The sequence below is a fragment of the Papaver somniferum genome, unplaced genomic scaffold (genome assembly GCF_003573695.1).
Source record: "Papaver somniferum cultivar HN1 unplaced genomic scaffold, ASM357369v1 unplaced-scaffold_19, whole genome shotgun sequence".
NCBI lineage: Eukaryota > Viridiplantae > Streptophyta > Magnoliopsida > Ranunculales > Papaveraceae > Papaver > Papaver somniferum.
The window spans coordinates 6,083,406-6,214,669 of NW_020628818.1; the positions used below are offsets into that span (position 1 = coordinate 6,083,406).

Genomic DNA, 131,264 nt, shown 5'->3' on the forward strand with positions numbered 1-131,264 from the left:
CTCTACCCCCAAATTTAGGGTAATCACTATTCTCCGTAAGACCTTTAACTACGGCTTGAATTTCCGGATCCGGAGAGTATTTAAAATACTCTAGAGCTTCTTCTAGTTCACTACCCCCAAACTTAGAGTTTTGGGTGTCTCTAGATAAACTAGTCACAATATTCCTAATTTCTAGACCATCCGGTTCCTGAAAAAGGTCAATTGCTTTCTCTGAGTTATAATCAGGTGGTTCATCCTCTAAATTCTTTTGAGGTATACTAGCTGTAGGACTTATATGTTTCATATCCTCTATGGTCATCCCTAGAGTTTCCTTATTGTGTTGAAGCACGGTTACTGGCCTAATCTCATGGTCACTATCCAAATCGGAAGTTATAGGAAAAATCTCAGATGGGCCTACAAATGCATAATTGGGGTCCAACTTAGGAGGATCTTTAGGCTCTTCCAAAGTCATATACCAATAGCCGAAAAAGTTGTGGGTCCATAATACCAAATAGAGCTAACACCAATATGAGACAACTGCACTGGTTCAGAAAAATGAACAGAAGGAGCACATCCTCATCTAAGGTTTCTTGCAAGACAACCGGATCTATCCAGAGCCTCCAGTTGGTCTTCATAAGAGTGTCTTGAAAAATAGATTCATCCGAAAAATGGGTTTCTAATATATGGATTTCCTCCTGAACAGTATCAGGCGGATCAGGTTGTGGAGTCTGAATAGACTCAAGCGATACCTCAGATGCACTAGGCTTGAGTTCCAAGTTAGGGACTTATACTAGGGATAATTGACAATCTCTACCCCCAAATTTAGGGTAATCACTATTCTCCGTAAGACCTTTAACTACGGCTTGAATTTCCGGATCCGGAGAGTATTTAAAATACTCTAGATCTTCTTCTAGTTCACTACCCCCAAACTTAGAGTTTTGGGTGTCTCTAGATAAACTAGTCACAATATTCCTAATTTCTAGACCATCCGGTTCCTGAAAAAGGTCAATTGCTTTCTCTGAGTTATAATCAGGTGGTTCATCCTCTAAATTCTTTTGAGGTATACTAGCTATAGGACTTATATGTTTCATATCCTCTATGGTCATCCCTAGAGTTTCCTTATTGTGTTGAAGCACAGTTACTGGCTTAATCTCATGATCACTATCCAAATTGGAAATTATAGGCAAAATCTCAAATGGGCCTACAAATGCATAATTGGGGTCCAACTTAGAAGGATCTTTAGGCTCTTCGAAATAAGGGCTTAAGGTAGATTCGGTAGCTAGTAATGGTTCAAACGTAGATTTCCATCTGTCGGTATCTAACATAGGAATAGAATCCAACAGAGCATTTACTTGTTCAATGTTGCTATCATCGTCAAAATCCATGATAAAACGGGCTAGACAACTCTCTAATGGATCTTCCGATTCGGTGTTTGGTACAGACTTCAGAACTAAGGTTCCTATCATGTTGACCTCTTCAATGCACGTGTCATCTAGATCAGAGGGTAGCTTACTAATATTAAAAATGTTCATCTCAATAGTCATATTACCAAAAGACAAATTCATAATACCATTTCGACAGTTAATGATCGCATTGGATGTAGCAAAAAACGGGCGACCTAAAATCACTGGTATTTGGTTCTCTGGGTCAGGGATAGGTTGGGTATCTAGGATAACAAAATCCACCGGATATATAAACTTGTCGACCTCTATGAGAACATCCTCGATCACACCACGAGGAATTTTAACGGACCTATCAGCTAACTGAAGTGTCATCTGTGTAGGTTTCATCTCACCAAGTCCTAGCTTAAGGTACACATGGTATGGAAGTAAGTTCACACTGGCTCCTAAGTCAAGCAACGCTTTCTAAACACGGTACTTACCTATTGTACAAGCAATGGTAGGGGACCCTGGGTCTTTATACTTAGGAGTAGTGGTATTCTGAATAATAGAACTCACATGACTAGCTATGAAGGCTTTCTTCTGGACACTGAGCTTACGCTTTCGCGGACACAAGTCCTTAAGGAACTTGGCATAAGAGGGAATTTGCCTAATTGCATCTAATAATGGAAGGTTGATATTAACCTACTTAAAAACCTCCAATATATCATTAAAGTTGGACTCCCTCTTAGTTGGAACTAGCAGCCGGGGGAACGGGGCTCTGGGAACAAAGTCGGGCTCATCAGGACCCTCATTGGTCTCTTTGGAGACTCTATCAGTCTCCTCATTTTCTGGCTCAGCATGTTCACTATCAGGCATGGCAACCTTATTGTCAACTTTCTTTCCGCTCCTAAGGGTTGTAATAGAGTTCACATGATTGTACGATTTCTCTGCTTTAGGATTGGGTTGAGTTTGACTAGGAAACTTACCTTTTTCCCTCAAAGACTCATTTATATGACTAACCTGGGTTTTCAACTCGGAAATAGCCTGAGAGTTATCCTGACCTATTCTCTTATTTTCTTCTATACCTTGAGCAACAGATTGCTGAAACTGCATAGTGTTACGAGTTATCAAAGCAAGAGACTCTTCTAAACTCATAATCTTCTTATCCGAAGGGTTCTGAAACTGTGCCGGGGCTGAAGGATTCTTAGGATAGCCAAAACCTGGGGGAGCTTGAGAGTTACTAGACTGACCTTGATTCTGGCCCTTAGACCAAGAAAGGTTGGGATGGTTTATCCAGCCAGGGTTATAGGTTTCTGAATAAGGGTCAAACTTCTGACGGTTATCGAATCTAGTGTTGTTATAAAGAGCATTGGCTTGCTCTTCAACAGTATGGTCTTCCCAAAAAGGCTCTATTCTACCACTAGTACCACTAGAATGACCTAATTCCAACGCTTCTAACCTTTTGGCTATGGCTTCTATTTTAGCATCTGACTCATAAGATCCTTATACCCTATTGACATTTCCTTTACTTAGAAGAATTGTTTTCTGGGGTTCCCTATTATTTTCCCATTTTTGGGTCTTATAGGCGATTTCATTCAAAAATGTCATCGCCTCATCAACAGTTTTATTCTCAAACCCACCTGTGCATAAGGACTCAACCATGGTCGTTGTTGAATAGTCTAAACCCTCGTAGAGGATCTGAACTAACCTAACCTTCTCTAAACCATGATGAGGACATTGAGAAATTAAGTCATTGAACCTTTCTAAATACCTATATAAAGGTTCTCCCTCTTGTTGAGCAAAAGTACAAATTTGTGTCCTAATAGACGATGTTTTGTGCCTTGGGAAAAACTTACTTATAAAGGCAGATGTAAGTTGTTCATAGGTTTCAATTGACTCAGAATCCAAACTATACAACCAAGATTTGTCTTTATCTTTTAAGGAAATGGGGAATAACCTAAGTTTCAGTGCATCATCACTAAGGTTTTTAATTTTTCAGAGTACTACATACTTCCTCAAATTCCCTAACATGAAAATAGGGGTTCTCATTCTCTTTTCCTAAAAAGGTTGGGAGCATCTGTAAAGTCCCAGGTTTGAGTTCATAATTTTCCTCGGTTTCAGCTAACTTGATATAAGACGGACGAGAGGTCCTAGTTGGGTTCAATAAAGCTTTTAAAGTTGCCATTTCTGGCACTACCAAAGGACTACGAGAAATTTCTTCACAAAGACGCAGATTCTCAAAACTGAAGTTTCCAAAAACGGGACTCTCTAAAGAAGAGTCTTCGAGCTCCCCGCCTTCACAAGAAGAACTACTAGGTTTATCACTAATCAGACGACCTAGAGTGTTTCTCTTCCAAGCTCGTTCTACCTCGGGCATACACTAAAAAAACAAAACTAAAAAGAAAAGCCCTAAAAGGGAAGGGAAGTTCTATGCAAACACAAACAAGGATGACTCCACCACAGCAAACCTACTGAATTCTAGCAAACAAAAAGCATGATGGCTCCACTTAGATTGTTTCTAGACCAACTTCTAATCATTAGAAAGGGAATTCGTTACAATTTAAGCAAACCCATCTGGAGTTAATCCGAGTCAAAGTAAGTTGAATTGAGGCGAGGGAAGCTCAGTGGAGCTTTGATACCCAAGGCCTCACCGCTATCACAAGGCGGCACAGTCACGCATTCAACTCACAGAGACCATCATCAACTTCGAAGTATGCTAAAAAAGTAACCAATATTTTTCTAATGACTGTCCTATTAAGCTCGTTACCCTATAGGTCTCGTTCTAGTCAAAATTTTAGGCTTAGGTTCGCGTTAGGTTTCGTTTTCCTAAGGCGGGAAAGAAGGGAACGGTGATGAAATCCGAACCCTTATCTTGTATTGGCCAGGCCTTGCCCTTTACTAGGAATTTAAAAACAGTCCAAATTCGTCCTCAATCAATGAATCACCTTAAGGAATACAGTAACTCGCTTACAAGAGATTCGCGAGTGTTTCGATGGACTTACCTCCCGTACCAGACGGGGGATGAACCGTTGAAGTCGACTCGGGCCACGACTCCTATGTCATGTATGAACCCGAGGGTCCGAGACGATATCGTAATCGTCGTCCTTCCCTGCACACAATTTGTATTTAAGGTACCCTTCCGTAGGGTAAAAATAACTTAAAAATGTCCAACGTCACAGTCCAAGTCCAAGTCCAAAGTAAAGTGCAAAAATATTACAAAAATTTCCTAATACAATTCTAAAAAAAAAATTAAAAATTAAAAAAAAAATAAAACTAAATCCTAAAAAAAAATTATTTGTCTTCTTTTTTTATTTTCTTTTAGCTTTAAGCTTTGTTCCAAGTCCTTAGTATCCAATTTCAAACCTGCAAATCAAAGACACACCCAAAGAAACGTAAAAAGGAACAAATGATTTTTTTCATTTGAACAAATGATAGACACATTTTTGTGTCTAATTTGTCCTCGATGTCCGTATTGTTGGAACTCTATTTTTGTACTAATATTGTGTTTTTATGTATTTTTAGGAAATAAACATTTTTGGAAAATTCGGCTCGAAAAGTTGATTTTGGCACCCAGAGGACAAGTGTTATTCGGACTCTCGCTTTTGGATAAGGGGTAACCTAATTACTAAGGGGCACCCCCATGTCACCCCCAAGGCAGCTGCTATTCGCACCCCTACTCTGGGTAGGGGGCTACCAGTTTCTTCCCCATTTGAAACGATTTTGGCGGGAAATTTCTAAACAGTTCTGGCAGAATTTCGATCGTCAAAATGAAGGGGTTATGGGTCGATTCAATGGCTGAAATTTGGTATAGAGATGTGATATAGGTTAAGGAACATAGTATGGGTGACATGATCGATCAAATTTGGCTGGAATTTTCGGTATGATTCACACACCAAAAACAGAGCACGTGTACTGTAACACGAGCAAAATTGAAGTTCTTGTGTGCATGGGGGAGTTCTGCTGGCGTTGGAAGAGTGTTGAGGCGTGAATAAGACATTTGGGAGCGTGCAGGATCAAAGTTAACGCGTGCATGGGATTAAAAATGGAAATTTTCGTTATTATTGGCAGCCGAGAATATTTGGATTAAATGGAGAATATATGCAATCAATGGTCGGATTTTTGGCTCCAATTCACTATAAATACAAGGCAAAACAGTTTGGGAAAGGCTAGCAAGTTTAGAGAGAATTGGGAGAGGTTTAGAGCACTCCAGAGAAGCAGAAATCAAGAGTTGATGAAACTCTGTTTCTGCTGCAGCTGATGATGAAGAACACCAAGAACACGAAGAACAGACTCGCAAGGACAGTGGTTTATCAACAGTGTCTAAGACGCACAGCCGTGGGTCGCAGTGCAGTCTAAACATCATCAACACTTGTATCTTATCGTTCATTCTGTGACGCTTTTTGTGCATCGCAGACTACAATTTTACACCATTTTCTCTTCTTCTCTTCATTGTAAACACCATTTGAGCAATAAATAAATATTTTGAGCGTGTTTTTATCATGATGAGCTAAAACCAAACACTGGGACGATGGAAGAGGGTGAATTTCATACACGGGTAAATTTATTTTATTCTTTTTTATGACTTTTGCATTAATTTAAAATTGAAATATGATTTGAATTAATTGGTTGTTATTGAATTTGATGATGTATGCTTAGCTTTGGTGTTTTGATACATCATGCTTAGGACTTAGAATCGATGTTTTGAGAATTTATCTTGGCAAAATCAGAGTCCATGTTAATTTTATTGAGTTTTAAATTGTCAAAGAATATATGAATGAACCCTGTGTAGTGAATTCGGCCAAATCCTTAGTCCCAGTACCTCTCGCCCATTATTAATATTTTTGTATATATATTTTTATTAAATCTAAAAATTCCATTTCCTTCGCAAGTCTGAAACGAATCTTATTTACTACAACAACAATCAAAAACATTAATCAACGTGCGATGATCAACGGCCACCCTTCCATCTTAGATGCAAATCTTAGCCGTCCAAGGTCGCCAAACAATGCATGGTAACCTTTGGCCCAAACCCTAGTTTTGGCCACGCCAAACCGCGTCAAGGCATGCCATGCCACATGTGCCAATGACATGCCGACCACCTTGACGCGCCATACCATGCCGACCTTCCCTATGCGGCTACCAAAACGAAGGCGTGCGATGATCAACGACCACCCTTCCATCTTAGATGCAAATCTTAGCCGTCCAAGGTCGCCAAACAATGCATGGTAACCTTTGGACCAACTCCAAAACCCTAGTTTGGACGCGCCTAAACCACGCCAAGGCATGCCGACCATGCCAAATGTGCCAATGGCATGCCGCACCGTCCACCTTGCTGCGCCTAAGCCATGCCATGCCGGCCTTCCCTTCACCGCTGCCAAAACGAAGGCGCGCGACAATCAACGACCACCCTTCCATCTTAGATGCAAATCTCAGCCGTCCAAGGTCACCAACCAACGCATGGTAACCTTTGGCCCAACGCCAAAACCCTAGTTTGGCCGCGCCTAAACCACTCCAAGGCATGCCGACCATGCCACATGTGCCAATGGCATGCCGCCCCATCCACCTTGCCACGCCTAAGCCATGCCATGCCGGCCTTCCCTTCACGGCTGCCAAAACGAAGGCGTGCGACAATCAACGACCACCCTTCCATCTGAGATGCAAATATCATCCTTCCAAGGTCACCAACCAACACATGGTAACCTTTGGCCCAACGCCAAAACCCTAGTTTTGGTCACACCCAAACCGCGCCAAGGCATGCCGGCCATGCCACATGTGCCAATGGCATGCCAGCCACCTTGCCGCGCCATACCGGCCTTCCCTATGCGGTTACCAAAACAAAGGCTGGCGACGATCAACGATCAACGACCATCCTTCCATCTAAGATGCAAATCTTAGCCGTCCAAGGTCGCCAACCAACGCATGGTAACCTTTGGCCAAACACCAAAACCTTTGTTTTGGCTACGCCCAAACCGCGCCAAGGCATGCCAGCCATGCCACATGTGCCAATGGCATGCCAACCACCTTGCCACGCCATACCATGCCGACCTTCCATATACGGTTACCAAAACAAAGGTTTGCGAAGATTAACGACCACTTTTCCATCTAATATGCAGATCTTAGCCGTCCAAGGTTACCAGCTAACTCATGGAAACCTTTGGACCGACGCCAAGCCCTAGTTTGGTCACGCCCAAACAAATCCAAACCCCTAAATTTTGGCCGCGCCTAAACTAGGCCATATTAAAGCCGTACCGTCCATGCTTTCATGCCACTGGCTACCAAACAAAGGGTTGCAATAATCAACGGCTACCCTTCCTCTCAAGATGCAAAATCTCGACTGTCGAAGGTCACCACCGAGCCGGCAAGCCTCCCAAGCTCAACTTGCCGAACAACAACATGCTACATGTTTTCCACGAAAACACTCGAGACAGCAACACATGTCACAAACTGGGGGATGCTCATTGAGTATTGGTTTGGAGGTTTACATCGTGCGGCGTATACTAGGCCCGTTATAAAACAGTGTCATAAGGATGAGGCGGTTAGTAAATACATGGAGTAATGGTGAAACGCTTTCTTTTACGGAACATCAATTCCAGGCATTACCGGTTACCACCTCCTCCCATTTACTCATCCGCTTTCCATTTCTTACGAGACCAGAGTACGTTTCACTTCGACTTGTATAAATAGGTCTTACCTATTTCCACCGAACAACAAGTTCAGGTCAGGAGGATACAACACTCAGAAAATATTAGCTAGATTTCCATCTGTTAGCTTCCTACTTTCTGATACAAGTCGTGAAACAACTACTCTTCCAGAATCAACTATTCTAGTCTAAACACTCTCTTCGCTTCCCTCCCCAAAACCAACCCTTCTCCTTCACTTTGTGACCGAAGCAAGTCTGGAACGGCCATTTCTTGTTTTAGGCCGGATTTGTACAGATTGATCTCTCGAATCTAAAGTACTCCCTTGCAGTACATTGTTTAGGGTTTAAACTCGTTTCTCACCCATACACCCGAAATTACCAAAAACAGCAGAAATCGTTTTCACCCTCAAACAATTGGCGACCACAGTGGGAGATTGATCTTTCGGTTACAATATCAACTTTCAATCCTTGATCTCATATTTCGACCCAGACGTCAGGACGGTAGAATCCAAATGACCCGCTCAGGGATCGACGACTTAGTTACCAGACGGCCCGGTTACCAGTCATGACACAACAAGGGATGACTGGGGACTTTCCACAGTCACGGCGATGCTTCCCACAAAACTCGGTCTTACACCCGGGATATTCCTTTTCATCAGGAGATCCGAAAAACCGAGTAAGTCTTGCTAGACAAAATACATGGTCTACTACTTCAAATCTTCACAGGGGAGATAAAAAACCGATAGCCATATTTTTCCCGTGTTTCATGCTTTCTACTATCGCACAACATTGACAATTCCATGACTTCCCTGGGTTACTCACGCCATTTATATTCATAATCAAAAACATCAATATTCTAAAACATTTCATTCCAAATAATAATCCAAAACCCTCAGGGGTAATACTTGTCTATCAACCCAAAAAATCCAGAAAATCAAAACCATAAACCAAGTGCTTTGTTTGCCTTTCAAAAAAAAAAACAGTCATCTACCTGTACGTGCCTACTTTTCATAATAATGATTACCCGTCACTATTCATGAGGTATCCGACGTTGCTACAGTGATATTCTAAGAGGAATTGTTTATGACAAAGTGTTTCTACAAGTTTATGAAAGGCATACCCACGACTAGGGTTTACACCAGTTCAGAAGAACAATGTTTCTACAGATTTATGGAAGGCATACCTATGTCTAGGGTTTGCACCAATACAAGAAAACAAATTGAAAGAGGAGCGCTGGAGTACATATGAATATGCTTGCCCACTTTGTTTCTACCGCGCTACCGCTAACACCAGGACGTGAGAACAAAGATACGAGATAAAAAGGAGAGCCAACCCCTTTCATACGCATAACAATTTTGGAATATGAATAAGGAAATGATTTCCTATTTGAGCTACGTATGGAAAGAGGCAACTGGGACCGCAAGAACAAGTCCGCGCCACGCCAAGCCAGCACCGTGCCAAACCAACAATCTGCGCCATGCCCAGCCGACAGTCCGCGCCATACCAAATCCAAGCCAGCGTCCATGCCAATCCAGCGCCCATTCCAAGCCGATCTAGCGCTAACAACTTGCATCTTTCCAGCGCCGGCATCTTCCATCCTTCCAGCGCTAACACCTTGCATCTTTACAGCAGCTTGCAGATTTCCAGCGCCAGCAACTTGCAGATTTCCAGCGCCAGCAACTTGCATCCTTTCCAGCACTAACAGCTTGCATCTTTACATCAGCTTGCATCTTCCCTGCGCCAGCAGCTTGCATCCTTCCAGCGTTACTCTTGAACGCCCAGTAGAAGGGAATCAGCGATCTAATTTCATTACACGAAAAGATCAGGAACGACTTCTCCAAAATCGAAGCAAATAAAAATCAGCAACCCCCCTGAGATCACAAAGACTCTTTTCCCTGTCAGGAGATGCATGATTTCTGGGGACTTCGCCTGCAAAATCGTGCAGTCTATGATGAAACATTTATGTGAGATTCTATATTTCCCCAAGGCGCAACGTCAAGGCATATTTGCAGCCCTCAATCGCACTGCATCAGAGAAGCAGCTGTTTCCAACCAGAGAAGCCATTCCCAAACCCCAACCTCTCCTAGAAAGCACGATTGATAGATGGAACTGGGGACTCCTAACCATTGTTCGCTTGAAAGGTGTACAGTTTGAAAACACACTGATTAACGCAGCCGCTCCGCTTCAACATCCTCCGGCAGCGACTCCGCTTCAACGATTACTCCGACAGCCGCTCCGCTTCAACGCTTACTCTAACAGCCGCTCCGTTTCAGCGTTCTCTCCATAAGATTCTCCAGGATCCGAAGAAGAGGCTTCAGCGTTCGGCTTCTTAAGTTTCAACATGTTCTCCAAGAGCCGAAGCTGCTTCAACGACGCTTATTCCTGCAAAGGGTCGTACCACCACGCTCCCCATGTCAAGGATCATGATCACAACAAACCAATATTCGTAGTCATGGACAGTTTGCCCGCTTACGCATCCATCCAATCCTTTTACTTCCACGGATGCCCGTACAACTCCAGCCAATCCTTTTACTTCCACGGATGCCCATACCATTCCAGCCAACCTACTTTGTTACCACGATAATGTAGTCTCTTCTGATTACATCTGCTACCAAGAATTGTTGCCTCTCATTTTTTGATACCAGCCAGAGCTTCACCACAGTAGCAATCACTATAAAGATGGAAACATGTAAACCATACTTGAGGACTGAGGATATACACGGAATCTCTTCACTGTCAAATCTCAGAAGACACAGTCAACCAAAAGGCCATAGCCGCAACAAGGTCATCTACTCTTCAAGGGTGCAGTGCAAGAATATCATCACCTCTCTGTCTAGAAGACGCCTTCAACACTTTACGAGGCCGTGGAGGATCCCAAGCCTTCTCAGACCATCAAAGACTCATGAGATAACTCCAGAGACGCGGCTGAAACATTTTATTGAATAAACAGAGGGAGCCATGATAAACAACATAACTCTCTCATTCCTACATATTCGTTATCCAGAATATTTCGTCCATGCGATATCCTGAGCATCCCAGCGTCACATCCAGAAGAGTACGATAAGCTTGTATCAAATCACGCGGACGTGGATTCAAGGCGATGCAATGAAAATAAGATACACATGGGGACTACCAGCATGAGACGCTTTCACTCCCCTCAACCAGGTTATTTCAAATTTCAACATCATCACTATCGAAGTTTCACGATCCGCAAAATTTCTCAACACGAAGCCATACATGTACACCGAAGACTTCAAGAGCACGCCACAAAGATACATTCACATATTCATCCATGCCATCAGATCAAACCGAAGTATAACCGGGGAGTTCTTACCACATCTCATTCCATACAATAGTCCAAGATTCAGAAGATGGTTCGAAGGATGTCGCTTGGAACAAAGTTGTGGAAGACTTGATAGCAGCACATCGACAATGGAATGTCTCCCTATTTCATCCGGGGGAGCCAGAAGTTTTCGACCATACAAGCATTCACATCACATCATCATCACGATCAGAAGGTCCAGGCACTGAACAACCTAAAACCGAGGATGAACCGACACCGCATCCACAATCTCCAAGATTAACCCTGACATAATCGTTGCCGAGCATATATTCCATCCATCCGTCCCAAGAATGCAATGGAGTTTGGTAAATTTTGGAATCCACTGGAGAGACACTACAGATGAAAGCGCGGATACAAACGAGCAACTGAAAACAGAAGAAGTTCAATACCTCTTTTCATACGGACGGAGTTTCTAGAGATTTGCACAGAATAAAGTTCCCTTCTTTCTCCATGAACGGGAACAGATGACTCGACGCGACTATGCTACCCCGGGCCCGCAACAACCCTCCTGAATTCTTCCTGAGTTTCACTGTCAGTCCGTTTTTACCTCCTAAACGAGCTCAAAACCTAAATATTCCCGCGTAAGGAGATAGGAAATTATTTTACGGTCAGATGGAGGGGCGGACCGTCAAAATTTGAGTTCGTACGAGAATTCTACAACGATTTTAGTAAGGAGCGTTAATTAGGGTTTCGGCATCCCAAACCCTGATTTCGACAAAGTTTCCAGGCGTCATCACTACCATTTGATAACCGAAGTTCCAGCGTCATCACCATCGTTTGGTAGCCGAAGTTCTGAAACCAGTTTACACCATTCTGCGGACTGAAGACAGTTTCCACCATTCCGCTGACCGAAGCCAGTTTCCTCCATTCCAAGCCGACCAACGCCTGCGGCTCCCATTCCAAGCCGACCAACACTTGCGGCTCCCATTCCAAGCCGACAATATACATCTCACCACTTCACGGTCTAGCCAGCAACACCACAAGTAGAATTTATGCAAGGCCGCCAACACGAGAATCACGAACTCTCCTTACCTCTCGAAAAAGGTTAGTCGGGTCTTCTTGACCATCTTTTCACGACTTGTCATTTCAATTTTGTCCTCTCCTATCACCATCTTATGCTTACCTCGTAACAATGCTCATGTTCCGAGCTAAGTAGGGGACTTCATGTTGATGGTGGTTTTTAGCTTAGGATCAAAATCGTAAAACTGTGTATCTGACATGGCGTCACTATGACCATTAGCACATTTATTGAATCAATCAGCATGCCTAAGTAAGAATTACCGGGGTACCCTTTTTTTTACATGGGTCATGTTCCACGGCAGAACCCTTAACACTGACTGACATCATCTATGCAAAACCCTAATTCTCATGCTACCGCACCAAGGCATGCCAACCATGCCAGCCGCACCACTGTGCCAATGGAAGACCATGCCAGCCACGTCACTGCACCAAGGAATTCCAACCATGCCAGCCACACCACTGTGCCAATGGCATACCATGCCAGCCACATCTCCGCGCCAAGGCATGCCAACCATGCCAGCCGCATCTCCGCACCAAGGCATGCCAACCATGCCAGCCGCACCTCCGCGCCAAGGCATGCCAACCATGCCAGCCGCATCACTGCGCCAATGGCATGCCATGCCAGCCGCACCTCCGCGCCAAGTCATGCCAACCATGCCATCCGCACCTCCTCCCCAAGGCATGCCAACCATGCCAGCTGCACCACATGTACCAATGGCATGCCAACCACCTTGCTGCGCCATACAATGCCGACCTTCCATATGCGGCTACCAAAACGAAGGCGTGCGATGATCAACGACCACCCTTTCATCTTAGATACAAATCTTAGCCGTCCAAGGTCGCCAAACAACGCATGGTAACCTTTGTCCCAAACCCTAGTTTTGGCCACGCCAAACCGCGCCAAGGCATGTCATGCCACATGTGCCAATGGCATGCCAACCACCTTGCCGCTCCATACCATGCCGACCTTCCCTATGCGTCTACCAAAACGAAGGCGTGCGATGATCAACGACCACCCTTCCATATTAGATGCAAATCTTAGCCGTCCAAGGTTTCCAAACAACGCATGGTAACCTTTGGACCAACGCCAAAACCCTAGTTTAGCCGCGCCTAAACCACGCCAAGGCATGCCGACCATGCCACATGTGCCAATGGCATGCCGCTCCATAAGCCATGCCATGACGGCCTTCCATCCACGACTGCCAAAACGAAGGCGTGCGACAATCAAAGACCACCCTTCCATCTTAGATGGAAATCTCAGCCGTCCAAGGTCACCAACCAACGCATGGTAACCTTTGTCCCAATACCAAAACCCTAGTTTTACCGCGCCTAAACCACTCCAAGGCATGCCGACCATGCCACATGTGTCAATGGCATGCCGCGCCATCCACCTTGCCGCGCCTAAGCCATGCCATGACGGCCTTACCTTCACGGCTGCCAAAACGAAGGCGTGCGGCAATCAACGGCCACCCTTCCATCTTAGATGCAAATCTCAGCCGTCCAAGGTCACCAACCAACACATGGTAACCTTCGGCCCAACGCCAAAATCCTAGTTTTGGTCACGCCAAAAACGCGCCAAGGCATGCCGACCATGCTACATGTGCCAATGGAATGGAAACCACCTTGTCGCGCCATACCGGCCTTCCCTATGTGGTTACAAAACAAAGGCTGGCGACAATCAACGACCATCCTTCCATCTAAGATGCAAATCTTAGCCGTCCAAGGTTGCCAACCAACGCATGGTAACCTTTGGCCCAACGCCAAAACCTTTGTTTTGGCCACGCCCAAACCGCGCCAAGGCATGTCAACCATGCCACATGTGCCAATGGCATGCCAACCACCTTGCAGCGCCATACCATGCCGACCTTCTATATGCGGCTACCAAAACAAAGGCTTGCGAAGATCAACGACCACTATTCCATCTAAGATGCAGATCTTAGCCGTCCAAGGTTACCAGCTAACGTATGACAACCTTTGGCCCGACGCCAAGCCCTAGTTTGGTTGCGCCCAAACAAAGCCAAAACCCTAACTGTTGGACGCGCCTAAACTAGGCCATATTAAAGCCGTACCGGCCATGCTTTCATGCCACTGTCTACGAAACCAAGGGTTTCAATAATCAACGGCTACCCTTACTCTCAAGATGCAAAATCTCGACCGTCGAAGGTCACCACCGAGACGGAAAGTCTCCCAAGATCAACTTGCCTAACAACAACATGCTACATGTTTTCCACGAAAACACTCGAGACATCAACAGAAGTCACAAACTGGAGGATGCCCATTGGGTATTGATTTGGCAGTTTACAGCGTGCGACGTACACTACGCCCGTTATAAAACAGTGTCATAAGGATGATGCGGTTAGTAAATACAGGGAGTAATGGTGAAATGCTTTCTTTTATGGAACATCAATTCCAGGCGTTACCGGTTACCACCTCCTCCCATTTACTCATCAGTTTTCCATTTCTTACGAGACCAGAGTACATTTCACTTCGACTTGTATAAACAGGTCTTACCTATTTCCACCGAACAACAAGTTCAGGTCAGGAGGATACAACACTCAGAAAATATTTGCTAGCTTTCCATCTGTTAGCTTCCCACTTTCTGATACAAGTCGTGAAACAACTACTCTTCTAGAATCAACTATTCTTGTCTCAACACTCTCTTCGCTTCCCTCCCCAAAACCAACCCTTCTCCTTCACTTTGTGACCGAAGCAAGTTTGGAATGGCAATTTGTTGGTTTAGGCCGGATTTGTACAGATTGATCTCTCGAATCTAAAGTACTCCCTTGCAGTACATTGTTTAGGGTTTAAACTCCTTTCTCACCCACACACCCGAAATCACCAAAATCAGCAGAAATCATTTTCACCCTCAATCACCCACTTATCTAAATTGTTGTATAGTTCTGATTTAAGACATCAAATCTTTTTAGAAGAAAATCGTAGTCTTTCTATGGAGAAACGCTCCTTTCTAAAGAAGGAAGCAATGTTTTCGCGTCAGTACTTAATTCTTCAGAAAATAAATGATAATCAAGAACAAGCTCTTCGCTCACTAGAAGTTCAACACGAAACATCATTTAAGGAATTAAATACCCAGAATGAAAAAATCATCCAAAGTAAAATAAACTTGAATGTGAAGATGAACCAGCTTCAAGAAAAATATAATCAATTGAAGCATTCTCATGATGTCCTTAAGAAAAAGAATAATTCTCTCTCTGCTGATGGAAAGAAGATTCGATCCCATCTCAATGGTTTAGTTGGTGATGATTTTGATAATCTATGGAAAGTATGAAGAATAACACTCTTGCCTTTTCTAGATTCTGCGAAGGTAGTCAGCTAGAGTTGACTGCCTTATTTTACTTGTCTTTTTTATTTATTTCTTTGGACTTTGTTAATGCGAATTTTGTTCCCAGATTATGATTCTGTATTACTCTTTGCAGATTCCGAAAAGTCGAATCAATCCACTATTTCACAATTGAGATCTGACTTAGTAAAGTTCGCAAAGATCGTAGAACCTGGAAATATCCTATACGAATCTTGAGGTTTCTCTTACTGCTTCTCGGGACCGGGCGCGAAAAAGATTCGCATACCTTCAAAATTTCATGGAAATCAATGCCAGAAATATTGAGAAAGAAGTTATTCGCAAGGCTCATGTTAATGCTCAGACTCTAGTTAACCAAATCCTTCTGAGCAACTCTCTTTCTCCAGTAACTGTCCCTCCACTTAATATAAGTGAGGACGAGAAGTATCCTGAGCCAGATAGTGACTATGAATTTGTAAGCGACGATTAAGAAGATCATGAAGATGATATTGATGTTTTTTTTTCCAGAGGATCAACTCGATAAGGACAAATCTGGTAATGTGGACTCTGTTGATAAGGATGATGCTGAAGTTAAGGACCCGAATCCGAGCCACAAGATTGATGCTGAAAAGTCTTTGGTTGAACAAGATGTACCTTCTAACAATGCTTAGTCTTCTTATTTTTTTAACTATCCGAATTCCCCTCTTATATTTTGATACACTTTGAACTTGTTTCTTGACAAGAAAGATAATATCTTTTTATTTTAATTCCCATACTTGCCTCTTATTATATTTCTTGTAAGAAACAAGTGTACGAATTTATTTATCCTGTTATCTTTCTCGGATTCCCTGCAAAACAACACTAGTTTATATATAACTTTTCTCATGAGGTCTTATTTTTCCTTCCTAAGTAAAGGTCTTATTTTGCCTTAATTTATCTTTTATTTCTGTGCGACGAGATCGCAGGCGGTCATTACATCTAAATGTAAAGACCCATTGATCTCGCCTTATCATATTCTTGTATTATTACCTCTGCAGGTTTTTTATGTGCGTAAATATGACAAGCCTTAATACTCCCATGAGTAAAAAGCCTCATGACATTTACGTCTTTTGACACAATTCAGCTCCCTAATGGAGGGTGCCGTCCTTATATTCCCCCTGGTTGCCCCTTCAAGGAAGCTGATAACTGCATATTTCACATATATTTGGTGTCAATTCCATGTTGGTAATTGCTATCTTTTTGGTGAATTATTGTATATTACGCTTGTTTTCTTGTATTCGTCTTTCATTAGGTGAATTATTGAAAATAGCTACAAAAGTGAAGTTCTCAAGTGAAGAAGGGCCAAACACCAATTGGAACTCGTTCGACTCTAAGATTTCTAGTCATCATTCTGTAGAGGATAAGTAGGCGAAGTCAATAGCGAAAGAACGAAGTCATTCTGAGTTCGTATGAAGAAGTTATGAGCAAAACAAGAACTTAGAAGACTAAAAGGGGCAAAATGATCATTATGCAGTACAAGTGCTATTGGCACCCCATTATACGTTTAAGGGGAAGACATTTTGTTAAGGGGGAACTATTTCAAAGGAACTACTAAAGGCAGTTCGGTCTTTTACAAAGGAGGGAGCCTGAATTCAAACACTACTAAAGGCACTTGGCTTATTACTCATGGCACTTCGTCTTCCCTATTCCTAAACAGAACACAGGCGATGGCAGTCGGAACTTGATGATCATGATGATCACGAAGGTGATGGATTTTGGAAAAGTGATATTCGAGATTTGGCGAACATCAGGGGGTTATTGAAGCTGATAGAAATCTTGGGTACTAGCCTGATTTCGATAAATCACTCATACTCGAATTTGGCAGTGGATTATTCGTTTGCTTCCATTGAACTCGACGATGACTGGATTGATCGTGATGATCCTGGTAGAGATGAAGAGCTCGTGGAAGAACAAAGGGTTGTGTTGAGGACAGAGAAGGCTGCTGCTATTATCAGAGGAATGAATGAAATGGAATGAGTATTAAGAGTTGGATTGAGTTGATGCTTCTGTGATGAACTCTTCCGGAGATGGAGAACTCGACAGTGGTTATTGCTCGGGAAAGTTGACGTGATGATGAACTGGATGGTGCTATGACATTGCGATGGAGTTCAGTCGAGTTTTGAAACACATATATGATGATGGTGATTAAGCTGCAGCTATGGATGATAGGGGTATCGGTGATGGAGAAGATTAGTCAGCAGGGAGATGAGTAACGGGATAGAGAAGATTAGTCATGAGTTGCAGTATAACTTTCACGCGTTTTGGAGAAGTGGAAATTTGGTACCAAATGGTGCACCGAAGAAGGATAGATCAATGGTGTAGATGAAGAAATATGAGGTCCATAGATGATCGAACGGGTTATAAATCGTTTTGTGCACTTCTTGTGTGCACTTCGTTACACCAAATCTTCATTCGGATAAACTCAACTGATTTTGCATCTCTATCTCGTACGACAATTATGGATCGGTTAGTGTATGTGGAGGCTATATAGTATATATAGCCTTGTTTAGCCGAACTTTAGAAGACAACTTTTAAGAGAGAAAAAAAATACAGTGAGAGAAGAGAAAGGTTTTTTGTTTCATATATTGGGGTTTATCCTATTAGGGGGAGATCAAGTTATTTCCTTCTTCTTCTATATATATTTTTATGGGTTTTAGTAAATCCATGTATAGCTAATTTTACAGATTAAGAATGATTTCAAAATTCTGAATTCTTTTCACAAGGTTATTTTGAGTTTAATTTTCTTGTCGATTGTCTCCATTGTTTTTAGTGTCTAAGATTACAATTTGATTATTCAATTATCCATTTGAATTAACCTAATATTAATTCTTCTATAGTATTGGGGTTGGTGATACGTGTAATAGTCACTCAATTCCATACACAAGTAGTACATCGCAAAAGCTGACAGAGGGATTTTGTTAAGCAATTGTGTATAGAGATGACACTGGTAAGCAGACCGAGCTTCTACGTCTGATGCTAGGATCAACCTAATTCGCAAAACGCAATGCATTCAATGGGTTACACCTTGAGAGCTTATTCATGGTGGCTCAGATGGATATAATCTGGTAGTCGAGCGCTTCCGTATCTAGTGACAACAGGAATTCCGGGGATAGCAGAACTTATTGCTATTCTACGGTTGGTGATAATAGAAAATTAACAAGGAATAAACGAGTATTTTATGTTCAGTGGTGGCGAATGATTCCTTAATCATCTTTATTTTCTTATTATCTTCTTATTTATCTTAAAACCAATGCCCCATTTATTATTTACTTTATTTTTCTAATCAAATAACCTATCAATTACACAGCTCTCTGTGGGAACGATCCTTACTACCGCCATATTACCAGTTAATTAGTGGGAAATATCTTAATTAATTTGTTGCACTTACGACATGCATCAAATTTTGGCGCCGCTGCCGAGGAGCAGTTGCTAATTGATTTGTTATTTGTTTAGCTTGTCTTTATTTTTTAGATTTTTGTTTTGATTTTCTTTTTCTTGTGAGTCGTCATGTTTCCTTATGGAAATAACATGTATGGAGCACAAGATTACACATACAACAATGGTAATCATTATGGTTTTGAATCTCATTCATATGAAAACTACCAACCATCCAATGGGTATAATCAAAACCAATCTTTTGGCTATGATCAATATCCCACGGAACCTTATGGATATTCTCATACATGTCAACAACCTTATGACGGGAATGTAAGTGAACAATCACGAGGATGGAAGGATAGTTATGCTTCTGATCAATTGTTTTCTAGTAATATACAAATAACATAGAGTTTGGAGCTAAGGAATGATCATACTGAATCAAGACCTACTCATATTCATCGTGTTTTTCCTTCACTCTTTCCAAAAGAGGAGATTGTGCGCAACGGTGGAAAGCGTGTTAATGTCAGAAAACTTTTTAAGCAACACGAGCATCTAGAAAAAGCCGGTGCATCACAAGAGATTCTTGACAAAATTAACAAGGCCATAGACATGGAATTCGAACGTTGTTTGATGTTGATGATTTTGAGGTTGACAGTGATTATGATGCAGATGAATCACCTCTGGAAAGTCTTTGCAACAATGATACGACTATTCCTACTCCGGATCATAATAACGATCACCCGCCTATTCAAAAGGAGGAGAATGGATATGACATAAATGTTGTTATCAATGGTGTAACGTACACAAGTGAAGATTTTAGGATTTTCACCAACAAACTAGACTTTTTGGGAGAGGATTTTGATTCCGATAACGAGGTTATTCAAAAGACTGAGATTGAGAATGAAACAAATTTATTAAAGTCGTGGAAGACCCAATTGAGTTTGTCTTGGAATATAATGATGCTAAAATTTCGGTTGAAGCAGAAATTAATAGTTCGATAGAGGACCACGATATACTTGAGGTAAATAATTCACTATAGACAAAAGATGAGGATCTCGAACAAGGTTTTTCTAATTCTATACATAATTTTGTATATATTGATCATTTCCATCCAATTGAAGTAGTTTCTCAAAGAGTTGTTAACCCAACTTTGAGGAAAATACCTCACTTAGGATTGGAGTTATGTTCTTCTAAATTTTTAACGGATTATTTTGTTTCTAAGTATCCACCACTTGATGTGTTTGATTCTAGAATTGTGCAGGTTCACCAAGCTGAGGAACCTTTTGAAGTTCCCGAATTCTATGTTCTATATCCACTTTCGAGTGTAGAAAGGACTAAGTATGGGGGAAACTTCAATAAAGTGATAGCTTTAATATTTATATCTTGTGCTAATGTTTTCATGAAGCTGTTAATAATATTGCAATTTTTCGTCTGGGAGGACTACCAGTTTTTCAGATTATTGGTGTATGGACGATAACCAGAGGGTCAGGCTTAGAACGTTAAACTAAGCGCTGAATGGGAGGCAACCCATAGGTTTTGTATTTTCTATCCCTTTTTTTTAGATTTTCATATCATATTAGGATTTCCCACCTTGACTTTACTTAGGACGAGTCAGTTACATTGAGGACAATGTAAAGTTTAAGTGTGGGGCAGTGTTTGGATATATTTTGCATATAGAGTTTTTAGCCTTTTTGAGTCGATTTTTCAAAAATTTTGCATAAAAACCTTCAACTTGTAGAGATTTTAGAGTCACTAGCATACTTCTAGGTAAGTTTACATAGAGGATTCTGACCGACATAACTGAACTTGGAAGTATTAGGGAACTACGTTCGGATTTCTTGCTTGTTAGAGTGTTAAATAATGAATTTAATCATGCCGGTGATGCAAATGAGGAGCTAAGAGAAATGCATTATTAGAGTTGTTGATCAATCATTAGTGGAGACTACCTATTTTAAAATCAACAGAGGCACCATAACAAATTTTCTTTGCAGCTGACTAAAAATCTTTCTTTTGAGTATGTGTCACCGTACGTTGATTCCGGGTAGAATGGTGAGCTACCCAACCTCCCACCAATATAAGCATACTCTTTGATCTCTTGAGTGATAATTTTGTCAATCATGAGGGTGACGTCTATAGATGAAAACCGCCTTCTTGTAGTTTGATTTACAGTTAGCACCATTCTCTCTCTCACCAACGACAGGTCCATAGAAACATATCATCATCAACAAGCGGAGCGACATCAAAATCTACAAGGAAAGTTGAAGGCGTTTGAGGTTTACAAGCAACAATAAAATAAAGAGAAGATTTCATATCCAAGTAAAGCAACATACAATGAGCATATTTTTAAATACATGTTGAAGACTTACAATACAAGGAGCGGAATTCTATATCAAAGTTGAAGACTTATTTACAAGAGCGAAGAAAATCAAAAGATGAGAGTTATTGAAGTTTATAATGACATTACAAGTTGTGAAGATCAAAGTGGTAAAGTACTTCTTTCATGGCCATGTTATTTTAATTCCGTTATTATTTTTGTAGTTGCAATCTTTTTGTTTAAAAATATATATATATATATAAATTAGAAAAAAAAGGAGAGAGAGAGAATACAAAAAGATTTTCATTTAGGTTGTTATTTGTTCAATAAGGCCATGGGGAAGAAAAATCTATAAAGAAGTTTCAAGCAACAAGGAAATTGAGGAAAAGAGTTACAAATTGTCGAAGTTTTACGAAATTCAAGAGTATATCATCAACAGTTGAAGACCGAAGACCAAAAAGATGAAGAAGACGAGCCGAAGGAAGGCGTTTATATTGGATGCTGTGAGAGTGGTGCTTTCGTCACTGTCGATCGGATGTGAAGGTGGTAAGTACTCTCATCCTTGCTATAGTGGTTGATTTTCTTTCTTAGAGATCATTAGAAAAAGATTTTTATTTCCCACAATCTTGTGGGGTCTCCAGAAATTTTTTTGGAAGGTTTCCTTCCCACCATTCAACGTGTGTAGGATTTCTCTCTTCATTCCTACCTGCACATATGTGAGACCCATAAAAAAGTCGTCTTATTGAGTGCAATTATCATAAAATCCTTTTAAGTGAGGCAGAAGTCGAGGCGAAATGCTTATTGATTGCTCTCAAACACGCGTCCTCTCATCATGGTGTGGTTATTTGTCACTCAACATTTAAGAATGAGAATATGTTCTTTGGTATTTCTAACTTCTTATTATTAGCATATCATGCAGAAACTCTATGTCCTCATAGATCTTTGGATGCTCGGGAAGCTGGAACGCTTTGAAATTGGAGTAGGTTTTGTGGGTATACCTATCATAAGCCCTCACGAGACTATAACTCGTCCACTAGGGACACCTAGGGGTTTAAAGGCTTGTTGCACATGCTAAGTGCAACTGTGTCCTCGACGAGATGGAGTTGTTGTACTTTAGATAGTTTGATCGAGGACTAACAAAAACCAAGTATGGGGGAATTTGATAAGTGCATATTTAACATATATTTGGTGTAAATTCCATGCTAGTAATTTCTATCTTTTTGGTGAATTATTGTATATTACGCTTGTTTTTTTGTATTCGTCTTTCATTAGGTGAATCATCCAAAAAGAAGTGTAAATAGATACAAAAGTGAAGTTCTTAAGTGAAGAAGGGCCAAAGACCAATTGGAACTCGTTCGACTCTAATATTTCTAGTCATCATTCTGTAAAGGACAAGAAGGCGAAGTCAATGGCGAAAGAACGGAGTCATTCTGAGTCCGTATGAAGAAGTTATGATCAAAACAAGAACTTAGAAGACTAGGGTCTGTTTGGGAGCTTGGAAACGGGATAACATATCCTGGAAAAGTTTATCTTAATTTAATTTATGATAACCTTGTTAATGATTAGTTTTAATGGTGTTTGTCTAAAATTCTATCATATCTTGGGCTAGGTTAACTTGTGTTTGTTTGACTACAGAAATAGGTTAACATAAATAATTATTTCTTAGCCAAATACTTGGGAGCTTTGACTACATAAAGCTTAGCTAGGGAATTTTTTTCTCTAACTTGAGCAGGATTATCTCAAGATGTATTAATAAAGATGATGTTTGTTTTTCCGTTATATCCATCACGGGTTTATCATGTATTATGTTTGTCTCTCCATATTTTAAATATGTATTTTTATAAAATAATTATGTATTATGGATAAAATTGTCGGAGAAAAAAATAAAAACATAACAATAAAGTTAAAAAAAATTGAAAATATTTTGATTAATTAAAATAACTACCTTTATAACCGTCTAACCCAGACAAGGATATTGGCATCCTGGCTATTTTGGAGAATAACATAACCTTGCTTTTTTAGCTTCCTAAAATCAAGGAAGATTTAGTTGTTCATATCCTAGACTAGAATTAGAACAAGACAAACATAATTTAAATGTATTTTCTTCATAACCCAACCTAGGATAGGCATTTCCAAGGAGCCAAACACGACCTAAAGGAAAATAACTGTCTAACCCAGGTGAGGATACATGTATCCCAGGTATTTGGAAGAATACCTTAAACTCACTTTTTTAGCTTCCTAAAATCGAGGAAGGTTTGATAATCCTTATCCAGGATTGGAATTGCAGTGAGACAAACATATTTTAACAGTTTTTTACTGGATAACCAGACCTAGGATGGGATATCCAGAATACCAAACACGACCTGAAAGGGGGGAATATGATCATTATGCAGTACAAGTGCTATTAGCACCCCCATTATACGTTTATGGGGAAGACATTTTTTAAGGGGCGAACTATTTCAAAGGAACTGCTAAAGGCAGTTCGGTCTTTTACAAAGGAGGGAGCCTGAATTCAAACACTACTAAAGGCACGCGGCTTATTACTCATGGCACTTAGTCTTCCATATTCCTAAGCAGAACACAGGCGATGGCAGTCGGAAATTGATGATCATGATGATCACGAAGGTGATGGATTTTGGAAAAGTAACATTCAAGATTTGGACGCATAGAAACGCATTGAAAAAAAATCCAACAGACGGTTAAAGAATCCGCGAAAAAAACCGCCCCCTCGTACAAGGAACCCAAAACCACCCTGCTTGTACGGTTTTTCAACCGTCCGTCTTCATCATGTCCGTTTTCCTTTTACATTTTCCACGCGTAAGCTTTACAAGGACTCCTCTCTCCCATGTTAAAGTATCGAACAAATCTTATTAGTTAATAATGAAGCACACGGATCGCCGGCTATGTACTAACAACCGCTGATCATAATCAAAAGATAACTGACTGAATGCCGAAAGTCATCCACTTCCGGAAAGTTCAGTATAAATAACCAGCGAACCAGGACAGTTTGATTCACAAATTCTCTTCCATCTATAAACAATTCACAGAAATTCTCTCACTTTCAAAACTCTAGTTTCAGAATCATTTTAGGTTACCAATGGAAGGAACTGGCACTGCAACTGCGAATGTTGGCAAGGGAGGAAGAAAGAAAGCCGTAACAAAATCTGCTAAAGCTGGACTACAATTCCCAGTTGGAAGAATCACTCGTTTCTTGAAGATAGGTCGTTACTCTCGACGTCTTGGTTCTGGTGCTCCCGTTTACATGGCTGCTGTTCTTGAATATCTCGCTGCTGAGGTAAAAACCCTTAGTGTTCACTAGTAATCTGGGTGTGTAATGGATTTTGATTCTAATTTGGTGTATTTTAATTTTGAAATGGGTTTTCAGGTATTGGAATTGGCGGGAAATGCTGCAAGAGACAACAAGAAATCGAGAATCATACCAAGACATTTGTGCTTAGCAATAAGGAATGATGAAGAATTAGGGAAATTACTTGCTGGTGTTACAATTGCTGGTGGTGGTGTTCTTCCTAAGATTAACCCTGTTTTGTTACCGAAGAAGAGCGGAAAGGCCGAGGCAGATATTCAAAAATTTCCAGGAAAAACTGTTGCTTCTAAAAATCCAAAGAAGTAAAAATATGATCTAATTAGTTACTTAGTAGTAGTGTTCATAACTTATTTGGGTTTAATGTGTAAGTAATGAAAATGTAGGCTGCAACTTTGGGTTGTAATGAATGCAACATCTCTTCTTATGTTCACTGTTCGTAAAAGTAATCAAATTTGCATTTTTAATTTAATTTTCAGAAGGCAACTTTTAGACACTTATATTAGCCTTTACAGAGTGACCCATTGTGTTTATTGACAATATTTCATAGTGGAAGAGGCCATGGTAAAATGCCTGCTTCATCTCTAATTCTGAGGGAAGACGAGTACCATCCCCTGCGTAAGTACCAGATCCATACGAAGATCCACCTTTCACTTCATTCATTTCATACATACCATCTCCGAAAGTGTACCCTAGTGGCACAAAGCCAATTGTGTTATGGCTGTGAATCTGCAATAAGAACACCATAATGCTTGAGAAAAGTCTCATAGTTCGCACGGGATGCTGAGCCTGAGACAACTTCCCACGCCCAATGGATAATAGATTGCAAGAAGTAAGTCTTATGGAGCAAATGAAACAATGCTAGGGAAAGAGATCTCACGCCCTATTCTCCTGGCCTCCACCGTGAAAACCTGTGCTCCAAAAGATACCAGCAGGTTTTCCAGCGAGTGATTGAGTTTCCCAAAGTTCATAAGTTGAGTCAAAGAAAGCCTTGCATTGGGCTGGCATCATACCGAAACGTGAAGGGAACCAAATAAAAATCCGTCAGCTTCCTTGAGTTGTTCCGGACTAATTACCGGAACGTCGTCCTCTTTAGCAGGTGCTTTCATTTTCTCTAGTATCTTCTCTGGAAGTGTCTCAGGTACCTGTTTATTCCACCCATTTATACCAATTTTCTCTACCAATACAATCAACTGAACTACTCATGATCATGATAAGGAACTCTAGAGATTAGATTGCGCTATAATCTTCCACTAGCATCTCTTCTATAAGAAAAGAATAATTCTCAACTCAACAGTCTAACTAACACTTGTTATAAATTTAGTGGCAAGTTACCTGCCAAAGGCTTGCTTCCACACCTTCAACACTATATATGTATAAGTTCTTATTCCTTGAACCAAAGTATGCGTATTTTATTGATCAGAAAAACCGAAACAAGAGATGTGAGCTCAGTCCGCGAACTGGCGGAGGTTTTCATCCCGAGAATATCTGCTGGAGTTTGTGAACTTCTTCCGGGAACTTAAGTCCGCGAACTTGAGTTGGTTATATCTAAAGACGATTATTTATGAACTTGTTTTATATAACTAAGGAATGCAAATTGCAAACCGTGGCTATAAAGTTCATGAATCGATTCGAGTAAATCAATCTTTTTTTCCTTCAATTGTGTCTTGTGTATTTACATAAGATTTATACAATTGAACAACTCTCTAACTAGTTCATTTGAGTCATTTGAACTAGTTATGGTGAAGAAGAATATGGTTTATATGAGGAAATCAAATAAGGATGGAGATATAAACTCGTCGATATACTTTTAATGATTGAGTCTTGTTGATTCTCTTAAAAGTGTATTCAAGTTTGTTCATACAAATTTCTAAGCGAAATATTGGGTGGCGTTGTTAGACCTCCGCTTTTTCAATTGGTATCAGAGTAGGCAAACACGTCAAGACCTTACAAGTCTGTGTTTGTAGCGATCTGACTCTATGGACAGAGGTGCTATCTCTATTAACGTATCACCAGTCTTCGATGGCTCTAATTACTTATGGTGTAAAATTGCTATGCGAGCTTTTCTTGAAGCACGTGATTTTCAATCATGGGTATATGTTGTAATGGCTATGATGCTCCCGTTGTGGCAGTTGGAGATGTAAACTTTCTCAAACCTATTGGTGAATATATCCCTGCTGAGATACTTGCGTCTAAGAAAAATTCCGACGGTTTGAATGCCATCATACATGCCATTACCTCAAATCTTCAGCACCATGGTGTAATTCCACTAGTTCTAAAGATGCTTGGGATATCTTAGAAACCGTATTTAAAGGAAACTCCAGTGAAAAGGAAGCTAGCTTCAAAACCTTAATTCCGATTGGGAGAACCTTCGTATGGCAGATGAAGATTCATTTGATGAGTTTAATCACAAAGTGTCTGAAATTGTTAATGCATATTTTGCAATGGGTAAGACTATTCCTGAAAAGGACATTGTGATGAAATTCTTAGATCGCTGCCGTCTAGATACGAGTCTAAGAAGCATGCCATCATTGAGGGAATAACCTCGATAATCTTTCCAGAAATACCTTGGTTGGAAAGATAAAGATCTTGATCATGAGCGTACATCCAAAATCGGAAAGGATGTTGCCTTTAAAGCACAGAAGACACCAAATTACTTGATAAAAGTAAGTGTGTTTATGTCTCTGAGGATGATCAGTCTGAGGATGATTTTCGGATGAAGATAAAATCAAGTTTTGATTAGCCTAATCGATTCAACGGTGCTGATTAGTTAGCTTAATCAATTTAATTAACACTAATCAAATTAAGGGTAGATTAGATATTAGAAAGGGAAAATTAGGCTCAGGCCCCACCCATGGGTAACCCATAATATGAGGCCCTTAATTAAAAGAAGTTTAAACCTAGGCCTCGAATTATTAAAAGACCTTGATACCCTTATGAATATTGTCAAGCCCATAATTAAATAAAGTTTAAATCTAGGCCCAAAATTATTAAATCTAGGCCCCGAATTATTAAAGTACAGTGTGAATGTGTAAACATAAGTTACACATGCATATGGCATGTGTATCCAGAAGTTACACATCCTTATGGCATGTGTAATGCAAAGTTACACTTGTATATATATGCAAAAAATAGACATCAAAAAAAGAACATAAAAAAAAATACATGTATTACTTTAATATTCATTTAAAACAATTTTTTAGCATGTGTAACTAGAATTTACACACGCATTTGTCTAGCGTAATCGAGAGTTACATATGCATCTATCTAGTGTAATTGAGAGTTACACATGCATCTATGTAGTGTAATTGAGGGTAATATTAATAATCAACACCTGCAGATTGACACACCAATCCAAACATCAATTGATCTTCATATTCTTCTCTGTCATCTCAAGTCTTACGCAATCATACCTCCTAACTCATCTGCTCAGAGAGGGTAGCCTGTAAAAGATGGAATAAATCAATATTTATGCATGGAAAGACTGATTGGTATTCCAGTATCAGACCAGAACATAAAAAAATATGAATGCATGACATAAGATATACAAATCTTAAGTTTTACACATATAATTACCACATGTAACTAGCAGTTACACATTCAATTGGCATGTGTAACTCGCAGTTACACATCCAATTGGCATGTGTAACTAGCAGTTACACGATTTCAGAATTTTGACATTTTGCAGCCTAGTTAGATCGAACTAGCTAACAAGAGAAATCACAAAACATAAGAATGTTCATAACATGAACCTAACCCTAACTTTATTGAACCTGTGTTTACCATGTCAGTCGCCGTGTCGATGCACAAACATGTATACCCTTCTATATAGTAAAATATTTGACCATAATTGTTATACCAGTGCTCATTCTGTATAGTAAGTAAAATCCAAGCTTTGATTCAACAATCAAAGAATCATGGAACATCATTATATGAAAGAAGGAAAAGCATGAGCAGAAGAAAGATAACTATACAAGTAAAATCCCATATTTTCACCAATCAAAAATTGATTATCTGTATAAAAAAGGTCTGCGATCATGAAATAAACAAGCAGTGAAGAACTAATAAAAAGAATTAAGGTTCAATAACTTAACAGATCAAGTAAGATCCACCACCATCACTATTGTAAGAGGGGAATGAAGTAGCTGAACTAGAAATACAAGCTGAAATAATCATTCAAGAACAAAAAGTAAATTCAGATTTTGGTCAACAAGCAAAAGTTAACAAATTTGAAATCAAGATAACGAAATCAAGATAAAACTCTCTAAAAAACTACATCAAAATCAGTATGTGTAAGTAAAAGTTACACATCTAATTAGCATGTGAACTACAAATTACACATCTGTTTAGCTTGTGTAACTAGAAGTTACACATCTGATTAGCATGTGTAACTAAAAATTACACATCTATTTAACTTGTGTAACTAGAAGTTACACATGTAGAAGTTACACACCGACTCCATGATCACAGACCAACGTATTATGTTGTTTGTGCATTTGTTCCATCAAACTTACCAATCGGTGTCTTCATATCACTTTCTTCTTTATTTCAGACCTCTCTCCTAAATCTTTCAGTGAAACAAAAAGTTCACGCCTAGAATATATGACAGAAAACTTTAACCATTAGTGTTGCACCCCTCACAACGCATCAAATGATGCAAAACTCAAGTACCAACCTATAAGTTAAAAGTTAAATTTTCAGATAATAAACAAGCTTTAGAAAATATAGAACATAGAGTACTGTAAAAATTAAACCACTCCCTTGCGCACCAAGTGGCCATAACACCAGTGTGAATCCTTGGAAGATCCATGAAGATTTGTGCCATTCCGAATCTCCACTTCCATCAGTTACGTAAATCCATCTTAGGTATATTGCGTTACTACTTGAGCCCAATAAATCCAAATTCACAAACCAGGACACAAAATCTACACACTTGAAACGTAAAACAAAAATATACTTAGCAGGTACACATGCAATGGCTTGTGTAAACGGTAGTTACACATCCATATGGCTTGTGTAAACTGTAGTTACACATCCATATGGCTTATGTAATAAGAAGTTACATATCCACTTGGCTAGTGTAATATGCAGTTACACATCCATATACTTAGCAGTACTCAAATTCATGACTTTAGAGATACATAATTATTAACGTTATTGTTTCCTATTGACAGGTAAATTTTGAAAGAATTACCCAAACTACTTGTTAAGGTTGTGTGCAACAACAAGCGCCTTGACTCATCTATATCTCTTGCTGAAGTCAATCCTTGACACGTTATAGAAATGCAACTGGAACTTGTCTTCTGGCAGATTCGCTGCGACCACGCAGTAGGCTACAAAATTCAGAAAACATAAGAAACCAACAAGATTAAAGAGATGTATCAATCAAAAAAGCTTAAGAAGATAATGAATTATATGAGTTCATTAAACTTCAATATCAATTCACATATGTTTTACGAGAGCTTCTGGTTCTATGAGTGAGTTCAGGTTGCAGAGATCTCAGGATTCAGAGTTACACATGCATCCTACGTGTAATTAGGAGTTACACAAGCATATAACATGTGTAAGTAGAAGTTACACATGCATCCTACTTGTGTAATTAGGAGTTACACAAGCATATAACATGTGTAACTTCTAGGTACACATGCATCCTACTTGTGTAATGTGAATAAAGAATTGAAGTTATCTAACTGAATACCAATACCAGTAAAACATTCATCTGGCTCATATCAAGCTAATTATTATATATATATATATATATATAATTATTTATGATAAATGTTTCGGAATTAAATACATAATAAGAATGAATGTCATTAACAGAACTATGAGAAAGTAAGTTCTATATTAAATCAAGTCAGCATCAGATAATTAATATTAGAGAACCTGAACTGATAATACCTTGATTCTATCATATTCTCTGACAACAACCATCTTCCAAGATACTCATGTAGGGTGTCCTGTATTAAAATGCGAAATCAGGAACTAAAAAGAGTTAATATAGATAACAAAATAAAGAAACTAGAGTCTAGAGGGTGGTTAAATGTTCAAGTCCATCAAAAAATTGATAAATTTGCCATAAATAGTCACAATGAAAAGGTTAACAGGTTCTGATTTCAAATTTGAAGGCATGTGCTTACGTTCTTGGAAAACTAGGATGACTTAAAATAAGATGCTACTCATTATACATCCCTTCTTCTCAATTATAGGTACACATTCAGTTCTGAGTAATTGCAAATCAACTAGATAGAACATTCCAAACTTCGTTTCGTTAAAAAATATTGTACCAGATGTTTGTCATTGTGAATTCAATTCTCGATAATACCTGCTTGCTTTCACAACGACTGTTGCAACACATTTCATATTCACCGCTCGTGTTCTCTGACAATTATACATTGCCCCCTCCTTCTCAAATTTCATCAATTTGATGAATGCTAGACCCAATTCACTCATTGTTTCTCCTATATCTTGCTGAGCTTTCACAAGTCCTTCAGCCTGCACCACCAAAGAATGAATTTAAATCGAATAAAATATAAATATCCTGAAAAACAAAATCAACACTTAATACTACCATCAAAGTATTTATTACATGCTTAGATACATTGCTCAGTTGTTGCTCGAAATCACGAAGCATTTCTTTCTTCTCCAGAAACTTCTAATCCTCTTCAACCACATGAGGTTTCGAACCTCCCTAATCATTTGTATCCGACTGCTTCAATTCTTTAAACATTTTAAACAAATCTCTACCTCCTTTTCGCAGGTTGACTAACTTCATTCGGAGTAACAACCGGAGTAGAATCACTAACTCAGTTTCACAATCAAACCGTGAATCACATGATGCAAAATGACATTAAGTAGCATTTTTGTAGTAATTTCAAACATAAATGAAAACCAACATCACTTTGACCTCATACACACAATGATGATATAAGACGTAATATTTTTTGCAGCAGTCAAGTATATTCAATTCAAACAACAAAGAAATCCTATAATAACAAGGTATGTATTGAGTAGTTACCATCCAAGAAGGCGTTTGTGAAGATTGACTATGTATTCTTCAGTTATAACTTCCTCGTTTTTCTCTCACTGTTTTCAACCATCTTCATAATCTCCCCATCCTCATAAACGTATCTCAAAGAGGAATTCTACAAAATTTATAAACTCTGATTTGGTGAAAATCCAAATTATACAAAATATACATCTGATGTGTCTCAAATGAGTAAATCAAATTTTGATTGTAATAAAATCAAACATTCAAGAACAAATACAAGTAGATATTAACTTGAATCGAATCGAAAAATCAAATTAGATGAAATTCATAACAAATAAATGGGTAATAGAGATGTTAGTTCACTGATTTCGAATCTGAAAACTGATTTTTAATCGAGATTTAAGATACAGAGATTCATTGATTTCCAATATAGAAACCTAATTACTATTATTTTGAAATTTCTTATCAAGACTTTTTATTAAAAGCAAGATAGAGATTAGATTTTAACAGATCTGAACTTTGATAACGAGTTCATCGAGAAATTTCATTTAAAATCATAAAAAATTACAAATTAGAGTTGATTACAAACCATAAAAGATTTTCGTAAAAACAAAATCGATAAATAATAGTTCAAATCGAAGAGAATGATAAAAGCATTATAGATTGACGCAACAATTCTGAAATCAGATCAAAAGAAGAAGAAATAACCTATTTCTTTCGATTTGATGGTGAATCTCACTATTTCATCCATGTTATTCTTCTTCTGCGTGCAACCTACAGATCTATTTGTTGATAATGATTATCACTTCTTTTCAATTGATTTTCACTGAATCTCCCTATAACAAGTACTGCTGATGTTGAATTTAGGTTTAGATGATCAAGATCTTTGTTTGTAAACCTTAGATTTAGGTTTTGAAATCGATTTTCATTGCAAAAATCGGTTAGAAAATGTGCATTCTCCGCCCTGTTTCTTTTGCCGAGAGAGAATGAAAAAGCAGATGAGAGAGAGTGAAAATAAAATGAAAATGAAAATAAAATCTATAACTAGTTTTATTAGGTATAAATACTAAAGGTCAGTCTTGGTATTTGTTATTTTCTGATGACGTCAGCTTCCGGTAAAATTTCAAAATCTGGCCCCAAAATTGAAAGTAATGGGCCTAGAAATATCAAAATCTGAAAGAATGGAGTTGATAGTGGAGGATCCATTTTGTGGGGTTTCTATATGTTGAACCCATATAGCATGGGGTTATAGTATTTTTCACTATTAGAAAAAAGGATAGATAAGGGGTCCCATGGGTTGTTATTTCATGACCCCATTAAGCCCCCCAAAACCCATCCCTTTTAAGCTCCAGTAATAGAGTTCTTTCTTTATTATACAGTAAAACCTCTATCAAGTAATAGAGTTGTAGTAATACATATATCAACCTTGATGGTTTCGGTGAAGATGAGAATCCAATCAAGCTGGAAGAATCAATTGACCCATCCTATGGAAACTCTATTTGTAACTTTTCAGGATTCAACTTGTGTTTAGCCGCAGTCGCACCACAGATGCCTGATTACTATCCAAGATTGACGTGCTGGTTTTGTTCTCAAAAGGGTCATGAACTATCAAGATGTTACAAGTACAAACATCAAATGAGGCATGCCAACAAACTTCAACGAATATCAAATCAGTTAGCAAGGAAGCTTAAACTTGCTCAGAAGACCGCTGAGGTATGTAGGATTTTATCTTCGTCTAAGAAGTCGGTTTCCAAGGATAAAATAAGACCATTAGAGAAGAAGGTATGGTCAAGTCGCTTTGATAGACAGAAAACAGAGGATTCCTCTCCCTCTCAAGAGGAAAATGGTGGACAAATTGTTGTTCACCACAACACAAATTGATTGTGTTGATTGGTAAATATTGTCTCATGTGCCTGATCAAAGAGACAAGATTGTGAACGCACAGTCTTTAGGAAAAAGTTTTCTTAGGTTTGTTATTATGTCCATCAAATAAAAGAAAAGGGTTATTATCGATAATTCTACTCTTTATAGGGTTTAGAGTTGGACGTCCACGAACCGTTTAAAGGTTTCTAACCCTACATTCCTTTTTCCTCTTTGATATTCTTTTTCAAGACTGTGTGTTGAGATTGTGAATTCCACTCACAAAAATCAGTTAGTAATTGATATTCTCAAAGCATCATGTCTTTGGATGGAAAGGATGTCAGCATGATTGTTAAGCCATCAATCAAGGAAAAAGAGAAATCTCCAAATTCTTCGTCCTTGAAAAGAAAAAGAAGGAATACAAGAAAACCAAGGGCGGTACCTTCTAACTCTCAGAAGTTTTCCGATGTTCTTGATGAGTTGAAGGAAGTAAAAAGGGAGATTCGTGATATAAAGGCTTGTGTTTTAAGATATTTGGTTAAATATGCTGGAAGAGGAGGCCGTTAATAATCCAGAGCATATCCCTCTACCATACAACTGGCATGATCCTGAAGTTCAAAACCCATACAAAAGGTTACCGATGAGTGACTTTGTTTACGACTTTGGTAATCTTTCATTTGGAGACAATGCACAATGTTATGAGAATGTGAATCCAACATATGATTCTCGTTACACTTCTGATCGCTCTGACCATGGTGTTCAACATATGAACGAAGGATATAATTCTAATATTGATAATAATAATGAAGTAGGTAACAATAATGATGATATTGAAGGAGGTTATGATAACGATAATGATGGTTATTATGATGATGATACTTATGCAAAAAAAGATAGCCAGTACCCCGACAACGATGACTATGATGTGGAAATGAACCGTCGAGAAAATAAAGAATACTTGAAAAAAGGTGGTGCTCGTAGTTGGTTCGCGTAGCTGTTTAAATGATGAATACTAGTTTAACAATCCTAGGTTTTTTAAATTTGAAGTTTTTAATCCTGTAGTTAGTTTCCTTGTATCATTTAAAAAAATTTAATTCGAAATTTTCAGCTTTCAATCCAGAGAAAGAAAAAAATCAAAAGAAATGGTAAGAAAGTTGTTTACACGGTTATAACGTGCGTGATAACGGAAAAACAGTTCTAAAAAACGCACGTTAAAATGTTATTTATAAGAAATAAACATTCAAACTAATTTTAGAAAAACGGTTATAACGTGTATGAAAACAGAAAAACGGTACTATAAAACTGCCGTTTTTTTTCCTATTTATCGGCCTAATATAGGCACGGGGTTCGAGAACCCTCACGGCCGCGGTATATGGATGTGACCGTTTTAACGGACGTTTTTAAAACCTTGCTTTTTTCAAACTTTTTTCTCGTGGGGCATGAAACTGCAACCTCCTACTGTGATGGACGCATAGAAACGCATTGAAAAAAAAATCCAACAGACGGTTAAAGAATCCGCGAAAAAAACCGCCCCCTCGTACAAGGAACCCAAAACCACCCTGCTTGTACGGTTTTTCAACCGTCCGTCTTCATCATGTCCGTTTTCCTTTTACATTTTCCACGCGTAAGCTTTACAAGGACTCCTCTCTCCCATGTTAAAGTATCGAACAAATCTTATTAGTTAATAATGAAGCACACGGATCGCCGGCTATGTACTAACAACCGCTGATCATAATCAAAAGATAACTGACTGAATGCCGAAAGTCATCCACTTCCGGAAAGTTCAGTATAAATAACCAGCGAACCAGGACAGTTTGATTCACAAATTCTCTTCCATCTATAAACAATTCACAGAAATTCTCTCACTTTCAAAACTCTAGTTTCAGAATCATTTTAGGTTACCAATGGAAGGAACTGGCACTGCAACTGCGAATGTTGGCAAGGGAGGAAGAAAGAAAGCCGTAACAAAATCTGCTAAAGCTGGACTACAATTCCCAGTTGGAAGAATCACTCGTTTCTTGAAGATAGGTCGTTACTCTCGACGTCTTGGTTCTGGTGCTCCCGTTTACATGGCTGCTGTTCTTGAATATCTCGCTGCTGAGGTAAAAACCCTTAGTGTTCACTAGTAATCTGGGTGGTAATGGATTTTGATTCTAATTTGGTGTATTTTAATTTTGAAATGGGTTTTCAGGTATTGGAATTGGCGGGAAATGCTGCAAGAGACAACAAGAAATCGAGAATCATACCAAGACATTTGCTTAGCAATAAGGAATGATGAAGAATTAGGGAAATTACTTGCTGGTGTTACAATTGCTGGTGGTGTGTTCTTCCTAAGATTAACCCTGTTTTGTTACCGAAGAAGAGCGGAAAGGCCGAGGCAGATATTCAAAAATTTCCAGGAAAAACTGTTGCTTCTAAAAATCCAAAGAAGTAAAAATATGATCTAATTAGTTACTTAGTAGTAGTGTTCATAACTTATTTGGGTTTAATGTGTAAGTAATGAAAATGTAGGCTGCAACTTTGGGTTGTAATGAATGCAACATCTCTTCTTATGTTCACTGTTCGTAAAAGTAATCAAATTTGCATTTTTAATTTAATTTTCAGAAGGCAACTTTTAGACACTTATATTAGCCTTTACAGAGTGACCCATTGTGTTTATTGACAATATTTCATAGTGGAAGAGGCCATGGTAAAATGCCTGCTTCATCTCTAATTCTGAGGGAAGACGAGTACCATCCCCTGCGTAAGTACCAGATCCATACGAAGATCCACCTTTCACTTCATTCATTTCATACATACCATCTCCGAAAGTGTACCCTAGTGGCACAAAGCCAATTGTGTTATGGCTGTGAATCTGCAATAAGAACACCATAATGCTTGAGAAAAGTCTCATAGTTCGCACGGGATGCTGAGCCTGAGACAACTTCCCACGCCCAATGGATAATAGATTGCAAGAAGTAAGTCTTATGGAGCAAATGAAACAATGCTAGGGAAAGAGATCTCACGCCCTATTCTCCTGGCCTCCACCGTGAAAACCTGTGCTCCAAAAGATACCAGCAGGTTTTCCAGCGAGTGATTGAGTTTCCCAAAGTTCATAAGTTGAGTCAAAGAAAGCCTTGCATTGGGCTGGCATCATACCGAAACGTGAAGGGAATCCAAATAAAAATCCGTCAGCTTCCTTGAGTTGTTCCGGACTAATTACCGGAACGTCGTCCTCTTTAGCAGGTGCTTTCATTTTCTCTAGTATCTTCTCTGGAAGTGTCTCAGGTACCTGTTTTTTCCACCCATTTATACCAATTTTCTCTACCAATACAATCAACTGAACTACTCATGATCATGATAAGGAACTCTAGAGATTAGATTGCGCTATAATCTTCCACTAGCATCTTTCTATAAGAAAAGAATAATTCTCAACTCTAACAGTCTAACTACCACTTGTTATAAATTTAGTGGCAAGTTACCTGCCAAAGGCTTGCTTCCACACCTTCAACACTATATATGTATAAGTTCTTATTCCTTGAACCAAAGTATGCGTATTTTATTGATCAGAAAAACCGAAACAAGAGATGTGAGCTCAGTCCGCGAACTGGCGGAGGTTTTCATCCCGAGAATATCTGCTGGAGTTTGTGAACTTCTTCCGGGAACTTAAGTCCGCGAACTTGAGTTGGTTATATCTAAAGACGATTATTTATGAACTTGTATTTATATAAACTAAGGAATGCAAATTGCAAACCGTGGCTATAAAGTTCATGAATCGATTCGAGTAAATCAAATCTTTTTTTCCTTCAATTGTGTCTTGTGTATTTACATAAGATTTATACAATTGAACAACTCTCTAACTAGTTCATTTGAGTCATTTGAACTAGTTATGGTGAAGAAGAATATGGTTTATATGAGGAAATCAAATAAGGATGGAGATATAAACTCGTCGATATACTTTTAATTGATTGAGTCTTGTTGATTCTCTTAAAAGTGTATTCAAGTTTGTTCATACAAATTTCTAAGCGAAATATTGGGTGGCGTTGTTAGACCTCCGCTTTTTCAATTGGTATCAGAGTAGGCAAACACGTTCAAGACCTTACAAGTCTGTGTTTGTAGCGATCTGACTCTATGGACAGAGGTGCTATCTCTATTAACGTATCACCAGTCTTCGATGGCTCTAATTACTTATGGTGTAAAATTGCTATGCGAGCTTTTCTTGAAGCACGTGATTTTCAATCATGGGTATATGTTGTTAATGGCTATGATGCTCCCGTTGTGGCAGTTGGAGATGTAAACTTTCTCAAACCTATTGGTGAATATATCCCTGCTGAGATACTTGCGTCTAAGAAAAATTCCGACGGTTTGAATGCCATCATACATGCCATTACCTCAAATCTTCAGCACCATGTGTGTAATTCCACTAGTTCTAAAGATGCTTGGGATATCTTAGAAACCGTATTTAAAGGAAACTCCAGTGAAAAGGAAGCTAGGCTTCAAAACCTTAATTCCGATTGGGAGAACCTTCGTATGGCAGATGAAGATTCATTTGATGAGTTTAATCACAAAGTGTCTGAAATTGTTAATGCATATTTTGCAATGGGTAAGACTATTCCTGAAAAGGACATTGTGATGAAAATTCTTAGATCGCTGCCGTCTAGATACGAGTCTAAGAAGCATGCCATCATTGAGGGAAATAACCTCGATAATCTTTCCAGAAATACCTTGGTTGGAAAGATAAAGATCTTTGATCATGAGCGTACATCCAAAATCGGAAAGGATGTTGCCTTTAAAGCACAGAAGAACACCAAATTACTTGATAAAAGTAAGTGTGTTTATGTCTCTGAGGATGATCAGTCTGAGGATGATTTTTCGGATGAAGATAAAATCAAGTTTTGATTAGCCTAATCGATTCAACGGTGCTGATTAGTTAGCTTAATCAATTTAATTAACACTAATCAAATTAAGGGTAGATTAGATATTAGAAAGGGAAAATTAGGCTCAGGCCCACCCATGGGTAACCCATAATATGAGGCCCTTAATTAAAAGAAGTTTAAACCTAGGCCCGAATTATTAAAAGACCTTGATACCCTTATGAATATTGTCAAGCCCATAATTAAATAAAGTTTAAATCTAGGCCCAAAATTATTAAATCTAGGCCCCGAATTATTAAAGTACAGTGTGAATGTGTAAACATAAGTTACACATGCATATGGCATGTGTATCCAGAAGTTACACATCCTTATGGCATGTGTAATGCAAAGTTACACTTGTATATATATGCAAAAAATAGACATCAAAAAAAGAACATAAAAAAAAATACATGTATTACTTTAATATTCATTTAAACAATTTTTTAGCATGTGTAACTAGAATTTACACACGCATTTGTCTAGCGTAATCGAGAGTTACATATGCATCTATCTAGTGTAATTGAGAGTTACACATGCATCTATGTAGTGTAATTGAGGGTAATATTAATAATCAACACCTGCAGATTGACACACCAATCCAAAACATCAATTGATCTTCATATTCTTCTCTGTCATCTCAAGTCTTACGCAATCATACCTCCTAACTCATCTGCTCAGAGAGGGTAGCCTGTAAAAGATGATAAATCAATATTTATGCATGGAAAGACTGATTGGTATTCCAGTATCAGACCAGAACATAAAAAAATATGAATGCATGACATAAGATATACAAATCTTAAGTTTTACACATATAATTACCACATGTAACTAGCAGTTACACATTCAATTGGCATGTGTAACTCGCAGTTACACATCCAATTGGCATGTGTAACTAGCAGTTACACGATTTCAGAATTTTGACATTTTTGCAGCCTAGTTAGATCGAACTAGCTAACAAGAGAAATCACAAAACATAAGAATGTTCATAACATGAACCTAACCCTAACTTTATTGAACCTGTGTTTACCATGTCAGTCGCCGTGTCGATGCACAAACATGTATACCCTTCTATATAGTAAAATATTTGACCATAATTGTTATACCAGTGCTCATTCTGTATAGTAAGTAAAATCCAAGCTTTGATTCAACAATCAAAGAATCATGGCAACATCATTATATGAAAGAAGGAAAAGCATGAGCAGAAGAAAGATAACTATACAAGTAAAATCCCATATTTTCACCAATCAAAAATTGATTATCTGTATAAAAAAGGTCTGCGATCATGAAATATAACAAGCAGTGAAGAACTAATAAAAAGAATTAAGGTTCAATAACTTAACAGATCAAGTAAGATCCACCACCATCACTATTGTAAGAGGGGAATGAAGTAGCTGAACTAGAAATACAAGCTGAAATAATCATTCAAGAACAAAAAGTAAATTCAGATTTTGGTCAACAAGCAAAAGTTAACAAATTTGAAATCAAGATAACGAAATCAAGATAAAACTCTAAAAAACTACATCAAAATCAGTATGTGTAAGTAAAAGTTACACATCTAATTAGCATGTGTAACTACAAATTACACATCTGTTTAGCTTGTGTAACTAGAAGTTACACATCTGATTAGCATGTGTAACTAAAAATTACACATCTATTTAACTTGTGTAACTAGAATTTACACATGTAGAAGTTACATACACGACCCATGATCACAGACCAACGTATTATGTTGTTTGTGCAGTTGTTCCATCAAACTTACCAATCGGTGTCTTCATATCACTTTCTTCTTTATTTCAGACCTCTCTCCTAAATCTTTCAATGAAACAAAAAGTTCACGCCTAGAATATATGACAGAAAACTTTAACCATTAGTGTTGCACCCCTCACAACGCATCAAATGATGCAAAACTCAAGTACCAACCTATAAGTTAAAAGTTAAATTTTCAGATAATAAAAGCTTTAGAAAATATAGAACATAGAGACTGTAAAAATTAAACCACTCCCTTGCGCACCAAGTGGCCATAACACCAGTGTGAATCCTTGGAAGATCCATGAAGATTTGTGCCATTCCGAATCTCCACTTCCATCAGTTATGTAAATCCATCTTAGGTATATTGCGTTACTACTTAAGCCCAATAAATCCAAATTCACAAACCAGGACACAAAATCTACACACTTGAAACGTAAAACAAAAATATACTTAGCAGGTACACATGCAATGGCTTGTGTAAACGGTAGTTACACATCCATATGGCTTGTGTAAACTGTAGTTACACATCCATATGGCTTATGTAATAAGAAGTTACATATCCACTTGGCTAGTGTAATCTGCAGTTACACATCCATATACTTAGCAGTACTCAAATTCATGACTTTAGAGATACATAATTATTAACGTTATTGTTTCCTATTGACAGGTAAATTTTGAAAGAATTACCCAAACTACTTGTTAAGGTTGTGTGCAACCTTGCTCATCTATATCTCTTGCTGAAGTCAATCCTTGACACGTTATAGAAATGCAACTGGAACTTGTCTTCTGGCAGATTCGCTGCGACCACGCAGTAGGCTACAAAATTCAGAAAACATAAGAAACCAACAAGATTAAAGAGATGTATCAATCAAAAAAGCTTAAGAAGATAATGAATTATATGAGTTCATTAAACTTCAATATCAATTCACATGTTTTACGAGAGCTTCTGGTTCTATGAGTGAGTTCAGGTTGCAGAGATCTCAGGATTCAGAGTTACACATGCATCCTACTTGTAATTAGGAGTTACACAAGCATATAACATGTGTAAGTAGAAGTTACACATGCATCCTACTTGTGTAATTAGGAGTTACACAAGCATATAACATGTGTAACTTCTAGGTACACATGCATCCTACTTGTGTAATGTGAATAAAGAATTGAAGTTATCTAACTGAATACCAATACCAGTAAAACATTCATCTGGCTCATATCAAGCATAATTATTATATATATATATATATATATATTATTTATGATAAATGTTTCGGAATTAAAATACATAATAAGAATGAATGTCATTAACAGAACTATGAGAAAGTAAGTTCTATATTAAATCAAGTCAGCATCAGATAATTAATATTAGAGAACCTGAACTGATAATACCTTGATTCTATCATATTCTCTGACAGCAACCATCTTCCAAGATACTCATGTAGGGTGTCCTGTATTAAAATGCGAAATCAGGAACTAAAAAGAGTTATATAGATAACAAAATAAAGAAACTAGAGTCTAGAGGGTGATTAAATGTTCAAGTCCATCAAAAAATTGATAAATTTGCCACAAATAGTCACAATGAAAAGGTTAACAGGTTCTGATTTCAAATTTGAAGGCATGTGCTTACGTTCTTGGAAAACTAGGCTGACTTAAAATAAGATGCTACTCATTATACATCCCTTCTTCTCAATTATAGGTACACATTCAGTTCTGAGTAATTGCAAATCAACTAGATAGAACATTCCAAACTTCGTTTCGTTAAAAAATATTGTACCAGATGTTTGTCATTGTGAATTCAATTCTCGATAATACCTGATTGCTTTCACAGCGGCTGTTGCAACACATTTCATATTCACCGCTCGTGTTCTCTGACAATTATACATTGCCCCCTCCTTCTCAAATTTCATCAATTTGATGAATGCTAGACCCAATTCACTCATTGTTTCTCCTATATCTTGCTGAGCTTTCACAAGTCCTTCAGCCTGCACCACCAAAGAATGAATTTAACTCGAATAAAATATAATATCCTGAAAAACAAAATCAACACTTAATACTACCATCAAGTATTTATTACATGCTTAGATACATTGCTCAGTTGTTGCTCGAAATCACGAAGCATTTCTTTCTTCTCCAGAAACTTCTAATCCTCTTCAACCACATGAGGTTTCGAACCTCCCTAATCATTTGTAACCGACTGCTTCAATTCTTTAAACATTCTAAACAAATCTCTACCTCCTTTTCGCAGGTTGACTAACTTCATTCGGAGTAACAACCGGAGTAGAATCACTAACTCAGTTTCACAATCAAACCGTGAATCACATGATGCAAAATGACATTAAGTAGCATTTTTGTAGTAATTTCAAACATAAATGAAAACCAACATCACTTTGACCTCATACACACAATGATGATATAAGACGTAATATTTTTTGCAGCAGTCAAGTATATTCAATTCAAACAACAAAGAAATCCTATAATAACAAGGTATGTATTGAGTAGTTACCATCCAAGAAGGCGTTTGTGAAGATTGACTATGTATTCTTCAGTTATAACTTCCTCGTTTTTCTCTCACTGTTTTCAACCATCTTCATAATCTCCCCATCCTCATAAACGTATCTCAAAGAGGAATTCTACAAAATTTATAAACTCTGATTTGGTGAAAATCCAAATTATACAAAATATACATCTGATGTGTCTCAAATGAGTAAATCAAATTTTGATTGTAATAAAATCAAACATTCAAGAACAAATACAAGTAGATATTAACTTGAATCGAATCGAAAAATCAAATTAGATGAAATTCATAACAAATAAATGGGTAATAGAGATGCTAATTCACTGATTTCGAATCTGAAAACTGATTTTTAATCGAGATTTAAGATACAGAGATTCATTGATTTCCAATATAGAAACCTAATTACTATTATTTTGAAATTTCTTATCAAGACTTTTATATTAAAAGCAAGATAGAGATTAGATTTTAACAGATCTGAACTTTGATAACGAGTTCATCGAGAAATTTCATTTAAAATCATAAAAAATTACAAATTAGAGTTGATTACAAACCCTAAAAAGATTTTCGTAAAAACAAAATCGATAAATAATAGTTCAAATCGAAGAGAATGATAAAAGCATTATAGATTGACGCAACAATTCTGAAATCAGATCAAAAGAAGAAGAAATACCTATTTCTTTCGATTTGATGGTGAATCTCACTATTTCATCCATGTTATTCTTCTTCTGCGTGCAACCTACAGATCTATTTGTGATTTGATAATGATTATCACTTCTTTTCAATTGATTTTCACTGAATCTCCCTATAACAAGTACTGCTGATGTTGAATTTAGGTTTAGATGATCAAGATCTTTGTTTGTAAACCTTAGATTTAGGTTTTGAAATCGATTTTCATTGCAAAAATCGGTTAGAAAATGTGCATTCTCCGCCCTGTTTCTTTTGCCGAGAGAGAATGAAAAAGCAGATGAGAGAGAGAGTGAAAAATAAAATGAAAATGAAAATAAAATCTATAACTAGTTTTATTAGGTATAAATACTAAAGGTCAGTCTTGGTATTTGTTATTTTCTGATGACGTCAGCTTCCGGTAAAATTTCAAAATCTGGCCCCAAAATTGAAAGTAATGGGCCTAGAAATATCAAAATCTGAAAGAATGGAGTTGATAGTGGAGGATCCATTTTGTGGGGTTTCTATATGTTGAACCCATATAGCATGGGGTTATAGTATTTTTCACTATTAGAAAAAAGGATAGATAAGGGGTCCCATGGGTTGTTATTTCATGACCCCATTAAGCCCCCCAAAACCCATCCCTTTTAAGCTCCAGTAATAGAGTTCTTTCTTTATTATACAGTAAAACCTCTATCAAGTAATAGAGTTGTAGTAATACATATCAACCTTGATGGTTTCGGTGAAGATGAGAATCCAATCAAGCTGGAAGAATCAATTGACCCATCCTATGGAAACTCTATTTGTAACTTTTCAGGATTCAACTTGTGTTTAGCCGCAGTCGCACCACAGATGCCTGATTACTATCCAAGATTGACGTGCTGGTTTTGTTCTCAAAAGGGTCATGAACTATCAAGATGTTACAAGTACAAACATCAAATGAGGCATGCCAACAAACTTCAACGAATATCAAATCAGTTAGCAAGGAAGCTTAAACTTGCTCAGAAGACCGCTGAGGTATGTAGGATTTTATCTTCGTCTAAGAAGTCGGTTTCCAAGGATAAAATAAGACCATTAGAGAAGAAGGTATGGTCAAGTCGCTTTGATAGACAGAAAACAGAGGATTCCTCTCCCTCTCAAGAGGAAAATGGTGGACAAATTGTTGTTCACCACAACACAAATTGATTGTGTTGATTGGTAAATATTGTCTCATGTGCCTGATCAAAGAGACAAGATTGTGAACGCACAGTCTTTAGGAAAAAGTTTTCTTAGGTTTGTTATTATGTCCATCAAATAAAAGAAAAGGGTTATTATCGATAATTCTACTCTTTATAGGGTTTAGAGTTGGACGTCCACGAACCGTTTAAAGGTTTCTAACCCTACATTCCTTTTTCCTCTTTGATATTCTTTTTCAAGACTGTGTGTTGAGATTGTGAATTCCACTCACAAAAATCAGTTAGTATTGATATTCTCAAAGCATCATGTCTTTGGATGGAAAGGATGTCAGCATGATTGTTAAGCCATCAATCAAGGAAAAAGAGAAATCTCCAAATTCTTCGTCCTTGAAAAGAAAAAGAAGGAATACAAGAAAACCAAGGGCGGTACCTTCTAACTCTCAGAAGTTTTCCGATGTTCTTGATGAGTTGAAGGAAGTAAAAAGGGAGATTCGTGATATAAAGGCTTGTGTTTTAAGATATTTGGTTAAATATGCTGGAAGAGGAGGCCGTTAATAATCCAGAGCATATCCCTCTACCATACAACTGGCATGATCCTGAAGTTCAAAACCCATACAAAAGGTTACCGATGAGTGACTTTGTTTACGACTTTGGTAATCTTTCATTTGGAGACAATGCACAATGTTATGAGAATGTGAATCCAACATATGATTCTCGTTACACTTCTGATCGCTCTGACCATGGTGTTCAACATATGAACGAAGGATATAATTCTAATATTGATAATAATATGAAGTAGGTAACAATAATGATGATATTGAAGGAGGTTATGATAACGATAATGATGGTTATTATGATGATGATACTTATGCAAAAAAAGATAGCCAGTACCCCGACAACGATGACTATGATGTGGAAATGAACCGTCGAGAAAATAAAGAATACTTGAAAAAAGGTGGTGCTCGTAGTTGGTTCGCGTAGCTGTTTAAATGATGAATACTAGTTTAACAATCCTAGGTTTTTTAAATTTGAAGTTTTTAATCCTGTAGTTAGTTTCCTTGTATCATTTAAAAAAATTTAATTCGAAATTTTCAGCTTTCAATCCAGAGAAAGAAAAAAATCAAAAGAAATGGTAAGAAAGTTGTTTACACGGTTATAACGTGCGTGATAACGGAAAAACAGTTCTAAAAAACGCACGTTAAAATGTTATTTATAAGAAATAAACATTCAAACTAATTTTAGAAAAACGGTTATAACGTGTATGAAAACAGAAAAACGGTACTATAAAACTGCCGTTTTTTTTCCTATTTATCGGCCTAATATAGGCACGGGGTTCGAGAACCCTCACGGCCGCGGTATATGGATGTGACCGTTTTAACGGACGTTTTTAAAACCTTGCTTTTTTCAAACTTTTTTCTCGTGGGGCATGAAACTGCAACCTCCTACTGTGATGGACGCATAGAAACGCATTGAAAAAAAATCCAACAGACGGTTAAAGAATCCGCGAAAAAAACCGCCCCCTCGTACAAGGAACCCAAACCACCCTGCTGTGTACGGTTTTTCAACCGTCCGTCTTCATCATGTCCGTTTTCCTTTTACATTTTCCACGCGTAAGCTTTACAAGGACTCCTCTCTCCCATGTTAAAGTATCGAACAAATCTTATTAGTTAATAATGAAGCACACGGATCGCCGGCTATGTACTAACAAGCCGCTGATCATAATCAAAATATAACTGACTGAATGCCGAAAGTCATCCACTTCCGGAAAGTTCAGTATAAATAACCAGCGAACCAGGACAGTTTGATTCACAATTCTCTTCCATCTATAAACAATTCACAGAAATTCTCTCACTTTCAAAACTCTAGTTTCAGAATCATTTTAGGTTACCAATGGAAGGACTGGCACTGCAGCGCGAAATGGCAAGGATGAGGAGAAGAAAGAAAGCCGTAACAAAATCTGCTAAAGCTGGACTACAATTCCCAGTTGGAAGAATCACTCGTTTCTTGAAGATAGGTCGTTACTCTCGACGTCTTGGTTCTGGTGCTCCCGTTTACATGGCTGCTGTTCTTGAATATCTCGCTGCTGAGGTAAAAACCCTTAGTGTTCACTAGTAATCTGGGTGTGTAATGGATTTTGATTCTAATTTGGTGTATTTTAATTTTGAAATGGGTTTTCAGGTATTGGAATTGGCGGGAAATGCTGCAAGAGACAAGAAATCGAGAATCATACCAAGACATTTGTGCTTAGCAATAAGGAATGATGAAGAATTAGGGAAATTACTTGCTGGTGTTACAATTGCTGGTGGTGGTGTTCTTCCTAAGATTAACCCTGTTTTGTTACCGAAGAAGAGCGGAAAGGCCGAGGCAGATATTCAAAAATTTCCAGGAAAAACTGTTGCTTCTAAAAATCCAAAGAAGTAAAAATATGATCTAATTAGTTACTTAGTAGTAGTGTTCATAACTTATTTGGGTTTAATGTGTAAGTAATGAAAATGTAGGCTGCAACTTTGGGTTGTAATGAATGCAACATCTCTTCTTATGTTCACTGTTCGTAAAAGTAATCAAATTTGCATTTTTAATTTAATTTTCAGAAGGCAACTTTTAGACACTTATATTAGCCTTTACAGAGTGACCCATTGTGTTTATTGACAATATTTCATAGTGGAAGAGGCCATGGTAAAATGCCTGCTTCATCTCTAATTCTGAGGGAAGACGAGTACCATCCCCTGCGTAAGTACCAGATCCATACGAAGATCCACCTTTCACTTCATTCATTTCATACATACCATCTCCGAAAGTGTACCCTAGTGGCACAAAGCCAATTGTGTTATGGCTGTGAATCTGCAATAAGAACACCATAATGCTTGAGAAAAGTCTCATAGTTCGCACGGGATGCTGAGCCTGAGACAACTTCCCACGCCCAATGGATAATAGATTGCAAGAAGTAAGTCTTATGGAGCAAATGAAACAATGCTAGGGAAAGAGATCTCACGCCCTATTCTCCTGGCCTCCACCGTGAAAACCTGTGCTCCAAAAGATACCAGCAGGTTTTCCAGCGAGTGATTGAGTTTCCCAAAGTTCATAAGTTGAGTCAAAGAAAGCCTTGCATTGGGCTGGCATCATACCGAAACGTGAAGGGAATCCAAATAAAAATCCGTCAGCTTCCTTGAGTTGTTCCGGACTAATTACCGGAACGTCGTCCTCTTTAGCAGGTGCTTTCATTTTCTCTAGTATCTTCTCTGGAAGTGTCTCAGGTACCTGTTTTATTCCACCCATTTATACCAATTTTCTCTACCAATACAATCAACTGAACTACTCATGATCATGATAAGGAACTCTAGAGATTAGATTGCGCTATAATCTTCCACTAGCATCTTTCTATAAGAAAAGAATAATTCTCAACTCTAACAGTCTAACTACACACTTGTTATAAATTTAGTGGCAAGTTACCTGCCAAAGGCTTGCTTCCACACCTTCAACACTATATATGTATAAGTTCTTATTCCTTGAACCAAAGTATGCGTATTTTATTGATCAGAAAAACCGAAACAAGAGATGTGAGCTCAGTCCGCGAACTGGCGGAGGTTTTCATCCCGAGAATATCTGCTGGAGTTTGTGAACTTCTTCCGGGAACTTAAGTCCGCGAACTTGAGTTGGTTATATCTAAAGACGATTATTTATGAACTTGTATTTATATAAACTAAGGAATGCAAATTGCAAACCGTGGCTATAAAGTTCATGAATCGATTCGAGTAAATCAAATCTTTTTTTCCTTCAATTGTGTCTTGTGTATTTACATAAGATTTATACAATTGAACAACTCTCTAACTAGTTCATTTGAGTCATTTGAACTAGTTATGGTGAAGAAGAATATGGTTTATATGAGGAAATCAAATAAGGATGGAGATATAAACTCGTCGATATACTTTTAATTGATTGAGTCTTGTTGATTCTCTTAAAAGTGTATTCAAGTTTGTTCATACAAATTTCTAAGCGAAATATTGGGTGGCGTTGTTAGACCTCCGCTTTTTCAATTGGTATCAGAGTAGGCAAACACGTTCAAGACCTTACAAGTCTGTGTTTGTAGCGATCTGACTCTATGGACAGAGGTGCTATCTCTATTAACGTATCACCAGTCTTCGATGGCTCTAATTACTTATGGTGTAAAATTGCTATGCGAGCTTTTCTTGAAGCACGTGATTTTCAATCATGGGTATATGTTGTTAATGGCTATGATGCTCCCGTTGTGGCAGTTGGAGATGTAAACTTTCTCAAACCTATTGGTGAATATATCCCTGCTGAGATACTTGCGTCTAAGAAAAATTCCGACGGTTTGAATGCCATCATACATGCCATTACCTCAAATCTTCAGCACCATGTGTGTAATTCCACTAGTTCTAAAGATGCTTGGGATATCTTAGAAACCGTATTTAAAGGAAACTCCAGTGAAAAGGAAGCTAGGCTTCAAAACCTTAATTCCGATTGGGAGAACCTTCGTATGGCAGATGAAGATTCATTTGATGAGTTTAATCACAAAGTGTCTGAAATTGTTAATGCATATTTTGCAATGGGTAAGACTATTCCTGAAAAGGACATTGTGATGAAAATTCTTAGATCGCTGCCGTCTAGATACGAGTCTAAGAAGCATGCCATCATTGAGGGAAATAACCTCGATAATCTTTCCAGAAATACCTTGGTTGGAAAGATAAAGATCTTTGATCATGAGCGTACATCCAAAATCGGAAAGGATGTTGCCTTTAAAGCACAGAAGAACACCAAATTACTTGATAAAAGTAAGTGTGTTTATGTCTCTGAGGATGATCAGTCTGAGGATGATTTTTCGGATGAAGATAAAATCAAGTTTTGATTAGCCTAATCGATTCAACGGTGCTGATTAGTTAGCTTAATCAATTTAATTAACACTAATCAAATTAAGGGTAGATTAGATATTAGAAAGGGAAAATTAGGCTCAGGCCCCACCCATGGGTAACCCATAATATGAGGCCCTTAATTAAAAGAAGTTTAAACCTAGGCCTCGAATTATTAAAAGACCTTGATACCCTTATGAATATTGTCAAGCCCATAATTAAATAAAGTTTAAATCTAGGCCCAAAATTATTAAATCTAGGCCCCGAATTATTAAAGTACAGTGTGAATGTGTAAACATAAGTTACACATGCATATGGCATGTGTATCCAGAAGTTACACATCCTTATGGCATGTGTAATGCAAAGTTACACTTGTATATATATGCAAAAAATAGACATCAAAAAAAGAACATAAAAAAAAAACATGTATTACTTTAATATTCATTTAACAATTTTTTAGCATGTGTAACTAGAATTTACACACGCATTTGTCTAGCGTAATCGAGAGTTACATATGCATCTATCTAGTGTAATTGAGAGTTACACATGCATCTATGTAGTGTAATTGAGGGTAATATTAATAATCAACACCTGCAGATTGACACACCAATCCAAAACATCAATTGATCTTCATATTCTTCTCTGTCATCTCAAGTCTTACGCAATCATACCTCCTAACTCATCTGCTCAGAGAGGGTAGCCTGTAAAAGATGGATAAATCAATATTTATGCATGGAAAGACTGATTGGTATTCCAGTATCAGACCAGAACATAAAAAAATATGAATGCATGACATAAGATATACAAATCTTAAGTTTTACACATATAATTACCACATGTAACTAGCAGTTACACATTCAATTGGCATGTGTAACTCGCAGTTACACATCCAATTGGCATGTGTAACTAGCAGTTACACGATTTCAGAATTTTGACATTTTTGCAGCCTAGTTAGATCGAACTAGCTAACAAGAGAAATCACAAAACATAAGAATGTTCATAACATGAACCTAACCCTAACTTTATTGAACCTGTGTTTACCATGTCAGTCGCCGTGTCGATGCACAAACATGTATACCCTTCTATATAGTAAAATATTTGACCATAATTGTTATACCAGTGCTCATTCTGTATAGTAAGTAAAATCCAAGCTTTGATTCAACAATCAAAGAATCATGGCAACATCATTATATGAAAGAAGGAAAAGCATGAGCAGAAGAAAGATAACTATACAAGTAAAATCCCATATTTTCACAATCAAAAAAATTGATTATCTGTATAAAAAAGGTCTGCGATCATGAAATATAACAAGCAGAACTAATAAAAAGAATTAAGGTTCAATAACTTAACAGATCAAGTAAGATCCACCACCATCACTATTGTAAGAGGGGAATGAAGTAGCTGAACTAGAAATACAAGCTGAAATAATCATTCAAGAACAAAAAGTAAATTCAGATTTTGGTCAACAAGCAAAAGTTAACAAATTTGAAATCAAGATAACGAAATCAAGATAAAACTGCTCTAAAAAACTACATCAAAATCAGTATGTGTAAGTAAAAGTTACACATCTAATTAGCATGTGTAACTACAAATTACACATCTGTTTAGCTTGTGTAACTAGAAGTTACACATCTGATTAGCATGTGTAACTAAAAATTACACATCTATTTAACTTGTGTAACTAGAATTACACATGTAGAAGTTACACACCGACTCCATGATCACAGACCAACGTATTATGTTGTTTGTGCATTGTTCCATCAAACTTACCAATCGGTGTCTTCATATCACTTTCTTCTTTATTTCAGACCTCTCTCCTAAATCTTTCAATGAAACAAAAAGTTCACGCCTAGAATATATGACAGAAAACTTTAACCATTAGTGTTGCACCCCTCACAACGCATCAAATGATGCAAAACTCAAGTACCAACCTATAAGTTAAAAGTTAAATTTTCAGATAATAAACAAGCTTTAGAAATATAGAACATAGAGACTGTAAAAATTAAACCACTCCCTTGCGCACCAAGTGGCCATAACACCAGTGTGAATCCTTGGAAGATCCATGAAGATTTGTGCCATTCCGAATCTCCACTTCCATCAGTTATAAATCCATCTTAGGTATATTGCGTTACTACTTGAGCCCAATAAATCCAAATTCACAAACCAGGACACAAAATCTACACACTTGAAACGTAAAACAAAAATATACTTAGCAGGTACACATGCAATGGCTTGTGTAAACGGTAGTTACACATCCATATGGCTTGTGTAAACTGTAGTTACACATCCATATGGCTTATGTAATAAGAAGTTACATATCCACTTGGCTAGTGTAATCTGCAGTTACACATCCATATACTTAGCAGTACTCAAATTCATGACTTTAGAGATACATAATTATTAACGTTATTGTTTCCTATTGACAGGTAAATTTTGAAAGAATTACCCAAACTACTTGTTAAGGTTGTGTGCAACCTTGACTCATCTATATCTCTTGCTGAAGTCAATCCTTGACACGTTATAGAAATGCAACTGGAACTTGTCTTCTGGCAGATTCGCTGCGACCACGCAGTAGGCTACAAAATTCAGAAAACATAAGAAACCAACAAGATTAAAGAGATGTATCAATCAAAAAAGCTTAAGAAGATAATGAATTATATGAGTTCATTAAACTTCAATATCAATTCACATATGTTTTACGAGAGCTTCTGGTTCTATGAGTGAGTTCAGGTTGCAGAGATCTCAGGATTCAGAGTTACACATGCATCCTACTTGTGTAATTAGGAGTTACACAAGCATATAACATGTGTAAGTAGAAGTTACACATGCATCCTACTTGTGTAATTAGGAGTTACACAAGCATATAACATGTGTAACTTCTAGGTACACATGCATCCTACTTGTGTAATGTGAATAAAGAATTGAAGTTATCTAACTGAATACCAATACCAGTAAAACATTCATCTGGCTCATATCAAGCATAATTATTATATATATATATATATATATTATTTATGATAAATGTTTCGGAATTAAAATACATAATAAGAATGAATGTCATTAACAGAACTATGAGAAAGTAAGTTCTATATTAAATCAAGTCAGCATCAGATAATTAATATTAGAGAACCTGAACTGATAATACCTTGATTCTATCATATTCTCTGACAACAACCATCTTCCAAGATACTCATGTAGGGTGTCCTGTATTAAAATGCGAAATCAGGAACTAAAAAGAGTTAATATAGATAACAAAATAAAGAAACTAGAGTCTAGAGGGTGGTTAAATGTTCAAGTCCATCAAAAAATTGATAAATTTGCCAAATAGTCACAATGAAAAGGTTAACAGGTTCTGATTTCAAATTTGAAGGCATGTGCTTACGTTCTTGGAAAACTAGGATGACTTAAAATAAGATGCTACTCATTATACATCCCTTCTTCTCAATTATAGGTACACATTCAGTTCTGAGTAATTGCAAATCAACTAGATAGAACATTCCAAACTTCGTTTCGTTAAAAAATATTGTACCAGATGTTTGTCATTGTGAATTCAATTCTCGATAATACCTGCTTGCTTTCACAACGACTGTTGCAACACATTTCATATTCACCGCTCGTGTTCTCTGACAATTATACATTGCCCCCTCCTTCTCAAATTTCATCAATTTGATGAATGCTAGACCCAATTCACTCATTGTTTCTCCTATATCTTGCTGAGCTTTCACAAGTCCTTCAGCCTGCACCACCAAAGAATGAATTTAATCGAATAAAATATAAAATATCCTGAAAAACAAAATCAACACTTAATACTACCATCAAGTATTTATTACATGCTTAGATACATTGCTCAGTTGTTGCTCGAAATCACGAAGCATTTCTTTCTTCTCCAGAAACTTCTAATCCTCTTCAACCACATGAGGTTTCGAACCTCCCTAATCATTTGTATCCGACTGCTTCAATTCTTTAAACATTTAAACAAATCTCTACCTCCTTTTCGCAGGTTGACTAACTTCATTCGGAGTAACAACCGGAGTAGAATCACTAACTCAGTTTCACAATCAAACCGTGAATCACATGATGCAAAATGACATTAAGTAGCATTTTTGTAGTAATTTCAAACATAAATGAAAACCAACATCACTTTGACCTCATACACACAATGATGATATAAGACGTAATATTTTTTGCAGCAGTCAAGTATATTCAATTCAAACAACAAAGAAATCCTATAATAACAAGGTATGTATTGAGTAGTTACCATCCAAGAAGGCGTTTGTGAAGATTGACTATGTATTCTTCAGTTATAACTTCCTCGTTTTTCTCTCACTGTTTTCAACCATCTTCATAATCTCCCCATCCTCATAAACGTATCTCAAAGAGGAATTCTACAAAATTTAAAACTCTGATTTGGTGAAAATCCAAATTATACAAAATATACATCTGATGTGTCTCAAATGAGTAAATCAAATTTTGATTGTAATAAAATCAAACATTCAAGAACAAATACAAGTAGATATACTTGAATCGAATCGAAAAATCAAATTAGATGAAATTCATAACAAATAAATGGGTAATAGAGATGTTAGTTCACTGATTTCGAATCTGAAAACTGATTTTTAATCGAGATTTAAGATACAGAGATTCATTGATTTCCAATATAGAAACCTAATTACTATTATTTTGAAATTTCTTATCAAGACTTTTATATTAAAAGCAAGATAGAGATTAGATTTTAACAGATCTGAACTTTGATAACGAGTTCATCGAGAAATTTCATTTAAAATCATAAAAAATTACAAATTAGAGTTGATTACAAACCATAAAAAGATTTTCGTAAAAACAAAATCGATAAATAATAGTTCAAATCGAAGAGAATGATAAAAGCATTATAGATTGACGCAACAATTCTGAAATCAGATCAAAAGAAGAAGAAATAACCTATTTCTTTCGATTTGATGGTGAATCTCACTATTTCATCCATGTTATTTCTTCTGCGTGCAACCTACAGATCTATTTGTTGATAATGATTATCACTTCTTTTCAATTGATTTTCACTGAATCTCCCTATAACAAGTACTGCTGATGTTGAATTTAGGTTTAGATGATCAAGATCTTGTTTGTAAACCTTAGATTTAGGTTTTGAAATCGATTTTCATTGCAAAAATCGGTTAGAAATGTGCATTCTCCGCCCTGTTTCTTTGCCGAGAGAGAATGAAAAAGCAGATGAGAGAGAGAGTGAAAATAAAATGAAAATGAAAATAAAATCTATAACTAGTTTTATTAGGTATAAATACTAAAGGTCAGTCTTGGTATTTGTTATTTTCTGATGACGTCAGCTTCCGGTAAAATTTCAAAATCTGGCCCCAAAATTGAAAGTAATGGGCCTAGAAATATCAAAATCTGAAAGAATGGAGTTGATAGTGGAGGATCCATTTTGTGGGGTTTCTATATGTTGAACCCATATAGCATGGGGTTATAGTATTTTTCACTATTAGAAAAAAGGATAGATAAGGGGTCCCATGGGTTGTTATTTCATGACCCCATTAAGCCCCCCAAAACCCATCCCTTTTAAGCTCCAGTAATAGAGTTCTTTCTTTATTATACAGTAAAACCTCTATCAAGTAATAGAGTTGTAGTAATACATATATCAACCTTGATGGTTTCGGTGAAGATGAGAATCCAATCAAGCTGGAAGAATCAATTGACCCATCCTATGGAAACTCTATTTGTAACTTTTCAGGATTCAACTTGTGTTTAGCCGCAGTCGCACCACAGATGCCTGATTACTATCCAAGATTGACGTGCTGGTTTTGTTCTCAAAAGGGTCATGAACTATCAAGATGTTACAAGTACAAACATCAAATGAGGCATGCCAACAAACTTCAACGAATATCAAATCAGTTAGCAAGGAAGCTTAAACTTGCTCAGAAGACCGCTGAGGTATGTAGGATTTTATCTTCGTCTAAGAAGTCGGTTTCCAAGGATAAAATAAGACCATTAGAGAAGAAGGTATGGTCAAGTCGCTTTGATAGACAGAAAACAGAGGATTCCTCTCCCTCTCAAGAGGAAAATGGTGGACAAATTGTTGTTCACCACAACACAAATTGATTGTGTTGATTGGTAAATATTGTCTCATGTGCCTGATCAAAGAGACAAGATTGTGAACGCACAGTCTTTAGGAAAAAGTTTTCTTAGGTTTGTTATTATGTCCATCAAATAAAAGAAAAGGGTTATTATCGATAATTCTACTCTTTATAGGGTTTAGAGTTGGACGTCCACGAACCGTTTAAAGGTTTCTAACCCTACATTCCTTTTTCCTCTTTGATATTCTTTTCAAGACTGTGTGTTGAGATTGTGAATTCCACTCACAAAAAGTTAGTAATTGATATCTCAAAGCATCATGTCTTTGGATGGAAAGGATGTCAGCATGATTGTTAAGCCATCAATCAAGGAAAAAGAGAAATCTCCAAATTCTTCGTCCTTGAAAAGAAAAAGAAGGAATACAAGAAAACCAAGGGCGGTACCTTCTAACTCTCAGAAGTTTTCCGATGTTCTTGATGAGTTGAAGGAAGTAAAAAGGGAGATTCGTGATATAAAGGCTTGTGTTTTAAGATATTTGGTTAAATATGCTGGAAGAGGAGGCCGTTAATAATCCAGAGCATATCCCTCTACCATACAACTGGCATGATCCTGAAGTTCAAAACCCATACAAAAGGTTACCGATGAGTGACTTTGTTTACGACTTTGGTAATCTTTCATTTGGAGACAATGCACAATGTTATGAGAATGTGAATCCAACATATGATTCTCGTTACACTTCTGATCGCTCTGACCATGGTGTTCAACATATGAACGAAGGATATAATTCTAATATTGATAATAATAATGAAGTAGGTAACAATAATGATGATATTGAAGGAGGTTATGATAACGATAATGATGGTTATTATGATGATGATACTTATGCAAAAAAAGATAGCCAGTACCCCGACAACGATGACTATGATGTGGAAATGAACCGTCGAGAAAATAAAGAATACTTGAAAAAAGGTGGTGCTCGTAGTTGGTTCGCGTAGCTGTTTAAATGATGAATACTAGTTTAACAATCCTAGGTTTTTTAAATTTGAAGTTTTTAATCCTGTAGTTAGTTTCCTTGTATCATTTAAAAAAATTTAATTCGAAATTTTCAGCTTTCAATCCAGAGAAAGAAAAAAGAAATGGTAAGAAAGTTGTTTACACGGTTATAACGTGCGTGATAACGGAAAAACAGTTCTAAAAAACGCACGTTAAAATGTTATTTATAAGAAATAAACATTCAAACTAATTTTAGAAAAACGGTTATAACGTGTATGAAAACAGAAAAACGGTACTATAAAACTGCCGTTTTTTTTCCTATTTATCGGCCTAATATAGGCACGGGGTTCGAGAACCCTCACGGCCGCGGTATATGGATGTGACCGTTTTAACGGACGTTTTTAAAACCTTGCTTTTTTCAAACTTTTTTCTCGTGGGGCATGAAACTGCAACCTCCTACTGTGATGGACGCATAGAAACGCATTGAAAAAAAATCCAACAGACGGTTAAAGAATCCGCGAAAAAAAACCGCCCCCTCGTACAAGGAACCCAAAACCACCCTGCTTGTACGGTTTTTCAACCGTCCGTCTTCATCATGTCCGTTTTCCTTTACATTTTCCACGCGTAAGCTTTACAAGGACTCCTCTCTCCCATGTTAAAGTATCGAACAAATCTTATTAGTTAATAATGAAGCACACGGATCGCCGGCTATGTACTAACAACCGCTGATCATAATCAAAAGATAACTGACTGAATGCCGAAAGTCATCCACTTCCGGAAAGTTCAGTATAAATAACCAGCGAACCAGGACAGTTTGATTCACAAATTCTCTTCCATCTATAAACAATTCACAGAAATTCTCTCACTTTCAAAACTCTAGTTTCAGAATCATTTTAGGTTACCAATGGAAGGAACTGGCACTGCAACTGCGAATGTTGGCAAGGGAGGAAGAAAGAAAGCCGTAACAAAATCTGCTAAAGCTGGACTACAATTCCCAGTTGGAAGAATCACTCGTTTCTTGAAGATAGGTCGTTACTCTCGACGTCTTGGTTCTGGTGCTCCCGTTTACATGGCTGCTGTTCTTGAATATCTCGCTGCTGAGGTAAAAACCCTTAGTGTTCACTAGTAATCTGGGTGTTAATGGATTTTGATTCTAATTTGGTGTATTTTAATTTTGAAATGGGTTTTCAGGTATTGGAATTGGCGGGAAATGCTGCAAGAGACAACAAGAAATCGAGAATCATACCAAGACATTTGTGCTTAGCAATAAGGAATGATGAAGAATTAGGGAAATTACTTGCTGGTGTTACAATTGCTGGTGGTGGTGTTCTTCCTAAGATTAACCCTGTTTTGTTACCGAAGAAGAGCGGAAAGGCCGAGGCAGATATTCAAAAATTTCCAGGAAAAACTGTTGCTTCTAAAAATCCAAAGAAGTAAAAATATGATCTAATTAGTTACTTAGTAGTAGTGTTCATAACTTATTTGGGTTTAATGTGTAAGTAATGAAAATGTAGGCTGCAACTTTGGGTTGTAATGAATGCAACATCTCTTCTTATGTTCACTGTTCGTAAAAGTAATCAAATTTGCATTTTTAATTTAATTTTCAGAAGGCAACTTTTAGACACTTATATTAGCCTTTACAGAGTGACCCATTGTGTTTATTGACAATATTTCATAGTGGAAGAGGCCATGGTAAAATGCCTGCTTCATCTCTAATTCTGAGGGAAGACGAGTACCATCCCCTGCGTAAGTACCAGATCCATACGAAGATCCACCTTTCACTTCATTCATTTCATACATACCATCTCCGAAAGTGTACCCTAGTGGCACAAAGCCAATTGTGTTATGGCTGTGAATCTGCAATAAGAACACCATAATGCTTGAGAAAAGTCTCATAGTTCGCACGGGATGCTGAGCCTGAGACAACTTCCCACGCCCAATGGATAATAGATTGCAAGAAGTAAGTCTTATGGAGCAAATGAAACAATGCTAGGGAAAGAGATCTCACGCCCTATTCTCCTGGCCTCCACCGTGAAAACCTGTGCTCCAAAAGATACCAGCAGGTTTTCCAGCGAGTGATTGAGTTTCCCAAAGTTCATAAGTTGAGTCAAAGAAAGCCTTGCATTGGGCTGGCATCATACCGAAACGTGAAGGGAATCCAAATAAAAATCCGTCAGCTTCCTTGAGTTGTTCCGGACTAATTACCGGAACGTCGTCCTCTTTAGCAGGTGCTTTCATTTTCTCTAGTATCTTCTCTGGAAGTGTCTCAGGTACCTGTTTTATTCCACCCATTTATACCAATTTTCTCTACCAATACAATCAACTGAACTACTCATGATCATGATAAGGAACTCTAGAGATTAGATTGCGCTATAATCTTCCACTAGCATCTTTCTATAAGAAAAGAATAATTCTCAACTCTAACAGTCTAACTACACACTTGTTATAAATTTAGTGGCAAGTTACCTGCCAAAGGCTTGCTTCCACACCTTCAACACTATATATGTATAAGTTCTTATTCCTTGAACCAAAGTATGCGTATTTTATTGATCAGAAAAACCGAAACAAGAGATGTGAGCTCAGTCCGCGAACTGGCGGAGGTTTTCATCCCGAGAATATCTGCTGGAGTTTGTGAACTTCTTCCGGGAACTTAAGTCCGCGAACTTGAGTTGGTTATATCTAAAGACGATTATTTATGAACTTGTATTTATATAAACTAAGGAATGCAAATTGCAAACCGTGGCTATAAAGTTCATGAATCGATTCGAGTAAATCAAATCTTTTTTTCCTTCAATTGTGTCTTGTGTATTTACATAAGATTTATACAATTGAACAACTCTCTAACTAGTTCATTTGAGTCATTTGAACTAGTTATGGTGAAGAAGAATATGGTTTATATGAGGAAATCAAATAAGGATGGAGATATAAACTCGTCGATATACTTTTAATTGATTGAGTCTTGTTGATTCTCTTAAAAGTGTATTCAAGTTTGTTCATACAAATTTCTAAGCGAAATATTGGGTGGCGTTGTTAGACCTCCGCTTTTTCAATTGGTATCAGAGTAGGCAAACACGTTCAAGACCTACAAGTCTGTGTTGTAGCGACTGACTCTATGGACAGAGGTGCTATCTATTAACGTATCACCAGTCTTCGATGGCTCTAAGTACTTAGGGGTAAAATTGCGATGCGAGCTGTTTCGAAGCACGTGATTTTCAATCATGGGTATATGTTGTTAATGGCTATGATGCTCCCGTTGTGGCAGTTGGAGATGTAAACTTTCTCAAACCTATTGGTGAATATATCCCTGCTGAGATACTTGCGTCTAAGAAAAATTCCGACGGTTTGAATGCCATCATACATGCCATTACCTCAAATCTTCAGCACCATGTGTAATTCCACTAGTTCTAAAGATGCTTGGGATATCTTAGAAACCGTATTTAAAGGAAACTCCAGTGAAAAGGAAGCTAGGCTTCAAAACCTTAATTCCGATTGGGAGAACCTTCGTATGGCAGATGAAGATTCATTTGATGAGTTTAATCACAAAGTGTCTGAAATTGTTAATGCATATTTTGCAATGGGTAAGACTATTCCTGAAAAGGACATTGTGAAAAATTCTTAGATCGCTGCCGTCTAGATACGAGTCTAAGAAGCATGCCATCATTGAGGGAAATAACCTCGATAATCTTTCCAGAAATACCTTGGTTGGAAAGAAAGATCTTGATCATGAGCGTACATCCAAAATCGGAAAGGATGTTGCCTTTAAAGCACAGAAGAACACCAAATTACTTGATAAAAGTAAGTGTGTTTATGTCTCTAGGATGATCAGTCTGAGGATGATTTTTCGGATGAAGATAAAATCAAGTTTTGATTAGCCTAATCGATTCAACGGTGCTGATTAGTTAGCTTAATCAATTTAATTAACACTAATCAAATTAAGGGTAGATTAGATATTAGAAAGGGAAAATTAGGCTCAGGCCCCACCCATGGGTAACCCATAATATGAGGCCCTTAATTAAAAGAAGTTTAAACCTAGGCCCGAATTATTAAAAGACCTTGATACCCTTATGAATATTGTCAAGCCCATAATTAAATAAAGTTTAAATCTAGGCCCAAAATTATTAAATCTAGGCCCCGAATTATTAAAGTACAGTGTGAATGTGTAAACATAAGTTACACATGCATATGGCATGTGTATCCAGAAGTTACACATCCTTATGGCATGTGTAATGCAAAGTTACACTTGTATATATATGCAAAAAATAGACATCAAAAAAAGAACATAAAAAAAAACATGTATTACTTTAATATTCATTTACAACAATTTTTTAGCATGTGTAACTAGAATTTACACACGCATTTGTCTAGCGTAATCGAGAGTTACATATGCATCTATCTAGTGTAATTGAGAGTTACACATGCATCTATGTAGTGTATTGAGGGTAATATTAATAATCAACACCTGCAGATTGACACACCAATCCAAAACATCAATTGATCTTCATATTCTTCTCTGTCATCTCAAGTCTTACGCAATCATACCTCCTAACTCATCTGCTCAGAGAGGGTAGCCTGTAAAAGATGATAAATCAATATTTATGCATGGAAAGACTGATTGGTATTCCAGTATCAGACCAGAACATAAAAAAATATGAATGCATGACATAAGATATACAAATCTTAAGTTTTACACATATAATTACCACATGTAACTAGCAGTTACACATTCAATTGGCATGTGTAACTCGCAGTTACACATCCAATTGGCATGTGTAACTAGCAGTTACACGATTTCAGAATTTTGACATTTTTGCAGCCTAGTTAGATCGAACTAGCTAACAAGAGAAATCACAAAACATAAGAATGTTCATAACATGAACCTAACCCTAACTTTATTGAACCTGTGTTTACCATGTCAGTCGCCGTGTCGATGCACAAACATGTATACCCTTCTATATAGTAAAATATTTGACCATAATTGTTATACCAGTGCTCATTCTGTATAGTAAGTAAAATCCAAGCTTTGATTCAACAATCAAAGAATCATGGCAACATCATTATATGAAAGAAGGAAAAGCATGAGCAGAAGAAAGATAACTATACAAGTAAAATCCCATATTTTCACCAATCAAAAATTGATTATCTGTATAAAAAAGGTCTGCGATCATGAAATATAACAAGCAGTGAAGAACTAATAAAAAGAATTAAGGTTCAATAACTTAACAGATCAAGTAAGATCCACCACCATCACTATTGTAAGAGGGGAATGAAGTAGCTGAACTAGAAATACAAGCTGAAATAATCATTCAAGAACAAAAAGTAAATTCAGATTTTGGTCAACAAGCAAAAGTTAACAAATTTGAAATCAAGATAACGAAATCAAGATAAAACTGCTCTAAAAAACTACATCAAAATCAGTATGTGTAAGTAAAAGTTACACATCTAATTAGCATGTGTAACTACAAATTACACATCTGTTTAGCTTGTGTAACTAGAAGTTACACATCTGATTAGCATGTGTAACTAAAAATTACACATCTATTTAACTTGTGTAACTAGAATTACACATGTAGAAGTTACACACCGACCCATGATCACAGACCAACGTATTATGTTGTTTGTGCAGTTGTTCCATCAAACTTACCAATCGGTGTCTTCATTCACTTTCTTCTTTTATCAGACCTCTCTCCTAAATCTTTCAATGAAACAAAAAGTTCACGCCTAGAATATATGACAGAAAACTTTAACCATTAGTGTTGCACCCCTCACAACGCATCAAATGATGCAAAACTCAAGTACCAACCTATAAGTTAAAAGTTAAATTTTCAGATAATACAAAGCTTTAGAAAATATAGAACATAGAGACTGTAAAAATTAAACCACTCCCTTGCGCACCAAGTGGCCATAACACCAGTGTGAATCCTTGGAAGATCCATGAAGATTTGTGCCATTCCGAATCTCCACTTCCATCAGTTATGTAAATCCATCTTAGGTATATTGCGTTACTACTTAAGCCCAATAAATCCAAATTCACAAACCAGGACACAAAATCTACACACTTGAAACGTAAAACAAAAATATACTTAGCAGGTACACATGCAATGGCTTGTGTAAACGGTAGTTACACATCCATATGGCTTGTGTAAACTGTAGTTACACATCCATATGGCTTATGTAATAAGAAGTTACATATCCACTTGGCTAGTGTAATTGCAGTTACACATCCATACTTAGCAGTACTCAAATTCATGACTTTAGAGATACATAATTATTAACGTTATTGTTTCCTATTGACAGGTAAATTTTGAAAGAATTACCCAAACTACTTGTTAAGGTTGTGTGCAACCTTGACTCATCTATATCTCTTGCTGAAGTCAATCCTTGACACGTTATAGAAATGCAACTGGAACTTGTCTTCTGGCAGATTCGCTGCGACCACGCAGTAGGCTACAAAATTCAGAAAACATAAGAAACCAACAAGATTAAAGAGATGTATCAATCAAAAAAGCTTAAGAAGATAATGAATTATATGAGTTCATTAAACTTCAATATCAATTCACATATGTTTTACGAGAGCTTCTGGTTCTATGAGTGAGTTCAGGTTGCAGAGATCTCAGGATTCAGAGTTACACATGCATCCTACTTGTGTAATTAGGAGTTACACAAGCATATAACATGTGTAAGTAGAAGTTACACATGCATCCTACTTGTGTAATTAGGAGTTACACAAGCATATAACATGTGTAACTTCTAGGTACACATGCATCCTACTTGTGTAATGTGAATAAAGAATTGAAGTTATCTAACTGAATACCAATACCAGTAAAACATTCATCTGGCTCATATCAAGCATAATTATATATATATATATATATATAATTATTTATGATAAATGTTTCGGAATTAAAATACATAATAAGAATGAATGTCATTAACAGAACTATGAGAAAGTAAGTTCTATATTAAATCAAGTCAGCATCAGATAATTAATATTAGAGAACCTGAACTGATAATACCTTGATTCTATCATATTCTCTGAACAACCATCTTCCAAGATACTCATGTAGGGTGTCCTGTATTAAAATGCGAAATCAGGAACTAAAAAGAGTTAATATAGATAACAAAATAAAGAAACTAGAGTCTAGAGGGTGTGTTAAATGTTCAAGTCCATCAAAAAATTGATAAATTTGCCATAAATAGTCACAATGAAAAGGTTAACAGGTTCTGATTTCAAATTTGAAGGCATGTGCTTACGTTCTTGGAAAACTAGGATGACTTAAAATAAGATGCTACTCATTATACATCCCTTCTTCTCAATTATAGGTACACATTCAGTTCTGAGTAATTGCAAATCAACTAGATAGAACATTCCAAACTTCGTTTCGTTAAAAAATATTGTACCAGATGTTTGTCATTGTGAATTCAATTCTCGATAATACCTGCTTGCTTTCACAACGACTGTTGCAACACATTTCATATTCACCGCTCGTGTTCTCTGACAATTATACATTGCCCCCTCCTTCTCAAATTTCATCAATTTGATGAATGCTAGACCCAATTCACTCATTGTTTCTCCTATATCTTGCTGAGCTTTCACAAGTCCTTCAGCCTGCACCACCAAAGAATGAATTTAATCGAATAAAATATAAAATATCCTGAAAAACAAAATCAACACTTAATACTACCATCAAAGTATTTATTACATGCTTAGATACATTGCTCAGTTGTTGCTCGAAATCACGAAGCATTTCTTTCTTCTCCAGAAACTTCTAATCCTCTTCAACCACATGAGGTTTCGAACCTCCCTAATCATTTGTATCCGACTGCTTCAATTCTTTAAACATTTAAACAAATCTCTACCTCCTTTTCGCAGGTTGACTAACTTCATTCGGAGTAACAACCGGAGTAGAATCACTAACTCAGTTTCACAATCAAACCGTGAATCACATGATGCAAAATGACATTAAGTAGCATTTTTGTAGTAATTTCAAACATAAATGAAAACCAACATCACTTTGACCTCATACACACAATGATGATATAAGACGTAATATTTTTTGCAGCAGTCAAGTATATTCAATTCAAACAACAAAGAAATCCTATAATAACAAGGTATGTATTGAGTAGTTACCATCCAAGAAGGTGTTTGTGAAGATTGACTATGTATTCTTCAGTTATAACTTCCTCGTTTTTCTCTCACTGTTTTCAACCATCTTCATAATCTCCCCATCCTCATAAACGTATCTCAAAGAGGAATTCTACAAAATTTATAAACTCTGATTTGGTGAAAATCCAAATTATACAAAATATACATCTGATGTGTCTCAAATGAGTAAATCAAATTTTGATTGTAATAAAATCAAACATTCAAGAACAAATACAAGTAGATATTAACTTGAATCGAATCGAAAAATCAAATTAGATGAAATTCATAACAAATAAATGGGTAATAGAGATGTTAGTTCACTGATTTCGAATCTGAAAACTGATTTTTAATCGAGATTTAAGATACAGAGATTCATTGATTTCCAATATAGAAACCTAATTACTATTATTTTGAAATTTCTTATCAAGACTTTTATATTAAAAGCAAGATAGAGATTAGATTTTAACAGATCTGAACTTTGATAACGAGTTCATCGAGAAATTTCATTTAAAATCATAAAAAATTACAAATTAGAGTTGATTACAAACCATAAAAAGATTTTCGTAAAAACAAAATCGATAAATAATAGTTCAAATCGAAGAGAATGATAAAAGCATTATAGATTGACGCAACAATTCTGAAATCAGATCAAAAGAAGAAGAAATAACCTATTTCTTTCGATTTGATGGTGAATCTCACTATTTCATCCATGTTATTCTTCTTCTGCGTGCAACCTACAGATCTATTTGTTGATAATGATTATCACTTCTTTTCAATTGATTTTCACTGAATCTCCCTATAACAAGTACTGCTGATGTTGAATTTAGGTTTAGATGATCAAGATCTTTGTTTGTAAACCTTAGATTTAGGTTTTGAAATCGATTTTCATTGCAAAAATCGGTTAGAAAATGTGCATTCTCCGCCCTGTTTCTTTTGCCGAGAGAGAATGAAAAAGCAGATGAGAGAGAGAGTGAAAAATAAAATGAAAATGAAAATAAAATCTATAACTAGTTTTATTAGGTATAAATACTAAAGGTCAGTCTTGGTATTTGTTATTTTCTGATGACGTCAGCTTCCGGTAAAATTTCAAAATCTGGCCCCAAAATTGAAAGTAATGGGCCTAGAAATATCAAAATCTGAAAGAATGGAGTTGATAGTGGAGGATCCATTTTGTGGGGTTTCTATATGTTGAACCCATATAGCATGGGGTTATAGTATTTTTCACTATTAGAAAAAAGGATAGATAAGGGGTCCCATGGGTTGTTATTTCATGACCCCATTAAGCCCCCCAAAACCCATCCCTTTTAAGCTCCAGTAATAGAGTTCTTTCTTTATTATACAGTAAAACCTCTATCAAGTAATAGAGTTGTAGTAATACATATATCAACCTTGATGGTTTCGGTGAAGATGAGAATCCAATCAAGCTGGAAGAATCAATTGACCCATCCTATGGAAACTCTATTTGTAACTTTTCAGGATTCAACTTGTGTTTAGCCGCAGTCGCACCACAGATGCCTGATTACTATCCAAGATTGACGTGCTGGTTTTGTTCTCAAAAGGGTCATGAACTATCAAGATGTTACAAGTACAAACATCAAATGAGGCATGCCAACAAACTTCAACGAATATCAAATCAGTTAGCAAGGAAGCTTAAACTTGCTCAGAAGACCGCTGAGGTATGTAGGATTTTATCTTCGTCTAAGAAGTCGGTTTCCAAGGATAAAATAAGACCATTAGAGAAGAAGGTATGGTCAAGTCGCTTTGATAGACAGAAAACAGAGGATTCCTCTCCCTCTCAAGAGGAAAATGGTGGACAAATTGTTGTTCACCACAACACAAATTGATTGTGTTGATTGGTAAATATTGTCTCATGTGCCTGATCAAAGAGACAAGATTGTGAACGCACAGTCTTTAGGAAAAAGTTTTCTTAGGTTTGTTATTATGTCCATCAAATAAAAGAAAAGGGTTATTATCGATAATTCTACTCTTTATAGGGTTTAGAGTTGGACGTCCACGAACCGTTTAAAGGTTTCTAACCCTACATTCCTTTTTCCTCTTTGATATTCTTTTTCAAGACTGTGTGTTGAGATTGTGAATTCCACTCACAAAAATCAGTTAGTAATTGATATTCTCAAAGCATCATGTCTTTGGATGGAAAGGATGTCAGCATGATTGTTAAGCCATCAATCAAGGAAAAAGAGAAATCTCCAAATTCTTCGTCCTTGAAAAGAAAAGAAGGAATACAAGAAAACCAAGGGCGGTACCTTCTAACTCTCAGAAGTTTTCCGATGTTCTTGATGAGTTGAAGGAAGTAAAAAGGGAGATTCGTGATATAAAGGCTTGTGTTTTAAGATATTTGGTTAAATATGCTGGAAGAGGAGGCCGTTAATAATCCAGAGCATATCCCTCTACCATACAACTGGCATGATCCTGAAGTTCAAAACCCATACAAAAGGTTACCGATGAGTGACTTTGTTTACGACTTTGGTAATCTTTCATTTGGAGACAATGCACAATGTTATGAGAATGTGAATCCAACATATGATTCTCGTTACACTTCTGATCGCTCTGACCATGGTGTTCAACATATGAACGAAGGATATAATTCTAATATTGATAATAATAATGAAGTAGGTAACAATAATGATGATATTGAAGGAGGTTATGATAACGATAATGATGGTTATTATGATGATGATACTTATGCAAAAAAAGATAGCCAGTACCCCGACAACGATGACTATGATGTGGAAATGAACCGTCGAGAAAATAAAGAATACTTGAAAAAAGGTGGTGCTCGTAGTTGGTTCGCGTAGCTGTTTAAATGATGAATACTAGTTTAACAATCCTAGGTTTTTTAAATTTGAAGTTTTTAATCCTGTAGTTAGTTTCCTTGTATCATTTAAAAAAATTTAATTCGAAATTTTCAGCTTTCAATCCAGAGAAAGAAAAAAATCAAAAGAAATGGTAAGAAAGTTGTTTACACGGTTATAACGTGCGTGATAACGGAAAAACAGTTCTAAAAAACGCACGTTAAAATGTTATTTATAAGAAATAAACATTCAAACTAATTTTAGAAAAACGGTTATAACGTGTATGAAAACAGAAAAACGGTACTATAAAACTGCCGTTTTTTTTCCTATTTATCGGCCTAATATAGGCACGGGGTTCGAGAACCCTCACGGCCGCGGTATATGGATGTGACCGTTTTAACGGACGTTTTTAAAACCTTGCTTTTTTCAAACTTTTTTCTCGTGGGGCATGAAACTGCAACCTCCTACTGTGATGGACGCATAGAAACGCATTGAAAAAAAAATCCAACAGACGGTTAAAGAATCCGCGAAAAAAACCGCCCCCTCGTACAAGGAACCCAAAACCACCCTGCTTGTACGGTTTTTCAACCGTCCGTCTTCATCATGTCCGTTTTCCTTTTACATTTTCCACGCGTAAGCTTTACAAGGACTCCTCTCTCCCATGTTAAAGTATCGAACAAATCTTATTAGTTAATAATGAAGCACACGGATCGCCGGCTATGTACTAACAACCGCTGATCATAATCAAAAGATAACTGACTGAATGCCGAAAGTCATCCACTTCCGGAAAGTTCAGTATAAATAACCAGCGAACCAGGACAGTTTGATTCACAAATTCTCTTCCATCTATAAACAATTCACAGAAATTCTCTCACTTTCAAAACTCTAGTTTCAGAATCATTTTAGGTTACCAATGGAAGGAACTGGCACTGCAACTGCGAATGTTGGCAAGGGAGGAAGAAAGAAAGCCGTAACAAAATCTGCTAAAGCTGGACTACAATTCCCAGTTGGAAGAATCACTCGTTTCTTGAAGATAGGTCGTTACTCTCGACGTCTTGGTTCTGGTGCTCCCGTTTACATGGCTGCTGTTCTTGAATATCTCGCTGCTGAGGTAAAAACCCTTAGTGTTCACTAGTAATCTGGGTGTGTAATGGATTTTGATTCTAATTTGGTGTATTTTAATTTTGAAATGGGTTTTCAGGTATTGGAATTGGCGGGAAATGCTGCAAGAGACAACAAGAAATCGAGAATCATACCAAGACATTTGTGCTTAGCAATAAGGAATGATGAAGAATTAGGGAAATTACTTGCTGGTGTTACAATTGCTGGTGGTGGTGTTCTTCCTAAGATTAACCCTGTTTTGTTACCGAAGAAGAGCGGAAAGGCCGAGGCAGATATTCAAAAATTTCCAGGAAAAACTGTTGCTTCTAAAAATCCAAAGAAGTAAAAATATGATCTAATTAGTTACTTAGTAGTAGTGTTCATAACTTATTTGGGTTTAATGTGTAAGTAATGAAAATGTAGGCTGCAACTTTGGGTTGTAATGAATGCAACATCTCTTCTTATGTTCACTGTTCGTAAAAGTAATCAAATTTGCATTTTTAATTTAATTTTCAGAAGGCAACTTTTAGACACTTATATTAGCCTTTACAGAGTGACCCATTGTGTTTATTGACAATATTTCATAGTGGAAGAGGCCATGGTAAAATGCCTGCTTCATCTCTAATTCTGAGGGAAGACGAGTACCATCCCCTGCGTAAGTACCAGATCCATACGAAGATCCACCTTTCACTTCATTCATTTCATACATACCATCCTGAAATGAATGAAGTAAGTGTGATGAAAATTCTTAGATTGTGATGAAAATTCTTAGATCGCTGCCGTCTAGATACGAGTCTAAGAAGCATGCCATCATTGAGGGAAATAACCTCGATAATCTTTCCAGAAATACCTTGGTTGGAAAGATAAAGATCTTTGATCATGAGCGTACATCCAAAATCGGAAAGGATGTTGCCTTTAAAGCACAGAAGAACACCAAATTACTTGATAAAAGTAAGTGTGTTTATGTCTCTGAGGATGATCAGTCTGAGGATGATTTTTCGGATGAAGATAAAATCAAGTTTTGATTAGTCTAATCGATTCAACGGTGCTGATTAGTTAGCTTAATCAATTTAATTAACACTAATCAAATTAAGGGTAGATTAGATATTAGAAAAAAGGATAGATAAGGGGTCCCATGGGTTGTTATTTCATGACCCCATAAAGCCCCCCAAAACCCATCCCTTTTAAGCTCCAGTAATAGAGTTCTTTCTTTATTATACAGTAAAACCTCTATCAAGTAATAGAGTTGTAGTAATACATATATCAACCTTGATGGTTTCGGTGAACATGAGAATCCAATCAAGCTGGAAGAATCAATTGACCCATCCTATGGAAACTCTATTTGTAACTTTTCAGGATTCAACTTGTGTTTAGCCGCAGTCGCACCACAGATGCGTGATTACTATCCAAGATTGACGTGCTGGTTTTGTTCTCAAAAGGGTCATGAACTATCAAGATGTTACAAGTACAAACATCAAATGAGGCATGCCAACAAACTTCAACGAATATCAAATCAGTTAGCAAGGAAGCTTAAACTTGCTCAGAACACCGCTGAGGTATGTAGGATTTTATTTACGGTGCACTTCCCGCGCCATTGTTACAACGTGCCCATACAAGGAGTAGTAGCTAAACACAAAGTCAGGATGAAAATTGCTGAACTTAATTCAAGAAAGGAAAAAGATCACAAAAAACTTTTACTTGCAGAAGAGTTACTTACACCTTGTAAATTTTGGTGCTGGACATAATAAATACAGTCTGGATATAAATACAGGAAGGTGAACAATTGTAAGCAAACAAAATTCAAATTAACATGGAATGAAACCAAATCAACACTGCACCTTGAATCAATTTACAATAACTTGGATAGAAAATAGTTTCAGAAGATGAATTAAGATAAGAAATAATCTCAATCAGTGTAAGCAATTAATTATACTAACTACTTGCACTTTTTATTTCAGTGGTACAGATTAGATGAGAAAAAAAATGGTTTAGACGGCTATGAAGAGGAAGGCAGAGAAAAGTGAGAGAGTTTTAGGTGTTTACGCTTTCTAATTTGTTGAGGACTAGTACAACAGTGGTTGATAAACATACAACTTAATGCAATCTCTTTACCAACCGGATCATACCAGATGAAGACAAGTGGCTATGGATTGAGTGACGCATCTTATAAGCTTTACCCTATTCTACAAAATTACAACTTTTTTTTTTTTTTTTGATAAACAAGGAACCTTTTCATTAATGGGATTTCAAGGTTACAATGAGTTTAAAATCGAAATAAGAGAATACAAAGTAACAAGAACATACTGTAAGAGTACAATACCGAGAAATCCGACAAGAGAAAGAGAAGGATTACCGGAGTAAGACAAATACAAGTATGAATAAGATCCGATTAAATCCGAAGAGGATGGTTTTTATCGGAATTCAATTCCAACCATTTAATTTGTTTTTCATCTATAGAAAGAAATGCTCCAAAAGTAGGAGTGATTTGATCAAATCTCTTGTAACTAGTGATGAAGCTTCCGTCGCCGGATAAGTTGATGATGAAGATTCCGATGAGGATTCCGTCGTCGGAAACAACCAAGATAAAAATTTCGTTGTTTGGAGAGCATTGAGAGCATCACTATTGATCTTAAAACTCAACCCAATAACCAAGAATCTCCATTAAAGCGAAGATAAACCTCAAAAGAGTAGATAAAGCCACCAAATCGGTGTAGATAAGTAAAAAGCATAACAAAAACTAAACTAAACTACTAACCAACCTAGAAAGCAAGAAATAATGAAGAAATCTGACCAAATCTAGTCCAAAAATGGACTAAACCTGAGTAGAGAGGAATTGTTTTTGATGGTTTTGTTGGAGAAGAAGAAGGGATGAAAGAAAGAGAGGAGAGAGAATGTTTTAGGTTTCCAAAATTACAAAACCTTCAATTAGTTGAACGAATGCAAACAAAAAAGAGAGAATAAATAAATAGACAAGCTATGCTGTGCACCAGCAACAGCTTAGCAAAATGGAACTAAAGGCTTGGGCCTGTCTGGCCCTAGACAACTATACACATTGAGCAAGCTGAGTAGGCGAGTACCTAACCAAAACCAATGTTAGAAAACAACTTCCTGTCGGACTTCTTTTTGTTCGGTTCATCAAAATTAATACTCACCCCGTTCCTAAGAAAAAATAAAGTTACTATAATTTTTTTTTCAATTTAACCTATTTTTTAATTTACCTCTTCACGGTAATTTACCCATTCGGATGACGAAGTCAAAAAAGTACCAATAGCGAAATCATTGTTCTGAATCCAAACAACAGGCAACAACGTATCTTGCTTTATTCATCCTTCTCGTGGAGATGGATAAGAAGCATATTGATGGCAAACAATTAGGTTGCTTGTAGTTAATGATAAAATGGAAACGTGTTATCACAGAGAACTCTGCCTACTTGACTCTATTTTCTTGTGAAATTTATCGATGAATGAAGACAAAATGTTATGTCACAGGAGTTGTTGTAGTATCAAAACATGAGACAAAAATATATAAAACTATAAATTTGGATTCGAAACATAAAAGCAAGATGAAGATAAATTCTCTCGACAATTTTGCCTGCATATATGCACCTGTTCGACTCCCTAATGTAGATATCACATTCGCCGATTCAAATAAGATCAAGTTACTCACAAAATGCACAAGAAACTAAGCAATATAGCTTAACCCAAAACAAACAGCACTCCCATAAAGTTAGATCAAATGATATAAGGACAGACTAACAATTATATAAAACTCATCAAGATAATGCCAGTAGCAATAGGTTCAAAGAAAGGTCCTTTATAAGTTGTTATCCATTTCAAGATCAAATTCACATTAATATAAGAAACTCAACGGGAATTACCAGTCGTCAAGTATTATGCAGGCATCTCATCTTCCTTCAGCTGCTTCAAAGGCTTATCATGGCGTTATGTCTCCTCAATTGCAACTGACTCCATTATTTTTGTGTCTTTTTTCCCTAATTCTTTCAACGAAACTAAGATGTTCATGTGAGGGAATACTTGAATTATTCGCTCCCCAAAATCCACAAGCCTTTCTGAGGTTGCAACTTTTGGGTCGTAAATGTTGAGATAGTGACCAATGTAAGTTAAACGCCATCGCTCTTTGTAACGGCTAATAATTTGCTCGCGTCAACCCTGAACTCTCGATTCCAAACCAATGACTGATGGTCCTCTTGCTCTTTGATGTCATGATCACCGTTCTTCTTTTTTAATAGCCATATGTCCCAGCATTCAGTTTCTTCGACAACTAGATTAATACCAAAAAACAAAAACCCATCTAAAACCCTTAAGCCATATTTAGGCCAAAAACCCTCTGGTGGCAAAAGGAGGAGGTGAAAGATGTTCACGAAACTTTTCTTCAGCCAAATCCAAGGTCACGATCATTTCCAATTCATTGCTCATCCAGTGAAGAGCTCCATTAACAAAGACACATATTTCATCATTATCGGGATATAAGCTGCATTGAGAATTGAATTTTCCAAGGTTTCTCCATCCACTGCCACTGCCTAAAATGTATATGTATACTTCTATAAACTCAGCCTTCAACCTTTAAATTGCTACAACTTTGTACTCTTTGGTTGAAGAAACATAACCAAATCCAAACGATACTAATCAATACCACAATCTGTCTTGATTGCTGGAAGCAAAACATATTCTCTGGTGACCGGGTTGCAAATAAAAACAGTTCGTAATTTGGAAAATGGGAATGGAGCACAACAGATCAAACCGTTAAACGAACCAACAAAGGTAATAAATGGAATGGTTAAATCAATCCTTCTAATTATTTCAATGGGTGTTGTCGAATCGTGATTCTCATTATTTCAATGGGTGTTGTCGACTCGTGATTCTCATTATACTCAAAATAGCGAAGTTCTCTATCATCCCAAATACCACTGAATGTAATAAAACTCAACTTACCAGAATGGGCAGTAGAAGGATGATTAAGACGGTGAAAGTGCATTTGAGAGAATAATGAATGACAAAGAAGACTTCTCCAACTTTTGCATATTGATGTACATTCAAGAACTGCTTCGGTTGGGAGTCGGCTTAATATGTCTAATATCATCTCCACATTGAGAATATTGAAATAATCCATGAAACTCCTTGTTTTCGGAGAAATAAGGAGGATTGTTTAAAGATACTACAAAAACTAGGTTTATCGAAACCATGGAAGGATTTTGCCTCTGGGGAGTTTGGAGGAAAGAGTTACGGTTAAATAAAGTAAAATCGCTCCTGATTTGTGAGGATGTGCATTGCCTTGTAACATGCACCGACTAGTGTATGAGCCAGGCTCGAAGGTGTATGAGCCAGGATGACACATTGCCAAAAATATATATATATATATATAAATAAAAGAAAGAAAGAAAGAAAAGATGAATTTTACATGATTTGAATGATGTAAGCAAATACTCACATTTTAAGGAATTTAATACAACTTTCTACCAAAAATTAAGATTTTTAATCTTCTCTACCTAAACCATTTGAATCTTCTCCAAAAACCAAGTCTTGGTAATCTCTTAAATGACTTTTTTCTTGTCAATCGTCTATTCTCATTTCCTCTTCTTTTTCTCCAGTTGAACAGACCATATGATTCATTACCATCTATGCAGCTGCCCTCAGAAGCTAATCCACTTAAATCACTATTTAACTTCTTTGATGGTGGTGGATTAATGGATTTCCATGAATGAGAACTATGAAATACATCATTTTCTTCATATTCTTTATCACTTCCCCATAAATATATTGGTTTGATTAGTGGTGAACCACTATAATCTTTGAAATGATTTAACAAACTAATATGTTCCATATCAAATAGCCTTCTCAAGGAAGTATTTCCAACTTTCATCAAGTCTAATAAACTTCTACTGGAAGAAGAAGAAAATGAAGATGATGGAGTAGAGTTTCTATGAGACAAGGAAGATGCAGAAGATAATAAAGATTTTTGGTACTCAATGATATGCATGATTCCTTGTTTGTGTACCTCTCTATCCATGAGTTCATGAGTATTCTCATTTTCTTCCTCTTCTTGGGTTATCTCCAAATTTTCATTACTTGCATTCTTCATAATCAAAACTCAGTAATACTCAATTCAGAATCAGAGTGATACATTAATGAAGCAAGAATGGTATGACAGACAAAATTCAATATAGTATGACAGGCAGAATTCAAATGGCCGGCACCCGCAGCATAGAATATTTTTCACATTTGGTTTTGTTTTCTAATGAAATCTATTCTGTCTCATTGTCCAGAAGAGACAAATTCAGAAATTAAATATTTCTCCAAAAATAAGAACTGTGAATTAAGGCTTTTGATTTGCAACAAAAGATCAAACCTGAAGACTGAAAAATATCTTCAAAGAGAATAAAAAAATAATCTAAAAAGTTTCTCTCATAAGTAAATTCTGAAAATCATAAAAATCGCTATCTATCATTGAATGGCAAATAACAAGTATGGAATCTGGAAAGACTTTTCCTGCCTCCCGTGGCGGCTACGGATCTCAATGTGGACTTCGAGATGGGTTTTTTCATCTAGATATCTTTTGGCAAAAGTAGACCGAATCATGTTATCCTTGCCATTCTATCGTTTGGGATAAAAAGTAAGTCTCTAAAATTATCCTACTTGTACACTTCTTACATGGTTGTTCCTTTATGCATTTCCCCGTCATAAAAGAGCCGAAGTACCAGAAACAGAGTTGTACAAAGTATAAACTGCCAAAACTTCATATTATGTACTGCCCCTCCCCTCCTATCTAAAAGCAACTTAAGTAAACTAATAACCCAAAATGATGGAAATAGCACTTACTAAAATGTGATTGTAAGTTTAGTTTGCAAGAAAGAGGAGAATATTACTCAACAAATGCAGACTCCGCAAGATCAATTGCACGTGAAGTACCAGCAGCTTTGTTCTCACACTCTCTCTGCTCATCATCTGGATCACTGTCTGCTACAATCCCGGCCCCTGCTTGGAGATGGGCTATCCATTCTTGCCGCTTTTGTGCTTCTTTGTAAGAGTACATTGTATCATAACGAGATGCAGTTGGGAAAACAATTGTTCTTAAAGCTAAGGCAATGTCCATATCCCCCGTAAATGAGATATATCCAAAACCCCCACTATAAGGTCCTCGTCTTGTTACTTCAAATCTATCTATTAGTTCCATCGCTTTCACCTGGTTTACATGAGACAGATAAGTAACAGAAAACATTGAATCCTGTCGAGTTGATCCTTTCAAAATGATAAACAAAACTTCAAAACTTCAATGTAACATATAGATAGATCATCCCAATAGGAACGTTTATGCTCATAGTGATATGTCGAGTTGGACTCTGGAAATGATGTGATTGGTATCCTTGGATAGTGCCACATCTATGGCACATGCTTAAATTAGCCACCTTCCACCATTCAAATTTACTAACCGGAGTTTGATTATCAGAAGTTGGGAGGACAGTGCACTTGTTGATGATCAATTTGAAAGCTTCTAATTGTTTGTTTAAAAAGATAAATAATATGAGGTACCAATAGAAGATCAACAAATAAGACAAGTAAAATATGAACCTTTGGCGCTCCGCTCACAGTTCCAACAGGCAATGCATTTCGTAACACATCCCAGCAACTGAGATTATCAAGTAGCTCCCCTGTAACCTGCAACATTTGTTACAATTATTATAATGCGGAGACTAATAGCATGCATCGTAGTTTTTATATGTAATTCATTACTTGAAACATACTGTTAAGATTCTTATCCTCTGAAAAAATCAGCTTCAATCCAGATTGCATGCAGAAGTCTTACCTCGGAGCTGATGTGCATTACATGAGAATACCGCTCCACGGACATAAGCTTATCCACCTTTACTGATCCAGGCTTTGAGACCTGCAGCAATAGTCCACGTTAAATATGGGAGTGCAAAAATCTATTGCTAAGCTAGATACATCCCCGTTATGAGAAACTAAAATACAAATACAATCATTATCATGACAATGACACTATGGAATCGTTTACACCATATGTTGGTTGGAAGGTCAATATAATTACTTGGAGTAAAACAAAGTCAGCCATGTGCATGTACACTGAGTCAGTGACATGGTGTATACCCTTCTTATGAGTTCCTCTAGGCTTTTGAAAACAAACATTTCTTTTCATTAAAAACTATCTTAACCAGCTGAACAAGCTTGTACCAGAATAGACAGCAAGGATTGCTGAGTTTGAACATTAACAATTCCTAAGGATTAGGAAACAACTAACTAACTGAGAACAAATTCAAACTTATAAAGAAATGATCTTCTAATATCCTGAATTCACAACTGCAAAAAGACATCTCTAATTTTGCCTTAGCTTCATATAAGAGAGGCATACAACCTATATCTCAATTTAAAATACATCAATAAAATGAACGCCTCCAGCATTAAAACACACTGATAGATATCAAACAGGACAGTTCACACAAAGTATTTTGTATTAGATATGTGAACTAGTTATTGCACTAGACACAAAAGAAAAACCCATTTGCAGGTATGTGGTTTAGAAACCTAAATCAGTTGTCCTCTTATAGGACTGTCTTATGATAAGAGAATCAAAGGAAATTAAATTACTGAGTAGTTTGATTCTGTCTCAGGATTACGAATATTCACGATGGCGGCATGCCCTTTTATTTGAAAATAGAAAGACATACACAGAATTATAATGTCAGAAGTTACCATAGTAAATTGTAATTGAGCTACCAATAGGATGAACGGGAAGAAAGAGTGAGAATGAAACCTTTCCAACATCGTTACGCCCCAAATCCACGAGCATAACATGCTCGGCGCATTGTTTTTCGTCGCCCAACAACAGCTTTTCCAAAATTTCATCTTCTTTCTCGGTCTCTCCTCTTCTGATCGTCCCAGCAAGGGGTCGATTTACAATCTTCCCCTGTCAAAGAAACAGAAGTGCCCGGGTCAAGCGGTCAACTACTGAACTATGGTAATTCTAGAAACTATAGTGATTTAACTACAGTAATTCTAGAAACTACACTGAATAAAAAGATGCGAAGAAGCGCTTGCAGATTCATAGTGTAACTTCCTTTTTCTGTTAAAAAAAGTGTCTAGCTTCAAAGAACATTGTTATGTGTCAGCTTTAATTTGAGTATGACTGCTAAAATTCCTCACACTGAACTCCACAAAAACTAGGCCATCAAAATGCCAGCTGACAAACAAATTGATTAGAATTTCATACCTGGAGCTAACTAAGAAGAAGTAACTTACCTTCTTCAAACGAGTAAGAATTTCCGGGCTTGAAGCTACCAGAATACTTCCTCTAGCCTGATTAAGAGTCAGATTATCTAATTAAGCACTTGCTATGAAACTGAAGTACTCCCACAAAAGATGAAGATACATTATGGATAAAATACAGAGATGGGCAAACTCACTTGTAAGTAAGTCATATACTGACTAGGGTTGACAACTCTCAATGCTCGATATACTTCAAATGGGTCTGCAAATGTTCGGCGTTCAAAACGTTGACTTAATACGATCTGGAAAATGTCGCCTGCCAAGATATGTTCTTTCGCCTGAAGTACAGCCTTCTTATAAGCTTCACTTGTCATGCTTGACATCTTCAATGAAGAACCAAAACGACGTGTCTGTAAGTTCACAGAGCCTGGAGCTAGCTTTGGCCTACCAATTGAAAATTGCATCAAATATAGCTAGCTGGGCCTGAATGTATAATAATATATGTTTGAAACTTGAATAAATCCACTCACGGGTCAGTTGTTTGTATTGCAGATAGTAGACGTTCTAATCGTTTGATCCCGTCATTGTACGCATCCTCAACTGAAGAGTACCGATCCATACGGACCCAATGAATGACATATGCTTTCTAGTCAATCAAAGCAGACAACAAGACTGAATCAGATCAATTGAGAACCATCCTTTATTTTCACAATAAAATCTGTAGGTATTAAAATTTGAAGAGAAAAACATATGAAAAGGTTTGATGTGGCATGAAGTATAAAATCTTCATAAATTGTCTGCTAGATATTTGAAGGAACAATACTGCTAAAATTGGTGTAGAAGCATATCCAGAAAAACAGGTTGACACAATAATATCCAGTGTCATATTAGTATTGGTGAAGCTGATATTTCTTATTTGCCTAAGGGAACAAGTACAGTATTCATCCTTTCAATGAAAACTCCAGATTAGTTTATGAGTCAAATCAGTTTACCTTCTCCACGTGATCAAAAACTATAACATCGTCATAAAGGCCAAGATGGATGTCTGGGAGGTTTCTATCATCCACGGGAGCACTTGAAAATGGCACTTTTTTATGCTCTACGTAACGCATGGTATCGTAGGAGAAATATCCCACCCATCCACCTGTTTCATCACAGCACTAGGATCACCAGCTATAATTTATCTCAGAACGCCAGGTGGCCTTGAATTTCTAACAAGATTGTTGAATATTTTAGAGTAATGGTTCATTCACAGACTTTATGGATTCAAAAGCATCAACTTTTCTTTCAGCGGGTAAGGTAAGCTACTAAGATCATATATGGGTTAGTACCAGTGCAGATTTCTGTATATAATAAGAGAACCCCAGAATGTCACGTGTCGTCAGTAGTCACCACATTCATTCTGATTTGTGGTGAAGCCACATCATCACATATTTGAATGGCATTGCCGATTCCTCAACAGCCACCTCATCGCAACATCAGAGACAACTGCTATGAAAAACTTTGGTGTACATGTAAAGATGCGATGAGTTGGTTTCACCACAAATCAGAATGATTGTCGTGACGACATGTGGTGTTATGTTGGACTCTTATTATATAGAGATATCGGTTATACTTATTAACATCCTTTCATTGATTTGGATTACAAGGGACTGAAATACAACAGGCGCTCTCATTAACTGCAAGTCATGGAACATCCTTTCTGGATATTCAGTAAGGAACATAACCATGAAGGTTAATACACATATGTGCAGTCCGTATGTATTCAGATCATGGTGTACAGAAAGGAAAATGAAAAGAAAAGAAGAAAATAACATAATTATTCACAAAACTGGTGCTTAATCTTTCAGCACCTAAACTAGTCGACACAACAAATATTTGAACATAGATTCCTTTACGTCTTGAGAACAAGAAAACAACATATTGTGAATAGTTATGTAAAACATGATTAGTGGTAATCCAAATTTAAGTGCGATTGGAGTTTTTAATCATGTTCCTTAAGCTTATATTTTGATAATGCCGTTAGCAATTCGGCTCCTTATAATATAACTTAGAATAAACTTAATCATGATTGTGACTTAGTTTATACCAGATTGAAGTTAACACCTTGAGCTAACATATTTTACAACTTTGATTAAACTAAGCAGTATATTCTATAACAGATAATATACTTAGATAGAGAATTGTGTGGTAAAATAGAAATATTATTACTACTAGGATTAGACTTCAACTTCTACTTCAACCTCCTCATGAGTAGTTGATTGGAGAAACTACCTTTTATACAAAAGGCTAGAAGAGAGTCCATGTCATGCTTGACAAGGGCTCGCTTCTAGCCCCCTGCATATAAATAATCCCTTCCATCAACTAAGCATGTGTAGATAGAAGTAAAACTCGAGGTCTTAAGCCTAGTAGTTAGAAAGAAAAGAAAAAAAAATTCTATCCTTTCTACCTAACTATCAAACTATAGTTAGGAGCTGTGTATTAATAATCTTAATTGTGGTACACATGGTTTAAAAAGGTGTTTGTGGGGCACGCTTTTGGGCACTTTTTTACGCTTCAGGTCCCAGGCGCTTCTAGAGCGCCGCTTTACGAATTGGCTCATATTACAAAATAAAAAGCTGGCCTTTGAAGCCCAGCAAGGCATGTTCCATGTTTTCTAACTAAATACCAATAAACTGATGACAATGACTGCACACATGATAATATGAATGATGCAGACATTCGTGGCTAGTATATTTAAATAGATCTCAGGTAGAATAGACAGTATCAGTATGCAATATGCTTAGTTAGTCTAATTGTTCCTTTTATTATGTCTGAACTTCTTAGTTTTCTTTTATTAGGTTGACAACTTCTTATTTATATATATTATTACATATTTTTAAAAGCTCGCTTTCGCTTTACTCTTTCACAGCGCTTTACGCTTTGGTATGAGAGCGCTTCGCCCCACGCTTTCGCTTTTTAAAACCTTGGTGGTACATGTTAATCCCAATTCCTAGGTATTAGATATTTCAGCAAAGTGAAATAGTAATCATGATAAGAAGCTGAATTGCTAACAGTTATAGTTCAATTCAAACGCACCTAACCAGGTCGAGCCCCTGAAATATCAGAACTTATAATTGGGTCTTAAAATCCTTAACTTGGCCGTGAAATGAAACATGCATTAACAGCCATAGTTTTGCACTACATTGATAATAGCAATAATCTAGCGTGAAGTGAGTGATCAATTACCACAAAATGCATCAGGAAGTTCATTGATAAGCAGTGGTTTCCATCCTTCCATAATTCGCCTTGGAACATCCATAGGATCAGCAACAGATTCTTCTGTCTTACTCCTTTCCTCGTGATCCATAATAGTAACTAAATTCTCCTTTGCAACAATTTCCATTGTAGGCTGAGCTCCAATAACACTATATCGCCCCTGACAACAACATTAACTGAGAACCTTTCAAAACAACACAAAAATGATAAATTAATGAAAAGAAAAATCAGAGAAAATTAGGCTTACAACGTTAGCACTTCCGAAACCTTGCTCAACCGATTCAAACAGAAAACTCGGTGCATCTCTATCATCTTCTTTAACTAAACATCTGTAAGCTAAAACTGGTGTTAACTGATCTGAAAATATACACCGATATAACGGTACTAAATTGTTTCCATTCTTTGTAGCTTCGTCGAATTTCACTCTTTCTTTCTCATTCACTACACAAATTGAAAATCAGAAATGTGAGTTCTTCAAATTAGAAAGTTCAAATAGAGATAAAATGAGATGGAGACAAACCTAATGAGCATTTCAGTGAAGGAATGCATGAACGTGAAGTGGTAAAGAAACGGTGAGAGCTTGAATTTCTGGCTTTGATCGGAAATGATGAGGATAAACGGAGATTTGACGGGGAAAAACATGATGAAACTGCTAGAGATTCCATCTCCAGGCAGAGGAAGATAAATTAGGGTTTGATTTCTGTTGCCGTGGTATTCTTTCTGTAATAAAGAAAAAGAAACTCAAAGGGATTACGGTTTTCGGAGGAGTGATTTTGTTTGCATCTTCTTCTGGTTTCGGACCGATGAGATTGAGGGAAGGAGAGAGCGCCCAGGGGTTAAGGGTTTTGGTCAATTTTTTACTCCAGTAGTCCAGTTGTTTATTACATTCGGACGTGGTGGGGGGCCACTGCCACAAAAACAAAAAAGCACAAGGAAAATGTAATTTATATCCCCGGACCCCAAAGGATAGGTTTTTGGGGAAAAACGGTTTGGTCCATCTCAAAATGTATATATTAGTCCAGTCCTAGTTGATTAGATATAAATTAGTCCAAAATTTGTATAAAGACGTTATTATCTTTCGCACGCGTTTCATAAAGCACACGTACGGCGAATGAAAACGCGTTTCATAAAGCACACGTACGGCGAATGAAAACAGTTTGCAACTGACACATTAAGGGTCCGTTTGGCACGTCATGATTTGCAATGCAAGACATTGCCAACTACATGCAGTTGGAATGTCGTGCATTAGAACTACATGTAGTTCAATTTTAGATGTTTGGCATGTTTATAAAAAGGATGTAATACAAAGGTGAGTTTCAATATTAGGTGTTTGGCATGCAATGCAGTGGGGATGCAACTACTTCAGAAATAGAAAAAAAAACAAGAAAAAAGATAAGAAAAAAAAACCAGATGACTTTGTTTTTTAATAATCCAAATATATTACTTAAAGATCAAATAGATACATAAAAGTGTGTGACTTCCAACTCCTTGTACAAAAGTGTAGGGGAAAAAGTAATACTTCCATGTTCAAAGTATTCACCTTCATGCACCATCAAGTTAATCCACCCACATGACAACAGTTCCAAAATATAGAAAAATACCTAGCATTTACAACTACCAAGCAAAAAATTAATGACCACGAGACGCGTTTGTTGATGCTCCAGAACCATCTTGTATCCCCTGGTCTCCACAACTTCCTACCATCAGAATTTATGTAGTCACCTGCAAGCATTATATAACTATAAGAAGTCGCAAGACGAAAACATTCTTACAAAATTTAGTATCAAATCAAACACATTGTTCAGTTGAGGAGTTCTTACGTTAAATATATAGGCAACAGCCGCCATCTATCTATCTATACTAAGTGTATATATACATATATATATATATATATATATGTAAAGAAGTGAGTGAAAACTTCTCCAAAAAGTGTGTTGCCATTTCTGCAACTGATCAGCATAAGCTCCTGTGAGCACCATATCAACAAAAAGTGTCCGCACTGACACTACCGCATAGTAAAATGAGTATCTGTAAATTAAGATCTGTGACAAAAGGGGAAGAATTATAAGTTATCGGTTAAAGTGTGAATGTGTATAGAATAATTTACTAATAATTAAGACAGGAACATACTAGATTCGCAGCATCCATGCTTTACCGGTCGCCTAAAAACAAAAAAATATATTACATATATACTTACTACACCATCCCAAAAAATACGACCGGCTATTTCTTCTTAACCAAACCGAATATCACACCATTCTAACTGCTCAGTTTCATTCATCATAAAAAAACATATTTGCTTTCGTGGCATCATTCACAAGAAACTCAACAAGCTTCACCCATATACTTGAACTAATATGTGGAAGTTCCCGTAGTTTGGCAAATAAACTAATCATGCCAGGCTTTTTATCTCTTTCCATCATGTGGTTCGCGATACTAGTAATTCCAGCTGCCATCTGACTCATTGATTTTGCTTTACTTGCCGCTTCATCTCTATTTCTTCTCTTCCTCTTCAACGAGTTATTCGTTTTGGCAGTAGACGGGGAGGGATCTGAAGCTGGACTGCTTTGATTCTCTGCCGTGTTTTCATTCTGTGTCGTGTCAGTATCACCCATAAACTCACCACCAAAGGGTTCTATGTTTGGTGTATTAACATTATTTTCCGCAACATTTTCAACAACTGCAGCTGTTTGTGCTTCTGACCCATTCGTCGTATCATTGCTAAAAATCATTGCAATCTCATGAAAGTATTCTATTTTCTTCCCTCGATACTTAACGTACTTGGGATGATGTTATAAGAAACAAATAGATCAAGTTAAGATATATACAAAATGAAATTAAAAGATAAGAATAATATTAGTCCTTGTTATTGAAAGAAAAATAGAATGTTTTACCGAAATATACTCTGCCCAAACTGAGTCGGGAGCCTGAACTGTTTGAGACAGAGGATCATATCCAAATCCAATTTGATCATCAAGATGCCTAACATCTATGTAGTATTGCCTCCATGTTCTAAGACGATTTTTCACATTCTCGTTAGAAATTCTTATACCTAACAAGTCTTTCATCTGTTCTCGTACTTTGGTGAAGGCAGCTGATTTCCAACCATTGTCACCTTTGTTACCTAGAGCAAGTTGATCCAGCAATGTGCGAATACACACATTATCCATCTCAGGTAACCATCGGGTTTTACTGCTGCCCTTTCCACTATCCTCCATGCTAGGTACCAGTTGAGATCCTTCCATATTCTGATATATACGCTTACAATATTGTGAACGTGCAATATATATTTGGACAAACAAATTGGATATAATAAGAACCCCAAGATAAATAGGACACCAACTGTTAAAAAAGAAACATATACATTAATCAAAAAATTCCACATTGTTGTACTTGGATTATTAATACAAAAGTATAAAGAGACTGAAAAAAACATAGTTATGAACCAAAATATAAACAACAAATTCAGCTACTACAGTTGTTGTTGGACTGGTTGTTGAGTAGATAATCGTTGGTTGTACGCCAACCACATTTCATTTGCTATTCTATCTCTTTCTGCGGTCCATTTGGGTGTTGTTTGGAGACTAAAAATTTGTTCACTAATGTTAGTTTCAACATCACAATCTTGTTGTGGGTCGGGTTCATCTTCCCATAAGTCTGACGGATCAACTTCCATGATATGATTATGAATAATGCAACAAGCTATGATTAATTTAACCTGAGTCTTAAAAGGAAAGAATGTGAAAGTCCGCAGACAAGCAAATCTTTTCTTTAGCAGCCCAAAACACCTCTCTATCACATTTCTCATTGAAGAATGCCTATAGTTGTATAATTCCTTGGCGTTCTCTGCGAAAAGGCCACAATGGTCCTTTAGGTGATAACGAACCCCACGGTATGGAGTTAAGAAACCTAGAGCATTTGGATAGCCTGCATCGGCTAAGTAATACTTCGCTAAATTACAGATAGGAGAATTTAATATTAATAATGGGTATTGTGTATTAGGAGATAACAATGAAAGTTGCAGATGTAAACTAACCAGTTGGGACAACCAAACGATCTATTGGGTGTGTCACTGCTGAGTTTAAAACTCGACCATCATGGGATGAACCTTCCCAGCCAACCAACACGTATGTAAACTTCATATCAAAAGAACAAGCTGCTAGTACATTTTGACGTATATCACCTTTACGGTTATCAAACCTCGGTTGATCTTCAGACAACACTGGTGCATGTACAAATGTACTATCAAGTGCTCCAACAACATTGTTCCATGTCACAATAACTTGTAAGGATATCAACCAAAGAAAATACAGAAAACACCAAAGAGTAACACTCTTTTGTATGTAATTACCTTGAAATAATGATGCCAAGAACGAGGACGACTACGCTGATCAGGTGATGATGTATTGTTGGAAAGTTTCAAGAGATCCCTGTGCATTTTAATTACTGTGTTCAAAACAGTATTAAAATGTCGACTAATGGTTTCTCCAGAACGAACGAAATCGAAGGTTACATGTCGATTTTTAGAGTCATGTCCAATAACAAGGAGAAATATTGCAACTTGTTCTTCGACATCCACATACTTTGAGTCACACAATCCTTTAGCTAATAGTTTTTCACATAAGGAGTGAAAACTAGCTTTACACATTCTTAATTCATCATGGCAGTGGGTTTCAGTACCATTGTACAACCTATTTAAATAAAATTTTCGATACATATTTAGATGACATAGACCATGTGGGATAGTCTGAGGTAGGTTTCCTATCTCTAAACAAAAAGAGAATGAATCAATACATGTCATCTTTGCTGTTAGCCCACACGGACATGACGACACTGACAACACAAGCATATGAAGATTAATAAAACATTTATCACTTATATAATTTCACAACCACAATTTAGATATGAATAACATTAATAAGAGATATGTGTGCTACTATCAAGATAAAAAATGATACAAATCAAAGTTAAAGAACATGAAAAACAAAGAATCCCAATTTGGGGGATTCAAGTATAAAGTTTATGGTGATAGATACACTAAACATGCATCACTTATATAATTTCATAAGCACCATTTAGATCTGAATAACATGAATCATATATCTTTCTACTACTAGACAAGATTAAAAATGGTTCAAATCAAAGTCAAAAAAACATGAAAATCAGAGAATCACAATTTGGGGGATTCGAATCTAAGGTTCCTCCATCGAATCCAAATAAGTTGAAATCAAGGGTAATTAGAACTTTCTATTTATATGGAGATAAAGATCCATCACGACTTAGAGTCTTAAAACAGTGAAAAAAATTCTAAGGTTTCTGATTTTGTAGAAACCTTTCAAGTTATGAATTAGAATACAAGGCAGAAGACGATAACAAGAAGAAGAACAAAAAATAAAAATGAAGGGACAAGGAAAGTTAGAAAAAATCACCCGCGAAAACTTGGTTTTTGTTCTTCGATCTTTCTGCTCGTAGAGGGGAGAGGAAAAGGAAGGGGAGAGGTCGATAAAAAGAAAACTTATTTATATAGTGTTAGAATAAAATGGGTGTAGTTGAATGTTGCCCAAAGGAGGTAGTCGAATACCCGAGGTCTGGGGTCTGCATTGGTATTACGCCTTTGGGCTACTTTGGATGCATTAGGTAGTTCCAATGTAGCCCAATACGAACATGCCAAACACCTAAACCCAACTGCACTACGTCCTCCTCCTACCTCCATTTTGGACGTACCAAATGGACCCTAAGGGTGAATGCGACACGTTCGTTCAAAACAAAAAAACTGAAATTAAAAACGAAAAAATAAATTATTTCATTTAGCAGAGAGAAGAAAAAGAAGATCAGAGAAAACAAAGAGAAGAAAGAAAAACTGTAACCTAACTGAGAAAACCCAAATCGAAACCCTAAATTTTCATAATCAAACCCTAAAGCTTCATAATCAGTGATGATTGCAGTACAAGTAACAACATGGTGATTGGGAAAAACCAGTTCAAAAGAGGAAAGCCGAAGAACTATCGGAAGATACAACATCAGTTGAAGAACAAGAAATTTCAAAATCACCAGGTCTTAAGACGAGATCAAAATCTTAAAAGAATGCAGTAGTTTCAACATCAACTGTAGTAAAAAAAACTGCAAAATCATCACCATATAAGAAAACATCAAAAACTTCAAAGTCATCACCAGTTAAGAAAGGAAAAGGTAACAAATATTGGTCTTATTTTTGTGTTTAAAAGCTTTTTTCCCATCACTTATGTTACTAGTGTATAGATCTGTGCACCAGCATGTTGTTTCATCTTCGTATGACCGGTAGTGTGTGTTTTGAAGATTTTTTCTCGTCATTTGTGTTACTAGTGTACAAAATTGTACACCAACATGTTGTTTCATTTTATACGACGTGTTGTGTGTGTTTTGAAGCTTTTTTCCCATCACTTGTGTTACTAGTGTACATAACAGTACACCAGCATGTTGTTTCATCTTCAAATAGCATGTTGTGTGTGTTTTGAATCCTTTTCCCCATCACTTGTGTTATTAGTGTACATAATTGTGCACCAGCATGATGTTTCATCTTCATATGGCTGGTTGTGTGTGTTTTGAAGCCTTTTTCCCATCACTTGTATTATTAATGTACATAATTGTGCACCAGCATGTTGTTTCATCTTCATATGGCCGGTTGTGTATGTTTTGAAGTTTTTTCCCCATCACTCGTGTTACTAGTGTACATATATGTCCACCAGTGTGCTGTTTCATCTTCATATGGCATGTTTTGTGTGGTTTGAACCTTTTCTCCCATTACTTGTGTTACTAATGTACATAACTGTGCACCAACATGTTGTTTCACTTCATATCGCCAGTTGTGTGTGTTTTAAACTTGTTTTCCCATCACTTGTGTTACTGTGTACATATAAGTACACATATGTTGTTTCATCTTCATAATCAAATCTTTATTCAAAATTAAATCCTTAAACAGTTTGATTACTGGTGTATATATAAGTACACATATGTGGCTTCATCTTCATATCACATATGTTGTTTCATCTTTATTCAAAATCAAATCTTTCAATAAACTTGTTATGTTTTAAAGGCTGACTCTTATGGGGGAGGGAATGGATGAGTGGGAAAGTGGGGCCACATAGGGAGGGAAGAATATTTGTCGTTGTGAGAGAGATAAAATATAAGAAGAATATGCGTTTTATTTCAGGGATGTATGAACTGTTCTGTGGGCATGAATGTTGTTTTTGTTAGTTTTGTTGTGGTAGTGTACATATTTGTATACAAGATGTTATTTCAGGGGTGTATGAACTGTTATGTGGACATGGATGTTATTTTTGTTAGATTTATTGCAGTTGTGTACAGATTTGTACGACAACATGCCATTTCAGGGGTATATGTACTGTTATGTGAGTATGAATTCTATTTTACTTAAATTAGTTGTGGTTGTATACAGATTTGTACACATGTATGACATCTCAAGGATGTGCGGGTTATTTCATTGGCGTGCATGTTATTTTTGTTGGATTTCTTTAGGAGTATACATACTTGTATGCCATTGTATCATGTTATGGGAATATGATCTGTTTTGTGGTTTTAAATGTTGGATTTTTTCATTTCTGTAGGTGTGTACATACTTATGCACTGTTGTATCATGTCATGAACAGATGACATGTGTTTGTATGAGCATGTATGTTGGATTTTTTAAAGTTCTAGAGGTGTGTACACACTTGTACGCTGATGTATCATGCCATGGGAGTATGACATGTTCTGTGGTTTTGAATGTTAGATTATGTCATTTCTATAGGTGTGTACATACATGTACAATGCTAGTATCATGTCATGGACATATGAACTTTCTTGTGCGAGTATGAATATTGGTTTTAAGATTTTTTTAGGTGTGTACATACTTGCACACTGGTATGTTATGTCATGGATATATGAACTTTTTGTGGGTATGGATGTCACGGGTTCTATAATTTTCGAAGTATGGATGTCATGGCATACATTCTAGTACACTGGTAAGCTATCTCATGGATATATGACATGTTTCATAGTTTTTGAAGTTGGATTTGTCTGATTTTTGTAGGTGTATATATACTTGTTGGAGATGGTAGCATCAGAACCTGCAGAAACCTGTCGGTGGTCCTGCCAAACTGTAGAATATCGCAGAAGATAAATAATACCAAGATTGGCGTGCGAGTAGGAGAGAAACAACTTGATTTATGTTTAAAACCTGCTTAAGTTGTTTGTAACTTTCTTAAACTTTTAACAACTATGTTTCTTAACTTTCTTAAACAACTATTATTACTTGTAAAACCTTGAATTAATCTTATTATTAGTTTGAATATAGATGTTTTGAATGCAGATTTTTTTTCAGATTTACATGGTATATTATAAGTAATTTTTTTCCATGTGTACATAATGGTGTACGTGATGGTTCACATCTGCTGAAAGGTTAGAAAATCAAAGTGTACATGATGTTGAATATGTACTGACATGTTATAAAATTATCTATACCAGCAGAAATAAAGACACATGTATTGAAGTAAAAACCAATCTAAATTCTTAAAATAAATAAGATAGTAACATTCATTGTAACAGTTTACATGAGAAAAAAAGTACAAAGTCGTAAGAAAGAATGGTAGTAAATCATCAAGGAAGGTGCAAGTAAAGCACTCAGTGCACATTATAGGTCTTCTTTACTTCTCTCTAGCAATTTTGATGCGTTGATTTCTTCGTCTTCCAAATGGAGTCCTGGATATGTGACTAATGATTCTACCTATAAGATCTTTTACCCGTCTCTTAGACATCAACATGATAATCTTCAACCTGTAAAATAGAACATATGCACCAATGAAATGATTTGGAAAAAAAAAACATAATGTTGCAAAACTATACGCAGATTCAAAAACAATAAACATGTGTATAAATATGTATACATTAAGAAAAAGCATGTGTACAACTATGTATACTTAGTTGCAGAACTATGCATATCTTTAAAACAATCAACTTGTGCACATCCATACCCATAGAAATGTCATATATAAATAAGACCGGACAACGTGTACAATCATATACACACGTACAACTTGAATCGTGTACCTAAGCAACAATATCACTACCTATATTGAATAAAATTATTTTGAGCTTATGAGTCCCTAAATTTATACATACATATAAATTCAAATAATACCCAATGAGTCTAAAGTGTGACATGTTATCGACCCGAATATCATCCACATCATTACTAGGGTTAACTATGCTCAAAATAAGGTTTCAAGCTCAATTGCAAAGGTAACGAAACTTACCCTAGTGACATCCATCATTTATGAATGGAATAATCAAGAGGTAATCATCTCTTCGTCGTATTCATGTCCAACCATCTTCATTAACTGCGACCAAACGATTCATGCACCCTAGTAATACCATTCATAAAGTCAAAAATATGTACAACTATGTACACATTAACATTAACATGTGTACAACTATATACACCCAAAAAATATGATCCCGAAAATCTCAAAGTTAAAAATAAACTTTAAAATAATCATTACAGAGCATACAAGTGTACAAATATGTAAACTGATAGACGCATTTATGTGTCTAATATGTCTCTATTGTATGTATTGTTAGTGCTCAATTTTGTATTTATTGTGTTCTTTTATGTCTTTGTAGGGATTCTTAGAGAAATAAGCTCTTGCGGCGATATTGGCTCAAAAAGTGGTGTTTTACACCCGAGGATAGAGTACTAAAGGCACCCTCGAAATGCACCGGAAGCGTCCCAGAAATGTGCCGGAGGAATCCAGAAAAATTACTATTTCCACCTGAAAATTACTATTTCCACCCCAATTGCTATTCACACCCCCAGTTTGGATAGGGGGACACCATCTTCTTCATTTCAAAAACTGAATTTTGGCGGGAAAACGTGCATGAGAACTGGCAGAAGTTTAATCGAATTTTTTAACGTGTTATAGGGAGATTAAATGGCTGAGACTTGGCAGGAAGATGTGATTAAGCCTAAGGAAGATATTTTGGGTGTCGGGTCCGATCGAATTTGGCTAGAATCGTCTGGGAAATTCACGAGTTGGGAACAGGGCAGTTCATGCCTGTCACGGGTTTGAGAGAATTTTTGGAGGAATTCGAACGTGTTCTGATGATGCATGGAGGACTCTAACACACTTTTGGACCTGTAGAATACAATTAAGGTGAGTTTCCATGAAATTAACAGTTGCAGATACGTAATCCAAATAAAAAAGGAAAAAAAATATATTATGAACTGTCCGAGTAATGGAAGATTTTTGGGAGTTATTGCAAAGGATTTCGTCTACCTGTTGAGTATAAAAAGACTTCTGGGGTAGAGTAGAAGGCTGTCGAGAGTTGGGAGGAGATAAGGAACGCTGCAGAATCGAGAACCATGATTTCTCTCTGCTGCTGCTGCTGCCATTGATGAAGATGAAGAACACGAAGAACGGACCCGCAGCAGCAGTCGTTTACCAACAGTGAAAGAGACTCACAGGCGTGGGTCGTAGGTGTGGGTCTTAGAGATTCAGTAACAATAGCACCTGTTCTGTGTCGTTTATTTTGGACGCCTTCTATGGGTCGCAGAATCCTGTTTAATACTATTTACTTATCTTTCTCTTCATTGTAAAACACTTTTGAGCATCAATGAAATTCTTAGAGAGCATTTAAACTATGATGAGTTAAACCCCAACACCGGGGCGACGGAGGAGGCCGAGCTTCATACATGGGTAATTTTATTAATTCTTTTTAAGACTTTTGCATTAAAAATTAATTGAAATATGATTTGATTAAATTGGGTGTTATTTGATTAGATGGGTCATGCTTAGCTTAGGTGATCTGATGTTCCATGCTTAACATTTACAACCAATGTTTTGAGAATCGACTTTGGCAAAATAAGAGTCCATATATGTTTTGAGCGATTATTGTTGAGAATAAATCATTAAGCCTTATGTTATGAAGATTGGCTGAATCATTAGTCCCAGTACCTCTCTACCAATTTGTTAATATTTTTTGTATATATTTTTATTTTTAAATCTTTACAAGTCCGAGCAACGAACCTTTACTACCACTTTCAAAACTTCAACAAACAAAATGGCGCCGCCGACGCGGACTTGTATATAGATTTATTTTTATTTTTTTAGGTTTATTTTTTTATTATTATTTGTTCCTTTTTACTTTGTCTTTTTTTTCTTTGATTTACAGGTTCGAAGTGGAGCACTAAGGACTTGGAGAGGAAAAAGCTTAAAGCGAAAAGAGAAAAGAGAAAAGAGAAGAAAAAAGGACAATTTTAGGATTTAATTTTTAATTTTTAATTTTTAATTTTTAATTTTTTTAGAGTGTGTGAGGAAAACTGTAATTTTTTTTTATTTATTTTGGACTTTGGACTTTAAACAATTGGACTTTATTTATTTTTTTAACCCTACGGAAGGGTATTATTAAAAAATAAATAAATTATATAAACTGTGTGCAAGGAAGGACGACGATTACTATATCGTCTCGGCCCCTCGGGTTCGCACACGGCATAGGAGTCGTGGCCCGATTCGACAACAACGGTTCATCCCCCGTCTGGTACGGGAGGTAAGTCCATCGAAACACTCGCGAATCTCCTGTAAGCGAGTTACTGTATTCCTTAAGGTGATTCATTGATTGAGGACGAATTTGGACTGTTTTTAAATTCCTAGTAAAGGGCAAGGCCTGGCCAATACAAGATAAGGGTTTGGATTTCATCACCGCTCCCTTCTTGCCCGTCTTAGGAAAACGAAACCTAACGCGAACCCAAGCTTAAAATTTGGAATAGAACGAGACTGATAGGGTAACGAGCTTAATAGGAAACTCGTTCGAAAAATATTGGTTGCTCTTTAAGCACACTCCAAAGTTCATGATGGTTTCTGTGAGTTGAATGTGTGACTGCGCCGCCTTGTGATAGCGGTGAGGCCTTGGGTATCAAAGCTCCACTGAGCTTCCCTCGCCTCAATTCAACTTACTTTGACTCGGATTGATTCCAGAGGGGTGTGCTCAAATTGTAACGAATTCCTTTTCGAAGGAATAGAAGCTGGTCTAGAAAACAATCTAAGTGGAGCCATCATGCTTTTTGTTTGCTAGAAATCTTTAGGTTTGTTTTGGTGGAGTCGAGTCGGCCTTGTTTGTGATTGTGTAGAATTCCCTTGCAATTAAGAATGTCGAGCTGGTATGATAGAAGCCAATACAATGAATATCGACCCGAATTTGAATATGGACATCATCAGTTTTATTACCATGGTGGGAATAGTGGTTGGGAACGCCAAACTCTTCAAGTTTATGGTTCATACCATGGTGAGCCCAATCACTATCCTCACAACCATCAGTCATACGAGAAAAATTCTGCTAATTCCTCTTTAGCTGAGACAACACGTAAGTTCGCTGAAATGAATAACTTAGTTATGGACGAAAATAATGCAATGAGTGAACTTTCTTTACCTGATTTCCTAGATTACGTCAGGAATTCGTGTGAGTCGGCCCAAAAGCTTTTGTTAGAGACCCAGAATAGAACTTCTCTAAAAGATCTAAATTTCCAAAATAGTGCTTCCAATTTTACCCTTGATGTAAATAGTGAATATTTGCTTAATTTAGAGGACGAGGTTAGAATAAAAGACACTACTTATTTAGATAAGGTTCAATAATTTTCGTACTATGATGATGAGGATAGCAGTAATGAAGAATCCGAAATATGTAGGCCTAGTGATCAGGAGTCTAGTAATCCAATTGAGTTGTATAGTGATTATATTATTTCTAGTTCAAATCCCAATAATTTTTATGATTATTCACCTATTCAAAAGGACGAGGATTTGATTAGGGATACCACCGTTTTAGACGATGTAGTTTTTCCTTTTGATTACGAAGCCAATAGTGGTTTAGAGGAACGGGTTCATTTCGAAAATACTGTTTTAGAGTCTAGCGACTTAGAAACAATAGTCTTGGAAGAAGAAGATAGACCCGTAGAGATGAGTAAAGATGCACTACCTGATTATAACTTAGAAGAATCTCTTGAATATTTTAAGGACTCTGAAGATACGGAAATTCAAGAAATAATTAGAGGTCTATCTAGAGACACTGAAAACTCTAAGTTTGGGGGTGATTATCACTTCCCTAGTGCCTTACCTTTAACTCTCATAAAGTCCCTACACTTAGGACTTGATATCTGTGCCTCGACCATTTTACAAGATTACCTTCATACTCGTTTTCCCGAGCCTAATGATGTCCATGAAGGAGTTCAGTCGTTAGAAACCCATCCTATGGTTGATGTGGTTTGCCCAGGCTATGATCCCCAGATTGACTTTGTTTTCCCACCAAATAGTTTTCTTCCAACTGTGGGAACGTTTATATTCCAAATGTGTCGAATATTAAGTTGTGAGACTAGACCTAAATGCTTTAGGAAATTAGAATCGACACATTTGCTTAAGAATGACCACTACTCTCATTGTGGTCAAATTTGTAAGTCAAATCTTATTGACTTAGAGGATCCTCAGTTATTTAGGTTATTATTGTGCGCTTCTAAGATCATATTTGAGTTTTTCCAGACTCTAGGACCTAATAATTTGGATCCAACCTATGAGGAAATGCATCCGAGGAAAATATTTTATTTAGACCCTTTCATAGAACCTGAACCTGAACCACAATTAGATATAAATATCTTAATCAGGAAACTAGATAAGGGCATGTTATTCTTGTTCACTTTCTTGGGTTATTGTAGTTTCCTTTGGTCAGCTCTTTTTCGTTTTGAAGACCCACAGTTATTTCGAATGTTACTTTATGGTTCGAGTTGACTAATCCTTTCCTAAGTCTGGCTGAAGAATTTAAACTTAGCACTTCTTGGGAGGTAACCCAATATTCTTGCGACACGGTAATATCCTTCCTTATCTCTTTTGCTTCAAGTGGTAACAGTTTCTCCTTGTTCATGCTTTTAGTTTCATCTTTAGAACATTGAGGACAATGTTAGATTTAAGTTTGGGGGTATGGGAGAAACTTTTTAGTTGCAATAAATAAACTCCATAGCCTAGAAATTTACGCCTATTAAGGATAGCACTAACCAATCTAAGTGGATGGAAACATTTTTGTTTTAGGAGCTGAGGAACCAATCTGACTAGATGGAAACATCTATAGAGTCTATTCATAAAAGCACAGAGCTCAGGTGTTAGAATTAACATGATAGTTTCGCCATATCTCTTCGAGTCCTTTTCACTTTCTATTTTTAGTTTTCTTTTATTTCAAGTGATTTGGTGGGGCACACGATTCAAGTTGTTACCTTCGCTAGGGTGAAATAGAGTGACTGAGTTACCTTTTCCAAAAAAAAAAAGAAAGACCAGACCAGTTAGACCAATCGGAATAAGTATTAACACTTGGATAGCAATATGCGTGTGTTCTCCCTGTTTCCGTCGCCTAAGCAAGCGTGGAATGCAGGACCCGTGGGAACTATCGTGTAATCTGCTGACAAGAAGCATGCGCTTGGATCAAAAAGATCTATTCATGACGTTAAAAAAAAATGGTTATTGTTATGTGTAGTCAACTGCTGGTTCCCTTGTATTTGCCAGTTTGTTGATCTAGATTTAAGTTATTGACCACTGGTTCCCTTGTATATACCAGTGTGTTAATATTAGTCAGACCGGTATCTCAGTCATTTAGGTTAGGTTCATCTTGGCAGAGGCCTTCAGACAGATATGGGAAACACCGTTCGCTTTTCAACCATCTACATTTTTCTTTCCATCTTCTTAATCTTTTCATGTGATTAGTCTGACTCCGAGTATGATGTCCATCGTGAAACTATCTTAGTAGAGCTCTGTCACTTATATGAATTTTAGTATGCTTGAGTGCAAACTCGTGTACAACAATTGGAATTTCGCATCAGGGTTCTTCCTCTTAGAGTCAATAATTGTATGCCAACCAAGGAGGTTCTTTAGTGCTTTCCAAGGTTCTGCGTAGATAGCTAGGGTCTGGAGTATTGGTTTTTGTGGGTACACCTCTGATAAACCCACCCGAGATTAACTCGGTCATTTTTCAAGAATAAATTTTGCTCGAGGACTAGCAAATAATAAGTTTGGGGGTGTTGATAGACGCATTTATGTGTCTAATATGTCTCTATTGTATGTACTGTTAGTGCTCAATTTTGTATTTATTGTGTTCTTTTATGTCTTTGTAGGAATTCTTAGAGAAATAAGCTCTTGCGGCGATATTGGCTCAAAAGGTGGTGTTTTACACCCGAGGATAGAGTACTAAAGGCACCCTCGAAATGCACCGGAAGCGTCCCAGAAATGTGCCGGAGGAATCCAGAAAAATTACTATTTCCACCCGAAAATTACTATTTCCACCCCAATTGCTATTCACACCCCCAGTTTGGATAGGGGGACACCATCTTCTTCATTTCAAAAACTGAATTTTGGCGGGAAAACGTGCATGAGAACTGGCAGAAGTTTGATCGAATTTTTTAACGTGTTATAGGGAGATTAAATGGCTGAGACTTGGCAGGAAGATGTGATTAAGCCTAAGGAAGATATTTTGGGTGTCGGGTCCGATCTAATTTGGCTAGAATCGTCTAGGAAATTCACGAGTTGGGAACAGGGCAGTTCATGTCTGTCAAGGGTTTGAGAGAATTTTTGGAGGAATTCGAACGTGTTCAGATGATGCATGGAGGACTCTAACACACTTTTGGACAGTGTAGAAGACAATTAAGGTGAGTTTCCATGAAATTAACAGCTGCAGATACGTAATCCAAATAAAAAAGGAAAAAAAATATATTATGAACTGTCCGAGTAATGGAAGATTTTTGGGAGTTATTGCAAAGGATTTCGTCTACCTGTTGAGTATAAAAAGACTTCTGGGGTAGAGTAGAAGGCTGTCGAGAGTTGGGAGGAGAGAAGGAACGCTGCAGAATCGAGAACCATGATTTCTCTGTGCTGCTGCTGCCATCGATGAAGATGAAGAACACGAAGAACAGACCCGCAGCAGCAGTCGTTTACCAACAGTGAAAGAGACTCACAGGCGTGGGTCGTAGGTGTGGGTCTTAGAGATTCAGTAACAATAGCACCTGTTCTGTGTCGTTTATTTTGGACGCCTTCTGTGGGTCGCAGAATCCTGTTTAATACTATTTACTTATCTTTCTCTTCATTGTAAAACACTTTTGAGCATAAATGAAATTCTTAGAGAGCATTTTTACTATGATGAGTTAAACCCCAAAACCGGGGCGACGGAGGAGGCCGAGCTTCATACATGGGTAATTTTATTAATTCTTTTTAATACTTTTGCATTAAAAATTAATTGAAATATGATTTGAATAAATTGGGTGTTATTTGATTATATGGGTCATGCTTAGCTTAGGTGATCTGATGTTCCATGCTTAACATTTACAACCAATGTTTTGAGAATCGACTTTGGAAAAATAAGAGTCCATATATGTTTTCAGCGATTATTGTTGAGAATAAATCATTAAGCCTTATGTTATGAAGATTGGCTGAATCATTAGTCCCAGTACCTCTCTACCAATTTGTCAATATTTTTGTATATTTTTTTTTTTAAATCTTTACAAGTCCGAGCAACGAACTTTTACTACCACTTTCAAAACTACGGCATAAACCTATATAGAAACATAATAAACTCTAGCGTACATACTCGCAGGACATGCAATCAATTCATCACAAAGCATACTAGTATATAAACATGTAGAATTATACAAAAATCTAACTAGTCAAACATCCACACCCACAAAACATATCATAAAATTATGAGAGAGCGTAATGGTGTACGACTATTTACACACCTATAGAAATCCAACATCCATACCCCTAAAGCATGCCATATAATAATGACACGGCACAATGGTGTACAATTATGTACACACCTTTAAAAAAGCAAGTAATCCAACATCCATACTCACAAAACAAAACATAAAATTATGAGAGAGTATACTAGCGTATAATTATGTATACATCTACAGAAAAACAACAAAAATATAGCATTAATTCAAACATAACAACCGATGCATTCATCACACATAAAGTTTTAGTATATAAATGTGTACGCATCTCCCAAAATATGGATGAATACTCACCATGATTCAACAAAAGCATACACAACCTGCTCAGACTTGGTTCAGACCCTACATATTACAAAAAAACATATATGGTGTATATTAAAGTCCATGCACATGCTATATAAATTGAAGCACATACTAGTGTACAAACATGTACACCTCTACAAAAGAATAACCAATTATAGCATCATACCCATAGGACATGCCATCCCTTCATAGAAAGAGCATACTAGCATACAAAAAATTGTGCACCTGTGTAAAAACTTAGCAAATTTTTAGCATTCATACCACATGACATGTTATATGTTCATCATAGAGAATTTCAGTGTACAAACATGTACACATCCACAGAAAAAAAAAATAACAAATTCTGGCATCCATAACCACAAAACATGCCATGCATTCATCGGAGAGCATGCTAGTATAGTGTACAAGTATGTACACATCTACAGAAAAATAACAAAAATAGAGCGTTGATTCAAACAAAGCAACCTATGCATTTACCAAAAAGAATTTCAGTGTACAATATGTATACAACCTTCTTAGACATGGTTGATACCTTGTGTATTATAAAATACATATATAGAGAACATATACAGTGTATAAAGTACACATGTTATATCAAATAAAAAGATATCAGATACTCTATCAATTACAAATCATGAAATAAAATCAAACGCGTTATAAAAGCACATAAATGAAGAGATCAAGAGATCTAAAAAAATCACATATAATAACAGAGGTAGCTCAAGAAAAATCCGAATCACATCTGAAATTTCTTAATATAGAATCCACTAACACAGAGACTTAAAAGCAAATATATCTTAATCACATTTGAAAATATCATAGAATTTATTCTTTGAATCAATCTTAAAATAACCATAAACTGAAACATATACAGTGTACAAGAAAGTACACATTCTGTTTAATCAAAAACAGAAGAAATCAATCAATCTATCAATTAATCGCCATCAATAACTTTGGTCGTGTTATAAAAAACATATATGAAGAGAACAAAAACATCTTAATCATGTATATGTAGATCTCAAAATCGTAAAACTAACAAAGAGCAACAAATTTATGAAGAAGAAACGAAAATGAAATCAGAATTGCATGAAAATCAGAACTTAAGTATAAGAAAAATCAAAACTAAAAAAAGAAAATCAAAAAGATCTAACAAAAGATAACAAATCGAATCGATTTCATACCATGCATTAAAGAAAAAAAGCACAGTCACAAAATCGAAGAAGTAAAACAAAAGATTAACGATGAAAAACTAACCCGAGATTAAAATAATCTGATGAAGAAACAACTTAATCCTCCAAAATCTCTCTATATCTTTGTTTATCTCTCCCTTTCTCTCCATCGTTTTTAATTTCTTCTGATTTGAAATCTTAGATCCACATTACATTTGAAAAAAATTGTTCGTATATGGAAATTCTGAAAGGGTGATTTTGGTACTGTGAAAATCCGAGATATCCATGAATCGGTGTATTTTTGGACTAACTCGTCCATATTTGGACTAAATTGTTGGAGGAGGGGATTTTTTGAACTAGAGAGTACTAGGCCTGAGATAGGTAGACTAAAACGTCCGAAGCCCAGTAACTTTGAGACTAAACGTCAATTTCTACTAGGTTTTTTGAGCTAGGATGCTGTAAAGCTCCCAAATGAGGGAACACTTTGTTTATCGGTGAGTCCAAATTTGTACACTCCATCCCATCTTTTGATTTATTTTTAGCAGTTTTGGGAGGATAGTTGTAAATTACAGTTTCAGCCTTTCAGGGTACGGCTATAATTTGTAACATGATGGAGATATTCCATGCAAGGACATCCGCAACTTGATGGAGACTTTTCATGGGAGGACATTAGCAACTTTTATAGCGCATGTCATAGGTTTGGTATGTCTTCAATCTTTTCAAGGAATTCATACCCAATCAATTTGTAAAATGGTTAGACTTATGTGACGCCAATGTAGAGGTCCGGCAATAGATGAGTCTTTAACAAATTTTACTTGTTTTCACCTTTTCTCTTCTCGAGTCATTATTATACCAGCATCTTCCATTAGACGGTAAGAATTAGGATTCTCATAAGTTTCTTTCTATGCAACTGTTTTACCCTTCTGAATCTGAAGTGATCAAAAGTAAAAACCAATCAACAGTTAGAAAGGCCCATGGTTCTGACAGGCATTTCAAATAATAAGAATTTAATGATGGTAGATAGCCAATGTAGGACTATATTTGCAGCTGCAAACTTGGGTTTTTGTTTATTTTATAATTATAATCTCTTTTGTTTTTTTTTGGCTGATAGCCCGTATATGGCTATTAGTTTGGGGATCCAATTCAAATAGATGATTGACATTCAACGTTATGTTTCTAAGACTATATAAAGATAGCTCTCCTAACCGTATCTCCAAATGGACCCTTGATGAAACAGTTTAAGAGAGGAGAGCGAGCGTCTGCAACTAGGTCTAGCGATTTGACTCGAAAATGAAGAAATCCTTTCAAGTTGAATAGAAGACTTGTGATCACTATGAGATTATGTTAGGGAAACTGAAAGGGATTAAGATTATTAAAATGGGTAAAAGGGGTCAAAAATTCTGGATCACAATGTCCGAATATATTGCAATTTGGATAAGAAGTATACTATTGAAGATTCTAGCATAGAAAATTATTGAACATGAGAATCGTTGGAACATAAGGGACAACTGATTCTAATTTCTACTAGAATTAAGGAAGAACAACAAAGGAGAATTTACTAAATTGGCCAGATTTGGCAAAAACAAAGAAAAAATATTAAATTCTCTGTTGTTCAGAAGAGGAGCCTAGGAGAATCTTTGGAGTCAATCACTCAGTTCACAGTCGCTGAGAAGCAATTAACTCCATCAAGTGAAGATTTTCCACCTACTCCCCATTTAGAACAAAATACAAGCATCAAAGACAAAATGTCTAGAATCGTAATGGTATCTACTGATGGTACTATACCTTGGAACACAATGGCCAAATCAATCGTTTGCAAATTAAAATGGAACATGTATCTCAAAATCAATGTCATCAACAATAATACTGCGTTTATTCGCCAAAATAACGTCGGTGAGTGGATGAGTACCTTGGAACCCATTAAATGGAAAGTACAAGGTGTATTGATTTCGTTAAGAATATGGTGTTATGCTGATGAATTTATCTCACTAACTCTAGTTTGATCACCTCTATCATGGATTAAGATCAAAGGGCTTGTTGTGAGCAGTTGGTTTATGGAAAACTTTAATACTATTGCTAATAAATTGGAAGGTCTAGCTGAGGTAGATCTGGAGACTCTAAAACGAAACCCTGGAATTTATCTCTAGTTATCAAAGGTAACATCAAGAACATACCCTTGATACTAGATTTGAAGATTGACGGAAAAACAACATTTTAACTTTGGAGTGGGATTTACGGTATCGGCAAAAACCTTATCCGGTTAAGGAATATTCAAGATTGAATCGAAAAAGAGATAACTGATATTATTCAAAATCCAAAATTGAATTTGCTAATGTGAAATGGCCAGTCCAGTCAGACTACTCAGTCAACCAAAAATAATGTTGTCTCAAGTCAAGGTTGAGTGGAGGGCTGGATTTATCCATATTTTTCTCAAGCCACTCCAGAAATCACCCCAATACCCCCTCTTGGGCCTTAAACAAGCACGATTCTAAATTATTTTGATAAATTCAATCATAAGAAATTGCAGTTACATAACCACTTTTCTCAATCCTCCACTCTATAAGAAGGAGAAATCGGTATAGAGGATGACGATGATCATGGTACGGCTTCATCACCATGAGCAATGGTGGAAGATCAAACTTTGTTAGGTAATATTGAGGAAGATTTAATTTTGCATTAGAATCTCTCAACTTAAAGTCATGGTATTATAGAAGAAGATGTAGTACTAGAGACATAATTGGAAGGAAGGTTATATTTATCGCAGGCTTTGGTTAAAACATCAATGCCTAAACCAATTCTTGTAATCAGCAACGGTGTGGTAATGTTTGATCTAGAAAATTTGAAAATTGACTCAGTACAAATAATGGATACAATTTACAATACAGTTGGACTTCTCATGGAAGTAAGTTATAACTTGGGGACACAACATTTGGGTAAGGATCAACAAGTACAGGAAATCTTTGTCGAAATTATCGGCAGACATGAGCAAAAGCTTGTGAGCAATGAAGAGAAGGATACCGTTAGAGCACTGCTCGGTCGAACTCGCAAGTGTTGCTATCTCAAGCTTGTTTGTCAAGTTTACTTTCCAAAACTATAAGTCTTGATTTCTAATCTACTTATAGCTAAGTCTCGGATTAGGATAGAAAGTGTAGTTGAGCATTAGACTTCACGACGTTCATCGATTGAAGACGAAGAACTATTAAGGGGAGCTTGTGGAACTTCATCAACAAAAGGTATGTAGAGACTTGAACTCATCTATCACTCAAAAGTTTATCTACTCTATCTCCTATTTGAGACAAAAGTCGTATAGCTATATAGACTTCGATTATACACGTTTGATATTTCGAGATGAGTTTAACTCGCTTACATATTTCTCGAAATATGTGTTAGTAAGCTTTCGCTTTAACCAAGTTCATCTTATATTCTTGTCGAAAGTCAAAAGATGATCATGTGAAAATCGCCTGGTAACATCTTACATGATTTGTATGAGACGGTCAATTGATGTAGACCCAGAATGTTCAATTGAAAATTTATTTGAAGCTAATAGTTTGTGAGACGTCTATTTTCGTCTTCTAAGAATGTTTCAATGATTGAATTGGGAGTTTAGATCACATAACCATGATTGGATATAACACAGTATGCGTACTTGTATGCTAACTGTTGCAAGTTATTCTAAGTTCGGGAACCATAGTATGCATACCCGTGTGCGTACTGGTTGGTTTAATGGAAGTCCGAGAACTTAGTATGCATGCTCGTACATGTACTGGCGTAAGCTCAAAGTTCCAGGATTTAATTGAGTTTGGAAGGTATGCGTACCCGTTCGCATACTGGCGAACCCGTACTTAGTCCGGCCACTTAGGTGTGCGTACCCATTCACATACTTGAGTAGGTTATGTTCTAAAATCGGTTTTTTCATGAACTAATACATTTATATATAATAAGGAATGCAACCTTTTGCAAACCGTGGCTATAATGTTCATGAATTGACTCCTCTGAATCAAAATCGATTTTGCTTCAATTGTGTCTTGTATACTTCTATGAGAATATAAACGATTGAATAACTCTAGAACTAGTTTCATTTAAGTCATTTGAACTAGTTGTGATTGATATGAACAAGGTTGATATGAAAGTGTTCATATGGCTAACTTCGGTTAACTATTGTTGAGCCAACAAGGTCTATACGTTTAGGTACGGTTACTTATATCTAAATGAAGTCATTTTTCATTTGTGTGTAACAAGCTAGGTTCGATCTAACGGTTGAAAGATATTAGATTGAGTTTAATCAGGTTTTCATCTAACGGTGAATATTGAATGTTTTGTTACCAAGGTAACATTGATTGCAAACCCTGATTTGAATACTATATAAGGGAGAACTCTAATAACTGGGAAACCTAATTCCCACACCTCCTGTGTGATACTAGTTGGGATTAGAGTCGATTCTCCTTTAACCTAAGTTTTCCTAAAACCATTATAGGTTAACGACTTGAAGACTTCATTGGGATTGTGAAGCCAGATCCAACTATTTTCTCTGTAGTTGCGTGTTCTGATCTTGATTTATTCTATCGTATTGAGTACTATCTTCTCTAAGATTTGCTCGAGATTTAATCTCCGATGTGCAAGATAAATAATAGTCACAAACATCTTCGTCTCATCGTTTGTGATTCCACAATATCTTTCGCTACCATACGATTAAGATTATTGTGAGGTTATTGATATTACTAGGTTGTTCTTTGGGAATATAAGTTCGATATATCAATTGGTTTTTGTCACCTTGATTTATCAAAAGACGGAACAAAACTCATAGGTATCTCTGTAGGAGACAGATTTATCTATTCAATAGACTTTTCTGTGTGAGACAGATTGGTTTATCAAGTCTTCGACTTTGGGTCGTATAAACTCTTAGTTGTGGGTGAGATCAGATAAGAGAATCAAGTGCGTAGAGTCATGATGGGATTCAGAGACGTAAGGAGCGCAACTGTACCTTGATCAGTGTGAGATTGGTTAAGGCTCAACTACATTCCAGTCCGAAGTTAACTTGGAGTAGGCTAGTGTTTGTAGCGGCTTGATACAGTGTGGTGTTCAAATCTGGACTAGGTCCCGGGGTTTTTCTGCATTTACGGTTTCCTCCTTGACAAAATTTCTGGTGTCTGTGTTATTTCTTTTCCGCATTATATTTTCTATATAATTGAAATATCACAGGTTGTGTGTAGTTCAATCAATTAGATAATCCAACCTTTGGTTGTTGATATAAATTGATTGTCACTTGAACATTGGTCTGTGGTACCGTTCAAGTTGTTTTACATAATAATCAGGCTCACAGATTTCTATCTGTTTGATTTACTGATTACATTATGAAACAGAGATACAACTCTTGGATATATTTCCATTGATTGAGTCTGACTATCTAGTTGATTCTCTTGGAATTATATTGGAGTTTGTCCATGCAGATTGCCTAAACGAAATATTGGGTGAGGTTGTTAGACCCCCGCTTTTTCAATTTGTATCAGAAAAGGCAAACACTTTTAAGACCTCATAAGTCTGTATTTCTTAGCATCTGACTCTATGGACAGATTAGAGTGGACGAGCACAGGAAATGACTCATCTAAAGGAAGGTGAAAGCAATACTAAATTTCTCCATCAACTAGAAAATGAAAGAAAGAAGAGGAACACAAACACAAGTTAATAATAAATGGAACTGACAACTTCAATCAAACAGATATGAAGAAGGAATTTCATAACTACTTATCCAACCTATTCAAAGAGCCTTACCAATAGAGACCTCAATTAGACAGTTCATAATTCCCAAAAATATCAGAAGAAGAAAAGAACTGGATGGAAATAACCATTGAAGAGGTAGAGGTTTTTGAAGAAATAAAACACTGTGGAAAGAACTAGTCCCCACAGACCTGATGGCTTTCCGCTAGAATTTTTCAGAATGGCATGGCCTGTCATCAAGAATAACATTATGGTAGTAGTCACACAATTTCAAAAGGAAGAGAAACTAGATTTGAGGATAAAATGCTCCTTCAAAGAAGGAGGAATCCAACCTTATACCAAAGAAGGAGGAATCCATCTCATCATAATACTTCAGACCTATTAGCTTAATGGGTAGTATGTATAAGATCATCTCTAAGGTTCTAGAAAACATATTAAAGACTGTAATGCCAAAACTTATATCAGAACATCATGGTGCGTTTATTAAGGGGAAGTGGATCCAAGATGGCATTCTAATTGTTGGTGAGCTGATTGATATAAGGTTAAAATCAAAAGTGATGCTATTCTTTGTAAGCTGGATATAGAAAAAGCATTTGATGATGTGAATTGGCACTGTATTGACAGTTTTCTTCAAGGTGCTGGCTTTGGCGATAGATGGAGGAATTGGATCTATTGGTGTATCTCATCTGCTCATTCTTCAGTTCTAGTTAATGGTAGTTTTACTACAAAGTTCAAAAATCAAAAGGGCTTAAGGCAAGGTGACCTTGTCTCATCCTTCCTATTTATTCTAGTTGCAGAAATTCTTACTAAGTTGCTTAGAAGGAGTGAGTTTCCGAATATGCTCAGTGGATTCAATATTTTCTCTCAAATTTCATTGTATCATTTGCAATTTGCAGATGAAACACTAATTTTCTTGGATAAAAAAGACGAAATGGTGGAGAATTTTCTAATGACTCTTCAAGTATATGAAGCTATAACAGGATTATAAATCAATTTTGATAAGAGTTTTGTGATCACTATAGGTGCAAATCATAAGATAGTAGATTTAGCAAACATTCTGCATTGCAAAGTGGAATCTTAGACTTTCTCCTATTTGGAAATGTCATTAGGGGCCACTTTTAAGCAAAATAGCATTTGGAATCCAATTCTTGACAAGTTCAACAAGAAGCTGACACCTTAATTAGAGAAGAAGATTCCTCTCTAAAGCTCAAATAGTCATGTTAATACAAAAATGCTCTCTCCATCCTACCCGTCTACTTCATGTTTCTTCTACAAATTCCCGCTGAAGTTGAAAACAAGATGACACAATTGATGAGAAACTTCTTATGGGTTCCACCTCTGAAAAAATAAAATCAACTGTCCACGAAAATTGGTGGCTTAGCCATAAGAAATCAAGCCTTCTGGCTAAGTGGGGCTGGAGATATGTTAGGGAAAAAGAAGCAGTATGAAGAAAGATTATTTAGCTAAAACTCAAAAAAAAAAAATTGCCCCAATGACTACCGACTAGCTCATGGCAGGTGCTACTGCAAAGGTATATAACAGGCTAAAAATTTATTTCAAGGAAATGCTAACTTTACCCTGGGAAATGGTAGAGACATCAAATTCTGGATGGATGCTTGGAAGGGTGCTTCTACCCTATGAAATTCTTTTCAGTTGTCAAAAAAACTAAAGTTGCTGAGTGATATCACAAGGGTGATGGAGGATAAGATTAAAAGGTGCTCCAACGAATGAAGTCATTGATGATTACAACAGGCTGATTACCTTTTTATGTGACCCTCCTTCCCTTGAAACCGAGGAAGATGACACATTCAGGTTCTCAAACACTTCTAACTATACTATTAGAGAAGGATATAAGTGAAGGATATCACGCCCTCACTTAACAAGCCCTCTATCAGATTTAAAGCATATACGGAAGAAGAATGTGCCTCCAAAATCACAATTTGTTTGGTTAGCGGTTCAGAATGTCATTCCCACTGTTAACTATCTCTGTAAGAGGGATTGTGACGTACAATGCTATTTCTGTAATAACTCCGAAGAAACTGTTAATCATGTGTTATTGAACTGCCTATTCTCAATAGCAGTTTGGGTATATTTTACTTCAAGAATGGTTGCTACCTGGATTAACAAGCCCACAATCAAAGAACAGTTCGAGTTATGACAGTCCAGTAATGGATCCTCAATGGTTAGGAAGGTGTGACAAATCAGGAAGGTGTGACAAATCGTCCCCTTTGTCATTGCATGGGCAATATGGTATAAATAAATAGAAGGGTAACAAGTAAAAAGAGGGGTAGATCAAGATAGGAAGTGATCATAGAAATCAAAAGATGGATTTATCAATTGGTTTCACCGTTAATCCTTCAGGGACTTGATCCTTAACTGGGAAGTAGTTATAGGATGCATCTAATTGTGTAACCTAATTTTCATTGTAATGGGCTGAATATTGGTCTTCATTTGGCCTCTTTTTTCTTTTTAATTAACTTTTAACCTTTGTTGATTTAAAAAAAAAAAACTCCCTGGTTTAAGGCATATGCCTTTTATTTGAGGGTTATGGATTTCTTCATCTACTCAATAGAGAAGGTTAACGGGTGTCAAAAAATGGCAAAAGTATTAAGGTACCCTCACCATTCTTACCTAATTCTAAACATAATTTTTCTAACAATCAAATTTGTCCGACTAACACTTCACTAAAATCATATCTCTCTCGACAATCAAACCTAAAATTAACTGCACCTATGAAATTCATTCATTCTCTCGTTTGATTATAATTTTTTTTGTTAAACTAAAAATCATCGAGTACAGCAATATGGTGATGTAATTTTACTAACTCGTTCCTCTTAATTAAGCTTTTGATTGACTTAACCTTTCAAGATTTAGATATCCAAATTTCTTGTGTTTAACCAGAATCGATTGATGTCCATGTCTACATTGACCGGTTCCATCATAATCTGTCGATGGTCATGTACGCGTCGACCAATTTCTATTGGCGTTCTTCGTGGTTGAAGAACACAACCCAGAATCGGTCAATGTGGACATGAACATAAATCGATTCTCGTCAGAGGAAACCCAAGGATTTTCTGTTGGTTTTTTCTATAGAATCGGTCCACATAGATTTCTTCATCCATGGAATTTATTGAATGAGTAAAATTTCATTCTCATAGTAATGTGTACTCGAACTGAAAATGAGTATCACTGAAAAAATCGGTTGTATGGACACTCAATATCCACCTATTCTTAGTGCTCTTGGTGGATGAAAAAAACAACCTAGAGTCGACATACAATGTCATATTATCCACCGATTCTGGTTTGTGTTCTCAAACAAATTTTAATTTTTTTTTTCATGTTTTGATAATTCATCAGCACAAGTTAATTTTACATTTAACACGATATTTTTACTACTGATCGACTAAATTAACACTAATTAACCAGGGACATATTAGTCATTAACTAAAATAGATAGATAAGGGGTTATTAGAATTACTTCAAAATGACCCGTTTTTGTCTTTTATTGATAGGCCTCAAAGTAGATAGGAAACAAAAACCGTATTCCCAAGTGCAGGACTATTATTAACCATTTATCACCGCTTGAACCATGCATAAGAACCTTAAATCACCTGAAGCAAAACAATTTACTCTGTATATGTACGTATGCCTACAAGTTGTAAAAGTATCATGATTTCAATCAAAAACTTTTAGACTTAATGTACACTCACACTTTTATTATCCCCCAAGGGATTCAATTGTACTCCTTAAACCCATTACGGCGTCTTCAGTGGTAAAAGGGAAAGGGTAAGGTAGACATACTAGCAAGCCTAAGGTCAAAACCGTGATGCCAAGACCGATGAACTTGTTGTCAGGATCGCTGATTTCCTCCGACAGTGGAGCAATAGGCCCTCTCTGCAAGAAGAATATCAGGACGACCCAATAGAATGACACGTCGTTGAATAGCGATGACAGTCCAAGCAGAGCTATTGATACGCCTGTTAACCGATTTGAAGCCTGCGAATAAGCGTACGTACTTGTTAACATCGGTGAATATGTCTTGAAAAACTTCACTTATGAAACTTCAGTGACATACGCAAGTTGAAACCAAATGAACATGCTTGGTGAAAAGAAAGCAAAAGTAAAAGAGTTCATATAGTGAATTCTTCGGCTTAGCTAATCTAAGAAATATGCATGTTATATATCATTGAACTACTCCCGATTTTAATGTTTCAATGAGTTTTAGCATTGTACCTTTCGTCCCCAAAGAGCCAAAGAGACACGACCTCCATCAAGCTCCCCAGCAGGAATGCTGTTGATTGCATTAATAAGAAGTCCTGCCCATGCCCATATTACTAGTGGATTTATAGAGATAGGAGTTCCTTCTCTTAAAACATCACCAAGAAGAAGCTTTGCTGCAAAATAATATACAATTCAGTTCAATCCATTTCAAAGTTAAAAACTACTAAAGCTTTTTACTTGGCTCGAGTCTTGAAGAAAAAGGAAACTAAAAGGCTGTGTAGGTGCATAAATGGACCCCTTTGAAAAACACCACCAATTAGTGGACATAATTTGATCTACGAGTACTATGATTGAAATTGATGCTTACTACTAAGACTCGGTAAAAAAGCCAAGGCTTCAAGTGAAAAAACAACTAGACTTAGAAAGTGTAAGAACAAGTGCTAACCAATGCCTCCAACCAGGAATGATTCATGGAAGACATTCCCGTCCACTACGACACCAATACCATCACTAGGTGGTAAGAAAAACCCCAAGAGAAGAAGAGCAACACCCAGAGAGAATCCAGCCACAGGTCCAGCGGCTGCAAACTTAAGGAGGTCCTCGCGGTTGGGAACAATATTTATAATTCTGGTAATGCCACCAAATGAGCCTATCTGCCACCAAAATAAGCCCATCAGACATTTTCTATGTGGATAAGCTTAGCGCCAAAAAAAAAGGGGAACCCTGTAGGAGGTCTGTTTTCATTTACAGTGCGTTCCTAGCATTTACCTACTGACGAGACAGGACATATATATGAAAGAACATGCAGACCCAAAAGAAATATGGAATAATCATTCCCATTATCAGGGACAATTGGTAGTACGCAATAGAGAACATTTGATTATATTCCCTCTATTCTGCCAGACTGAGAGATCTGAAAGGCAGACAACAGTATCTCACCTGCCAACTAGGAATAAAGTACGGCACCCCAAGTTTAATTCCTGCGCTTCTTGCAACTAAGATGTGGCCAAGTTCATGCACCCCCAAAATACATGCAGTTACAAAAGCTCCTGAGAGGCCACCCCTCAACAAGTCGACATTGTCAAAAACGGATCTGAGACATTACATGCTTGTATGTTACAAAAATGAAGATTATCTTGTTTGATGATGTGCTAAAATGCACCTGATAACCATTATGCACTTCCATAATAACAATCTAAAGGAGTAAATGACAAAAACTGCTTGCAAGTTATGAACCATGAAGATTATATTGTTTGACGATATGTTAAAAATAGTAAAAAACGCAAAGGCAGATAAGCAAATTATTAACCAAACAAGTTAGATCAAAGAATAAAGACCCGAGGAGAGAAAAATAAATTGAGAGTTGTGATAAACTATCTACCCATTTCAGATAGAAAATAACACTGAATATGGCTAGCATTAGGTGATGATTGCAAAATTTTCAACATTGTTATCAAATTTGCTGATTTGTTGCCTTGATTTAAAAATCAAGGCGAAGTCAAGTTGCTTACTTAGGAACCAAAGTCTAACTCTTAGTAATTTTCTCTGCTTGAAATATGGTAAGATACTACTTCATATAATCAGTGTACAAACAACTTCGTTTAGAACTAGCAGTAGTTCGCTAATCCAGCTTCTTTTTCTCCTTACTTGCAATAGGTTATGGGGTTATTCGTCTTGATGGTACCGCATTTTGGTACAGTGATGTGAAAGGGTCCCATATATGTACATGCTCCAGTTGACATCTAGGATATATGGGAAGAACAATTCTCCATATTATCTCAACTTTGAGTAGCAACTAAGAATGTTTTTGTTTATATATATATATATAAATAATGAGGTGGGAAAAAATAAAGTGACAAAACACAGGAATTCCATACAGTAAATTTGTCTGTAGTTCAGGGACGTTTCGGAGAAGTAGTGTAAAAACAGTGACCAATCCAAATGCACCAGCTGCCACCCATTCTGGAACAGCTGTAAAAAACACAAAAACAGGTTCTGATTTGCACAAATGCAATACAAACAGTAGAAAATCGCAACCATGGTATATTCCTTACGCATCTGACATCTCATATCGTAAAAGTCTCACTTTGGGACTAATGCTCTAAATGATGTAATTGTAATGAAGGGAATAAAACCAGGAGGTGTTCAATTATGAAAATATCGACCTAGAAATTTAAGTGATTGATCCCAAAAGCAAAGGGTTTACCAGTACTCTCAGGTTGCAATGTCATCTTAGGAACCACAACAGCCACTGGGACATCATCCTCTGGATTGATAAGAAGGAAGAGCTTATATTCATCCCCAAACTTACCCTGCAAATTGAGGACAAATAATTTACGGAAAACTGAGGCTAATACTAAAACTGCTCAAGGAAATCTCTGTGGAATCTACACTTACCTCCATCCTTGTTTTTATCCTTTCAAAACTTTTGGCTGCAGTGCCACGCAGGTTTCCTTTGAACAAAATTCCAGTCTAGTCAAAGAAGATGCCAAAAGGAAGCTTGAGATATAATTAAAATAATATATTAAAAGAATCGGATTTAACAAAACTATTTTAGGATCATAATGAGTATAGCCAATAAATACAACTGAACTCTTTAATAGATCACATATTAAGTAACTTCCTAACACATCATGGAGGAAAAAGAATTAAAGTGAGCCGTATGTATAAGTAGACTTGCACTAAAGAAAGCAATTTTCCAGTTAAGGACTTATAGCTCATCTCCAACTCCAATTTGATTTTCATTACAAACTGCCATCCTTATCAAACATGAAAACAAAACATACCTAAGTCAAGTACTCACCTCATATGGTTCATAGCTTGTAACGAAGAAGGTGTCAAAACCAAAAACTTGATCTTTTATAATGTCAATGGTTTCCTTAGGGATCCTGTACGACTCACTTAGTTGCTGGCATGTACAAAATAAGAAAGAAGATATAATTTTATACCCGATATAATATTTTGAGCTAATCAACATGACAGGATTAGGCAAATCTTAATCACCTTCAGACCTGGCAGAGGAGATCCACTAGCAACTTCTATATTATCACTCTCCTGACCAAATAACAGACAAGTACTCTTAAGGATATCAAGTCAAGTGTGATAAAGAACCAAAACAGGTTCAGTAATTGTACAATATGTAGTATGCTAATATATATGCATCATTAATCAAGGGAAATGGTTTTCACCAGAATGAATATATTTGCAGGAATTGGAATATCTTAGTCACCTTAAGACCCGGCAGAGGAGACCCAGTAGCAACTTCTGAACTGTCACCCTGTGCCAATAACATACAAGCACTGTGAGGATATCAAGTCAGGTATAACAAAGAATTCAAAATGGATTCAGTAATTATATATTGTGGGAAGCAAGTATAGGCATCATTTAACAACAAACAGAATGGTTTTAACCTGAATGAATAATATAGTTGCACCATTAGGCATTAGGAACTAATTAAGAAGAATTACCTCGGTACTAACTGGAGACTTGAGTTCAACATCATTATTTCCAGCTAACTTTTTTAACGCGTCCATAGTCGCCATTGTCGAATCCTCTTTAATCTACCCATGCATAAAGTCCAACCAAATCCCATAAAGGAACAAACTTAGTCTTCTACCAGAATTAACTGGGATATCGACCTGTAGCCAGTATGAATTTAGTGGCACCATTAGGAAATAGGAACCAGTTAAGAAGAATTACCTGAGTGCTACCTGGAGACTTAAGTTTGCCATCATTATTTCCAGCTAATTTTTCTAACGCGTTCATAGTCGCCATCGTTGAATCCTCTTTGATCTACCCATGCATAAAGTCCATGCAAAACCCATAAAGGAACAAACTCAGACTTCCACCAGGATTAACAGGGATATCGACATGTTTCCAGTATGAATTTAGTCGCACCATTAGGAAATAGGAACCAGATAAGAAGAATTACCTGAGTGCTACCTGAAGACTCAAGTTTGCTATCATTACTTCCAGCTAATTTTTCTAACGCGAGCATTGTCGCCATGGTTGAATCCTCTTTGTTCTACCCATGAATAAAGTCCATGCAAAATCCATAAAATAACAAACTTAGTCTTCTAGCAGAATTGAGTATGACATCGACATATGTACTCCGAAGTTTACTTGATCAATGACGGTAGGCTGAGAATCGAGCTGTCCATTATTCTGCACATCCAATTCGGGGGAAGGTGCAATATTTCCATCTTCAACTATCTCCTTTTCCTTTACAACATTACACACATAACATGTTACACCACTTATTAGATTTAGCATGATCTACTGATATACATTATAACATCGAAGTACCTGACTCTCATAGTTCGGAGTCTTTGAGCAAGCGGTTGTTAATTATCAGTCGAAGTGATTCAAAGAGGTCATAAATTCTTAAGTCCCATGTAAGGAAGTCCTGTTGGGTAAGACAATATCCACGCTCTTGCACTGACTGCAAATTTCTATTTTCCTATTCTTCTAGTACTATTAGAGGAAAACATGATCACAAACTTCTCAGACTAATTCTCTTACCCAAATACACAATCCCAAAAACCGCACAGCATTTGATTCCAATTTTAACCCTTAAAATCCAAATTCTTACCCAGTTTCTTCTACTCTACTAATCCAATAGTGCAACAAATAATCCACCACTTACAAAGTGAGTAAAGAATCACCTTATCATCATTGCTTTCTGGATCAGATTCTGTCTCCGTCACTCGGCAAACAATAACTCTTCGCTTATGCTGCAGCAAAAACCTAAAACAAATTCCAATTCAATCAAACCAAAAATCAAAACTTAAATGAAGATAAAAACTCTCCAAAATCACCAACAATCATACCTAGAACCTGAAGCTATCTGTAGATTACCCCTCGGTACACATTTCCCTCTCACAACAATTGAAGAAGCAGTAAAACGATGTAACGGAAGATTAGAACAAGAACTACACTTCAAAATGCAAGAAAAATTCTCTCTTACTGTCGCTGGAAAATTCATGATTCCTTGGTAGAAAAATTTGTAAAGTTTACTTCACACTCATAATTCTTTGTAATCTGAATGTAATAAAAGCTTACGGATGATTATTTTTCTGAACTGAATTAGGGTTTTTGGCGGAATTGCGTAAGAGGTTCAAAATCTTATCTTGAGAAGAAGAATATTACTTTATCCACTCTTTTTCTATTTTCCCACGTATTTTGTTCGTTACCGTATAACCCGGCCTTTAACGTTTTATTTCTCGTTGGAAAATGGACCGTTAGTTAGTCCGCGAATAGTATCTAAACACGTTTTCTAATCCAAACTGTGAAAACGATTTTTCCTTTGTCGCCTGATCGGCTGGTTACGATGTGAAGCGAACCCTATTGGCACCTGAGAAGTCGAGGATACGGTTCAACGGATCCAAATTAGATACTTAATGGGCCTTGGGCCTGAAAAGACTACCTTCTTGAGACGCTTTTATATGTCACAACACCACACCCCTAAATTTGAAGGAAATTTTTTTTTTGCTCGCGCGTCAAGCATTTTTGATCTAGTTATACCACAATTAACCATTTGAATGCATGAGCGGCTTCTAAACAATCTAGGAGCTTTGTGTGTTGGGATCTACCAAGCTAGCCAGCACATTTGCAAAGCCAATGAAAAGCATGTCAAAATTTAGCTTATCGGAAACCTAAACCCTGATTCTTGTCGAAAAAGGTTTTGGAAACAAACTTCACAATTGGTTTTGAAGCAGATGAAATTTTATTGGTCTAGTTAAGATCCGATTACGGGTAAAATTTATTTAAAACAATTTAATGCTAGAAAAAAGAAAGAATTTTTTTTATATATATTCTTGTTTTTGTACTATATAGTTTGTTACGTGGTAAGTGGCCGAAACAATTATTCAACCTGTGAATCCTAACTAATTAAAAGAAAAACAGTGGGACATGGGCAGAACTTTAAGTCCATAAGCATTAGTAGCCTTAAGGGTGCAAAGGAACCGAGCCGGACCGACGGACCGAACCGGAACCGATGGAACCGTACCTGATTTTGGACCGAACCGAGGTACAAGGTACAAGTACCGGTCCCAAAAATAGGAACCGAGCTCTGGGGGTACAGGTACACGGTCCAACACATGAACCGTCCCGTACCGGACCGAAGTCCCGAATAATTGTGACCGTTAGATTTAGGGGATAAGGGATCTGTCTCAGCCGTTGGATTAATAGGGGGTATATAAACTAACATACTAGGGTTAGGGTTTCAGTTTCCTTTCTTTCTTTTTTTTCTCGTCTCCTCTCTCTGAGAAGGAGAAGAACTTCTTCTCTGTTAACCCAATCTCTACCAAAGTTAAGTAAAAAAAAACCCTCAAATCTTCGTTTCTTCATCAAACTGAGTTCGTATCTCTTTGTACTACAGTTTTTGCCTGTTTTCTAGTTCCGGTGTGAAGAAAATAAGAAGAACAATTTCAGAATCTTAATCACGGGGTAAGTAATCTTTACTGAAAATTCCTTATTTCTTTCTTTCTTAATCACCTGATTTGTTCCATCTTTTTTGTTCAATTTGTTTTTAATTTTTGTATGCCTGTGATTGAGATTGATGGATTTTTTTTTTTTAATTTTTGTTTTTTCAGAATATTGGGTGTAGAGTTTCAGAGGAGAAGCCTGAAGAACTGATCCAGTTGAGGGGTATGTGTTCTTCTTTGTTTATTGCTTAGATTTGATTTTGGGAAACTTGATTGTTTCTGTTAGGTTCAATAGAATGATTTAATGATGGGTGTGGTGTGGATGCAATCAAAATATTTTATCATTTGGGTTTGCAATGTTTAAGCATCAAAATCTTCTAAGGGTTTGCAATGTTTAAGAATCTGTAATTTTTTGAATGCACTAATAGTGTTTGATAAAATTGCTCATCAAAATGATTTTTCTTAGATATATAAAGTTGTTTTAGACTTTTAGTAAATTGCTCATCTAATTTTTTTAGTAAATGCAATGTTTTAGTATCTTTCTCTATGTTATGAGTGGTTTTGTTGCAGTCATTGTAGTATCTTCAGTGCCAGAGAATACTTGTGTTTCATTTGTCATATGTACATGTAAATATCTTTCTCTATGTTTATTGAATGCTATTGAATATGTGAACTTCTTTAAATGACTGTTCTTTTGGGACCAAACTCAATTGTGTTATCATATTTGGAAATTGTAGTAGTAGTCATGAGAATTATGTCTACAAGTTTGTATCAGATTTGGAAATTGCTTTGGCTCTGGTATTTATCAACTTGTTGATTAAGGTTGTTGCTTTCTATTAGTTGATTACTGGATTGTGGGTTCTATCCATTGTGGGAGCTTGGTGCAATTTCTTGACCTTGTTCTACATAGGTAAGAGAGAGTAGTTGCATTACTTTGCAAGTTTCTTGGTCACATGTATTATGTCTTATTCGTGTGAGTTAGGTCTAACTATTTGTGTTGATAGATAAGCTAATTTAGTTTGGCAATTACAAGATAACATGATGTTGAAATTGAAGAAGGTAACATATTACATTATTACTTGTGTTTGGCATTGATAGATATAGTCTAATAGTTACTAACTGCTATTATTTGTTTTTGCAGCGTTACTTGGTCCTATCAATACTGATGACACCCCAAGTGCTGCTGACATGGATTACAAGATCAAGATTCAAGACTACTGCAGCACTAGCTGCACTGCTAGTTGTTCTTTTTTCAGATTTTCTCATTTTCAAGACTTAGTGTGTGTGTCTGTGACTACTGCCTACTGCCATTTCTTTTTCCATATTTTCAAGACATTGTTTGTTTGGTTTGCTAGTAATATTGCTACTTATTAGTTGTTGCTTTGAATGAGAATTTGAGATATTAGTAATACTTAATATATTGAAAAACAGGTACTTAGATTGTCAGAGAAAAAGACATATATTTTTGTTTGGAAAAGTACCGACTGGTACCGGAACCGTACCTGGTACCGGACGTGTACCGAATGGTACCGGAACCGAGGTACAAGGTACAGGTACCGGTCCAAAATTTTGGAACCGAGGCTAGGGAGGTACAGGTACTCGGTCTCGTCAAGAACCGAGCCGAACCGTACCGTGTGCACCCTTAAGTAGCCTAGTCTGTTAATATCATCCCCAAAAGATACTAGATACATTTACTTTGGGATAAAATGAACCTGGGTGACAAGTGGACCAAACTTAAAGATAAGAATGAACATGGTTAGTTACTAGTCCAGACATATAGTCTTAGCCAACTTATTGTAAAAGGTGGGTTGAATTCGGTTAGCTACTAGTCTAGATACATACTTCCTCCGTTTTTTTTAATAGGTCAGTTTCAAAAAATAAAAGTTTCAAGAAAATAGGTCAGTTTTTTAATTGGGAAAGTCAAATGTTACTTTAATTTTCTGGGACCACTTTTCTCTTAACTTCTTTTGGTGACAAGTGTCATGTGGACCACTTCACTTTACTTCTTTTGCTAACAAGTGTCACAGGGACCATTTCATTTCACTTCTTTTATTGACAAGTGTCATGAGAAGCACTTTCAATGATTAGTTCTCTTAATTTCCTTAAATTTCGCTAAAAACAAAAATGGCCTATTAAAAAAGAACGGAGGGAGTAAAATTTATCATGTTAAAAAAAATATGTAACTCACAAGAATATCAAACTAGACTTTTTGTCTGATGATTTCTTGTGGAAACATTTCAATAGATAAGCATTACACCTAATCGAGTTTGATTTCTTGTGAAAACATTTCAATAGATAAGTATTACACTTAATCGAGTTTAAAGTGTTGAATCAAATCTTGACTTTATCAACAATTCTTGAATGGCCTTATAGCAGAAGAGAATGATCTTGAAACATATAAGAATTATAAATAGATTAAATAGAGATACAAATCACGAAACTATCTTAAAGAAGATGTGTGAACTTGTCCTTCATAAATCCCCAAGTGAAGTCTTTCAAAGTCTTTATACCTTAGTTCTCGAAGAATCTTAGGTATTGGAGGAACACTTGCAACAAGATATATTTCGTGCAAATGATTGAGATTTATGTGCTGGTCATTTCACCAACATGTAGTAATCCAACATGATTGAGATTTTAGTGATATTGTTTATTTAGTTATAACTTGACTTGTGTTTGAGGTTCTTTCCATAGTTTGAGGATATTAGACATGTTTAACGTCGAGCGAATTTCATAAGAGAAATACTTCAAGAGGTATCCTCAAACTTCTAAGAATAGACAATGTGTACACAATATGGCAATCTCCTTTAACAAGATCCAAAAACTTGGTTCACAAGTTAGATCAATTCTTGGAAAGAATTAAGCTTTCCTCTTAAAGGAATTACCTGTGAATGCCAAATTGTAAGAATGTAAAAATCTTGCCTTGGAATTAATAAAAAAATACATGGACCCAATACAATAAATTGATGTTCTTGAACTCACCAAGAGAGGTTCGCGAGCTCAAGTAAGTTCCAGAGTTCATGAACTTCAAAATCTAGTTAGGTTCGCGAATTCAAGTTAATTTTCCGACTCAAGAACTTTGAAATTCATTAAAGTGTACGAACTCACAAAAGTAGGTTCGCGAACTCGAAGTAAAATTGGGGTTCAGGAACTTCATATTTCACTTAGGTTCGTATTATTGAGTTTATGGATTTACGTTTAATAAAATTCTATCTAGATTTTTACATATTTTCTTCAGAATTTTTGTTGAAATTCGAATTACCTTATACAATATCTATTTATTGTTTCTACCATATAGATAGTCTCTTTTGGTGATTATAGTTAAGATTTTTTTAAAACCAAAAGTTGTTTGGTTTATACCATTGTTGTGATCGAATTAGATCAACATACACAATGCAGTGACCAATCTTTACTGACAGTTTAGTTTAACTTTAACGATCTCCACATTTGTATACTGTCAGGATAAGGTAATGAATAATCTACATCTCCATATGTATATCTCATGGATAACTTTGGTGTAATGTAACCTATCTGCATGTGTTGTCCATAGTGCAATTAATTAGACGCTAGTTATGGTAATAAAATAATTTCACTAAAAACAATTACCAAAAAATTAAGTCACTGATGTTACGGCATGAGTTAAATATTATACAAATACTAGGAAAGATACATATATATTATCCAGTTATATATATATAGGGATATTTTGGTTTTGGGTCCCAACTTTGTGACCAGCGTTGCACTTCGGTCCTATAAAATTCAATATTAAAGTTTGGGTCCCAGGAACGTTAGTGACCATGTTGAACGTTACAAAAAATTTATTTTAAAATTTTCTCTTATATTTTGTTAACGTTGTGTGTTACATTACTACGTAATTTTCACGTGTAACTTAAAAATGATCAAACGGGTGACAAATTCAGTTTCAGGCTTTATCGTACACCAGCTCCTCCCCCTTCTTCGCCAACAACAAACAGAGGAAAACTTCTTAAAAATTATATGTTAATCTTTACCACATGTTTTTAATTAATTCTTCATTTTCACAGCTCAATCATTAAAATGTTCAATCTTGTCAAGAAACTAATCTCAATCCAATACAAATAAATAAATCTCACACCATTCAATCAAATGGTCAGCGTATCTATTAATTTCTTAACCTAACAACCCATTTGATACCATTAATTCCATTTTTTCTTTATTAACTCTATTCCCTGAAAGAGAGTGATCATGAATGCATTTGTTCAAAGTAATCTGATGGTTTTCTTCTCTTACCATGCTTCAATTGCTTGAAAACCCTTCACGACTTCACTCTTAGTTTAGCCATCTCGATCCAATTCTAAACACCTCACTCTTTTTGAAGAAACTCAACCTAATATATACACATAAAACTATCATATTTTCGATATAAAATTAAAAAATTATGTTAGGATTCCCAAAGAGAAACTACCGTTTGCAGTGAAAAAAAAGAAAGATTTGGAGAGAAACAGAAGCGACGTGAAGAGAAAGAGAATGATTTAGGATTTCGGTGGATACTGTGTTTATTCTCGACCGTGACAAACATAAGGTGTAATGGTTGGTTCGGTAAATAAAACGAAGTATAATATTATGTTGGTCATTTTCGTATTTAACTTGATTTTGTAACTGTCAATATGGACATTGACGATCCTGGGATCCAAACTCTAATATTGAACTTTCTAGGACCCAAAAAATACTGGTCATAAAGTTATAATCCAGAATTAAAATATCCCATATATATACATATATATATATATATACAAGAATATCAACTAGATCTTTGTATGATGATTTCTTGTCGGAAACTTTAAAACCGTATTTTAATGATAAGTGTTACACTTAGTCGAGTATAAAATGCTCTACCAAATCTGGATTTTATCAATAATTCTTGAATGACCTTATAGCGGAAGAGAATGATCTTGAAATAGACAAGAATTATAAATATATCAGATCGAAATATAGGTTACAAAACCATCTTAGAGAAGATATGTGAACTTGTCATTCACGAATCCCCAAGTGAAATCTTTCAAATTATTTATACCTTAGTTCTCTAAGAACCTAAGATACATTATGTGCTACTAATATCTCCAACATGGATTAATTGATCAACGCCGAGTTGCTTGTAAAGATGTAACCGATGATTTCTTGTAACCCGAGTAATATCTTAAATTGCAAAGTCTATGTTGTTTCGGTGAACCTGTTTCTTTAGATATAACTTGACTTATGTTTGAGGTTTTTTCCATAGTTTGAGAATATTAGATATATTAACGTCGAGTAAATTCTATAAGAGAAATACTTCTAAGGATATACACAAAATACTAGGAATAGACAATATGTATGCAACATGACAATTGCCCACAAATGGATATTTAAACAATAGGTTCACAAGTTAGATAAATTTTTAGAAATAATCAAAAATCTACTCGTAAAGTAATTACCTAAGATTATGAATTCGTAAGAATGTAAAAAACTTGCCTTGGAATAAAAAAGAGGAAAGTACATGGACCCAATAAAATGAGTTGATGTTCTTTAAATCACCAAGGTAGGTTCGGGAACTCAAGTGAGTTCCAGAGTTCAGAAATTTCAAAATCTCATTAGCTTCACTAACTCACAAAAGTAAGTTCGCGGACTTAAACAAAATTTTGGGTTCAAGAAATTTATATTCATTTAAGTTTATGAATCCACACACGTAGGTTCGCGAAAGTAAAATTGGGGTTCAGGAACTTCAGATTTCATCTAGGTTCGTGAAGTCACCAAACTTGGTTTGCGAACTCAAGTGGAATTTAGATTTCAGGAACTCCAAACACTAAGTAGGTTCGCAAACTCACTAATTAGATTTACGAACTCAAATGTGCAAAGTTCATAAAACTTTCTCATTTTTTTCGTTGTTCCGGAAATTTTCAAAGCAAGCCTCGAATTCGAAACATAACTAGATATCTGTGATTTGATCCTTCTTTGTAACTTGATCATTTACGAAAGTCCTCGACTTTGCAAAAATATATAGAAGTCAAAAAGAGTCTGAAAGAAATGACATGAATCTTCGTTACTAACCTTCGTTTGAGTTTTTTAAAATGATATTTTGTGTGATCTTTAATTTTCAATTCTGAAGAGTAACTCGGATGATCCTATGACTCTATTACCTCATCTAATAAGATCGAAGAAAATTTTTTAGTACGTAAGCCGATAGACCTCTTAGACATATTTGAGGACGCTAGACCTCTCTAGGAATAGCATTCAGAATCTTTAACATGACAACACCTAAGATAATTTAAGACGTTGAAAATAGGATATAACCACTCGAAATATTTGCAAAATTATAATAAGATAAATGCAGCTTATGTCTGCTAAAGTATTTTAAAAAGCTTTTAAAAATATTTCAAAGCTTTTAAAAACATAATAAAACATCCATACTTAAGTAATAATTATACACTCCAAAGCTTTTAAAAACATAATTTAAACATAAAGTCATGTTCTTCTTCATTATTTATTATCTGGGACGAAGGTTTTTCCATCGTTTTATAAAATTATTTTGAAAATAAGTCAACTCTAAAAAAAAACATTTATTTTGCCTTTCCAAGAAAAATTTATCATTCCTCATGGAATCATCAAACTTCTTATTGTGGTCATCACGGCCTTTTGTTTGTTTTTCTTTGATGCAAGATAAACCAATAGAACCATCACACTTTGAGCACTTCAGAATATTTCCCTGATGAACGCACTCTATTAACTCATATTTATTCTTCACCAAGTATATTTTGGAGGTTTTGACGGTAGCAGAATAATAAACAAGTATGTTTTGGTGAAGAATAAATATGAGTTAATAGAGTGTGTTCATCAGGGAAATTTCTGAAGTTCTCAAACTCTGGTGGTTCCAGTGGTTTATTTTTCATCAAAGAAAAACAAACAACAGGTCGTGATGACCATAAGAATAAGTTTGATGATTCTGCGAGGAAGAACCGATTTCTCTTAGAAAGGTAAAATAAATGTTTTCTTTAGAGTTGAGTTATTTTCAAAACAATTTTACAAAACCCTAAATCAAGTTCATCTTTCTTTTACTGCAGCCAAGGGTGTGCAAGTACGATGGAAAAGCCTTCGTCCCAGATAATAAATAATGAAGACGAAAGAAGGAAGATTTTAGAAGAAAATGACCTTATGTTTAATTATGTTTTTAAAAGCTTTGGATATTATCACTACTCAAGTATGGTTGTTTTATTATGTTTTTAAAAGCTTTGAAATGTTTTTATATGCTTTTTAAAAGACCTTAGCAGACATAAGATGCATTTATCTTATTACAATTTTGCGAGGAATTTGAGTGGTTATATCATATTTCAGCGTCTTAAATTATCTTAGGTGTTGTCATGTTAAAGATTTTGAATGCTATTCCCGGAGAGGTCTAGTGTCCTCAAATATGTCTAAAAGGTCTGACTTCTTAACCACTTACTTGTGTGAACATGTGTCATGCGAAACCAATGGGTTAGTAATCTATGTATATGATCTAGTATAGAGGAGACAATCACTCTCCTGCGATGGTTAATCTGGTGGATTATTCAACACCAAAGAACAACATCAATGGACATAATTGTTCGTGAAGTAGTAGCAAAAAATAGAGAAAAGAGGGTAAGAAGTGTAGAAAATTGAATATGAAATAGTTAATGCAGGTGTAAGAAGTAGTCCGAAAGTATGCAACAATGACAATTGATGGAGTAGTTGACTTTAAAAAAATATTGCAGTAGATATACTTTGTTGCAGGAGATACCTTAGAATACCTGAAGTATGATGATGTAAGGATAGGATACCAATTTCACATAATGACAGGTGACCATTTGAGTGAATGTAGTTTGAAATAGGGGCACTCTTATTAGTTTCAAACTATACCACCATAAAGCAACAAAAAAGCGAGAGTAGCATTACAATCAACTGTAAAATCAAAGAAAATGATGAGTATGCCTGATGCATGATTTGATGATGTTATGCAACATGGAGAATTTATTTTATCAAATCCTCCTGTAACAGTTTACAATTAAAACCTACCATTTATGCTTAAATGAATCAAATCATTGTTTTCCTCGATACATAGATATTACTGATTGATATTTAAAAGTCGTCTTATTCACATAAAACGAAAATGCTAAAGTTTCTGACAATTTTTTTTTTGTAAATCTAGGTAGAAAAGATTTTTTTTAAAAGGACTTAAGACCACTAGACTGAGACTAAAACAAAGGAATAAACTTTGACTTAAGAATGAGGGATGGGATTAAGAAGCTTCTCATTTTAGTGTTTTGATAGGCTTCATCAATATTTTGTTGATAGGTTCAAAGTCATAATCGTCGTCGTCTGATGATCTATCTTTGAGTTTCCGTTTCTTACTTGCTGATTGCTTATGTGCGCATTTGGATTCTGAGACAGTCTTCTGTTTCTGCTTCTGTTTCTACTCGAAAACTTTATTTGCCTCATTCATTGGTAACAATCCACGCTCCATCCTCCTGCCTCATCAACAAATATCAATACCACACAAATATTTTCATATACACTTGAAGTGGCATGTGTTAGGAACCACAAAATAGTTGATCTCTAACATCAAATTATAAGGAGGGGAAATGAAGAAGAGAGCCAATATAAATAACAAAACCGAAAATTTTGACTAGAAAAACCTATTTATAGAAGAAAATAAGAACCAAAACATATCCACTTTGACAAAAGCCAAAAGGCACATTTGTTCCTACATACTTATGCAATAATTTGGAGACTAGTAAGTTTCAAAATAATGGTGTAGACGCGGAAACCCACATACATCAGGTTTATATGCGGTTGTTTTTAAATGAAACACCATCCGCTTAGATAGTCGAAGAATTTTATGCTTCCCTAGAATCAAATTAGAATACAGTAAGTATAAAATGTCACCGAAAATTGAGTCTGGTTGTAAGTGTTGTTTGTACCATTACTATAATTCGTTAGTTTGTCAAAGATTTTCATTTCCAATGCATTATAGAAAGAAAGAAAAGAAACAGATTCGTGTTTGAGCTTAAATGACATTAAGATAAGTAAGTAGAGTGTGAGATAACACTATGACTGAAACATAAAAAAATGTTAGGCAATTTTTATTAAAGTTCATACCATTTTTCTTCCATCTCACTCCCCGATATCTGTTTATAAAAAGACTCATAAAAAAATCCTCCTTTGCAAATACCAAATATCAGAAAACATTAGAAACAAGAAATCTACATACAAAGAAACCCCATTACAAAAAATTTCAGAATTTGTTTTTCAAAAACCAATATACTTCCTACAGAGGATCATGTTTCTTGCCGGGAAAACCATAAACCTTTTTATTGTTTCCAAGGGTAGAGGTTTTCTGATTGTCTCCATAATTGATTTCGTCTTCCTTCTGAACGTTTTTCTTCTCAACATCCGGCATTTTCATAAAGGTTTCTGGGTAACTAGAAAGATGGAACTACTGCAAGTCTGCAAGAGAGACTATGATAGAATTTGAGTTGGCGGGTCTTATAAGGTCTTTCACTCTTTCTTATTCTTTTGACTGCAGCTTGATTGAGCTTTTACAACTTCGAGTTTGCTAGAAAATTATAAAAAATACTATATTTATCCAATACTATATTTAAAATTTTATTTTTTTCAAAGATACTATGTTTGCATGCAAGATCTTAATTTTGTCCAAAAGTTTGCCTAAAATACTATATTTATCCAATGCAATCGGGTTTACCTAGATTTTCTAATTATTAAAGGATAAAATTATCCTTTAAATATCAATATTTGTATCATTATACGGTAAAAAATCCTCTAAATACTAATATTCTTTTATTTTTCATTATAGGGTAACAAAATCTTTTCAGAAAATCTTAAACATCTAACAAAAAATGATATTCTTTTTCTTACAAGGTTATTTAGGAGAAAATACATATTTTTCTTAATATTATTTATTCCAAAAAACAAAAATAGTATCATAAAAGCTTAAAAATCGTGATGAATATTTTAGGTAAACATTTTGTTTACTCAACGAGTTAGAGGAATATGATATTTAAGGTGTAAGTTTAGATGTATGTTAGAGATATATCAATACATCCATGAAATTTTTGCTTGGTTATACTCGATACTTAATTATTTTGACAATAAATATTGCAACATGTACCTAAAATATAATTGTTATTCGAAATAATAAAAATCCTATTAACTTTTAAGAAACTAGTGGCGTGCCCATGCAAATAGGTTGTCCCAAAAGTAAATAATTATTAATTCAAACATTCATTAAATTATTATTATTTACTATTTTTCAAGCCATGTTTCATTTATCATTAATGTTATTTCCTCTTTTCTATATTAGTCTTTAATTTTATCTATAGAATTTATTATATTTGTATCATAGTTTCAAACAGACAAGTTGATTTATTTAAAGAAGAAGATTTCAAGTGCTTAAATAAGAAAATGGTTCTTTAAGTGATTCAACTTGTCATGCCCTTATTTACTGTGTCAATATTGCAAATATTCTTTTCATTTCGTACACCCAAGAAAGTCTAAGTATGCTCAACCTTGTACAACCTAAACTCGCAAGCACCTTGACCATACATGTAACGGTTCATTGAGAATATCTTAGCAACCATAACTACGTTTTTCTCCACACCAGTGCAATGACGCTAAAGAAAAATGCCTCTCATAGTTGTAATATTGATGACCAGTACATTTTTGGTCGAATTGATAACTGAATAAAGGTTCAAGGAATTCACCTGCAAACAGTCATCCAACCTTGTAAAATCTATTTTAGTCTCTGATTTCCTTTAAATGTTATTTTCTCTTTTCTATTTTAGTCTTTATTTTGTACCATGATGGTGATACATTGGCTCTTGGTTTATAGGTTATAGTGCACCATGAGAATGTGATATTGTCTCTTGGTCAGTCCGTCAGTGTTCCTCCATAATACACCATGATGGTGTGATATCTCTCTTAGCCAGCCACCCACTTGCTAATACACCATGATGATCCAACATTGTACTTGGCCAGCATCTAACTGGATAATATGCCATGATGGTGCAACACTCTATCCTGGGCCAACATACGTACCCTTAACGCACAACATAAGTTTTAAGATGAAGCTTCATCTCATGTCAATGACGCATCTTTGAGCATGCGCTATGCAAAAAGTGCGGGTGTGACATTCGTCTATTGCTTAAAGTCAGATAGGCAGGGAGAACTTAAAAAAGAGCATAAGTAGTATTCATACCTATATTATTGATGGGTAAAAATAATTTACTGGTTAAAATTTAATTAAAGTGGTGTAGTAGGCAGATGCTAGATGAAGCAAATCGTCTAAAACCTTTAACAGATGTACTGCACGGGAGTGCTTTGAGTTTGAGAGATCAATCTGTAACACTATGGGAAAAATATACATCTACAACTGGAGATTTACAACACTTCGCTATACATCGTAGAAAGTCCTATGTTTTACAACTGGTTTCAAAGAAAGATTTGTCGTATATCATCACTACCAACCCTTAGGAACAAGGGGTTGCGCTAAGAAAACAAACGACAACTCCTTTAGCAAAACTGTTGTGACGACATTTAGGTATAACAACTTTGTTTCATAAGTGTAGTGACTTAGCCTATCACAATTCTCACAAGTGTTGTTGAAGAACACAAAAATATGATAATGAAAAATACGTTAGAGGGGAGATTCGAACATGAACCTAATGCATGGATGTATAACTCATCAACCATCCTTACAGTTCACAAGTTTAGGTTTTTTCTTTTTTTTTAATAGAAACGTATAACAACACTTATAAGTGTTGTTGAAATTAAAATATAGAATGTGGGAAAAAATTAGGTTTGGGGGATTCGACCCTGAGCCTCCTATATGGAAGTCTACACCACTAACCATACCTACACTATCACAAGTTCTGTAAAGTTGGTGGTTCTTTAATATATTATTATGACAACCCTTCATAAGCGTTGTAAAACAAAATATAATGCTCAAAGGCGACTGAGCCGCAAAGAGTGCGAAGCATTCTCTGTAACCATATACATTCTTCTCTGTAAATAATCACATACATTCTATAAGACCACCCACTTTAAGCAAAGCATCCAACTGGGAAATTATGACAAAAGTATACCACCAAATTATAAGTTAAAAGGGAGGGAGCATATATATACGAATATAAGCAGATGTAGAGAAAATATGCACAAGTTGAGACCAAGGAAGAATTTAAGTGGGCAAATATAGCAACCATAACAACTAAAATGTCTCATTTTCTCTCCTCCTTAATCCGGCCTTGAGACCGGCAATGAAATGATATATCATTTACATTGGCGGAGTTAAAAATGGTGTTATAAAAGTAACAGAGCTAGCATTTTATAACTAAGCACATAAATGGAGTTGTTAACTGTCTTTTTGCAAGAAAAATACTAGTATTAGTAAAGAAAATACAACCAGAGTATGCAAGCTGCATTCTTACAACCTGCAAACCTGTACATATGAGAACAGTGGTCTGCACTCTGCACGTTTCTGAAAAACATTACCATCTCCAAACCGATATTCACACACAAATGATGATAAAAAAAAGCAGCCCTGAATTACCAACAATAGAACATAGAGTTTGATAAGTGATAAATACACAAGCCAATACGCGCAGTCACATAGCACACACTGCAATACTGATATCAGCGAAAAAACACCCCATGTGCGGCAGTAGCATGGATACATCAAATATCCATAGAAGTGGCGAGTGATAGCAGCTACTGCTCCATACTCATTCTCAATAGAAGCATACTTCACAAAGAAAGATCTTGCACTATTAATTAACAACTCATACAGAACTACACACTCAGCTGCAAATGTGTCAGACTGTATGGAATTGAGTTGGTCTTCACTAGTAATTGCCCTCCCAGCAGGAGATTTTAACTCGTCCATATGCATTCTAAGACAAAATTAAAATTAGAAAATGAAGTATTAATTGACAAACCATTTTTAATAAACGTGAACATCATACTTACATCATATATGGGTCAATTTCGGGTGTGTTAAAAAGCACATATCTGTGAGCTATCTTTAACTTCTCACTATCCATACGCACTTGGACACCTTTAGAAAGAGGACATGCTGCCGGTGTGGAACCATTTTGAGTGTTTTCGTTACGCCTTTGCTTTACTCCTGTTTCAGCTGCTTGGGCCTTACGAATATCAAAATACCTAACACACTCCATTCCAAGATAACACTCGGCTATACAAGCTTCAGGTTGTGCATAATTCTTTACATATTCTTTGAATGTCTTCATATACCTAGGAAAGTCGAGTATGCAACAGTTACTAGTTAATTAAATATTAGTATCTCTAAGATACAAAGGGCATAACTTTCTACACGAACCCAAAAAACAGAAGTAATATAAATTAAATTGGCATACCTTTCAAATGGATACATCCAACGATATTGTACAGGTCCACATAATCGCACTTCTCGAGCTAGGTGAATTGTCAAGTGCATCATGACATCAAAAAGTGACGGAGGGAAGTACCTCTCCAACATACACAAAGTCTCAGCAACTTCTACTTCAAGTTCTATTAATCTATGGAGATCAACTGTCCTTTGGAATATTTTGTGAAAATAAGAACATAACCTGAAAATTGTCTCCCTTGGCCCTACAGGTAAAAGTCCTTACAAAGCAACGGGTAATATTTGTTGCATAAGAACTTGGTAATCATGAGCCTTAAGAACACCTAAGCAACCATCTTTTGAGAAATGCTTTCTAAGATCAGAACTAAAACCATATGGAACCTTTAAATTTCTCATCCTATTATACAATATAGCCTTTTCCTTGTCATTTAAATAGTATGGTGCTGATGGAAGGATCGTTTTTCCATTTATCTCTATTGGATGTAATTCTGGTCTATTCCCATACTCTTCAGATCATTGCGGGACTTTAGACCGTCTTTTGTTTTGGACTTTATATTCAATATGGTACCAATAATACTCTCGCAAACATTTTTTTTTTGTATGCATAACATCAATATTGTGCCGTAGTAATAAATCCTAGGAAGATGGAAAAACCTAACATTAGTAATTAATTCTATAAAGAAATAAAAGATCAGACATTTAATCTATGAGAAAGTTATAATATCATGCTTTCGAATCTTAGGTAAGTAATTAATTCTATTATAATGTCATGCTGAAAAAAACAGAAACAAAATGCTCATTATACTGAAAATATACTATTATGTGTCAATTATGGTGCAATCAAACTGATGCTGCCGATGCTTTATCACATTGGGAAAAGTACTCAGATGCATTATACTTCCCAAACACTATATCAAAAGAACGAGTGTGCCATTTAGATTGCATTTGTTGATAATGTGAAGTTTAGAGGCTAACATGGTGCAAAGCAGAAGAACCCATAACCAAATATTAACAAGTAAGTTTGAAGTTATGGAACTAACCTTCCAGTAAGGAAAGTCGAAGAATATTGACCGTTTGTTAAACACCCGAAGTTCAGTTTCATCATCATTTGCACCAGAAATAGCCGCATCAGCAACAACATCCCTTTTCCGCTTCCCACATTTAGAATTACCCACATTTGCATTTGCTGCCGCACTACTCTTGCCCTTATTCTTCTTCTTTTGCTCTTTATTTTTCCTTATCTCCTCCTCGTTCTTCTACGCTTTCCAAAAATCATTTGTAATACTATTCTGACATTCAAGTGCCGCAGCACCAGACATAACAGGTGGCTTTTCCTTCCTCTCAATCTCTCCATTAAACCAGTATTTTTTCTGCCGAAGAGGGTGATTATGACGAAGAAATCTCCTATGATTCAAGTAGACAATTTTACAACTAAATGCCAACCAGTTTGAAAGTGTATTTTCACCGCAAAGAGGACAGACTGCCTTCCCTTTATACGTACATCCAGATAAATTACCATATGCAGGGAAATCGTTTATTGTCCACATTAATAACGCCTTCAAGTTAAAATCTGTTTTAGTAAACGAATCATATACCTGCACCCCTTTCTCCCACAACTCAAAAAAATCATCAATCAAGGGCTGCAAGTATACATCAATGTCATTACCCGGTTGTTTTTTTCCTGGAATCATCATGCTCAGAATTATGTTGTCACCTTGCATACACAACTGAGGGGGCAAATTATTAACCACGAGCATCACTGGCCAACAACTGTGGGCTGCGGAAAGATCACCAAATGGATTAAATCCATCAGCAGCAAGCCCAAGACGCAAATTACGGGGATCTGAAGCAAACTCGGGATACTTTTTGTCTATGTGCTTCCAAGCCAAAGAATCTGTTGGATGACGCATCTTCCCATCCTTACTCTTGTTCGTCGCGTGCCATATCAACTGCTCATCCAGTGCTGCTGATTGAAACAATCTTCTCAATCTCGGCACAATGGGGAAGTACCTAAGCACCTTCACCGGTATCTTCTTTTGCGGCTTGTCTATCATTTCAGCATCGTCCATGTTAGATGTGTCTTCCTTCCACCTAGAATAATGACATTTAGGACACTCGTCTGCATCTTTCAAATCTTTTCTAAACAAACAACAATCATTAATACAAGCATGTATTTTCTGGTAAGTCAATTGATAA

The 131,264-nt window shown here is 36.2% G+C and overlaps 7 protein-coding genes, 1 long non-coding RNA gene and 5 pseudogenes across 10 annotated transcripts; 6 read left to right on the forward strand and 7 right to left on the reverse strand.

The window, feature by feature from the left end:
• The first annotated feature begins 24,392 nt into the window (after positions 1–24,392).
• LOC113339008 (histone H2A-beta, sperm-like) lies at positions 24,393–25,145 on the forward strand. Its single transcript, XM_026584411.1, has 2 exons — positions 24,393–24,685; positions 24,776–25,145. The coding sequence occupies exons 1-2, from the start codon at positions 24,488–24,490 to the stop codon at positions 25,019–25,021; spliced, it is 444 nt and encodes a 147-aa protein (XP_026440196.1). The 5' UTR covers positions 24,393–24,487; the 3' UTR covers positions 25,022–25,145.
• Positions 25,146–25,201: 56 nt separating this feature from the next.
• On the reverse strand, positions 25,202–31,346 carry LOC113338448 (annotated as a pseudogene).
• Positions 31,347–35,357: 4,011 nt separating this feature from the next.
• LOC113338719 lies at positions 35,358–36,121 on the forward strand (annotated as a pseudogene).
• Positions 36,122–36,177: 56 nt separating this feature from the next.
• LOC113338449 lies at positions 36,178–42,317 on the reverse strand (annotated as a pseudogene).
• Positions 42,318–46,468: 4,151 nt separating this feature from the next.
• On the forward strand, positions 46,469–47,135 carry LOC113338720 (histone H2A.1-like). Its single transcript, XM_026584092.1, has 2 exons — positions 46,469–46,639; positions 46,730–47,135. The coding sequence occupies exons 1-2, from the start codon at positions 46,469–46,471 to the stop codon at positions 46,970–46,972; spliced, it is 414 nt and encodes a 137-aa protein (XP_026439877.1). The 3' UTR covers positions 46,973–47,135.
• Positions 47,136–47,152: 17 nt separating this feature from the next.
• Positions 47,153–53,294, reverse strand: LOC113338450 (annotated as a pseudogene).
• Positions 53,295–57,302: 4,008 nt separating this feature from the next.
• LOC113338982 (histone H2A-beta, sperm-like) lies at positions 57,303–58,054 on the forward strand. The gene is made up of 2 exons (XM_026584379.1): positions 57,303–57,595; positions 57,685–58,054. The coding sequence occupies exons 1-2, from the start codon at positions 57,398–57,400 to the stop codon at positions 57,928–57,930; spliced, it is 444 nt and encodes a 147-aa protein (XP_026440164.1). The 5' UTR covers positions 57,303–57,397; the 3' UTR covers positions 57,931–58,054.
• A 56-nt stretch (positions 58,055–58,110) lies between these two features.
• Positions 58,111–64,238, reverse strand: LOC113338452 (annotated as a pseudogene).
• Positions 64,239–68,267: 4,029 nt separating this feature from the next.
• On the forward strand, positions 68,268–69,020 carry LOC113338841 (histone H2A-beta, sperm-like). The gene is made up of 2 exons (XM_026584236.1): positions 68,268–68,560; positions 68,651–69,020. The coding sequence occupies exons 1-2, from the start codon at positions 68,363–68,365 to the stop codon at positions 68,894–68,896; spliced, it is 444 nt and encodes a 147-aa protein (XP_026440021.1). The 5' UTR covers positions 68,268–68,362; the 3' UTR covers positions 68,897–69,020.
• Positions 69,021–74,880: 5,860 nt separating this feature from the next.
• LOC113338985 (anthranilate synthase alpha subunit 1, chloroplastic-like) lies at positions 74,881–81,891 on the reverse strand. Of its 2 annotated transcripts, none has more exons than XM_026584382.1 (11): positions 81,568–81,891; positions 81,295–81,488; positions 81,018–81,207; positions 78,782–78,933; positions 78,320–78,435; positions 77,987–78,233; positions 77,823–77,879; positions 77,338–77,490; positions 76,372–76,452; positions 76,137–76,223; positions 74,881–75,750 (listed from the first exon to the last, which is right to left on the reverse strand). In XM_026584382.1, exons 1-11 carry the CDS (start codon positions 81,710–81,712, stop codon positions 75,430–75,432), a joined length of 1,743 nt encoding a protein of 580 aa, XP_026440167.1. In that variant the 5' UTR covers positions 81,713–81,891; the 3' UTR covers positions 74,881–75,429. The 2 variants fall into 2 exon arrangements, with proteins under 2 accessions (XP_026440167.1, XP_026440168.1); XM_026584383.1 differs by having other exon boundaries at positions 81,018–81,196; positions 81,568–81,710.
• A 1,429-nt stretch (positions 81,892–83,320) lies between these two features.
• LOC113338453 lies at positions 83,321–85,695 on the reverse strand. Its single transcript, XM_026583872.1, has 5 exons — positions 85,434–85,695; positions 85,084–85,329; positions 84,836–84,998; positions 83,942–84,389; positions 83,321–83,827 (listed from the first exon to the last, which is right to left on the reverse strand). Exons 1-5 carry the CDS (start codon positions 85,693–85,695, stop codon positions 83,321–83,323), a joined length of 1,626 nt encoding a protein of 541 aa, XP_026439657.1.
• A 22,846-nt stretch (positions 85,696–108,541) lies between these two features.
• Positions 108,542–114,418, reverse strand: LOC113338859 (probable zinc metalloprotease EGY2, chloroplastic). Of its 2 annotated transcripts, XM_026584252.1 has the most exons (16): positions 114,071–114,418; positions 113,906–113,987; positions 113,364–113,462; positions 113,173–113,265; positions 112,941–113,033; positions 112,709–112,801; positions 112,471–112,518; positions 112,245–112,295; positions 112,045–112,149; positions 111,639–111,713; positions 111,448–111,553; positions 111,119–111,212; positions 110,181–110,334; positions 109,687–109,894; positions 109,254–109,414; positions 108,542–109,016 (listed from the first exon to the last, which is right to left on the reverse strand). In XM_026584252.1, the coding sequence occupies exons 1-16, from the start codon at positions 114,223–114,225 to the stop codon at positions 108,738–108,740; spliced, it is 1,896 nt and encodes a 631-aa protein (XP_026440037.1). In that variant the 5' UTR covers positions 114,226–114,418; the 3' UTR covers positions 108,542–108,737. The 2 variants fall into 2 exon arrangements, with proteins under 2 accessions (XP_026440037.1, XP_026440038.1); XM_026584253.1 differs by lacking the exon at positions 112,941–113,033.
• A 1,055-nt stretch (positions 114,419–115,473) lies between these two features.
• LOC113338669 lies at positions 115,474–117,075 on the forward strand. Its single transcript, XR_003354810.1, has 5 exons — positions 115,474–115,688; positions 115,835–115,889; positions 116,507–116,576; positions 116,671–116,725; positions 116,808–117,075. It is a non-coding gene; the product is annotated as an uncharacterized LOC113338669 (long non-coding RNA).
• The last annotated feature ends 14,189 nt before the right edge of the window (positions 117,076–131,264 follow it).

Excerpts from the sequence above, each read along its gene's own strand:
- LOC113338720 (XM_026584092.1), top strand. The coding sequence starts at position 46,469 with ATGGCAAGGATGAGGAGAAGAAAGAAAGCCGTAACAAAATCTGCTAAA. Across the intron at positions 46,640-46,729 it reads TTGAATATCTCGCTGCTGAG|GTATTGGAATTGGCGGGAAA; the intron begins GTAAAAACCCTT and ends ATGGGTTTTCAG.
- LOC113338841 (XM_026584236.1), top strand. The coding sequence starts at position 68,363 with ATGGAAGGAACTGGCACTGCAACTGCGAATGTTGGCAAGGGAGGAAGA. Across the intron at positions 68,561-68,650 it reads TTGAATATCTCGCTGCTGAG|GTATTGGAATTGGCGGGAAA; the intron begins GTAAAAACCCTT and ends ATGGGTTTTCAG.
- LOC113338453 (XM_026583872.1), bottom strand. The coding sequence starts at position 85,695 with ATGTGTAAAGCTAGTTTTCACTCCTTATGTGAAAAACTATTAGCTAAA. Across the intron at positions 84,390-84,835 it reads ATGAGAAATGTGATAGAGAG|TTGGTGTCCTATTTATCTTG; the intron begins GTGTTTTGGGCT and ends CTTTTTTAACAG. Across the intron at positions 83,828-83,941 it reads TTTGGGCAGAGTATATTTCG|TACGTTAAGTATCGAGGGAA; the intron begins GTAAAACATTCT and ends CATCATCCCAAG.
- LOC113338859 (XM_026584252.1), bottom strand. The coding sequence starts at position 114,225 with ATGAATTTTCCAGCGACAGTAAGAGAGAATTTTTCTTGCATTTTGAAG. Across the intron at positions 111,554-111,638 it reads GGATAAAAACAAGGATGGAG|GGTAAGTTTGGGGATGAATA; the intron begins GTAAGTGTAGAT and ends CTCAATTTGCAG. Across the intron at positions 111,213-111,447 it reads ATTGCAACCTGAGAGTACTG|CTGTTCCAGAATGGGTGGCA; the intron begins GTAAACCCTTTG and ends TGTTTTTTACAG.
- LOC113338982 (XM_026584379.1), top strand. The coding sequence starts at position 57,398 with ATGGAAGGAACTGGCACTGCAACTGCGAATGTTGGCAAGGGAGGAAGA. Across the intron at positions 57,596-57,684 it reads TTGAATATCTCGCTGCTGAG|GTATTGGAATTGGCGGGAAA; the intron begins GTAAAAACCCTT and ends ATGGGTTTTCAG.
- LOC113338985 (XM_026584382.1), bottom strand. The coding sequence starts at position 81,712 with ATGGAATCTCTAGCAGTTTCATCATGTTTTTCCCCGTCAAATCTCCGT. Across the intron at positions 78,934-81,017 it reads ACTTCCTGATGCATTTTGTG|GTGGATGGGTGGGATATTTC; the intron begins GTAATTGATCAC and ends GTGATGAAACAG. Across the intron at positions 76,453-77,337 it reads GGCGTAACGATGTTGGAAAG|GTCTCAAAGCCTGGATCAGT; the intron begins GTTTCATTCTCA and ends CTATTGCTGCAG.
- LOC113339008 (XM_026584411.1), top strand. The coding sequence starts at position 24,488 with ATGGAAGGAACTGGCACTGCAACTGCGAATGTTGGCAAGGGAGGAAGA. Across the intron at positions 24,686-24,775 it reads TTGAATATCTCGCTGCTGAG|GTATTGGAATTGGCGGGAAA; the intron begins GTAAAAACCCTT and ends ATGGGTTTTCAG.